The sequence below is a fragment of the Mytilus edulis genome, chromosome 7 (genome assembly GCF_963676685.1).
Source record: "Mytilus edulis chromosome 7, xbMytEdul2.2, whole genome shotgun sequence".
NCBI lineage: Eukaryota > Metazoa > Mollusca > Bivalvia > Mytilida > Mytilidae > Mytilus > Mytilus edulis.
Window position 1 is genome coordinate 49,625,800 of NC_092350.1, and position 123,033 is coordinate 49,748,832.

General features: G+C 32.1%; 5 protein-coding genes and 2 long non-coding RNA genes across 10 annotated transcripts; 6 read left to right on the plus strand and 1 right to left on the minus strand.

Moving 5' to 3' along the window:
• Positions 1-3,931: 3,931 nt before the first annotated feature.
• Positions 3,932-70,383, plus strand: LOC139481700 (uncharacterized). Of its 4 annotated transcripts, none has more exons than XM_071265171.1 (2): positions 3,932-4,014; positions 44,861-46,587. In XM_071265171.1, exon 2 carries the CDS (start codon positions 44,861-44,863, stop codon positions 46,562-46,564), a length of 1,704 nt encoding a protein of 567 aa, XP_071121272.1. In that variant the 5' UTR covers positions 3,932-4,014; the 3' UTR covers positions 46,565-46,587. The 4 variants fall into 4 exon arrangements, with proteins under 4 accessions (XP_071121272.1, XP_071121269.1, XP_071121271.1 ...); XM_071265168.1 differs by lacking the exon at positions 3,932-4,014 and adding an exon at positions 41,418-41,505; XM_071265170.1 differs by lacking the exons at positions 3,932-4,014; positions 44,861-46,587 and adding exons at positions 41,423-41,505; positions 68,531-70,383.
• LOC139483176 (uncharacterized) lies at positions 7,330-8,094 on the plus strand. Its single transcript, XM_071267212.1, has one exon. It carries the CDS (start codon positions 7,330-7,332, stop codon positions 8,092-8,094), a length of 765 nt encoding a protein of 254 aa, XP_071123313.1.
• Positions 24,929-26,011, plus strand: LOC139483177 (transcription intermediary factor 1-beta-like). Its single transcript, XM_071267213.1, has one exon. The coding sequence runs from the start codon at positions 24,929-24,931 to the stop codon at positions 26,009-26,011; it is 1,083 nt and encodes a 360-aa protein (XP_071123314.1).
• On the plus strand, positions 58,999-67,041 carry LOC139483178 (uncharacterized). Its single transcript, XM_071267214.1, has 2 exons — positions 58,999-60,036; positions 67,012-67,041. Exons 1-2 carry the CDS (start codon positions 58,999-59,001, stop codon positions 67,039-67,041), a joined length of 1,068 nt encoding a protein of 355 aa, XP_071123315.1.
• Positions 70,384-73,043: 2,660 nt separating the features above from the next.
• LOC139483179 (uncharacterized) lies at positions 73,044-74,162 on the plus strand. The gene has a single exon (XM_071267215.1). It carries the CDS (start codon positions 73,044-73,046, stop codon positions 74,160-74,162), a length of 1,119 nt encoding a protein of 372 aa, XP_071123316.1.
• A 6,174-nt stretch (positions 74,163-80,336) lies between these two features.
• LOC139481699 (uncharacterized) lies at positions 80,337-84,509 on the minus strand. The gene is made up of 3 exons (XR_011654665.1): positions 84,407-84,509; positions 81,616-81,703; positions 80,337-80,920 (listed from the first exon to the last, which is right to left on the minus strand). It is a non-coding gene; the product is annotated as an uncharacterized lncRNA (long non-coding RNA).
• Positions 84,510-99,848: 15,339 nt separating this feature from the next.
• On the plus strand, positions 99,849-103,673 carry LOC139481702 (uncharacterized). Its single transcript, XR_011654666.1, has 3 exons — positions 99,849-100,059; positions 102,535-102,627; positions 103,652-103,673. It is a non-coding gene; the product is annotated as an uncharacterized lncRNA (long non-coding RNA).
• Positions 103,674-123,033: the final 19,360 nt, after the last annotated feature.

Consider the following 123,033-nt stretch of genomic DNA (forward strand, 5'->3'; position numbering starts at 1 on the left):
GTTCAAATTTGATTTCACTTATTGGAATACTCAAATAGCTATTTTAAAATCAGTTGGATCCCGGACAAATCCATGTATGCACTGTATATAAATTCTGCATTTTTTTTAGGATATAAGGTTCAAATATTATCTACTTCTTTTCACATTCAAACGTAGAAGGGACCCTCCTCCCTTTATTTTCCATTGAATAGAGGGGCAACATGTATATAATAAGCGACTTGTATTGTTATGTTGCATTGAAAAGAGTAAGATGAAATGCTTAAAGGGGCACTAGCTTTCAAATTCATGTTCACCAATTTGACTCAAATTTTCATATTTTATTTATAACAATGTAAAACATTTTTCCAAACTATCAAAAATATGAAATAAACAATTTACATGGTCTCAATAAGATTTAGTTTCGTTTTGTGTGAATTTTAGAAATGACGCCATCTAATTAAATTTCGAGTTGTCCTTCTATGACCATATACGCGATGTAAACATGTATAGGGTTTTCTTTTAAATGCAGCAAAAAGATCTGGATCTTAAGGTGTTCTGTTTGTATTTTCAAAAAGTTGCAATGTAAACCAAAGAGAGCATGAGAAAAACTTGCTAGGTATTACTATTTAAACATAGGCTTGGCAAACATAATGGATTGGTGGCTAGTACGTTAATACTCATAATGTGGCCATATATTTCCATAATATTTGTTTGTTTTTAGCCTTGACCAAACATTCAGGATTAAATTTTATATTATACACAAACTAAACATGAGTCATAATTAGTAAGCATGTACATGTAAAATAAAGTCATCATCAGTGGAAGTGTTTTAAAAAAGCTATGGCACTGATTTGATCCTCCGTATACATTGCATTGCAAAGTTTTGTGTCTAGTGTCACAAAATGAGAGGCGAAAGATACTAGAGGAATAGTCAAACTCATAAATCGAAAATAAACTGACAACGCCATGACTAACAATAAAACAGGGCAAACAGATACACAAGAAACAACATAGAAAACTAGACTGAGCAACACGAACCCCACCAAAAATTGGAGGTGATACCAGGTGCTTCGAAAGAGTAAGCAGATTCTGTTCCACATGTGGCACCTTTCGTGTTTCTAATGTTATCACAAACACGGTAAATAGTGTAATTGGGTAGTTCCAATTCATGAAAAGGGAACGGGATTGCAGTTACGACGTAAAAAAATCTGTGAAACGGTTATTACATAACGGTCAATCAACTCGTGATGACATCCGTATGTAAGAAGGATGATTTCAACTTCACCATTTGAAACTCTTGGTTGAATAGCTTCCTTGTGAGAAGCAATCCTCTTTCAAGTAAATCATGATAGGAAATACAAGTGCGGGAATATCGTATCAATTGGGATACATAATTATACTTCTTATGCCGACGCTGCTTGAATGTTGCTACATAGAAATGGAAAGTTCACAATTGGGAAGCTAAAAACATCTCGTTTGTCTATATAGCGGACAGTAAAGTTAAAAGATCTTGCTAACTTCTAATTTTTCATCCTAAAACGTTCCTGTATGAAGTAAGCCTTATAATAATCAAGAGACAAGTCGACAAGGAGAGGGACAGAATTGGTATTTATTTGAATGCCGACAATCTGTTGTAAAACACGTCCTTTTAACATAACAAATATGTTGTCAAAAAAAATCAAGAAACTTGATAATGTTGTGTCTCTGATTTTTAATTTTATGTTGATATTTCGCAGTTCCAACCTAATGTTTGAAGTACCAATTTTATATTTCTTAGTTTAGGTTTGAAATATAGCAACATCTCCTTTAAGGTCTGTTTGTAACCTGTACCACATAAACATTTCTTCTATCGACAATACCATTATTTTTACAGTTGACTTTCAATCAAATTGCTGTGACTCGGCCTTCAAACTGTTTGCACCTGAGCAGTACTAACTAGTCTGATGTAGACGTACATTTAAGGTATCAAATTTGAAGTTAATAAAACATGGAGAAAGGAAAGCAATGCTACAATTACAATAAATCATCAAAGACGTAGTCATCGTGCAATTTAGCATAATGATTATTTTAGAATTTCATTCCTTTATGATATCTAGTTAAATCATGTGCAGGACAACTGTACTTTAACACATTTTTTTAATATTCAAAGTAATAGGTATGGTTATAGACAACCTCGTTGAATTTTCATCTCAACCTCGAAAACTGTTTATAAATAACCAGCAAAAAACTGTATTCCAGTTATCGTTTTAATACGATACTACAAACTTGATTAATAACCAGAAACATAAAAATACAACTGAATGTAGCAAAATGTTCAAAAGATAGGAGAAAAATATTAAAGGTATATATTTAAACCCATAATTTAAAAAAGAAATGACATCGCCATGTCTAAAAAAGAAGAAAAAAGACAAACACAGTGCACAAAGTGCTCCAGAAGGGAAAGCAGACCCTGCTTCACATGTGGCACCCATGTGTTGTTCATTTAAGTACAAAACCTGTGTTAGGTCGTATTCGGTAGGTTACATTCGGTGAAAGGGGACGGGATGTCAAGTAACAACAATAAGAACACATTCATCGTCTTTTATAAAAAAAAGTTTATCCATAACGGTAAACCAAATCGTTAAGGCTTAAGTTGATTTAAAAGGTGATTATTTCAATTTCATCCCTTGGTATAATAGCTTCATTGTGAGCAGCAATCATCTATTAAGAAATGTATTATAGTTAATTCAGATATTGAGGTATCGTATCACCTGGGAGATATATACTCAGTATGCAAGCCCCGCTGGAATATTGCTACACAGAAATTGTAGATTGACAATTGTAAAGATGAAATCATATCTTTTGTTATTTGTTCAAAATGTTATTTTTAAAAATATATAGCGAAAATTACCATTGACATTCAAACTTAACAACCCTTTGATAAACAAAAAAAAGGTATCTTAAGACAAAGAGAGACATATAAAACAAAAAAATAGAAACTAAAAACTAATCTCAGGTGCTCTGGGATAAAAAAAAAATAAAAAAAATCTTTCTCAATATGTTACACCCGATGTGCTGCTCAAGTATGATATAACCCAGTAATACGCTAAAATTAGCTTGGTCAAAATCGGGAAAAGGGCACAAGATTGTTATTCCGACAATTGAATCATATCCGTCGTCATCGGTAAGACAGAAACTCAATAATTCTCAACCCACTAGTGATAGAGTCATTATAATTTTCTGCGAATGTTTTCAAACTTACCTCTCAAAGGAAAAGTATGTTACAATGTAAAATTTATAAACGCTATACCCTTATTGCAAACAATATTTGTGTTGCATTATCTTTATATTGACGTCTTCAATATTGCCGAAAAGCAACTTTCTTTAAGCAGTTTTTAGACAGTTTTTGACCACACTATGAATTGTTATCATATCCATTGCCACCAAGGTTAAAAACATAATTTGTTTGATAAAGATACATGTATTCAAAGTCCCAACATATACCAAAACAACACTAACAAACAAAGAAGTCTAGACAATCATATATCTGTATCATGATCACTTCTTATCCTACACAATAAATTTAAACGTTTTCTTTTATTTACTCTATTCGATTAGCAGATTCCAGAACACCTTGAAATGCTCTTTCAAAATAACTAACATTTTTTTCTATTTGCAATTGAGTAGTTCTTTTGGGTTAATTATTGGGCTTTGTAATTCAGTTGGCGATTCTCAAAATAATTTGTCTGTATTTACTGGAGACGCGAATTCCTAAACACCTTGTCCATGTTGACTCTTCTTTCCGAATTCCTAACATATTTTCTATCTGCTATCAATCGGTCGTCGTTTTCATACTTACAAGGAATCAAGAAACTGTTTATATAAACATATAATAGTGATACATTTAAAGTTACGCGCCATTATAACATTCGTAACATGATTTACAGATGTCAGTAGATTCGACGATAAATATCTCGTGACTGTATCGTTTGTTTACATCCCTGGTTGAAATATTTTTTCAAGTTAAAGACATTTGTGTAACTCCTTCAAATTCAGGTAAAATTATTGCTGTTTAATTTCATTCAATGACATATAAAGAAAGGAATAGTATTAAAACAATCTGATCTCCAGTGCGTATAGTTAACATGTTTTGACAAGTAATTTTGTGACACAGAATGCAATTGATGGTCTCTAAAACACATCTTTTCTCCGTGTACACTAACGAAAAAAAAGGTTTTGACCTGTATACAATGTTTCCCCATCACGTTTAATGATACGTCAAGTATGGTTTAATAAATTCTTATAAATTGCGTCAACTGGCCAGAGCTACATAACATGCATAATGAATAGTAATATCCATTTTGATAATCTTTATACTAGTCTTTCAAGGGTTATCGAACTTTAACCGTCAAAACCTAAAAAAATTTCATACGTTTTATCTATCAATATAATTTCAGCCATTTCCTAATTTTTTCTAAAAAGTCAATGCTGATTATCAAAGTATGCCCTAATTTCCGTAAAGACGATTTTCGTATTGCATGTACATCAGTAATAACAAATTAACATAGAAAAACAAGTTTTGTTCATATCACTTTAACCCCTAGTTTTTGGTGTGGTTCGTGTTGTTTATTCTTTAGTTTTCTATGTTGTGTCGTGTGTACTTTTGTTTGTCTGTTTGTCTTTTTCATTTTTGGCCATGGCGTTGTCAGTTTATTTTCGGTTTATGAGTTTGACTGTCCCTTTGGTACCTTTCGCCCCTTTTTTTAATATCTTTAGAATACATTGTGGACCATTTTTTTTTTAATTTCTAGTTTAATCTGTATCCAGTGTTCACTCCCAATGATCAGTTAAAGTGCATATTAATATAATTACTCTTTTTGCTTTCAGCAATGAATCTGTTTCTCTTGTTGCATAGTTGTGATGTTTTCACACAAAATATATACCTTCATTCTTTTATATATTAAAGTATAAACTTGTTTAATTCAGAGATGAGTGTGTGTTGTAACGGGAAGTTTGTTCATTCATCCATGTTCAATCGATCTGGAAGCTAAAAACAGTTGGAATGGCAAATCATTCAATCTGAAACGCAAATAAGTGACAATTATCTGTTATACATAAGAGAAATGGAACACTGTATATATTCATTTCATATTTGCATATGGAGATGAATTTATTTTTTGCGAACTTCTCGGGTTTTAATTTAAGAAAGATACTTGAAAAGTATCTATAATGATAGTAACGTTAAAAAAAACAGCAGGTAAGGCTTGTCAAAACAGTTTCACAACCCTCTGTAATTTTTCAGATTTATATATACCACTAAATATGACTACTTAGGAAATATCCTTTAATTTGAAATGTTGCATTTAATAATAATAGATTATAGACACGTTTTGAATGTAAAAGTCCTTTTTTAAATTTTGGACACGACCAGTTTTCTTGTTGTCATATAAATTATTTGATACTTTGATACCACTTGAAAAATATGGTTCATGGATGAGTATCGGCCTGTGCTTAGTTAAATGGGAAACATTGTACTGCGTGTCGTACTTTGGCTTTACTAGCAAAGTCTTATAAAACATCATTTAATATTACTAGAAGAACAAACTTTGGAGATTTCCTATTTATTATTGTATTACAGTTTAAATTCGTTTGTAAAATGATAACAAAGAAGATTTATCGTTTAAATAGATGCAAATAGAAGCATATTATCATAATAAACGAAAAACATTTATTTTTATTAAAAGTACTCGTGTTCTAAATAAAGGCAACAATAGTATACCGGTGTTCAAAAGTCCCAAATCGATTGAGAGAAAACAAATCTCGGTTACAACCCAAAACCACAGGAACACATCAACTATAAGAGGGAAACAAAGGAACAGCAGGACCACTAAGGAACAGCAGGAACACTAAAGTGCAACAAAAACAAACACAAACATACATAAAAACAAACTATTTGATAACAACTGCCATATTCGTGACTTGGTATAGGACATTTTAAGAAACAATGATGGGTTGACCTGGTCAAATGGCTAGCTAAATCTTCCACCTTATGATAAAGTCAAGGTCTTCAATGTTCGACACAAAGGCTTCCAAATTTGTTTATTAAGACAGATATTTCAACATAAGTGCTGAAGTAATAAGTTATTTACGTAAACTAGTTGTAATAAAGATTTTACTTTATGTTGCTATCCTCATTCTATAATAAAACTAAGCAATCCAATAAATGGACAATACATATTTGAAAAGGCAGAAAGCAACAACCACTCATTTGCAGGCTCCTTACAAGGGACCGGCATATATAGAATGTGGCAGCGTTAACATTAGAGACACTGAATACAGATATTAGAATACTCGCAGATATTTTGCTATAATAAAATATACAAGGCTAAAAGGTAATGACTTAAACTCTGTTGAATTTTTCTTTTAAGATTAACAAATGTAGTAAAGATAACAAATCTGAATTTTTCAAATATTTTGAACGGTCAATATATACTTTTTCTTGTAGATGATGACACGCTCTGTACCTTCGTGTGGTGTGTGTGAATTTCAACATGTCTTTAAAACTGCATTCATATGGTGTTCTGGATGTGATGAGGGCCTTTGTATAGACTGCAGTAAGAATCATGGAATTTTCAAAGCAACAAGAAAGCATGTAACTATACCGATATCAGAATATAATGCATTGCCTACTTACATTACAAACATTAAGCAGACATGTAGTACACATAATGAAAATTATCAGATTTACTGCAATGAACATGAATGTGCGTGTTGTAGTAAGTGCATCGTTGAAAAGCATAAAAAATGTCAAAATATTTCCAATCTTGATGATGTTGTAAAAAACACAAAGGCTTCAAACGCTTTTTTAGAAATTTGTGAAACAATAAATGAAGTTGCTGAAAACATAAAAAGGATTCGTCAAGATAAAAATGGTAATCTGAAAACATTATCCGAAAAAAGAAAACAGATAGAATGCGAAATTCAACAAGTTCGGTTAAATATCAATCAACATCTCGATAAACTGCAAGAGGACTTCATATCGGAATTGCATGAGACAGAAAGAAGAGAAAAAACAAAAATCCATCAGTTAATGAAAGCTTTAGATGAGCATGAAAGTAAAGTTGCAGAGCACCAAGAGAACATAGCAAACATAAAACAACACGCATCAGATCTACAACTCTCCTATCTCTGAAGCAGCTTGAAGGTGATGTTGATGAAAACTGTCAGTTTATTGATTCACTTACTGAAAGTAATGTTCTCAATCGGGTGGAGATCAAGTTTAACATTAATACATCACTGACTGACATTGCAAATAGTGTTCTTGATTTTGGAAAAGTATTTATTGACATCTCTAATAGCTCAGTGAACATTATGAAGAAAAAGCAACAACAAGCTCAGTTGATATTACCTAAAGTATCACCAATCATGCCCATTGAGAATATACAAGTCAAGTTAGAACAGACTATAAAAACCGAATCATCTTATGTAAAGGGATGTTGCATATTGCCTGATAGTAGATTTGTATTCGCCTATCCTGCTTCAAACAAAGTTACTATACTTAAACAAGACGGGACGGTCGACTTTTCTTTGAATGTAACAGCAGCACATGGTGTAGCGTACAACAATGAGGATACCACTATAGCGATATCATCCTGTTTGAATAGTCAAGGCAAACATATAACAATAATCGATTTACCAAAACGAAAAGTAAAGAAAACTTTTTCACCGGGAGGACAAACCACTGGTATAGCGGTGACAAATAACACACTGCTGTATCACATTAACAATAAAGTAATTCGAGCCATGAATCTTGCTGACGAATCAACACGTGATATAACTACTGAGTACATGGACACAACAATCAACATAGCGATATCTGGACACAAATTTTATTATTCCAGTTTTAAGTATCATACAGTAGTATGCTGCGATATGCAAGGAGTGAAACAATGGGAATTTAAAAATGAAAACGTTTTAAAGAATCCATTTGGAATATCAGCTGACAATGCTGGTAATGTGTATGTTGTAGGATTTCATTCAAATAATGTCGTGGTTATCTCCCCTGATGGACAAACACATAGAAAACTATTAACTAAAAGAGACGGTTTATATTACCCATGTTCAATTAACTTTTGAAAGAAAACTAATCAGTTATTAGTTACAAATAATTCTGAGAAAGCGTATTTGTATAACGTATCTAGTAATTAAACCACTTCAATATTATATCTTAATGCAGTATTGAATGACATGGAGAATAAAATATACATATATACAAAAAAAACACATAGTTGCATGGAAACACAATGCTAGTAAAATGTACTTTATAGAACAGCCCGGATTTTTCCTGATATTCAGCATTAAAACCAGGAAATTGATTGTTTAAACAAGCATTTAAATGATAGGTTAAGTGCTACTCTCACAGTTGGTGTCCACTGATGTTATAAAAAAAACACGGATGTTCATTTGGTCAAGATTATTTAACTTACAGTTTCTACACTAAATACATTATATTTTCTGATCTGCAAAATATTTGCAAAGACGATGTGTTTTCAAATTTTTTGTTTCTTCATATTTTTGCAATGTTTTTCATCCAAAATTCAATAAAAAAAAAATCTTTGCATATTGACAAAAAAATAGGATTTCTGCAGCTAATTAGAGAATACTCTGATCATAATTTCAAGGAAATAAAACATGTCAATGTAATTGTGTTAAAATCAATCAGGACCAGGGCCAATCAAGTGTATCTTATTATAATCCTTTGTAACTAATTTCCTTTTTGAGGTACAGATATATAGAGTAATTATGAGTTGGTATATCCAGTGTTATATATCTTTATTCTCAATAAACCATATTACATAGGTATAGAGAAGACAAATGAATTATGTACAATATTTACAAGAAGACAGAACAAACAAAATAGTTGCTAACACAATATATGAAGTCCATTTCAGCCAGGAGCACATACACCTGTGTTAATAATCTTTATGAATTTACATAGTTTAATCAATTCTGATTTGTTTTTTGAAGACATAATCTGATTGTATTTGACAATATTTGCATTTTTTAAATAATAATTTGACAGACAATGTTTCCTGTTTTCTTCAAAGTATTTACATTCTAATATATAATGCATTTCATCACCAATATCATCTTTATTACATAGAAGACAAATTCTATTGTTTCTAGCTATATTGTTCCATCTACCCTGTTCAATAGGGAGCTTGTGATTTGTGGTCCTAAATCTACACAAATCAATAGACAATTTGTTCCCAAGAATTTCAAAATAACCTTCTTTTCCAAAAAAATCTTTAAAAAGTTTGTAATTTATTGCTTTTGGCGAGTTTTCAAGTAAAGAATGCCAGACTTGTACATACTGATCTTTAAGTATAAGTTTGATGAATGAAACCAGCCACTTACAATTTATAAAAGATTGCGTTTCCCATACATTTGGGATACCACATTCGTTCAGAATAGTCTTTATTCTGTTTAACCATGAAAAATTCACATTGTCATTAATAGACATGTGATAACACAATTTATATAAAATATATGATAATTTTGTCTCTTTACCAGATTTTAATTTCCCCCAAAATGAAATCAATCTAGTTTTTATGTCCAAGTCTATAGGATATCTCCCAAGCTCCCCATAAATCATATAAGAGGGTGTAGATGTTTTCCGATTTAATAACAATTTACAAAATTTTAGATGTACCCTTTCAATCATGTTGTTATTGCCAATACCCCATACTTGTTAGATGTTATGGAATACATTTTTCACCATTTATTTTAATATTTTTTTTTAGAAATTCCCACTTGCATGCTTGTGGTATAATTATTGTGTGTTTATTTCTATATCAGAAATCCAGATCTGGCCTTGCAGTCATAAAACTTTCGAGCACGATTTTTGTACTCAGACTCGAAAATCAACCAATCAAAATACTGGATTTGGTGTTTCGAGCACTAATTTTGTACTCCAAGTTCTGAGTAAAGTTTTATGACCTGGTCTTTTTCTAATACTAAAGGAGGTGTTTCGGTTACGGTCATGTAGACCCATGAGATATCCCTAGAATATATGTTTCCTTTCTTGTGATATTTAGAAATCTGAATGGTTCGAATTTGATTTCACTTATTGGGATACTCAAATAGCTATATCAAAATCAGTTGGATCCAAGGCAAATCCATATATGCACTGTATATAAATTCTGCATTTTTTTAGGATATAAGGTTCAAATATTACTTACTTCTATTCACGTGCAAATGTGGAGTGGACCCTCCTCCCTTTATTTTCCACTGAATAGAGGGGCAATATGTATATTATAAACGACTTGTATTGTTATGTTGCATTGAAAAGAGTAAGATGAAATGCTTAAAGGGGCACTAGCTGTCAAATTCATGTTCACCAATTTGACTCAAATTCTCATATTTTATTTATAACAATGTAAAACATTTTCCAAATTGTCAAAAATATAAAATAAACAATTTACATGGTCTCAATAAGATTTAGCTTCGTTTTGTGTGAATTTTAGCAATGACGCCATCTTATTAAATTTCAAGTTGACCTTCTATGACCATATACGCGATGTTAACATAAACATTGATATAGATAGATTAAGCAACTCGTGCAGTTGGATTTTTAAAGGTCTACTAAATTTTGTGTTATAGATTGAAAATGTTTTATCGTCATTTTGTCCTAATTTAGAATTATTTTTTGTGGATCGAACCAGTCAGTTAAATTATTTACCTTTGTTTCACTTTCATTGTTGACATTATTTTCCTTTAAATAACCGTACACGGACTATGCATGCGTTATTCTATCTCTTTCTATTGGGTTGAATTGGAGTTCACATGAATACAGGTTTAATGAGGTTGAGTTATTCACTTGCAAGTGAATAATTCATTATCAATTTTTATTAACTTAATTTGACAAAATTGAACCATTTTAGCTGCTAAAAGAGAATTATTATTTCACTATTTCACTTTCATTAAGGTTCATCATAACAAATGGACAAATATGGCCGTATTTTCACCTCAAAAACTACTCTGTGTACAGACTTACCTGTGCTGTTTGGAAAGTTTTAATGCCTAGCATCCACTAGATATATAAAAGTTAAATTCATTTTGTGTTTAAGAAAGATAAAATCTTTCTTGGTTTTTGATGGGCATTTTCTTTTTCCTTTCCTTTATTCAAATAAACAAACACCTGAATTACTTTGATACTGTCCACTCACTGACTCAGATAAACTCTTTAACTCACCTATAGTTGTGAAGATACCTGGTGTCAATGTCAATTAAGGACAATGAAAACAATACAAACCGGGTTTTTACCTGAGGGAGCATCTCATAGTTGTACCACAACTTAGTCAATTTTCACACCTTTTGCATGAAGGAGAAAAAATGCCCATCAAAATCCACAAGAGATTTTATCTTTCTGAAACACAAAACGCACTTAACTTTATTATTGATTCAATATTCTTTTTATTAAAGTCTCACCACTTGTATAACATTATACATTCCAATAAACATATAAAACATTGCGTATAACATGAAATATTGGATAACATTTATAAAACATATTGTATATTAAAACTAACAGTAAATTATCATTAGCTTAAATACTAAAACATATACAAGTGCCATTCTATTAAGAATTATGAGAGACTATATCTAGTGGATGTTAGGCATTAAAACTTTTACAACTTTACGGGTAAGTCTGTACTCAGAGTAAATTTTGGCATGTAAATACAACCATATTTGCCCGTTTGTTATGATGAACCTTAATGTTTGAAAAAAAAAATCATACTTTAGATTTTTTATATATCTCGTAGCTGGCTATATATAGTGCCCCTTTAAATAATAGAAAAAAGTTGAACTATGAAAGTGTTTTCAAATGAAAATTAAACACAATAATAATGAACAGCTGTGTCATGAGCGCATGATACCCCTGTCGCGTTTTCAGAGAATATAGTTCAATAACTTCTCAATGTCACATCAGAAATTTATGAAAAACTAAAGGGAGGTTATCTTAATAGATATAAACCAGTCAACAAAGTTTAATGGAAACTGCTCAAAGTACATAAAATGTATTGTCTGAAAGCTGGAAAACCAACCTATTTGTTTCAAGAATATAATCCCATAACCCGGAAATGTAATATCAATTTTTTTTTTAAATTAAAAGGGAGTTTACGTCAATAAAAATAAAAAATTCACCATAGTTTCATAAGAACTTCTGAAATCATTTTTGAGTTATTTCAGAAAATAGAAATATCCCCCTTTTTAATTATTAATTTAATACCTCAGTCAGAAACATAAAATCGGAAATTTATAAAAATCAAAAAGGAAAACAATGTTTGGTTTAAGTATTGTGAGCTAATGTCCGACATGTTGACGAAGGAAAAACAGACGGACAACTGTAAACCTAAATATGTCCTGTAAATGGGCAAAAAAGGGGGTTCTTATCCCAAATTTTCTTTTGTTTTATGAACAATTAATTTATTTCGAACTTTGTTTAAATATTTCAGAAAATTCCTTTTATCTTTTATGACATATTTTCAATATAAATGTAAAGTTAAAAAGAATATTAATTTCTTCAAAATGACAACAAATTATAAATCTATTCTATTTTTAAAAAAAATGAAAATTAATAAAATATATTCAAAAGGTTATAGTATATTCCTTTCACTGTATCTGAAAATTATTAATAAAAAAAACCTGACTTGATGTCAAAATCTTATATTGGATATTTATATGTATAGAAGATATATTTATATTTCAAGTAAAGACAGAGTCAAGTGGGTATAGATGGATTTTACATATATTTGGTCATGAATAAATAAACATATTTGAAAAACAACACTTGAGGTTCTGCCGACATAAGATATCTGCATATATGTAACATATATGGTACATACTTGGAACAATACCACTGATTGATGAATTAAACGAATGAAACATACAAATGCACAAACATACATGAAAACACAAGTGATAACTACTCTTATTAATTTATGTTATTTTATCTTTTTTATCTATAAAGGAATAACTGTATGTTTTACATTGTACATATACTGGTGATTTATTACCGGTAATGTCTTGGTAAAATGGGAGTGGTTCATAAAAGGGTAACCTAAATAGTAAAATCACAAAAATACTGAACTCCGAAGAAAATTCACAATGGAAAGTCCCTAATCAAATGGAAAAATCGAAAATTCACACACAACAAACAACTAGATAACAATTGTCATATTCCTGACATTGTACAGGAATTTTCGTATGTAGAAAATGGTGGATTGGACCTAGTTTTAAAGCTAGTTTAAACTCTCACTTGTATGACAGTCATGTCAAATTACAACGATGCGTGAAAAAAACAAACCTAAAATACCATTAGTCACACTGTATACTTCATTATCATAGGCTGCACACCATTTACAAAACTTGAGTTGCACAAGAACCCAACTGTGGCTTACAAATTTCTAAAACTAAACAAAAACAAATCTGACATGGGTAGAATTATGCAGCAAGTCAATAAACTCATCATAGATGCCACGATTATATTTTATATTTACGCCAGACGTGCTTTCGTCTTCAAAAGAATCATCAGTGACGCTCGAATGCAAAAAAAGGTAAAAAGGCCATATAAGGTACGAATTTGAAGAGCGTTGAAGACAAAAATTCCTAAAATTTTGCCAAATACAGCCAAGGTCATATATTCCAGAGGTAGACCAGCCTTGGTTTTTCAAACATTCAAAAGTTTCGTAAACAGTTAATTTTTAAATAAAGGCAACAGTAGTATACCGCTGTTCGAAATTCATAAATCGATTGAGAAAATAATAAATCCGGGTTACAAACTGAAACTCAGGGAAACACATCAAATATAAGAGGAGAACTACGACACGACAGAAACACAACATTAAAATGTAACACACACAGAAACGAACTATAGTGTTACAATGGCCATTTTTCTTGATACAGGACATTTTAATAAAAGAAAAATGATGGGTTGAGCTGTGTTTTTTTGGCATGCCAAACCTCCCGCGTTTGTGGCAATGCAAAGGGTATCACCATCCCAGTAGTTAGCTCTTCATTGTTTACATGAATACTTACTGTTTGGTCATTTAAATAAATTTCCTGATACAAAACTTTGAATTTTTTGAAAAACTATGGATTTTCTCATCCAAGGAATAGATTACCTTAGCCGAATTTGGCACAACTTTTTCGAAATTTGGGCCACCAATGCTCTGCACTTTTGTACTTGTTTTACTTCATAACTATTTTGATCTGAGCGTCACTGATTAGTCTTATGTAAACATAACGCGCGTCTGGCGTATTAAATTGAAATGCTGGTACCTGTGATAACTATTTACACCACTGCGTCGATCCCACTGCTGGTGGACGTTGCGTCCTCGAGGGTAACACCAGCTCAGTAGTCAGCACTTCGGTGTTGACATGAATACTAATTATATGATAATTTTGATAAATTTCCTTTTACAAAACTTTGAATTTTTCGAAAATCTAAGGATTTTCTTATCCCAGGAGTAGATTACCTTAGCTGCATTTGGCACAATTTTTCGGAAATAAACTCATCATAGATACCAGGACTAAATTTTGTATATACGCCAGACGCGCGTTTCGTCTACAAAAGACTCATCAGTGACGCTCTAATCCAAAAAAGTTAAGAGGCCAAATAAAGTACGAAGTTGACGAGCATTGAGGACCAAAATTCCTAAAAGTTTTTCCAATTTTGAGTCATCAATGCTCTTCAACTTTGTACTTGTTTTTCTTCATAGATATATTTATCTGAGCGTCACTGATGAGTCTTATCTAGACGAAACTCGCGTCTGGCGTATATACAAAATTTAGTGTAGCGTATTAAATTATAATTTTTTGAACCTTTGAACACCATTTACACCACTTGGTCGATGCCACTATTGGCAGAAGTTGCGTCCCCGAGGGTATCACCAGCCCAGTAGACAGCACTTCAGTGTTGACATGCATACTAATTGTATGATCATTTTTATAAACTTCCTGTTCCATCGAAAAACTCAGAACTTTCCTATCCCAGAAATAGATTACCTTAGCCGCATTTGGCACAACTTTTTGGAATTTTGAGTCATCAAGAATGCTCTTCAACTTTATACTTGTTTTGCTTCATAACTATTTTAATCTGAGCGTAACTGGTGAGCCTTATGTAGACGAAACGCGCGTCTGGCGTATTAAATTATAATCCTAGTACCTTTGATAACTATTTACACCACTGCGTTGATGCCACTGCTGGTTGGCGTTTTCTCCCCGAGGGTATCAAAACTTTGAATTTTTCGAAAAACTAAGGACTTTCCCATCCCAGGAATATATTACCTTAGCCGTATTTGGCACAACATAACATGATAGGACTACAATATAAATAAATGGGAGAACATATAAAACAGAAAAACACACGAATAATAGTTAACAAAAGGTACCAGGTTTAAAATTTAATACACCAGACGCGTCCACACAAGACTAAGCAGTGACGCTCTGATGAAAAAAAAGTTCGAAAGCCAAAACTAGTAATAAGTTAAAGAGCATTGAGGACCAAAATTTCCAAAAAGTTGTGCCCAATACGGCTAGGTTTTTTCTGCCTGGGATAAGAATATACTTATTATTTAGAATAATTCATACATTTGCAAACAGTAATTTTTTTATAAAACAATGAAAATAACAATGCTAATTCATGTCAGCACAGACGTGCTGAAAACTGGGCTGGTGATACCCTCGGGGAATTTTAACTCCACGAGCAATGGCATCGAACCAGTGGTTGTAAATAAACTCATCATAGATATCAGGATTCAATTTTATATTTAACCCAGTCTTGCGTTTCGTCTACAAAAGTCTCATCAGTGACACTCGAATCCAAAAAAGTTAAAAAGGCCAAATAAAGTTGAAGAGCACCGAGTAACAAAAATCCTAAAAATTTTGCAAAATACAGCTAAGGTAATCTATTCCTGAGGGAGACAAGCCTTAGTTTTTCAAAAATTCAAAAAAAAAAAAATAACAGTTAATTTATAAATATGACAGTATCATTGACGTGCTGACTAATATGCTAAACTTTTAAAACTTTCAGAAAAAAATGGACTACCCATTTTGAAGTTTTTACCCTTGAAATGTCTTTTTCACCTTTAATTTCAAAGACTTTAAGTTATGATCTTAATGATTAGGATAAGGAAATTATACATTTAGTTGATAAAGCAAAACTTTCCAAAGTTAAAATTTGAACACCATGTGATTTAGGAGAAATCAATACGGACGGATCGTCACTTGATTTCTAATATGACTTTTTGTCCTTGTCAGATATATTTTACTTTTTATTTATTTGCTAAAACTTTAATAGAATAAAGAAAATTGTAAGATCAAACGTATTCAGCAAAATAAGATCTCCAATAAGGCAACTTAACAAAAATTGTCTAATGACCGCTGATAAGATGTTTGACGAATAACAATATTACTGATTGCAATGAAGGGAAAACAATTGCATATATTAACCAGAGGAGCGATTCGTGCTCTTTATGTCTAGTGCTTATATGGATTATAACGACTAAAGCGTTAAACATCTAAATTCTTTATGGATGTCGTGTTGCTCGTTGCTTGTTTTTCTATGCTGTGATTGTATAGTGCTGTTTTCTGTTTCCTTTTCACTTTTCGTCTGTACTTTGGAATATAAGTTTAAATGTCCGTTTGAATCTTTGGTCTATATTTAACGCCAGTCAATGCAGATTATAGGACGATCTTCAGAGCATGGAATTTGTATTGGTTAGTGTCGAGCTAAGTTCGATAGGTTCGTGTTGGATTATTTTATGTTACCAAAGATCTGGTGAAGCCTGTTTGGAACTTGCACATGACCATGATGACGCTTTTGTTTGTTCAGTTATGGCTTCAAATAATGTTAAGGGTAATACGGCTTGGAAAAAAGTCATCTCAAGTTCATACATAATTATTCTTAAGTTACTAAAGTCGCAATAATCAAACAAGGGATCGAGAATGCAAGCATCGTTTACGTCGCTTTAATGCTAGACTTGGGAGTTCCTCTATAGATAAACAGCAAAATAACAAAAATGCCGAACTCCAAGGAAAATTCAAATTATGCTTTGGGTTTGCTTAAAATTCAGCAAAAAGGTCTTAAGCTTGTGTGTTCTATTTACATTTGAAAACGTTGCACATGTAATACAAAGCGGTCATGGGAGAAATATTACTAAGCCTTACCAGTAAAACACAGGCTTGGCAAATATAATGGTTTGGTGGTTTGTACATTCATTTTGTCTCGCCTTATTTGCCCATTGATAGGGTTTGTGAAAAGAATAGTAAAAGAGTGTACACCAAACTAAAGAAATTAAACTAACTACAAAGAGAATGTATCGTGAAGCCCCGAAATTCTGAGGTCAGTTCTTTAATTGAATGTCTATAAAAATATTTTTGCGGGTTTCTAGTTCGCAATATATATTTTTAACAACAATGAATCACAAAACGCGTTGTCGGTTTTAGCGTAAGAGCCATCCAACTATTTTCTATTTGTAGTTTAATCAGGTTTTAGTTACACAGAGTGTTTGTTTCGAGATGTTTACAAGTAATTCACATACCTGTCTATTTCAAATAGTCACACGGTGTTCTATTTTCCAGTTTAGTTTTAGTTGGTTTTGCTTTGTTTGTATGAATGTTTGATTACTCTTAATTACAATGCTAACTCAAACATGTATATAAACAAAGCAAGCAAACCAACCACACGTTTAAACAACAAGCATTATGAAAAAAACTCTAATATTGTTTAACTTATTAGTATGCGATGTAAATTTATACCGAAACAGAAACGGAAACTTTGCTTTTTCGGGGACGTCGATTGGCTTAACTGTCCAAGATAAATGTATTTAAGGATATCGAGGAAAAGATATACATTTCATCCTACATATTTATCAGGTTCTGGACAAATTATTTGGGGAAAAAAGAATTGACTAGATTATCAATAAATGCCATTGTTAAGGATTTTATTGATATATTAGTCATTTTCATTAGAGAGTCGGCTAAATAAAAAATTTATTTAATGAAAATTAATTGATTAATAATTTCCTTTTTTTTTTAAATGCATTGCCATTCAGTGAAAATGAAAGTCTAGTATCATTATTCGACAGTAAAAATGAATTGCATAACGAAAACAGTATTTGTTTCAATATAAAAAAGCTGAATAACAAAAACCTGTTTTAAGTTATAAAACATTAATCATTATCATGTAAAAAGGTAAGTTGTTCTGCCAATGATACTTAACTATATTCAAATCTCGTGCACACTCTGTTTGTGAATTATTCTTAATATTAATCTATTTGTGTATCAATTTTGAACCTAGATGGCTGTACTCGCGATATAAACCCGTATCCGTCCGCAAATAAATGTATTTATATGGTTTACATAATAGAGACAACGGTAACACTCATTTTAATTTACATAGCTCAAACATATAAATTTTCCTTTAATAAGACATTAATAGTAATAAAAATATGTGTTTTTTTCCTTTTATTACTTTGCTTGTATGTGTACCTAAAGGGGGAATGTGTCGAATTTTTGTGAAGTAGCTCGATAAGATGTTTTTCGCGACAAGTCCTCCTCCAATATCATATGTTTATTCTGATCATAATGAAACTCATTCGTGGTCTGTTGAAATTGTTGTATGGATATTTTCAACGTTTAAAAGGAGGCAAATCAAAATTGTCAATGTCATATACTTCCTACCAACACTATATTTGATCAACATAGTGTAGTTCTAACGAATTTATATAAAATGTTAAAAACAAACTAACAATTTCACAGAATGTATTTTCTTTTTATTTATTGTACAAGATGTTTTTATTCATCACTTTCATACATGTGCTGGTGTGTAATCAAAATTCTATGGTTACATTAGTATAAGAACATATGACATATCACACCATGTAAATGTTAGATAAGTTATCACTAGCTGTCAGTAGATGGGACGGTCAAATATCTCGTGACCGTTTATCTATTCATCATTTTAACTGACATAAATCTTACGAGATTTGAAACTTTTTTTCTCTCCTCGAAGAGAAGGTAATTATGTATCACTTTGTGTTGATATTATATTGGAATTGTGCTCATCACTTTTCTTCATTAATGTATGTACCTCTCATTAATAGGGCCTTCAACAATTGTCGTAACTTGGTATACCATTTGTCCGTCGTCCGTCAGAATCTTGTATACATGGCGTATCATATCATAGGGATCTTCAAAATTATGAGACGAAGATAAACCATAAATGGAAAAGAAAACCCACCTGTCTATATAGCTTCAAAATACAACGCAAATACTGCAAAATGTAGAAAATGTAAATGCCAGTTCCGAAGTGTTAAACAACTCGTCGTTGTTTCTTGTATAGGAATACCACTGATATAGAATAACACGGATAATAGACATAGCATGTTAATTATTTAAAACACTAATGGGTATCTGTTATTGAGTCATGGAAATGATCATTAAAGTTATATCAATTTTTTTTTAATGGGGAAAAGATAAAGATTTTAATTTTATTTTGTAAACTATTTTTTACCTTTTTTAGCTTTTTATTCACATAAGCGACAATGGTAGCCTTTTTGGGTCCTGCGTTCTCACTATGAAATATTCATTGTTGTTATTTATGTATTATTGTCATTTTGTTTATTTTCATTGGTTACATCTTCTGACTTCAGACTTGGACTTCTCTTGAACTGAATTTTAATGTACGTATTGTTATGTGTTTACTTTTCTACATTGGCCATAAGTAAATGGGGAGGGTAGAGATCTCATAAACATGTTAAACCCCGCCGCATTTTTGCGCCTGTCCCTAGTCAGGAGCCTCTGGCCTTTGTTAGTCTTGTATTATTTTTAGTTTTAGTTTCTTGTGTACAATTTGGAGTTTAGTATGGCATTCATTACCAATGAACTAGTATATATATATTTGTTTAGGGGCAAGCTGAAGGACGCATTCGGGTGCGCGAATTTCACGGTGCATTGAAGACCTGTTGGTGACTGTCTGCTGTTGTCTGTTCTATGGTCGGGTTTTTGTCTCTTTGACACATTCCCCATTTCCATTCTCAATTTTATTGAAAAAATTGTCAAATTCTGAATTTTCAACACCTTTTGGTGAAAATAAAACTGCAAAAACCGGATAGTGTCGCAGCTATTTTGATAGAAAAATGGCATTTTCTAACGTTTCAAAAATATCGAAATAGTATAAATGAAGAACATCCCTTGCATAACTTGGCACAGAAAATATTGCTTGTCACAGAGAGTTTTCTGCAAATTCCTAGCTATTTCTCCACCAATGGCCAACACTAATTTCTTACTATTTATAATTTTGATATATAAGTATTAGTACAAGAGCTGCAAACAATAAATTGACTTCTACCCATCATGTTGGGTGTCGCAAGTCATCTTTAATTACATCCTTTTAACCTAAAAATGTTTCCTTTATTCTGAAAATTAAAGACAAAACATAATGAAGAGTAAAAATTATATCAATACCTACCCTTTTAAGGTAAGCTAGGTAATCCCTGAGTTAAGAATACTATATATTTGAAATTGTATCAGGAACAAAATAATAAAACATGGGTTTTTCCTGAAACTCACATGAACAATTCGCCAATTTAGCCACAATAATAAAAAAAAATATGAAGTTTAGATAAACCTTCAGCATTGAACAAACTATTGTATTGTTGATAATGGAAAGCTTTGTACCATCTTGTGGTGTATGTGAATATCGGTGCATCTTCAAACCAGCGTCCATTTGGTGTTCAGATTGCAACAAAGGCCTATGTGTGAACTGCAACGAGCATCAAGAGATGTCCAAGTTAACTAGAAAACACCGTACTATATCAATGTCAGATTATCAAAAACTGCCTTCTTACATTAGAAATATTAACCAGACATGTAGTAAGCATGATGGAAGCTATCAGATTTACTGATATTACCATGAATGCACATGTTGCAGTATGTGCATTGTTGAAGAGCACGCAAAATGTCAAAATATTGCCAATTTTGACGAGGTTGTTAAAACACAAAGTCATAAATTGCTTTTATCGAAATTCAAGAAACTCTAAACGAAGTTGCCGAAAACATTCAACGGTTCGGCAAAGATAAAGAACAATATGAAAGCAATGTCTAAAAAAAGAAAACGGATCGTAAGTGAAATTCAACAAGTTCTAGAAAATATCAACCAATATCTCGATACACTGCGTGATAATTTTCTGATTGAATTGAACGATATAGAAAGAAAAGAAAATAAGGAAATCAACCAGTTTATAAACGCTTAAAACGAGCATAAAAATAAACTTACCGAGCACCAAAAGAACATTACATACATAAAACAATATGCATCAGATCTACAGAGCTTTCTAGCTCTGAAACAACTAGAAGGTGATGTTGATGAGAAATATCAGTTCATTGACTCACTTTTTGAGCGTGATATGCTCAATCGTGTGGAGATCAAATGTCATATTAGTTCATCACTTACACCCATTGCAGACATTGTACATGTGTTCGGGAAAGTATATATCGAAGGTGCTAGTAAATCGGTGATAATAACAAAGAAAAAGCAACAACAGGCTCAGTTAATACTGCCCAGAGCCTTGTCCGTGCCCGTTCAGACTATCCAAGTGGAGTAACAACAAACCATAGAAAATAAATCCCATGTCAGAGGATGTTGCATATTGCCTGATAGTAGATTTATATTAGCCTATCCTGACTTAAATAAAGTAGAAATAGTAAAAGAATACGGGTCGGCTGATTTTTCATTGAATGTTGCAGCCGCATATGGTGTAGCTTACAACGATGCAGATAACACATTAGCCATATCTTCCTGGTGGTTCAACGGCGTTGGCGATTAAATAACTATAATTGATTTAACCGAGCGAAAAGTGAAGAAAAATCTTTCACCTTGGAGACAAACCACTGGCATAGCGACAACAAATAAAACACTGCTGTATTACAAAACCAACAAAGCAATTCAAGCCATTGATCTGAGTAGCAAATTGACAAGTGAAATAGTTTCGAACAACAAAGAATCATTTGTCGATGTAGCAATATGTAACGACAAAATAGCGTTATTTAACATGAAATATTTAAAGCTTTATATTTAATGTGAAACTAAGTGTTGTTGCCTCAGCAACGGATTCTCTTCGGACAGCCTCTATGTTAACAACTTGGTGTGATGTGTCAAGACTAGTTTTTTTTTCCTCTTGAGATTGTAGTTTCGTCTCTGTGCCTCATAGCTTTGCGCACTTGGTAATTTTCTGCTTTTTGCCATACAAGATCTCTGATGACTCATTTTGTTGGAAGTTTGCGGTCCTTTTGTAACAACGAACAGCATTACTACGATGACCTAGAAAAAAATGTGTGTTATTTTTTAGTTAGAACTTGATAAGAAATAAAACTGTTCACTATATATATGTAATGATTGCATATTTAGAAAAGAAACGTAACAAGAGCATTTATGCCAATTCGATTATTTTAAAATTCTACAAAATGTTTTTTTTTAATGTCTTCAACGCAAAAATTTACCTATTGACTCATTTCATAGTTTTAACAGTTTGGTATGATGTTCGAATTATAGGTATAAACTTTTCATTATAATTTATTGTTGCAGGAGAATTGCAAGGACCACAATTCCGTAAGAAAAACCTTATCTAGTTGATGAGGTAAAATGGTTGGACCGTTCAGGGTATCTTTTTCTTTTTCAAAGCCTTCTGGCTCGTGGATCATAACACCCCTTTTTGTTCGTAGGTCTTTTAATTTCAATATTAACTTATAATTGACTTTTTACTATTACAAATTGTTGATACGTTTTATCTATAAATATTATTTCAGAAATTTACTATTTTTTTTCCACTAATTCATTGATGATTATCAAAGTTTGCTCTAATTTATGTAAAGACGATTTCCGTATTGCATGTACATAATTAACCAATTAACATGAAAAAAGAAGAAAAAACAAGATTTTGTTCATATCGCTTTTGATATCTTTAGAATACATTGTGGACTTTTTTTTCTAGTTTAATCTGCATCCAGTGTTCACTCCCAATGATCAGTTAAAGTGCATATTAATATAATTGCTCTTTTTCCCTTAAGCAATGTATCTGTTTCTCTCGTTACATTGCTGTGATGTTTTCACACAGCTGGCACTTGTCTCTTAAAAATATATACCTTCATTCTTTTATATATTAAAGTATAAATTTGTTTAATTCAGAGACGAGTGTGTGTTGTAATGGGAAGTTGATCATTCATACATGTTCCATTCGATCTGAAAAAGAAAAACAATTAGAATTCCAAATCATTCAATCTGAAACACAAATTAGTGACAATTATCTGTTATACATAAGAGAAATGGAACACTGTATATATTAATTACATATTTGCATATGGAGAAGAATTTACTTTTTGAGAAATTCTCGAGTTTTCATGTTTAGAAAGATTCTTGAAAAGTATCTATAATAATAGTAACAGTTAACAAAACAGCAAGTAAGGCTTGTCAAAACAATTTCCCCACCTTCTATTATTTTCACTTACTTAATAAGAATCAGTTTTATATGCTACCACAAAATATGACTTCTCAGGAAATATCCTTTAATTTGAAATGTTGCATTAAATAAAAGACACGTTTTGAATGTAAAAGTTATTTTTTCAAATTTTGGAACACTACCAATTTTCTAGTTATCATATAAATTATTTGATACTGTGATACGACTTTGAAAATATGGTTCATCAATGGGTATCGTCCTGTGCTTAGCTAAAAGGGAAACATTGTACTGCTTGTCGTACTTCGGTTTTACTAGCAAAATGTCTCATAAAACATCATTTAATATTTCTTGAAGAACAAACTTTGGTACTCGTGCGTATAAATAAAGGCAACAGTAGTATACCGGTGTTCAAAAGTCCTACATCGATTGAGAAAAAACAAATCTTGGTTAAAAATCCAAAACCACAGGAACACATCAACTATAATAGGGAAACAAAGGAACAACAGGAACTCTGAAGAGCAACAAAAACAAACGCAAACATACATAAAAACAAACTATTTGATAACAACTGCCATATTCCTGACTTGGTACAGGACATTTTGAAAACAATGGTGGGTTGAACTGGTCTAATGGCTAGCTAAATCTTCCACCTCATGATAATGTCAAAATCGAATAAATATGAAATACTCATGATACTAACACTATGTTCTACGTAATTTGATCACTGGTTAAATAAAGGCATACAGATGTTTTATGTTGGAATATCCTTCTTTGCGTTAGAAAGACATTCTGTTATGTTTTGAAAATTCTAACGGGAAATCTAGTCAATCAATGGTTTCTAGAATTAAGAAAACAAATATATTTACAAATCTGCCTTTGTCTCCCTACCTAATCATCTTTTGATACGGAATGATCTATGTTTTTTAATCCTACGCAATTTGATTGGGTAAATTTATTATGTTCAACTGTTTATTTACTTGTCTCAATAATTCTGCGTGAATTATGTCCGATATTTGATGTTTTTACGTAAAATTAGTTATTTATTAAGACAGCTATTTTAACATTAGTGCTGAAGTAATAACTTATTTACGAAAATAAGTTTTGTTTATGAATTTAACAGTTGTAATAAAGATTTTACTTAAGTTTGCTATCCTCGTTCTATACTTAAACTAAGCAATTCAATAAACGAACAACACATATTTGAAACGGCGAAAACAACAACCACTGTAGCAGGCTCCTTACATGGGGCAGGCATAAATAGAATATTAAAGGGTAAACAAAGAGACACTGGATACATATATTAGAGTAATCGCAGTTATTATGCTATAATAAGATATACAAGGCTAAAAGTTTATGACTTTAAGTGGTTTTTATCTTCCTTTTAATGATTTACAAATGTAGCAAAGATATATTTTTAACGATCAATATGTATTTTTTTCTTGCAGATGATGGCAAGCTCTGAACCTTCATGTGATGTATGTGAATTTCAACATGTCTTAAAATCTGCCTCCATATGGTGTTCAGATTGTGATGAAGGCCTCTGTATAGACTGCAGTAAGCATCATGGAATTTCAAAAGCAACAAGAAAGCATGTAACTATTCCGATATCAGAATATAAATTATTGCCGACTTACATTACAAATATTAAGCAGACATGTAGTACTCATGATGAAAAGTATCTGATTTACTGTAATGAACCTGAATGCGCGTGTTGCAGTAAGTGCATCGTTGAAAAGCATACAAAATGTCAAAATATATCAAATCTAGATGATGTTGTCAAAAACACAAAGACATCAAACGCTTTTCTGGAAATTCATGAATCAGTTAATGAAGTTGCGGAAAATATCAAACGGATCCGTCAAGATAAAAACAACAATCTGAAAACATTGTCCGAACAAAGAAAACAGATCGAACGTGATTTTCAACAAGTTCGATTAAACATCAATCGGCATCTCGATAAACTACAAGAGGACTTCATATTAGAATTGCATGAGATCGAAAAAAGAGAAAATAAAAAAATCAATCAGTTAATGAAAGCTTTAGATAAGCATGAAAGTAAAGTTGCCGAGCACCAAAAGAATATAGCAAACATAAAACAACACGCATCAGATCTACAGACCTTCCTAGCACTGAAACAACTTGAAGGTGATGTTGATGACAAATGTCAATTCATTGATTCAATAACTGAAAGTGGTGTTCTAAATCGTGTGGAGATCAAGTTTAACATTAACACATCACTTACTGACATTGCAAATAGTGTTCTTGAGTTTGGAAAAGTATTTATTGACATCTCTAATAGCTCAGTGAACATTGTGAAGAAAAAACAACAACAAGCTCAGTTGATAGTACCTAAAGTATCATCAATCATGCCCATTGAGAATATACAAGTCAAGTTAGAACAGACTATAAATACCAAATCATCTGATGTTAGAGGATGTTGCATGTTACCTGATAGTAGATTTGTATTCGCCTATCCTGAATTAAACAAAGTTACTGTGTTTAAAGAAGACGGACGGTTGACTTTGTTTTGAATGTAACAGCAGCATTTGGTATAGCGTACAACGATAAAGATAACACTATAGCGATAACATCCTGTTGGAGTGTCATTGTCAACCAAATAACAATAATCGATTTATGTAAACGAAAAGTAAAGAAAACTTTTTCACCGGGAGGACAAACCACTGGTATAGCGGTGACAAATAACACACTGCTGTATCACATTAACAATAAAGCAATTCGAGCTATGCGTCTTGCTGACGAATCAATACGTGATATAACTACTGAGAACATGGACACAGTAATCTACATAACTATATCTGGACACAAACTTTATTATTCCAGTTATAAGTATCATACAGTAGTATGCTGCGATATGAAAGGAGCGAAACAATGGACATTCAAAAATGAAAACGTTTTAGCGAATCCATTTGGAATATCAGCTGACAATGCTGGTAACGTGTATGTTGCAGGATTTCAATCAAATAATGTCGTGGTTATCTCCCATGATGGACAAACACATAGAGAACTTTTAACTGAAAGAGATGGTTTAGAATACCCATGTTCAATTAACTTTGGAAAGGAAACTAATCAGTTATTAGTTACAAATAATTCTAAGAAAGCGTATTTGTATAACGTATATAGTAATTAAACCACTTCAATATTATATCTTAATGCAGTATTGAATGAAATGGAGAATAAAAGATACATGTATACAAAATAAAAATAGTTACATGGAAACTCAATTGCTAGTAAAATGTACTTTATAGAACAGCCCGGATTTTTCCTGATATTCAGAATTGAACCAGGAAATTGATTGTTTATACAAGCATTTAAATGATTAGGTTAAGTGCTTCTAAATGTTATAAATTAACACGGATGGTCATTTGGTCAAGATTATTTAACTAACAGTTTCTACCCTTAATACATTATATTTTCTGATCTGCAAATATTTGCAAAGACGATGTGTTTTCAAATTTTTTGTTTTTTCATATATTTGCAATGTTTTTCATCCAAAATTCAAAAAACAAAAAAACAAAAAACAATTTCTTTGCATATTGACAAAAAAATAGGATATCTGCAGCTAATTTGGGAATACTCTGATCATAATTTCAAGCAAATTTGATATGTTTTGATAAAACCTGTCAATGTAATTGTGTTAAAATCAATCAGGACCAGGGCCAATCAAGTATATCTTATTATAATCATTTGTAACTAATTTCCTTTTTGAGGTGCAGATATATAGAGTAATTAAGAGTTGGTATATCCAGTGTTAGATGTTATGGAATACATTTTTCACCATTTATTTTAATATTTTTTTTTAGAAATTCCCACTTGCATGCTTGTGGTAAAATTGTTGTGTGTTTATTTCTATATCAGAAATCCAGATCTGGTCTTTTTCTAATACTAAAGGAGGTGTTTCGGTTACGGTCATGTAGACCCATCAGATATCCCTAGAATGTATGTTTCCTTTCTTGTGATATTTAGAAATCTGAATGGTTCGAATTTGATTTCACTTATTGGCATACTCAAATAGCTATATCAAAATCAGTTGGATCAAAGACAAATCCATATATGCACTGTATATAAATTCTGCATTTTTTTTAGGATATAAGGTTCAAATATTACCTACTTCTATTCACATGCAAATGTGGAGTGGACCTTCCTCCCTTTATTTTTCACTGAATAGAGGGGCAATATGTATATAATAAACGACTTGTATTGTTATGTTGCATTGAAAAGAGTAAGATGAAATGCTTAAAGGGTCACTAGCTGTCAAATTCATGTTCACCTATTTGACTCAAATTCTCATATTTTATTTATAACAATGTAAAACATTTTTCCAAACTATCAAAAATATAAAATAAACAATTTACATGGTCTCAATAAGATTTAGCTTCGTTTTGTGTGAATTTTAGAAATGACGCCATCTAATTAAATTTCAAGTTGACCATATACGCGATGTAAACATAAACATAGATATAGATAGATTAAGCAACTCGTGCAGTTGGATTTTTATAGGTCTACTAAATTTGGTGTTATAGATTAAAAATGTTTTATCGTCGTTTTTTCCAAATTTAGAATCATTTTTTGTGGATCGAACCAGTCAGTTAAATTATTCACCTTTGTTTCACTTTCATTATGACATTCTTTTCCTTTAAATAACCGTACACGAACTATGCATGCCTTATTCTATCTCTTTCTACGGGGTTGAATTGGAGTTCACATGAATACAGGTTTAATGAGGTTGAGTTATTCACTTGCAAGTGAATAATTCATTATCCATTTTTATAAGCTTTATTTTACAAAATTGAACCATTTTAGCTGGTTAATTATTATTTCACAATTTCACTTTTATTACTGCTTGAACAAAAAAAATCATACTTTAGATTTTTTATATTTCGTAGCTAGCTATATATAGTGCTCCTTTATATAAGAGAAAATAAGTTGAACTGTGAAAGTGTTTTGAAGTGAAAATTAAACACAATAATAATAAACACCTGTGTCATGAGCGCATGAGACCCCTGTCACGTTTTTAGAAAATGAAGTTCAATAACTTCTCAATGTCATGTCAGAAATTTATGAAAAACTAAAGGGCGGTTATCTAAATAGATATAAACCAGTCAACAAAGTTTAATGGAAACTGCTCAAAGCTCTTAAAATGTATTGTCTGAAAGCTGGCAAACCAACCTTTTTGTTTCAAGAATAAAATCCTATAATTCGGAAATGTTATATCAATTTTTTTTTTATCAAAAGGGAGTTTACGTCAATAAATATAAAAAAAAAATCACCATAGTTTCATAAGAACTTCTGAAATCATTTTTGAGTTATTTCAGAAAATAGGAATATCCCCCTTTTTTTATTATTAATTTAATACCTCATAAGTCAGAAACATAAAATCGGAAATTAATAAAAATCAAGAGTGAGAACAATGTTTGGTTAAAGTGTTGTTGAGTTAATGTCCGACATGTTGACGAAGGAAAGACAGACGGACAACTGTATACCTAAACTGCATACCTAAATATGTCCTGTAAATGGGCAAAAAAGGGGGTTCTTATCCCTTTTTTTGTTTGTTTCAGGAACAATTAATTTAGTTAGAACTTTTTTTTAAATATTTCAGAAATTTCCTTTGATCTTTTATGACATTTTTTAAATATAAATGTAAAGTTAAAAAGAACATTCATTTCTTTAAAATGACAAAAAATTATATATCTATTCTATTTAAAACAAAATGAAAATTTATAACATATATTAAAAGGTTATATTATATTCCTTTCACTGTGTCTGAACATCATTAATAAAAAAAAACACTGACTTGATGTCAAAATCTTATATTGAATATTTATATGTTTAGAAGATATATTTATATTTCAAGTAATGACAGAAAATGACAAAATGTTGACTTTCTTATCATATAATCTATGTGTAACATCTGTGGGCAGTTTAGTGGGAAGAGTGAGGACTTCAAACTGTAAAGCTAATCAGAAGTGAAATTTGAGATTACCTCAAATCTGAGGGCATTCTTCGGGCTGTACTATTAAGTTAATGTGTAGTATGTTGTTATTTCTTTTTTGTATTAAATGTAATACGTTCAGCTAGTATTTTGTGTTTTACAGTTTTCAAACGCTAGATGGTTTAATCAGTGTTTATATGATTTGTAAAAAAATATACATCTTCTTTTTGGGTACAGATGGATCTTATATATATTTGGTCATGAATAAATAAACAGATTTGAAAAACAACTCTTGAAGTTTTCGACAAAAAGATATCTGTATATATGATGTAACATATATGGTACATACTTGAAACAATACCACTGAGGAATTGATTGATGAATTAAACGAATGAAACATACAAATGCACAAACATACATGAAAACACAAGTGATAACTACTCTTATTAATTTGTGTTATTTTATCTTTTTATCTATAAAGGAATAACTGTATGATTTACATTGTACATATACAGGTGATGTATTACCGGTAATGTCTTGGTAAAATGAGAGTGGTTTATAAAAGTGAAACCTAAATAGTAAAATCACAAATGTACTGAACTCAGAAGAAAATTAAGGATTTTCTCATCCAAGGAATAGATTACCTTAGCCGTAATAGGCACAACTTTTTCAAAATTTGGCCCACCAATGCTTTGCACTTTTGTACTTTATTTCATAACTATTTTGATCTGAGCGTCACTGATTAGTCTTATGTAGATGAAACGCGCGTCTGGCGTATTAAATTGAAATCCTGGTACCTGTTATAACTATTAACACCAATGCCTCGATGCCACTGCTGGTGGACGTTGAGTCCCCGTTGGTATCACCAGCCTAGTAGTCAGCACTTCGGTGTTGACATGAATACTAATTATACGGTCATTTTAATAAATTTCCTGTTTCAAAACTTTGAATTTTTCTAAAAGATAAGGATTTTCTCATCCAAGGAATAGATTACTTTAGCCGTATTTGGCAACTTTTGGGCTACCAATGCTCTGCACTTTAGTTCTTGTTTTACTTCATAACTATTTTGATCTGAGCGTCACGGATGAGTCTTATGTAGACGAAACGCGCGTCTGGCGTATTAAATTGAAATCCTGGTACCTGTGATAACTAATTATACAACTGCGTCGATGTCACTGCTAGTGGACGTTGCGTCCCTGAGGGTATCACCAGCCCAGTATACAGCACTTCGGTCTTGACATGAATACTAATTATATGATAATTTTGATAAATTTCCTGTTACAAAACTTCGAATTTTTCGAATATCTAAGGATGTTCTTATCCCAGGAATAGATTACCTTAGCTGCATTTGGCACAACTTTTTGAAATTTTGAGTCATCAATGCTCTTCATCTTTGTTCTTGTTTTTATTCATAAATATTTTGATCTGAGCGTCACCGATGAGTCTTATGTAGACAAAACGCGCGTCTGGCGCATTAAATTATAATCCTGGTACATTTGATAACTATTTACACCACTGCGTCGATGCCACTGCTGGCGGAAATTGCTTCTCCGAGGGTATCACAAGCCCAGTGGTCAGCACTTCGGTGTTGACATGAATACTAATTATATGGTCATTTTTATAAATTTCCTGTTACAAAACTTCGAATTTTTCGAATATCTAAGGATGTTCTTATCCCAGGAATAGATTACCTTAGCTGCATTTGGCACAACTTTTTGAAATTTTGAGTCATCAATGCTCTTCATCTTTGTTCTTGTTTTTATTCATAAATATTTTGATCTGAGCGTCACCGATGAGTCTTATGTAGACAAAACGCGCGTCTGGCGCATTAAATTATAATCCTGGTACATTTGATAACTATTTACACCACTGCGTCGATGCCACTGCTGGCGGAAATTGCTTCTCCGAGGGTATCACAAGCCCAGTGGTCAGCACTTCGGTGTTGACATGAATACTAATTATATGGTCATTTTTTATAAATTTCCTGTTAAAAAACTTAGAATTTTTCGAAGTTTTTACCCTGAAAATGTCTTTTTCACCTTTAATTTCAAAGACTTTAAGTTATAGACTTGTATTAGCCATACTTACATTGTTTTGACGTAAACTTTCTTTTGTTAATAACATTTTGTGCATAATTCAAGATTTAAAGTCAAACTCCTTCCTTTTCAAAATTATTAGAAACGGGTCTAGGTGAATGGGTCCGTTTCTAATAATTTTGAAAAGGAAGGAGTTTGACTATTAATCTTGAATTATGCACAAAATGTTATTAACAAAAGAAAGATTACGTCGAAACCATGTAAGTATGGCTAATACTGTACTAATTAAAGCGGAAATAATTATTATTTTGATGGAAAAAGAGTTGCACAACACATAGTCGCTAGTTTAAAATGCTAATCAAATATAAAAGGAATACATGTCCGTTGGGATAAGTGGTTTCTAGATGACAAAAAAACATCCGAGGATTCCGTGGACACAGCAATTGTATCACTTACCTAACAGATTTGTCTAAATCATCATTATTCGGATCGTCGTCCGAGTCCATCAAAGGAAAAACTCCGAAAGTCGCCGTTGGTTTTGGTGGCAGTATCCGTTTCCGCCAGAAGTGGCCGTTATGGTTATGCACCGTGAATGTGATTTAGGAGAAATCAATATGGACGGATCGTCACTTGATTTCTTAGATGACTTTTTGTCTTTGTCAGATATATTTTACTTTTTATTTATTTGCTGAAACTTTAATAAAAAGTAAAATCACAAAAATACTGAACTTAGAGGGAAAACAATTCGGAAAATCCATAATCACATGGCAAAATCAAATAACAAAAAACAAAACGCCTCAAAAACGAATGGACAAAACTGCCATATTCCTGACTGGGTACAGGCATTTTCAAATGTAGAAAATGGTGGATTAAACCTGTTTCTATAGCGCTAACCCTCTCACTTTAATGACAGTCTCATCAAATTCCGTTATATTTACATTGATGCGTTAAATATACAACCACAATACATAAAATAGTCAAAATATGGATACATCAGTCATCATCGTATATCAATTTTAAAAGGAACAATTTAACAGAACACAAAAACATCTACTATATTTCTAAATATAGAAAATTGTAAGATCAAACGTGTTCAGCAAAATAAGATCTCCAATAAGGCAACTTGACAAAAATTGTCTAATGACCGTTGATAAGATGTTCGACGAATAACAATATTACTGATTGCAATGATGGGAAAACAATGGCATATATTAACCAGGGGAGCGATTCGTGCTCTTTTTGCCTCGTGCTTATATTGATTATAACGACGTAAGCGTCAAAAATCTAAATTATTTATAGGTGTCGTGTTGCTCGTTGCTTGATGTTCTATGCTTTGATTGTATATTGATGTTTTCGGTTTCCCTTTCACTTTTCGTCTGTACTTTGGAATATAAGTTTAAATGTCCGTTTGAATTATTGGTCTATCTTTAACGCCAGTCAATGCAGATTATCGGACGTTCTTCAGAGCATGGAATTTGTAATGGTTAGTGTCGAGCTAAGTTCGATAGGTTCGTGTTGGATTATTTTTATGTTACCAAAGATCTGGTGAAGCCTGTTTATAACTTGCACATGACCATGATGACGCTTTTGTTTGTTCAGTTATGGCTTCAAATAATGTTAAGGGTAATACGGCTTAGAAAAAAGTCATCTCAAGTTCATACATTAAATTTTCTTAAGTTACTAAAGTCGCAATAATCAAACTAGGGATCGAGACTGCAAGCATCGTTTACGTCGCTTTAATGCTAGACTTGGGAGTTCCTCTATAGATAAACAGCAAAATAACAAAAATGCCGAACTCGAAGGAAAATTCAAATTATGCTTTGGGTTTGCTTAAAATTCGGCAAATAGATCTTAAGCTTGTGTGTTCTATTTTCATTTGAAAACGTTGCACATGTAATCCAAAGCGGTCATGGGAGAAATATTACTAAGCCTAACCAGTAAAACACAGGCTTTGCAAATATAATGGTTTGGTGGTTTGTACATTCATCTTGCCTCGCCTTATTTGCCTATTGATATGGTTTGCACAAAGAATAGTAAAAGAGTGTACACCAAACGAAACTAAAGAAATTAAACAAACTACAAAGAGAATGTATCGTGAAGCCCCGAAATTCTGAGGTCAGTTTTCTAAGTAAATGTCTATAAACATATTTTTGCGGGTTTCTAGTTCGCAATATATATTTTTAACAACAATAAATCACAAAACGCACGGTCGTTTTTAGTGTAAGAGCCATCCAACTATGTTCTATTTGTAGTTTAATCAAGTTTTAGTTACACAGAGTGTTTGTTTCGAGATGTTTACAAGTAATTAACATACCTGTCTATTTCAAATAGTCACATGGTGTTCTATTTTCCAGTTTAGTTTTAGATGGTTTTGCTTTGTTTGTATGAATATTTGCTAAATCTTAATTACAATGATAATGCAAACATGTATATAAACAAACCAAGCAAGCCAACCACACTAATAAACTAAAAGCATTATGAAACGTTTAACTTATTAGTATGCGATGTAAATTTAGACCGAAACAGAAACGTAAACCTTGCTTATTCGGGGACGTAGATTGGCTTAACTGTCCAAGATAAATGTATTTAAGGGTATCGAGTCAAGGGAAAAGATATACATTTTATTCTACATATAGATCAGGATCTGGACAAATTATTTGGGAAAAAGAATTGACTTGATAAGCAATAAATGCAATTGTTAAGTAATTCATCGATATATTACCTCAAACTTTCACTCACTAACTGTGCAGATAAAATCAATCCTTCTGACTACATAATCTTCAAACGAGAGTCGGCTAAATGAGAACTTTATTTAATGAAAATTAATTGATTAATAATTTCCTTTTTTTTAAAATGCCTTGCATGTACAATAGAAATGAATTGCCATTCAATGAAAATGATAGTCTAGTATTATTATTCGACTGTAAAAATGAATTGCATAACGAAAACAGTATTTGTTTCAATATCAACACGCTGAATAACAAACCTGTTTTAATTTATACAACATTGATCATTATCATGTTGAAAGGTAACTTTTTCCGCCAATGATACTTATCTACATTTAAATCTCTTGCACACTCTGTTCGTGAATTATTATTTTAATTAATCTATGTGTGTATCAATTTTGCACCAAGATGGCTGTCAGCGCGATGAAAACCCGTACCCGTCCGCAAATAAATTTATTTATATGGTTTACATAATAGAGACAACGGTAACACTCATTAGAATTTACATAGCTCAAACATATAAATTTTCCTTAAATAAGACATTAGTAGTAATAACAATATTATTTTTTTCTTTTATTACTTTGCTTGTATGTGTACCTAAAGGGGGGAATGTGTCGATTTTTGTAAGGTAGCTCGATAAGATGTTTTTCGCGACAAGTCCTCCTCCAATATCATATGTTTATTCTGATCATAATGAAACTCATTCGTGGTCTGTTGAAATTGGTGTATGGATATTTTCAACGTTTAAAAGGAGGCAAATCAAAATTGTCAATGTCATATACTTCCTACCAACACTATATTTGATCAACATAGTGTAGTTCTAACAAATTTATATAAAATGTTAAAAACAAACTAACAATTTCACAGAATGTATTTTCTTTTTATTTATTGTACAAGATGTTTTTATTCATTACTTTCATACATGTGCTGATGTGTAATCAAAATGCTATGGTTACATTAGTATAAGAACATATGACATATCAAAACATGTAAATGTTAGATAAGTTATCATTAGCTGTCAGTAGATGGGACGGTCAAATATCTCGTGACCGTTTATCTATTCATCGTTTTAGCTGATAAAATCTTACGAGATTTGAAACATTTTTTTTTCTATCCTCGAAGAGTAGGTAATTATGTATTACCTCTTCTTAATATTTATATTAGAATTGTCCTCGTTATTTTTCTTCTTTAATGTATGTACCTGTCATTTTATATGTCCTTCGACTATTGTCGTAACGTGATATATTATTTGTCCGTCCGTCAAAATCATGTATACATGGCGTTTCATATCATAGGGATTTTCAAAATTATGAGTCGAAGATAAACCATAGATGAAAAAAAAACCAACAGTCTAAAAACACAACGCAAATATTGCAAATTGTAGAAAAATTTAAATGCCAGTTCCGATAGTCTTTATTTAATGTATTAGAATATAGAAATAGAATTACACGAATAACAGAAATAACATGTTCATTTAACATGTTTAAAACCTTAATGGTTATCTTGTTTTTTGTGAGTCATGTAAATGATCATTAAATTTTTATCATTCTTTTTTAAAAGGGAAAAGATAAAGATTTTTATTATATTTTGTAAACTATAAAATATATTTTAACTTTTCTAAGCTCTTTTGTGTGGTTTGTTTTGCTAAAATGTTAAAATGAACATTATTATTTACACAGGCAACAATGGAAGTCTTGTTTGGTCCTGCGTTTTCAATATAAAATATCCATTGAAAAAAATGTCAAATTCTGAATTTTCAACATCTTTTTTGCGTAAATAAAACTGCAAAACACATATTGTGTTGCATTTTTTTATATAGAAAAATGGCATATTCAACGGTTCCGGAATTTTCGAAATAGTATAAATGAAGAACATCCCTTGCCTAACTTGGCACAGAAAAAGTTGTTTGTCACAAACAGTTTTCTCCAAATTTCTCGCTTTTTTCCCAACAATGGCCAACACTCATTTCTCGATATTGCAATTTTGATTTATACGTACTAGGGCAGCAGAAAAAATATTTACTTATACCTATTATCTGGAGTGTGAAATGAACGTGGCACTAGTCATCTTTAATCACATCTTTTTACCCTAAAAAATGTTCCTTCGTTCTGAAAATATAAACAAAACATAATAAAGAGTAGACATTATATTACTACCTACCTTTTTTCTATTTGGTAGGTTATCCTTTAATTAAGATATCTGGAGCTGGCATGTCAGTAACTGCTAGTAGTCTGTTATTATTACATATTATTTTTATGTCGATACCTCTGCTGGTGGACTATCAGTCCCCGAGGGTATCATCAGCTCAGTAGTCAGTGCTTCGGTACTGACATGATTAAACAAACTTTACTAGAATTGTCCGCGTTTATAAATTTTGAAATTATTATGAAACTAAGGTTTCAACTCCCTCAGGCAAAGTTGGCTTTAGATGAATTTGGCTTTTTATTTTAGGTATTTTTAACATATAGCTCTTCAACAATTTTCGGTACTTGTACAATCATCTTCGGATTTCAAATGTTTGGCTTTGAGCGTTCCTGATGAAGGTAAATCCAGAAAAGCGCTTCGGACGCAATAAATTATTAAACGTGTTGTTTTATATTTTTATTGTCATTTTGTTTATTTTCTTTTGCTACCTCTTCTGACATCAGACTCGGACTTCTCTTGAACTGAATTTTACTGTGCGTATTGATATGCGTTTATTTTTCTACATTGACTAGAGGTATAGGGAGAGTGTTGAGATCTTCAAAAAACATGTTTAATCCCGCCGCATTTTTGCGCTTGTCCCAAGTCGGGAGCCTCTGGCCTTTGTTAGTCTTGTATGGTTTTAATTTAAGTTTCTTGTGTATGATTTGGCGTTAAGTATGACGTTCATTATCACTGAACTAGTATGTATATTGTTAAGGAGCAACCTGAAGGATTCCTGAAACTCATATTAAAGATTTTAAAAATACGCCAATTTAGGCACAATAATTAAGTTTTGATAAACCTTCAGCATTGAACACGCTATTTTATTGTAGATAATGGCAAGCTCTGTACCTTCCTGTGGTGTATGTGAATATCGACATATCTTCAAACCAGCGTCCATTTGGTGTTCAGATTGCAACGAGGGCCTATGTGTGAACTGCAACGAGCATCACGAGATGTCCAAGGCAACTAAAAAACATCGTACTTTATCAATGTCAGATTATCAAAAACTGCCTTCTTACATTAGAAATATTAATCAGACATGTAGTGAGCATGATGAAAGCTATAAGATCTACTGCAATGACCATGAATGCGCATGTTGCAGTAAGTGCATTGTTGAAGAGCACGCAAAATGTCAAAATATTGCTAATTTTGACGATGTTTATAACACACAAAGTCATCAATTGCTTTTATCGAAATTCAAGAAACTTTAAATGAAGGTGCTGAAAATATTCAACGGATCCGCAAAGATAGAAAGAACAATATGAAAGCAATTTCTAAAAAAATGAAAACGGATCGAAAGTGAAATTCAACAAGTTCGGGAAAATATCAACCAATATCTCGATAAACTGCGTGATAATTTTCTAATTGAATTGATCGATATAGAAAGAAAAGAAAATAAGAAAATCAACCAGTTTATAAACGCTTTAGACGAGCATAAATGTAAACTTACCGAACACCAAAAGAACATTACATACATAAAACAATATGCATCAGATCTACAGAGCTTTCTAGCAATGAAACAACTAGAAGGTGATGTTGATGAGAAATGTCAGTTCATTGAGTCACTTTCTGAGAGTGATGTGCTGAATCGTGTGGAGATCAAATGTAATATTAGTTCGTCACTAACTGACATTGCAAACCTTGTACCTGTGTTCGGAAAAGTATATATTGAGAGTGCTTGTAAATCGGTGATGATAACAAAGAAAAAGCAACAACAAGCTCAGTTAGTACTGCCTAGAACCTTGTCCGTGTCCATTGAGACTATCCAAGTGGAGTTACAACAAACCATAGAAAATAAATCACATGTCAGAGGATGTTGCATATTGCCAGAAGGTAGATTTGTGTTAACCTATCCTGACTTAAATAAAGTAGAAATAGTAAAAGGCGACGGGTCGGCTGAATTTTCATTGAATGTTACAGCCGTATATGGTGTAGCTTACAACGATGCAGATAACACATTAGCCATATCTTCCTGGTGTAGGTTCAACGGCGTTGGCGATCAAATAACAATAATTGATTTAACCCAGCGAAAAGTGAAGAAAACATTTTCACTTGGGGACAAACCACTGGTATAGCGACAACAAATAAAACACTGCTGTATTACAAAACCACCAAACAATTCAAGCCATTGATCTGAGTAACGAATCAACAAGTGACATAGTTCCCAAGAACAAAGAATCATTTGTCGATGTAGCAATATGTAATGACAAAATTTATTATTCCAGCTATGAATATGATACAGTAGAATGCTGCGATTTAAAAGGCACACCAATATGGACATTCAAAAATGAAAGTGTTTTATCGTATCCATCTGGTATATCAGTCGACAATGATGGTAACGTGTTTGTTGTGGGTCATGAAACACAAAATGTCGTAGTAATATCATCAGATGGACGAACACATCAGGAACTCCTAACTCTAAGCGAAAATTTTAGATCACCATGGTCAATTAACTTTGGGAGAGCAACAAATCAGTTATTAGTTGCAACTTATCACAAAAAATCATATCTTTTTACCGTTTCTAGAAATTAAACTAAAAAATCAACAATGGGAAAAGATAACAATAGAAAGATGAATAACGCCTTAAGGCAAACAAAATACTATGCTCAAAATTTTAATTTTTAGCATTTCCTTCGACATTGTTTGTAAATGATACGCCATGTTATTTTATGTGCATTATCTTGTAGGTATTTATATAAATCAGACTTTCGGTTCAAAAACTTTTTTGTTTAGGCCATATTTAAGTTATTAGATTGAAAAGTTGTCAGTATATAAATGGAATTTTTATTTTAGAAACTGATGTGGTATATCAGCGTTTGTGTGATTTTTAATTTATAATATTTTGCCCTCGAAAATCACTAAAAAGACAATAATTGTCAAAATGCGCATTTGGTGCAGTGAGATTGTTAATTGTATCATTATGAAAGTAAGACGACTCAGAAGTTGATTTGGTGAATTTAATACAACTCAACATATGTTCATGCTCCTGTATCAACATTTTGTACGCTATTCACGTGTTTTGTCTACCTTTTACACATACCTTATCAGTGACGCTCAATAAAAAAAAGAGTCAATGCCGAATACAGTTCGAAGTTGTAGAGCATTTAGAACACAATACTCCGAACGATTTTTGCAAAATGTAGCTGAAGTAATTTCTAATGCACGAGAAACGTTTGTATGCCTAACCTTTTACAATAAATTGATGACCGTTTTGTAAGTATTAGATGTAAGTATTTCAAAAACCGTCAAGCAAAACAAATTGATTTTAGACATGAGGATAATGATTGATTCATAGATGTTGGGGTTAATTTTGTCGTCTAAATCGGCTCTGTCGTTTCGTTGTACTGTTGCCATAACCTTGTTCGCATTAAATGAGAAAGGTCGTGAGTTCAAACCCTACCTTGGGCAAATCAGAGATAAAAAAAAAATATTAGTTGTTTCTCTGCTTAGCACGCAGCGCTATCAATAAGAGTATAAATAGGTTGATTGTCGTTCTAATACAGAATTAAGTTTGCATTTATATATTCTAGTCTGGAATATGCACATCTGGGGGTTTAACAGCTATTCATTCAATCATCATGCATTATATTGAAGATTTTAATTTCATTTAAATCTCCAGTATAATAATATCAATGAAAGAACAACATTTTAATTATAAAATACAATTTACGAAAATAAAATAAAGGTCAAAAACTACATTTCATAAGCATTACTATCCAGTATGGATTTAAAGCAAGGTTGAGTTACTGCTGTCATTTTTGTATACATTTAAAACAAAAGTATACACCTGATTTCATCATTAATTCTGATTTAAGCATGTAAAACAAAGTTCTGCCACTGAAGTCAACATCAGAATGAGTGTATAGCAAAGTTATGGCACTGATTTGATCCTCATTGCAAGCTTGTGTTGCTGATGTTTTTATAAGTATACATGCATTTCAAATTTGTGTTGATCATGTACTAATCAGTGTCTTTGAATTGCAAAGTTGTGTCGGTGATGATATCATCAGTATACATGTATTCCGAAGTTGTGTCGGTGATGATATCATCAGTATACATGTATTCCGAAGTTGTGTCGGTAATGTCATTGCAGTATACATGAATTGCAAATGTGTGTCGGTGATGTCATCGTCATTATACATGAATTGCAAATGTGTGTTGGTGATGTTTATATCAGTATACATGCATTTCGAAGTTGTGTCGCTGATGTCATCGTCAGCTTACATGCATTGCGAAGTTGTGTCGCTGATGTCATTATCCGTATACATACATTGCAAAGTTGTGCCACTGGTCACGTGGCATCATCAGTATTAATGCATTGTTAGGTTGTCACGCAGATGTTTTCATCGGAATTTCAGTATAAACAAGTTTTGAAACTGATGTCGGCATTGATATGCATGTTCTTGTAAAAAGTTCGTTGCGAATGATGTGGGCAGTAGTTGTATTCATGTAAAAAAAGATGTGCACTTATCACCAGTATATACGTATAAAACACATTAATATTGGTTGGAATATCCTCATGACTAAAAGTCCATTTTCATATTATCGACTTTTGACACCGGAATTAATATCTTTCGACAGGTGACTTTCTTTAAGGTATGAGAGAAAACTATCTGTTTAAATGCTTTCTATACATGACTAAATCATCGGAAAATAGTTAAAGTCCCACTAAATTGCACCTTTATATACTCGAACACCTTGATTTTTATAGGTTAGCGTAACGAAATGTTCTATCCAAATTTTTTTTTAATTTGCAATCAAGTTACCTTTTTAGTTAAGTATTGGTCGTTGCAATTAAATTTACAATTTATAAAAAGATTCAAAAAATGTTTGTACTGGATCGTGATTTCCTATACACATTAATACCTCTTTCCAAATTCCTTACATATTTTCTATATGTAATCAAATTGCTCTTCTTTTTCATACTAACGTGAAATTAACAAACTGTGTATACAAATATATATAATTAATACATTTAAAGGTATGCGCTATTTGAACATGAATGACGTATGTTTACAGATGTCGTCAATAGATTCGACATACCTCGTGACTATTTCGTTTGTTTACCTTCCTGGTTGGAATATTTTATCAAGTTAAAGACATTTGTGTAATTACATCAAATTCAGGTAAAATTATTGCTGCTTTATTTCATTTCAATGATATTTAAAGAAAGGAATAGTATTATATACCATCTGAGCTCCATTGCGTATAGTTATCATGTTTTAACAAGTAATTTTGTGACTAGTATGTACACATAATGTGATAGATGTTCTCTAACACACATCTTTTCTCCGTGTACACTATCAGAAAAGGTTGTGTCTTGTATACCATGTTTCCCCATCACGTTTAATGATACGTCAGGTATGGTTTAATAAATTTTTATAAATTGCGTCAACTGGCCTTAGCTACATCATGAACATATCCAATGATTTTGATAATCTTCATACTAGTCGTTCAAGGTTTATCGAACTTTAATCGTCATTTCAAACCTGCTCATTTCAATTTCTTTGTTAGTCAAAGAAGAATTATATTTTAAGATACCTGGACGATCCTATTTAACAAAGGTCAGAATGACTATTGTTTAATTAATGTCCTTTCAACTTAAAGACCCGGTGCAGGTCTTTAAGTTGGGGTTAAATTTTAAAAACTCACTCACGTTCTCACTAATGAGACACGCCCAATAAATGACCAATTGGGGTCACGAAAGGAGAGAAAAATCCACCATTCAACGTTGATTTCTTCATAGGAAATTGCTATATCGAAACTCTCTAGGTCTTACAACATGATACACTACAAAAAGTACAATAGACCTACAAACACTGTACAATTCATGAACATTTACACAACGTTCATAATTTTATTTTTGAAATAGCATTATTTAACATTAAATATTTAAAGCTTTATATTGAATGTGACACTAAGTTTGTTGCCTCAGCGACGAATTCTCTTCGGAAAGACTCTATGTTAACAACTTCAGTTGGTGTGATGTGTCATGACTAGTTTTTATTCCTCTTGCGATTGTAGTTTCGTCTCTGTGCCTCATAGCTCTGTGCACTTGGTAGTTTCTGCTTTTGCCATACAAGATCTCTGATGACTCATTTTGTTGGAAGTTTGCTGTCCTTTTGTAACTACGAACAGCATTACTACGATGACCTAGAAAAAAATGTGTTATTTTTTAGTTAGAACTTGATAAGAAATTAAACTGTTCACTTTATATATGTAACGATTGAATATTTAGAAAAGAAACGTAACAAGAGCATTTATACCAATTCGATTATTTTAAAATTCTACAAAATGTTCGTAGGTCTTTTAATTTCAACATAAACTTCTAATTCAACTTTTACTATTACAAATTGTTCATACGTTTTATCTATAAATATTATTTCCGAAATTTACTTTTTTTTTCCCACAAATTCATTGATGATTATCAAAGTATTCTCTAATTTCTGTAAAGACGGTTTTCGTATTGCATGTACATAATTAACAAATTAACCTAAAAAAAACAAGAAAAAACAAGATTTTGTTCATATCGCTTTTGATATCTTTAGAATACATTGTGGACTATTTTTTTGTCTAGTTTAATCTGTATCCAGTGTTCACACCCAATGATCAGTTAAAGTGCATATTAATATTATGACTCAACGTTGCCTTACGCAATGCATTTGTTTCTCTCGTTACATTGCTGTGACGTTTTCACACAGCTGGCACATATCTCTTAAAACATATGTACCTTCATTCTTCTATATATTAAAGTATAAACTTGTTACATTCAGAGACGAGTGTGTGTTGTAATGGGAAGTTTGTTCATTCATACATGTTCCATTCGATCTGGAAACTACAAACAATTGGACTGCCAAATCATCCAATCTGAAACGCAAATTAGTGACAAGTATCTGTTATACATAAGAAAAATGAAACACTGTATATATTAATTTCATATTTGCATATGGAGAAGAATTTACTTTTTGCGAACTTCTCGAGTTTTCATGTTTAGAAAGATACTTGAAAAGTATCTATAATAATAGTAACAGCAAAAAAAAAACAGCAGGTAAAACTTGTCAAAACAATTTCCCCACCCTCTATATTTTTTCAGATTTATATGCTACCACAAAATATGATTTCGTAGGAAATATCCTTTAACTTGAAATGTTGCATTTAATAATAATAGTTTATAGACACGTTTTGAATGTAAAAGTCCTTTTTTTACAAATTTTGGAACACGACCAGTTTTCTAGTTGTCATATAAATTATTTGGACAATCATGGATGAGTATTGTCCTGTGCTTAGCTAAATGGGAAATATTGTACTGCTTGTCGTACTTTGGCTTTACTAGCAAAATGTCTTATAAAACATCATTTAATATTGCTAGAAGAACAAACTTTGGAGATTTCCTATTGATTATTGTATCACAGTTTAAATTCGTTTGTAAAACGATAACAATGAGGATTAATCGTTTAAATAGATGCAAATAGAAGCATATTATCATAAGAAACGAAAAACATTTATTTTTATTAAAAGTACTCGTGCTTCTAAACAAAGGCAACAATAGTATACCGATATTCAAAAGTCCCAAATCGATTGAGAGAAAACAAATCTGGGTTAGGAACACATCAATTATAAGAGGGAAACAAAGGAATAGCAGGAACACTGAAGTGCAACAAAAACAAACGCAAACATACATAAAAACAAACCATTTGATAACAACTGCTATATTCGTGACTTGGTATAGCACATTTTAAGAAACAATGGTGGGTTGACCTGGTCAAATGGCTAGCTAAATCTTCCACCTTATGATAAAGTCAAAATATAATGAATATGAAATGCTCATGATACTAACACGGTCTCCTATGTAATTTGATCACTAGTTAAATAAAGGCATACAGATGTTTTATGTTGGAATACCCTTCTTTGCGTTAGATATACGTACTGTTATGTTTTAAAAATTCTACCGGGAAATATATTTGATATTTGATGTTTTTACGTAAAGATAGTTAACAACCCGACCATAGAAAAAACAACAGCAGAAGGTCACCAACATGTCTTCAATGTTCGGCACAAAGGCTTCCAAATTTGTTTATTAAGACAGCTATTTCAACATAAGTGCTGAAGTAATAAATTATTTACGGAAATTAGTTGAAATAAAGATTTTACTTTATGTTGCTATCCTCATTCTATAATAAAACTAAACAATCCAATAAATAGACAACACATACTTGAAAAGGCAAAAAACAACAACCACACAGTTACAGGATCCTTAGATGGGCCTGCATAAATAGAATTAACAGGGTTATCATCAAAGACACTGAAAACAGATATTAGAAAACTCGCAGATATTTTGCTATAACAAAATATACAAGGCTAAAAAGTAATGACTGTAAATTATTTGTATCTTTCTTTTAATGATTTACAAATGTAGTGAAGATAAAAAAAATCTGAATTTTTGAAACATTTTTAACGGTCAATATATACTTTTGCTTGTAGATGATGGCAAGCTCTGTATCTTCATGTGGTGTATGTGAATTTCAAAATGTCTTTAAAGCTGCATCCATATGGTGTTCTGATTGTGATGAGGGCCTTTGTATAGACTGCAGTAAGCATCATGGAATTTCCAAAGCAACAAGAAAGCATGTAACTATACCGATATCAGAATATAATGCATTGCCTACTTACATTACAAACATTAAGCAGACATGTAATACCCATGATGAAAATTATCAGATTTACTGCAATGAACATGAATGTGCGTGTTGTAGTAAGTGCATCGTTGAAAAGCATACAAAATGTCAAAATATTTCCAATCTTGATGATGTTGTAAAACACACAAAGGCTTCAAACGCTTTTTTGGAAATTTGTGAAACATTAAATGAAGTTGCTGAAAACATAAAAAGGATCCGTCAAGACAAAAATGGTACTCTGAAAACATTGTCCGAAAAAAGAAAACAGATCGAATGTGAAATTCAACAGGTTCGGTTAAATATCAATCAACATCTCGATAAACTGCAAGAGGACTTCATATCGGAATTGCATGAGACAGAAGGAAGAGAAAAATCAAAAATCCATCAGTTAATGAAAGCTTTAGATGAGCATGAACGTAAAGTTGTCAAGCACCAAGAGAATATAGCAAACATAAAACAACACGCATCAGAGCTACAGACCTTCCTATCTCTGAAGCAGCTTGAAGGTAATGTTGATGAAAACTGTCAGTTTATTGATTCACTTACTGAAAGTAATGTTCTCAATCGTGTGGAGATCAAGTTTAACATTAATACATCACTGACTGACATTGCAAATGGTGTTCTTGAGTTTGGAAAAGTATATATTGACAAGTCCAGTACCTCATTGAACATTGTAAGGAAAAAGCAACAACAAGCTCAGTTGATAGTACCTAAAGTATCATCAATTGTGCCCATTGAGAATATACAAGTCAAGTTAGAACAGACTATAAATACCGAATCATCTTATGTTACAGGATGTTGCATATTACCTGATAGTAGATTTGTATTCGCCTATCCTGAATTAGACAAAGTTACTGTAGTTAAACAAGACGGGACGGTTGACTTTGTTTTGAATGTAACAGCAGCACGTGGTATAGCGTACAACAATGAAAATAACACTTTAGCAATATCATCCCGTTGGAATACCCAAGGCAAACAAATAACACTAATTGATTTAAAGGGACGAAGAGTAAAGAAAACTTTTTCACCTGGTGGACAAACCGATGGCATAGCAGTGACAAATAATACACTGCTGTATCACCTACTCAACAAATCAATTCGAGCCATGGATCTGACTGACGAATCAACACGTGATATAACTACTGAGAACATGGACACACAAATCAACATAACTATATCTGGACACAAACTTTATTATTCCAGTAATAAGTATCATACAGTAATATGCTGCGATATGCAAGGAGTGAAACAATGGACATTCAAAAATGAAAACGTTTTAGCGAATCCATTTGAAATATCAGCTGACAATGCTGGTAACGTGTATGTTGCAGGATATGGATCCAATAATGTCGTGGTTATCTCCCCTGATGGACAAAAACATAGGGAACTATTAACTACAAAAGAGGGTTTAGATTCCCCATCTTCAATTAACTTTAGAAAGGAAACTAATCAGTTATTAGTTACAAATGATTATAAGAAAGCGTATTTGTATAACGTATCTAGTAATTAAACCACTTCAATATTATATCTTAATGCAGTATTGAATGAAATATGATATTATAGAACAGCCCGGACTTTTCTTGATATTCAGCACTGAAACCAGGAAATTGTTTCTACACTAAATACATTATATTTCTGATCTGCAAAATATTTGCAAAGACGATGTGTTTTCAAATTTTTGGTTTTTTCATATTTTTGCAATGTTTTGCATCCAAAATTCAATAAAAAAAAATTCTTTGCATATTGACAACAAAAATAGGATTTCTGCAGCTAATTTGGAAATACTCTGATCATAATTTCAAGCAAATTTGATATGTTTTAATAAAACATGTCAATGTAATTTTGTTAAAATCAACCAGGACCAGGGCCAATCAAGTGTATCTTATTATAATCCTGTGTAACTAATTTCCTTTTTGAGGTGCAGATATATAGAGTAATTAAGAGTTGGTTTATCCAGTGTAGGATATTATGGAATACATTTTTCAGCATTTACTTTAATATTTTTCTTTTAGAAATTCCTACTTGCATGCTTGTGGTATAATTATTGTGTGTTTATTTCTATATCAGAAATCCAGATCTGGTCTGTTTCTAATATTAAAGGAGGTGTTTCGTTTACGGTCATGTAGACCCAGCAGATATCCCTAGAATATATGTTTCCTTTCTTGTGATATTTAGAATCAGTGGCGAATCCAGAGGTGGGCGTACATGGCGTACGCCTCCCCTTTGCTTGGATTTTCTTTTTTTGTAAAATGATTAATCAGACTTGACCTCGTGAACTTTGCCATTTCCCGTGTATTTAATTTTTATGCGACAATTCTTTACTTATAAAGATATTTTTCGCTGGTATTTACTGATTATGTCAAAGTCATGTGATTCGCTATTATGAAGTTGGACAATGCATAAAAACCCGTTACTCATTCATTTTAAATTCAAATTACAGTAACGATGCTTAGGCTGAGGATGACAACCGTGATACCTTGAAAGCGATAAAGGAATGAGCAGGATGGTAGTTACTTCTTTGTCACAATTCAACCAAATAAAAAGTAATACTCTGTTACACTTTCATAAAAAAACAAATTCACAGCAATATTATTTTCCTACGAAAAATGTTTAACACAAACGCCATGAGAAACGCCACAGCCTTTTTTAAAATAACATGATAGCTGAACAATGATCCTCAGTCAGTATAAGCGCTAGATAGATTTAAAGTCTAAGGTACGAACCATTTGATTTGAGGAGACTGTCTAAGGTATTTGAGAGTAAAAATTTGACTCTGATATTTGCATTAAATAAATATTCTGGTCAATTGGACAAGATTAATGAAAACATTAATCTTGTACACTTTTTTGCTATTAGACAACGACAATTTCCGACAGAATTATTTAGAATTAATTGAACATGATGAATAAAGAACGGGCGTATTTGTTTGAGGCCGGGGTTTGCATGTCTGACCGGAATGTCTGTTTCGCCGAACTGATATATTGAATACTTTTTTTCAAGACCAGACTACAACCTGCCTGCTGAGTGCGGCCTTTATGTCTCCATTAGGTGACCGTCATTTATAAAGTCGTTGTCATTTCAGACTCATTCGTAGCCTTTGGTTGATTTGGATGCCCTCACTTCCCTTAAACATATCAACCAAACATTGGAATACAAATTGCTTGTTTGACTTTTTTAACTCGTGTCGGTGGTATTGTAAATTTCGTCGAATAGCCCAATCTGGAATCTGTGAGGTTATGCTAACTTAACATACAACTAATGAGAATTTTCCATGTCTAATTTTTACTGACAAGTCCCACATCAAATATATCAGTACATAGCTTTGGATCCATACTATCATTTTATGATAGACACAAAATAGGGAGAATACAGCATAAAAAATGTCCAACCCCTACACTTTACAGCAACTATAGAATATACATGCCCCACGCCAGGAACCGCCGGTTTAAAAAGTGCATTTTACACTTATTTTATGTTTTTTAGCCCAAAAAAGGTCCCAAAAATGTTCGCCTCGCTTCGCTCTTCAATCTTTAAAATATCGCCCCCCATTTCCAAATTCCTGGATCCGCCCCTGAGAATGGTTCGAATTTGATTTCACTTATTGGAATACTCAAACAGCTATTTTAAAACCAATTTGATCCCGGACAAATCCATGTATGCACTGTATGAAAATTCTGCATTTTTTTAGGATATAAGGTTCAAATATTACCTACTTCTATTCACATGCAAATGTGGAGTCGACCCTCCTCCCTTTATTGTCTACTGAATAGAGGGGCAATATGTATATAATAAACGACTTGTATTGTTATGTTGCATTGAAAAGAGTAGGATGAAATGCTTAAAGGGGCACTAGCTTTCAAATTCATGTTCACCAATTTGACTCAAATTTTCATATTTTATTTATAACAATGTAAAACATTTTTCAAAACTATCAAAAATATAAAATAAACAATTTACATGGTCTCAATAAGATTAAGCTTCGTTTAGTGTGAATTTTAGCAATGACGCCATCTAATTAAATTTCAAGTTGACCTTCTATGACCATATACGCGATGTAAACATAAACATAGATATAGATAGATTAAGCAACTCGTGTAGTTGGATTTTTAAAGGTCTACTAAATTTTGTGTTATAGATTGAAAATGTTTTATCGTCATTTGTCCTAATTGAGAATTATTTTTTGTGGATCGAACCAGTCAGTTAAATTATTTACCTTTGTTTCACTTTCATTGTTGACATTATTTTCCTTTAAATAACCGTACACGGACTATGCATGCGTTATTCTATCTCTTTCTATGGGGTTGAATTGGAGTTCACATGAATACAGGTTTAATGAGGTTGAATTATTCACTTGCAAGTGAATAATTCATTATCAATTTTTATTAACTTAATTTGACAAAATTGAACCATTTTAGCTGCTAAAAGAGAATTATTATTTCACTATTTCACTTTCATTAATGTTTGAACAAAAAAAATCATACTTTAGATTTTTTTATATATCTCGTAGCTGGCTATATATAGTGCCCCTTTAAATAAGAGAAAAAAGTTGAACTATGAAAATGTTTTCAAATGAAAATTAAACACAATAATAATAAACAGCTGTGTCATGAGCGCATGATACCCCTGTCGCGTTTTCAGAGAATAAAGTTCAATAACTTCTCAATGTCACATCAGAAATTTATGAAAAACTAAAGGGAGGTTATCTTAATAGATATAAACCAGTCACCAAAGTTTAATGGAAACTGCTCAAAGCACATAAAATGTATTGTCTGAAAGCTGGAAAACCAACCTATTTGTTTCAAGAATAAAATCCCATAACCCGGAAATGTAATATCAATTTTTTTTTAAATTAAAAGGGAGTTTACGTCAATAAATATAAAAAAATCACCATAGTTTCATAAGAACTTCTGAAATCATTTTTGAGTTATTTCAGAAAATAGGAATATCCCCCTTTTTAATTATTAATTTAATACCTCATAAGTCAGAAACATAAAATCGGAAATTTATAAAAATCAAAAGGGAGAACAATGTTTGGTTTAAGTGTTGTTGAGTTAATGTCCGACATGTTGACGAAGGAAAAACAGACGGACAACTGTAAACCTAAATATGTCTTGTAAATGGGCAAAAAAGGGGGTTCTTATCCCAAATTTTCTTTTGTTTTATGAACAATTAATTTATTTAGAACTTTGTTTAAATATTTCAGAAAATTCCTTTGATCTTTTATGACATATTTTCAATATAAATGTAAAGTTAAAAAGAACATTCATTTCTTCAAAATGACAACAAATTATAAATCTATTCTATTTTAAAAAAAAATGAAAATTTATAAAATATATTCAAAAGGTTATAGTATATTCCTTTCACTGTATCTGAACATGATTAATAAAAAAAAACTGACTTGATGTCAAAATCTTATATTAGATATTTATATGTATAGAAGATATATTTATATTTCAAGTAAAGACAGAGTCAAGTGGGTACAGATGGATTTTACATATATTTGGTCATGAATAAATAAACAGATTTGAAAAACAACACTTGAGGTTCTGCCGACACAAAGATATCTGCATATATGTAACATATATGGTACATACTTGGAACAATACCACTGATGACTTGATTGATGAGTTAAACGAATGAAACATACAAATGCACAAACATACATGAAAACACAAGTGATAACTACTCTTATTAATTTGTGTTATTTTATCTTTTTATCTATAAAGGAATAACTGTATGTTTTACATTGTACATATACCGCCGACGTATTACCAGTAATGTCTTGGTAAAATGAGAAAGGTTCATAAAAAAGTAACCTAAATAGTAAAATCACAAAAATACTGAACTCCGAAGAAAATGCACAATGGAAAGTCCCTAATCAAATGGAAAAATAGAAAATTCACACACAACAAACGACTAGATAACAATTGTCATAGTCCTGACATTGTATAGGCATTTTCTTATGTAGAAAATGGTGGATAGGCCCTAGTTTTATAGCTAGCTTAAACTCTCACTTGTATGACAGTCACGTCAAATTCCAACGATGCGTGAAAAAACAAACATAAAATACCATAAGTCACACTGTATACTTCATTATCATAGGCTGCACACCATATACAAACATTGAGTTGCACAAGAACCCAACTGTGGCTTACAAATCACTAAAACTAAACAAAAACAAATCTGACATGAGTAGAATTATGCAGCAAATCAATAAACTCATCATAGATGCCACGATTATATTTTATATTTACGTCAGACGCGCTTTCGTCTTCAAAAGACTCATCAGTGACGCTCGAATCCAAAAAAGGTAAAAAGGCCATATAAGATACGAATTTGAAGAGTGTTGAGGACAAAACTTTCTAACATTTTGCCAAATACAGCTAAAGTCATCTATTCCAAAGGTAGACCAGACCTTTACATCCAAGAAATAAATAACTTTAGCCGTATTTGGCACAACCTTTTCCAAAATTGGGCCACCAATGCTCTGCACTTTTGTACTTGTTTTACTTCATATCTATTTTGATCTGAGCGTCACGGATGAGTCTTATGTAGACGAAACGCGCGTCTTGCGTATTAAATTACACCACTGCGTCGATGCCACTGCTAGTGGACGTTGCGTCCCCGAGGGTATCACCAGCCCAGCAGTCAGCACTTCGTTGTTGACATGAATACTAATTATATGATAATTTTGATAAATTTCCTGTTACATAGCTTTGAATTGTTCGAATATCTAAGGATGTCCTTATCCCAGGAATAGATTACCTTAGCCGCATTTGGCACAGCTTTTTGGAATTTTGAGTCATCAATGCTCTTCAACTTTGTACTTGTTTTTCTTCATAAATATTTTGATTTGAGCGTCACTGACGAGTCTTATGAAGACGAAACGCGCGTCTGGCGTATTAAGTTATAATCATTGTACCTTTGAACACCATTTACACCACTTGGTCGATGCCACTGTTGGCAGAAGTTGCGTTCCCTAGGGTATCACTAACCCAGTAGACAGCACTTCAGTGTTTACATGCATACTAATTATATAATCATTTTCATAAACTTCCTGTTACAAAACTTTGAAATTTTTGAATATCTGAGGATGTTCTTATCCCAGTAATAGATTACCTTAGCTGCATTTGTCACAACTTTTTGAAATTTTGAGTCATCAATGCTCTTCAACTTTGTACTTGTTTTTATTCATAAATATTTTTATCTGAGCGTCACCGATTAGTCTTATGTAGACCATACGCGCGTCTGGCGTATTAAATTATAATCCTTGTACCCTTGATAACTATTTACGCCATTGCGTCGATGCCACTGCTGGCGAAAGTTGCGTCCCCGTTCGGTTTTGACATGAATACTTATTATATGGTCATTTTTATAAATTTCCTGTTAAAAAACTTTGAATTTTTCGAAAAAATAAGGATTTTCTTATCCCAGGAATAGAAAACCTTACCCGTATTTGGCACAACTTTTTTGAATTTTGGATCATCAATGCTCTTCAACTTTATACTTGTTTTGCATCATAACTATTTTAATCTGAGCGTAACTGATGAGCCTTATGAAGATGAAACGCGCGTCTGGCGTATTAAATTATAATCCTAGTACCTTTGATAATTATTTACACCACTGCGTCGATGCCACTGCTGGTGGGCGTTTCGTCCCCGAGGGTATCACCAGCCCAGTAGTCAGCACTTCGGTGTTGACATGAACACTAATTATTAGGTCATTTTTATAAATTTCCTGTTACAAAACTTTGAATTGTTCGAAAAACTATGGACTTTCCTATCCCAGGAATAGATTACCTTGGCCGTCTTTGGCACAACATAACATGATAGGACTACAATAAAAATAAATGGAAGAACATATGAGACAGAGAAACACACGAATAATAGCTAGCAAAAGGTACCAGGTTTAAAATGTAATACACCAGACGCGTCCACATAAGACTAAGCAGTGACGTTCTGATGAAAAAAAGTTCGAAAGCCAAAACAAGTAATAAGTTGAAGAGCATTGGATCCAAAATTTCCAAAATGTTGTGCCCAATACGGCTAGGTTTTTTCTGCCTGGGATAAGAACATATTTATTATTTAGAATAATTTATACTGTTGCAAACAGTAAATTTTTATAAAAAAATGAAAATAACAATGATAATGCATGTCAGCACAGACGTGCTAAAAACTGGGCTGGTGATACCCTCGGGGAATTTTAACTCCACGAGCAATGGCATCGACCCAGTGGTTGTAAATAAACTCATTAAAGATACCAGGATTCAATTTTATATTTAATCCAGACGTGTGTTTCGTCTTCAAAAGTCTCATCAGTGACGCTCGAATCCAAAAAAGTTTAAAAGGCCAAATAAAGTCGAAAAGCACTGAGGAACAAAAATCCTCAAAATTTCGCAAAATACAGCTAAGGTAATCTATACCTTGGGTAGACAAGCCTTAGTTTTTCAAAAATTCTAAAAAAAAAAAAAAAATAACAGTAAATTTATAAATATGACAATATCAATGACGTGCATACTAATATGCTATACCTTTAATACTTTCAGAAAAAATGGACTAGCAATTTTGAAATTTTTACCCTTGAAATGTCTTTTTCACCTTTAATTTCAAAAACTTTAAGTTATGATCTTAATGATTAGGATCAGGAAATTATACATTTAGTTGATAAAGCAAAACTTTCCAAAGTTAAAATTTTTAACACAATGTGATTTAGGAGAAATCAATATGGACAGATCGTCACTTGATTTCTAATATGACTTTTTGTCCTTGTCAGATATATTTTACTTTTTATTTTTTTGCTGAAACTTTAATAAAATAAAGAAAATTGTAAGATCAAACGTATTCAGCAAAATAAGATCTCCAATAAGGCAACTTAACAAAAATTGTCTAATGCCCGCTGATAAGATGTTTGACGAATAACAATATTACTGATTGCAATGAAGGGAAAACAATTGCATATATTAACCAGAGGAGCGATTCGTGCTCTTTATGTCTTGTGCTTATATGGATTATAACGACTAAAGCGTTAAACATCTAAATTCTTTATGGATGTCGTGTTGCTCGTTGCTTGTTTTTCTATGCTGTGATTGTATAGTGCTGTTTTCTGTTTCCTTTTCACTTTTCGTCTGTACTTTGGAATATAAGTTTAAATGTCCGTTTGAATCTTTGGTCTATATTTAACGCCAGTCAATGCAGATTATAGGACGATCTTCAGAGCATGGAATTTGTATTGGTTAGTGTCGAGCTAAGTTCGATAGGTTCGTGTTGGATTATTTTATGTTACCAAAGATCTGGTGAAGCCTGTTTGGGACTTGCACATGACCATGATGACGCTTTTGTTTGTTCAATTATGGCTTCAAATAATGTTAAGGTTAATACGGCTTGGAAAAAAGTCATCTCAAGTTCATACATAATTATTCTTAAGTTACTAAAGTCGCAATAATCAAACAAGGGATCGAGAGTGCAAGCAACGTTTACGTCGCTTTAATGCTAGACTTGGGAGTTCCTCTATAGATAAACAGCAAAATAACAAAAATGCCGAACTCCAAGGAAAATTCAAATTATGCTTTGGGTTTGCTTAAAATTCAGCAAAAAGGTCTTAAGCTTGTGTGTTCTATTTACATTTGAAAACGTTGCACATGTAATACAAAGCGGTCATAGGAGAAATATTACTAAGCCTTACCAGTAAAACACAGGCTTGGCAAATATAATGGTTTGGTGGTTTGTACATTCATCTTGTCTCGCCTTATTTGCCCATTGATAGGGTTTGTACAAAGAATAGTAAAAGAGTGTACACCAAACTAAAGAAATTAAACTAACTACAAAGAGAATGTATCGTGAAGCCCCGAAATTCTGAGGTCAGTTCTTTAATTGAATGTCTATAAAAATATTTTTGCGGGTTTCTAGTTCGCAATATATATTTTTAACAACAATGAATCACAAAACGCGTTGTCGGTTTTAGTGTAAGAGCCATCCAACTATGTTCTATTTGTAGTTTAATCAAGTTTTAGTTACACAGAGTGTTTGTTTCGAGATGTTTACAAGTAATTCACATACCTGTCTATTTCAAATAGTCACACGGTGTTCTATTTTCCAGTTTAGTTTTAGTTTGTTTTGCTTTGTTTGTATGAATGTTTGCTTACTCTTAATTACAATGCTAACTCAAACATGTATATAAACAAAGCAAGCAAACCAACCACACGTTTAAACAACAAGCATTATGAAAAAAACTCTAATATTGTTTAACTTATTAGTATGCGATGTAAATTTAGACATAAACAGAAACAGAAACTTTGCTTTTTCGGGGACGTCGATTGGCTTAACTGTCCAAGATAAATGTATTTAAGGATATCGAGGAAAAGATACACATTTCATCCTACATATTTATCAGGTTCTGGACAAATTATTTGGGGAAAAAAGAATTGACTAGATTATCAATAAATGCCATTGTTAAGGATTTTATTGATATATTACCTAATTTTCATTAGAGAGTCGGCTAAATAAAAAAATTATTTAATGAAAATTAATTGATTAATAATTTCCTTTTTTTTAAATGCATTGCATGTCCAATAGAAATGAATTGCCATTCAGTGAAAATGAAAGTCTAGTATCATTATTCGACAGTAAAAATGAATTGCATAACGAAAACAGTATTTGTTTCAATATAAAAAAGCTGAATAACAAAAACCTGTTTTAAGTTATAAAACATTAATCATTATCATGTAAAAAGGTAAGTTGTTCTGCCAATGATACTTAACTATATTCAAATCTCGTGCACACTCTGTTTGTGAATTATTCTTAATATTAATCTATTTGTGTATCAATTTTGAACCTAGATGGCTGTACTCGCGATAAAAACCCGTATCCGTCCACAAATAAATTTATTTATATGGTTTACATAATAGAGACAACGGTAACATTCTTTAGAATTTAAATAGCACAAACATATAAATTTTCCTAAGATAAAACATAATTAATAAACATATATTTTTTTTTTATTTCTTTAATTGCTGTACCTAAAGGGGGAAACGTGTCGATGTTTTTATGAAGCAACTTGATAAGATGTTTTTCACGACCAGTCGTTCTCCAATATCATATTTTTATTCTGATCAGACTGAAACTCATTCGTTGTGTGTTGAAAACTTATGTCACGTTTTGTTGTATCGATAGTAACTTCCTTCAAACACAACATTCGATCAACATAGTGTAGTTCTACCAAATTTATAAAATATTTAAAAACAAACTGACAATTTAAAAGAATGTATTTTCTGTTTATCTATTGTATATATTTATTACTATCATACATGTACTGATGTGTAACCAAAATGCTATGGTTACATTAGTATTATGACACGAATGAAAAAAAAATTGAATGTTGAATGTTGAATGTTGAATATTGAACCAACCGTAAGACATATGATATATCTCAACATGTAAATTTTAGATATAAGTTATTATTTGCTGTGAGTAGCTGGGACGGTCAAATATCTTGTGACCGTTTATCTATTCATATATCTTACAAGATTTGAAACATTTTTTCTCTCCTCGAACAGCAGGTAATTATGTATTACTTATTCTTGATATTTGTATTAGAATTGTCATCGTCATGTTTCTTCTTAATGTTTTTTCCTCTCATTTTATAGGTCCTTCGACAATTGTTGTAACGGGGTATATCATTTGTCAGTCCGTCATAATAATGTTTACATGGCGTTTCATATCATAGGGATTTTCAAAATTATGAGTCACAGATAAACCCTAAATGGAAAATGAAAACCCAAAAGTCTACAAAACACAACGCAATTATTGCAAAATGTAGAAAAATTTAAATTCCAGTTCATAAATGTTGAACAAATCGTCTTTGATTCTTGAATTAGAATACCACTGATATAGAATTACACAAATAATAGAAATAGCATGTCAATTATTCAAAACACTAATGGGTATCTGCTTTATAGTGAGTTAAGGAAATGATCATTAAATTTTTATATTTTATTCTAATGGGGAAAAGATAAAGATTTTTGTTCTATTTTGTAAACTATTAAGTTGTTTTTAGCTCTTTTGTGTGGTTTGCTAAAAGGTTAAAATGAAGTTAATATTTCTAGCATAGACGACAATGTTAGCCTTGTTTGGTCTTGCGTTTTCCCTATAAGATAACCATTGAAAAAAATGTCAAGTTCTGAATTTTCAACACCTTTTGGTGAAAATAAAACTGCAAAACCCATATATTGTCGCAGCTATTTCGATAGAGAAATGGCATTTTTCAACGGTTCCGAAATATCGAAATAGTATAAATGAAGAACATCCATTGCCTAACTTGGCACAGAAAATATTGCTTGTCACAGAGAGTTTTCTCCAAATTTCTAGATATTTCTCCACCAATGGCCAACACTCATTTCTTACTATTTAATTTTTGATATATAAGTATTAGTACCAGAGCAGCAAAAAAGCAATTTGCTTTTACCTATTAAGTTGGGTGTGAAATCTTGGTGGTGCAAGTCATCTTAATCACATATTTTTAACCTAAAAAAGATTTCCTTTGTTCTGAAAATATAAACAAAACATAATGAAAAGTTGACATTATATTTGCACCTACCTTTTTCAGGTTAGCTAGGTTATACCTAAATTAGGATATCTGGAGCTATGTCAGTAACTGCTAGTAGTCTGTTATTATTACTTATTATTTTCATTTTGTTTATTTTCTTTTGTTACCTCTTCTAACATCAGACTCGGACTTCTCTTGAACTGAATATTACTGTGCGTATTGTTATGCGTTTACTTTTCTACATTGGCTATAGGTATAGGGAGAGTGTTGAGATCTCAAAAATATGTTTAATCCCGCCGCATTTTTGCGCCAGTCCCAAGTCGGGAGCCTCTGACCTTTGTTAGTCTTGTATTATTTTAATTTTAGTGTCTTGTGTATGATTTGGAGTTTAGTATGACGTTCATTATCACTCAACTAGTATATATATTTGTGTAGGAGCCATCTGAAGGATGCCTCTGGGTGCGGGAGTGTCTCGCTGCATTGAAGACCTATTGGTGACCTTCTGTTGTTGTCTATTCTATGGTCGGGTTGTTGTCTCTTTGACTCATTCCCCATTTCCATTCTCAATTTAATATATTCGAAATCGTATCCGAAAAAGAAAAAAAATTAACATGGATTTTTCCTGAAACTCACATTAAAAATACGCCAATTTAGGCACAATAATAAAAAGAATATGAAGTTTTTATAAACCTTCAGCATTGAACACGCTATTTTATTGTAGATAATGGCAAGCTCTGTACCTTCTTGTGGTGTATGTGAATATCGGCATATCTTCAAACCAGCGTCCATTTCGTGTTCAGATTGCAACGAGGGCCTATGTGTGAACTGCAACGAGCATCACGAGTTGTCCAAGGCAACTAGAAAACATCGTACTTTATCAATGTCAGATTATCAAAAACTGCCTTCTTACATTAGAAATATTAATCAGACATGTAGTGAGCATGATGAAAGCTATCAGATTTACTGCAATGACCATGAATGCGCATGTTGCAGTAAGTACATTGTTGAAGAGCACGCAAAATGTCAAAATATTGCAAATTTTGACGATGTTGTTAACCACACAAATTCATCAATTGCTTTTATCGAAATTCAAGAAACTTTAAACGAAGTTGCTGAAAATATTCAACGGATCCGCAAAGATGAAAAGAACAATATGAAAGCAATTTCTAAAAAAAGAAAACGGATCGAAAGTGAAATTCAACAAGTTCGAGAAAATATCAACCAATATCTCGATAAACTGCGTGATAATTTTCTAATTGAATTAATTGATATAGAAAGACAAGAAAATAGGAAAATCAACAGTTTATAAACGCTTTAGACGAGCATAAATGTAAACATACCGAACACAAAAAGAACATTACATACATAAAACAATATGCATCAGATCTACAGAGCTTTCTAGCAATGAAACAACTAGAAGGTGATGTTGATGAGAAATGTCAGTTCATTGATTCACTTTCTGAGAGTGATGTGCTGAATCGTGTGGAGATCAAATGTAATATTAGTTCGTCACTTACTGACATTGCAAACATTGTACCTGTGTTCGGAAAAGTATATATTGAGAGTGCTAGTAAATCGGTGATGTTAACAAAGAAAAAGCAACAACAAGCCCAGTTAGTACTGCCTAGAGCCTTGTCCGTGTCCGTTGAGACTATCCAAGTGGAGTTACAACAAACCATAGAAAATAAATCCCATGTCAGAGGATGTTGCATATTGCCAGATGGTAGATTTGTTTTAACCTATCCTGACTTAAATAAAGTAGAAATAGTAAAAGAAGACGGGTCGGCTGATTTTTCATTGAATGTTACAGCCGCATATGGTGTAGCTCACAACGATGCAGATAACACATTAGCCATAACTTCATGGTGGTTCAACGGCGTTGGCGATCAAATAACAATAACTGATTTAACCCAGCGAAAAGTGAAGAAAACATTTTCACTTAGGGGACAAACCACTGGCATAGCGACGACAAATAAAACACTGCTGTATTACAAAACCAACAAAGCAATTCAAGCCATTGATCTAAGCAACGAATCGACACGGGAAATAGTTCCCAAGAACAAAGAATCATTTGTAGATGTAGCAATATGTAATGAAAAAATGTATTATTCCAGCTATGAATATGATACAGTAATATGCTGCGATCTAAAAGGCACACCAATATGGACATTCAAAAATAAAAGTGTTTTATCGTATCCATCTGGTATATCAGCCGACAAGGATGGTAACGTGTTTGTTGTAGGTCATGGAACTCAAAATGTCGTAGTTATCTCATCAGATGGACGAACACATAAGGAACTCCTAACTCTAAGTGAAAATTTTAGATCACCATGGTCAATTAACTTTGGGAGAGAAATAAATCAGTTATTAGTTGCAACTTACCACAATAAATCATATCTGTTTACCGTGTTTCAGGAAATTAAACTAAAAAAAACAACAATGGTAAACGATAACAATAGAAAGATGAATAACACCTTAAAGGGAAATTCCGCGATTTTTTACTTATCCTCTAATTATGTTCATCTTAACATAAAAAACACATTTGCAAAGTTTTAAATTTATATTCCTTCTAATAACGGAGAAATCAAGTATTTGTAACTTTTTTGGTTGAATTCTCGAGTGGGTCGTGACGTATTAGCCCGATTTATTGAATTCTGGGAAAAAATAAAATCTGTTTAACTCTTATAGCTTATCGACAATATACGTAATTAAAAGCGCACAGCTGACGAATGGTCGAAGTTATTAACCACAATATAAGAATGAACGAAAATGAATATGCATATACCGTTTTGTATTGATTGAATTGAACTCCTATAAAATTATCTCTAGTAAATGTTTTTGAATAAAATTAATTAATTATTGTTGAGATTTTTTTCATAAAATATTTATTGAACATTTTTACTGATATTGAACTGAAAATATTTCAGTTCTATTTACCGTTATTGTTTTGATAATCATTTCAATGCAACTAATGTGTGAGCAGAGTGTGTATATTATTTTGTAAAGGTCACTGTATATTTCTCGGCTTGAGGTCAATTCGTTTACCTTGTAGCTATTTAGCCGCAGGTGTGAGTTCAAGCGTACACAGGTATAAATGTTGTTATTTGGAAAGGATAAACAGAAAGGATTAGAAAGAGTATGCTGTCACGATGTTAATACACTAAGATTTAATACACGATGAGAATAAAGATACAATAATTAAATTGTGTAAATTAATTGAAAATAAAATTCAGATTCGTAATTCCGAAAGTGTATAAAAATAAAAGGAAACAATTTTTGATTACTTTCTTAGCGGCAATTGGCGTAAAGATTCAAATATGAAGCAAAAAATAGTAGTTTTAATCTTTTATAAAAACTAAATGAAATATTACCCAATTTGATATACCATTGTACATCTGTTTGATATCATTGACTTTACCGGAATTTCTTAACTTGTATTCAAATCTGGCTGTGTTTAAATGCTAATAAAACTATTGCAATTTTAAAGTTTTTAATTGACAAAAAAATACAACATACAACATGCATGATTTTTTTTTAGTTTCTTTTTAACATTTTATTCTTACATAATTAAATTCATTTGACAATCATTTACACAAACTTTTTGTGAAAAGAATATCAATTATCTAAGCTAAGGCATTATTTCTTTTAAGGATTTTTGAGGAATTTTTTTTAAATTCTATGATAATATTTGTGCAATGTTGAACATGATAGCCGTCATTAATCCAAATAAGTAATACAGTAGTTGTAATAAAAGTTATATTTTAGTCATGCATAACTGATATTGACGAATTTATAATATTTCGTCGATCCATACATCGTTGTTTTTGAAACAATCATTATTAGTATACATGTAAGTTTCCTGACGTATAAGAGCCATTGAGGATGAGCTCCAGAGAAATCAGACTAGTGGCGTTTCGTTCGTTTGTTTGTTGGAAAAGGAGAGGAAATGCAACCGCTTGTACAGATAAACGACAGAATTACCATACAAGCATTTATAGTCAACACAATCAGAAAGAGTTCCCATCGTTAGACGGGGAATATGAAGGCTTCCAAGCATGTCTAACTCTGAACAGTTAGAAAACAGACTATCGACATCGACCGCTTGTTCTTAATATTTGAAACTGTATGCATATATATACGTATACGTTTATGATATATATAGTGATGAGTTCTTGCGTCTGACAAAAACTAAATTCCTTCATGGTTATATCTTGCCATACGTTTATATTGGTTTGTAAGGTGATTACTCACAATCGTTATTTGAAAATCCTGTTTGTGAGATGTAGATTCATTTCAATACAGAAATTTCGTCTATATATTTCACAAGTGTATAACACGGAGAAGCTCTGAAGGTCCATTACTCCCATTTTGTTTGGGTGTGAACCATCGATGTTTACAGCAATATCACAGAATAAGATGATGATGGTAGAAAGAACTATGGGCGTCATGTGGCAAATATTACATGCATATCGGACAATGAGTTGTCAATCTGTATGAAAAGATTTCCAATACAACCATATTATTGAGAATGAATGTTTACATGCTATACTCTCGTACTAGTATTACAGGGTTCTTGTGGCGTTCACCTTAGACACACATCTTTTTAACGATGTTTAAAAAAAAGACAGAACCAATTTAATGTCATATTTCCCTATTTTTTTAAATATAACTAAAAGTCTTTTATCTGACAAGAATACCCCTATTTAGCGAACAAGTAATTTATTCTTTTTTCTGTTATTGAATACCAAGAAAGAAAATAAATCCCGAAATTAATTTGAAACTTTGATACTCAAAAGTTTCCCAGCAAAATATTCACATTCCCTGGGGATAATTAATGTTCGTCCAGTGGCATATATAACAATTGTGATGACGAATTACTTCCTTTGTTCGAGAACAATCTTATTGAAATATAAATCTGTGATTTTACTAGGTCCACAACTTCAATGAACCAAAGCAAAAGTTATACATAGACCTGTATTTAAATCAAATTGGTTCTCCTCTTCTTCTGGTATACAATAGTCTATCGACATTCGATGATTACATACTGTTGGCATACGTGGACTAGTCTATTTACAACACTTTTACCCCTATTTATTCAAAATATATGTTTTTTTCTTATGTTCAATGTATACATGTATATATTTTAAATTGCGCTATAGTTCCGTAACTTTCTATCCAGTCGTATAAACGAATCGTCGGCAAGTGCGTACATTTTTTTAAATCAATATTTCTGGTCTGTTCCAACCTGTCCTTCACTATTGACAATGACTATATATTACATTTTCCCAAATTCACCCTTGGAAAAAATATTTAAATAGAATTTTAATTTCATCAAATCTTATTTTTTGGGTATTATTTATATGTTTATGAATTATATTCTTTACACCAGAAATGTTATTTATAAACAAGCGTATGAGTTTAGTAATGACAAGTAAGACAGAGTTGTATATTATTCAAATGGAAAGTTATAAGTTATAAGTTATCAGCCGTGTACACTGATCAATACCTGCAGAAGTGAAACGATGCATGAACTTGCAAGCCCGACAGGAAATCGCTTGAATACCTGGACGTGTCACCTTACACCCCTCACAATACCTTTGGAAGTAATACCTTTAGCCATGCTGGTGATCAGATGAGGGAAGATCAAAATATATTTGTTTATTACTTTAAAGAATTATGAACAAATTAGATTTTCGAAAACAATTTTCACGGAACACTTATTTATGATTTCAACTTTGACTTTTCACCTATATCCAATATCAACAGTTTAAAAACAACAGACCATGGTAATTTAAAAAAAGTAAGAATATTTTTCGTATCAAGTTAGTTAGTCGGATAAAACAACCGTACGATTGACAAGATATCGACACGCAATTACGACTACATCGGTTACTGTAGTTTTGTTTCTTTGTGGTTTATAGACATATCGTTTTTATTAATCGGGAAAGAAGACAAAATGGCGGATCGCAGAGAATTGATACTCTAAATTTAAAATCGATGGTGATCGCTTATCTAGCGGAATAAAACTTTAATATCTATGAATTTGAGCATTTTTATACAGAATGAACATAATATCAATTTTTGATTTTTTTGCGAAGTTTCCCTTTAAGGCAAACAAAATACCATACTCAAAATTATATTTTTTAGCATTTCCTTCGACAATGTAAATTGTCCGGTCACCATTGTTTGTAAATGATACGACATGTTATTTTCTATATGCATTACCTTGTAGTTATTGATATAAAACAGAATTTCGGTTCAAAAACTTTTTTGTTTAGGCCATATTTAAGTTTATAGATTGAAAGGTTGTATATAAATGAGATTTTATTTTAGAAACTGGTGTGGTATATCAGCGTTTGTATGAGTTGTGAATTTCAAAAATTTTGCCCTCGATAATCATTAAAGAGAGATTTATTGTCAAAATGCGCATTTGGTGCAGTGAAATTGTTGATTGTATCATTATAAAAATAAGAAGACCTAGAAGTTGATTTGGTTAATCTAATACAACTAATCGCAGGTACATGCATTGGTATCGAAATTGATACGCTGTACGCATGTTTCGTCTACCTTCTACCCATAACTTATCAGTGACGCTCAAATAAAAAAAAGTCAAAAGGCCACGAAGTTGTAGAGCATTGAGGACACACTAACTTGCCAATGTAGCTGACGTTATTTCTTATGCATGAGTAAACTGTGTATGCCTTATCTTTCACAATTAATTGATGACCGTTAAATAAGTATTTAAATAATCGCCAAACAAACAAAAAACTTGATTATAGACATGAGGATAATCATTGATTTAAAGATGTTTTTGGTTTTATTTTACCGTCTAAATCAGCTCTGTCGTTTCGTTGTACAGAAGCCATAACCTTGTAAGCATTGAATGAGAAAGGTCGTGAGTTGAAATCCAACCTAGGGCAATTCAGAGATAAAAAAATAAATATTAGTTGTCTCTCTGCTTAGCACGCAGCGTTTATCGATAAGAGTACAAATAGGTTGATTGTCGGTCTAGTACAGAATTAGGTTTGCATTCATATATTCTAGTCCGGGATATGCACATCTGGGGTTTTAACAGCTAGCAATTCATTCAATCATCAAGCATTATATTAAAGATTTTAATTTCAATATCTCCAGTATAATAATATCAATGAAAGAACAACATTTTAGGCATAAAATACAATTTAAGAAAATAAAATAAAGGACAAAAAATTACATTTCATTTCGTTTCGTTGTACAGAAGCCATAACCTTGTTAGCATTGAATGAGAAAGGTCGTGAGTTGAAATCCAACCTTGGGCAATTCAGAGATAAAAAATATTTATATATGTGTTGTCTCTCTGCTTAGCACGCAGCGTTTATCGATAAGCGTACAAATAGGTTGATTGTCGGTCTAGTACAGAATTAGGTTTGCATTCATATATTCTAGTCCGGGATATGCACATCTGGGGGTTTAACAGCTAGCAATTCATTCAATCATCATGCATTATATTAAAGATTTTAATTTCAATATCTCCAGTATAATAATATCAATGAAAAAACAACATTTTAGTTATAAAATACAATTTAAGAAAGAAAAATAAAGGACAAAAATTACATTTCGTAAGCATTACCATCCAGTATGGATTAATAGCAAGGTCGTGTCACTGCTGTCATTTTCCGTATACATTTAAAACAAAAGTATACCCCTGATTTCATCATTAATTCTGATTTAAGCATACAAAACAAAGTTCTGCCACTGAAGTCAACATCAGAATGAGTGTATCGCAAAGTTATGGCATCGATTTGATCCTCCGTCTCATTCATTGCAAATTTGTGCAGCTGATGTCATCATCAGTATACATGCATTGCAAAGTTGTTTCACTGATGTAATCATCAGTATACATGCATTGCAAAGTTGTGTCGTTGATGTAATCATCAGTATACATGCATTGCAAAGTTGTGGCGCTAATGTTATCATCATTATACATGCATTGCAAAGTTGTGTCGTTGATGTAATCATCAGTATACATGCATTGCAAAGTTGTGGCGCTTATGTTATCATCGGAAAATAGGAGAAGTCCCACTATATTGCACCTTTAATTTACTCGAACACCTTGAATTTAATAGGTTAGCGTAACGAAATGTTCTATCCAAATTACTAACATATTTTTTATTTGCAATCAAGTTACCTTTTGAGTTAAATATTGGTCATTGTAATTAAATTTACAATCTATAAAAAAAAATCAAAAACACCTTGATACCTCTTTCCAAAATCCTTACATATTTTCTATCTGTATTCATATTGTTCTTCCTTTTCATACTAACGTGATATTAACAAACTGTGCATACAAATATGTATAATTAATACATTTAAAGTTACGCGCCATTTTAACATCCGTAACGTGATTTACAGATGTCGTCAATAGATTCGACGATAAATATCTCGTGACTGTTTCGTTTGTTTACCTTCCTGGTTGAACTATTTTATCAAGTTAAAGACATTTGTGTAACTTACTCCTTCAAATTCAGGTAAAATTATTGCTGCTTAATTTCATTTCAATGACATTTAAAGAAAGAAATAGTATTGTATAACATCTTAACTCCATCTCGTATCGTCATTATGTTTAAACAAGGAACTTTGTGACATGTATCAGTATGTACACATAATGTGATAGATGGTCTCTAAAACACGTCTTTTCTCTGTGTACACTATCAAAATAGGTTGTGTCCTGTATACCATGTTTCCCCATCATATTGATAATACCTCAAGTATGTTTTTAATGAATTCTTCTTAATTACTTCAACTGGTCTTAGCTACAAAATTAATATATTTGTATTGATTATTTTCATACTGGTCGTTCAAGGGTTATCGAACTTTAACCATCAAAACTGAAAAATTGTTCATACGTTTTATCTATAAATATGATTTCAGCAATTTACTAATTTTTTTCTACAAATTCAATGCTGATTATCATATTGTGCTCTAATTTCCGTAAATACGATTTTCGAATTGCATGTATATAATAAATAACAAATTAACATAAAAAAACAAGATTTTGTTCAGATCACTTTTGATATCTTTAGAATACATTGTGGATTTTTTTTTCTAGTTTAATCTGCATACAATGTTCACTCCCAATGATCAGTTCATGTCGTGTTGTTTATTCTTTAGTTTTCTATGTTGTGTCATATGTACTATTGTTTTTCTGTTTGTCTTTTTAGCCATGGCGTTGTCAGTTTGTTTTAGATTTATGAGTTTGACTCCCCCTTTTGGTATCTTTCGTCTCTCTTTTAATATTATGGCTCTTGTTGCCTTACGCAATGTATTTGTTTCTCTCGGTGCATAGTTGTGATGTTTTCACACAGCTAGCACTTGTCTCATAAAAATATATATACATTCATTCTTTTATATATTAATGTATAAACTTGTTTCATTCAGAGACGAGTGTGTGTTGTAATGGGAAGTTGATCATTCATACATGTTCCATTCGATCTGAAAACAAAAAACAATTGGAAGTCCAAATCATTCAATCTGAAACACAAATTAGTGACAATTATCTGTTATACATAAGAGAAATGGAACACTGTATATATTAATTACATATCTGCATATGGAGAAGAATTTACTTTTTGAGAAATTCTCGAGTTTTCATGTTTAGAAAGATTCTTGAAAAGTATCTATAATAATAGTAACAGTTAACAAAACAGCAAGTAAGGCTTGTCAAAACAATTTCCCCACCTTCTATTATTTTCACATACTTAATAAGAATCAGTTTTATATGCTACCACAAAATATGACTTCTCAGGAAATATCCTTTAATTTGATATGTTGCATTAAATAAAGGACACGTTTTGAATGTAAAAGTTATTTTTTTCAAATTTTGGAACACTACCAATTTTCTAGTTATCATATAAATTATTTGATACTTTGATACGACTTTGAAAATATGGTTCATCAATGGGTATCGTCCTGTGCTTAGCTAAATAAGAAACATTGTACTGCTTGTCGTACTTCGGTTTTACTACAGGAACTCTGAAGAGCAACAAAACCAAAGCAAACATACATAAAAACAAACTATTTGATAACAACTGCCATATTCCTGACTTGGTACAGGACATTTTGAAAATAATGGTGGGTTGACCTGGTTTAATGGCTAGCTAAATCTTCCACCTCATTATGTCAAAATCGAATAAATATGAAATACTCATGATACTAACACTATGTAATTTAATCACTGTTTAAATAAAGGCATACAGATGTTTTATGTTGGAATACACTTCTTTGCGTTAGAAAGACATACTGTTATGTTTTGAAAATTCTGACAGGAAATCTAGTCAATGAATGGTTTCTAGAATTAAGAAAACAAATATATTTACAAATATGCCTTTGTCTCCCTACCTAATTATCTTTTGATACGGAATGATCTATGTTTTTTAATCCTACGCAATTTGATTGGGTAAATTTATTATGTTCAACTGTTTATTTACTTGTCTCAATAGTTATGCGTGAATTATGTCCGATATTTGATGTTTTTACGTAAAATTAGTTATTTATTAAGACAGTTATTTTAACATTAGTGCTGAAGTAATAACTTATTTACGAAAATAAGTTTTGTTTTTGAATTTAACAGTTGTAATAAAAATTTTACTTAAGTTTGCTATCCTCGTTCTATACTTAAAACTAAGCAATTCAATAAACGAACAACACATATTTGAAACGGCAAAAACAACAACCACTGTAGCAGGCTCCTTACATGGGGCAGGCATAAATAGAATATTAAAGGGTAAACAAAGAGACACTGGATACATATATTAGAGTAATCGCAGTTATTATGCTATAATATAGATATACAAGGCTAAAAGTTTATGACTTTAAGTGGTTTTTATCTTCCTTTTAATGATTTACAAATGTAGCAAAGATATATTTTTAACGATCAATATGTATTTTTTTCTTGCAGATGATGGCAAGCTCTGAACCTTCATGTGCTGTATGTGAATTTCAACATGTCTTAAAATCTGCCTCCATATGGTGTTCAGATTGTGATGAAGGCCTCTGTATAGACTGCAGTAAGCATCATGGAATTTCAAAAGCAACAAGAAAGCATGTAACTATTCCGATATCAGAATATAAAACATTGCCGACTTATATTACAAATATTAAGCAGACATGTAGTACTCATGATGAAAAGTATCTGATTTACTGTAATGAACATGAATGCGCGTGTTGCAGTAAGTGCATCGTTGAAAGGCACACAAAATGTCAAAATATATCAAATCTAGATGATGTTGTCAAAAACACAATGACATCAAACGCTTTTCTGGAAATTCATGAATCAGTTAATGAAGTTGCGGAAAATATCAAACGGATCCGTCAAGATAAAAACAACAATCTGAAAACATTGTCCGAACAAAGAAAACAGATCGAACGTGATGTTCAACAAGTTCGATTAAACATCAATCAGCATCTCGATAAACTACAAGAGGACTTCATATTAGAATTGTATGAGATCGAAAAAAGAGAAAATAAAAAAATCAATCAGTTAATGAAAGCTTTAGATAAGCATGAAAGTAAAGTTGCCGAGCACCAAAAGAATATAGCAAACATAAAACAACACGCATCAGATCTACAGACTTTCCTAGCTCTGAAACATATTGAAAGTGATGTTGATGAAAATTGTCAGTTTATTGATTCAATTACTGAAAGTAATGTTCTTAATCGTGTGGAGATCAAGTTTAACATTAATACATCACTTACTGACCTTGCAAACAGTGTGCTTGAGTTTGGAAAAGTATTTATTGACATCTCTAATAGCTCAGTGAACATTGTGAAGAAAAAGCAACAGCAAGCTCAGTTGATAGTACCTAAAGTATCACCAATCATGCCCATTGAGAATATACAAGTCAAGCTAGAACAGACTATAAATACCAAATCATCTTATCTTAGAGGATGTTGCATATTGCCTGATAGTAGATTTGTATTCACCTATCCTGGTTTAGACAAAGTTACTGTAGTTAAACAAGACGGGACGGTTGACTTTGTTTTGAATGTAACAGCAGCATATGGTATAGCGTACAACAATGAAAATAACACTTTAGCAATATCATCCCGTTGGAATACCCAAGGCAAACAAATAACACTAATTGATTTAAAGGGACGAAGAGTAAAGAAAACTTTTTCACCTGGTGGACAAACCACTGGCATAGCAGTGACAAATAATACACTGTTGTATCACCTACTCAACAAATCAATTCGAGCCATGGATCTTACTGACGAATCAACACGTGATATAACTACTGAGAACATGGACACACAAATCAACATAACTATATCTGGACACAAACTTTATTATTCCAGTTATAAGTATCATACAGTAGTATGCTGCGATCTGCAAGGAGCGAAACAATGGACATTCAAAAATGAAAACATTTTAAAGAATCCATTAGGAATATCAGCTGACAATGCTGGTAACGTGTATGTTGGAGGATGTGGATCAAATAATGTCGTGGTTATCTCCCCTGATGGAAAAACACATAGAGAACTCTTAACTAAAAGAGATGGTTTAGATTCCCCATGTTCAATTAACTTTAGAAAGGAAACTAATCAGTTATTAGTTGCAAATAATTATGAGAAAGCGTATTTGTATAACGTATCTAGTAATTAAACCACTTCAATATTATATCTTAATGCAGTATTGAATGAAATTGAGAATAAAAGATACATATATACAAAAACACATAGTTGGAAACACAATTGCTAGTAAAATGTGTCGTATGTTGTTATTTCTTTTTTGTATTAAATGTAATACGTTCAGCTAGTATTTTGTGTTTTACAGTTTTCAAACGCTAGATGGTTTAATCAGTGATTATATAATTTATAAAAAAATTTACATCTTCTTTTTGGGTACATATGGATCTTATATATATTTGGTCATGAATCAATAAGCAGATTTGAAAAACAACACTTGAGGTTCTGCCGACAAAAAGATATCTGTATATATGTAACATATATGGTACATACTTGGAACAATACCACTGAGGACTAATCTTGATTGATGAATTAAACGAATGAAACATACAAATGCACAAACATACATGAAAACACAAGTGATAACTACTCTTATTAATTTGTGTTATTTTATCTTTTTTTATCTATAAAGGAATAACTGTATGTTTTACATTGTACATATACTGGTGATTTATTACCGGTAATGTGTTGGTAAAATGAGAATGGTTCATAAAAGGGTAACCTAAAAAGTAAAATCACAAAAATACTGAACTCCGAAGAAAATTCACAATGGAGAGTCCCTAATAAATGGAAAAATCGAAAACTCACACACAACAAACGACTAGATAATAATTGTCATATTCCTGACATTGTACAGCGTTTCTTATGTAACAAATGCTGGATTGGACCTAGTTTTTATAAAAAATCCTAAAAATTTTGCAAAATACATTTAATGTAATCTATTCCTGAGGTAGACAAGCCTTAGTTTTTCAAAAATTCTAAAAAAAAAATAACAGTTAATTTATAAATATGTCAATATCAATGACAGGCTGACTTATATGCTTTACCTTTAAAAATTTCTGAAAAAATGGACTACCCATTTTGAAGTTTGTATGTACCCTTGAAATGTCTTTTTCACCTTTAATTTCAAAGACTTTAAGTTATGATCTTAATGATTAGGATAAGCAAATTATACATTTAGTTGATAAAGCAAAACTTTCCAAAGTTAAATTTTGAACACAATGTGATTTAGGAGAAATCAATATGCATGATATGGGCGGATCGTCACTTGATTTCTAATATGACTTTTTGTCCTTGTCAGACATGTCAGATATATTTTACTTTTTATTTATTTGCTGAAACTTTAATAAAATATAGAAAATTGTAAGATCAAACGTGTTCAGCAAAATAAGATCTCCAATAAGGCAACTTGACAAAAATTGTCTAATAACCGCTGATAAGATGTTTGACGAAAAACAATATTACTGATTGCAATGAAAGGAAAACAATTGCATATATTAACCAGGGGAGCGATTCGTGCTCTTTTTGCCTCGTGCTTATATGGATTATAACGACGTAAGCGTTAAAAATCTAAATTATTTATGGGTGTCGTGTTGCTCGTTGCTTGTTTTTCTATGCTGTGATTGTATAGTGCTGTTTTTTGTTTCCTTTTCACTTTTCGTCTGTACTTTGGCATAATTCTTCGATTAGACTTATAAGTTTAAATGTCCGTTTGAATCTTTGGTCTATCTTTAACGCCAGTCAATGCAGATTATAGGACGATCTTCAGAGCATGGAATTTGTATTGGTTAGTATTGAGCTAAGTTCGATAGGTTCGTGTTGAATTATTTTTATGTTACCAAAGTTCTGGTGAAGCCTGTTTGGAACTTGCACATGACACTTTTCTGACACGTTTGTTTCTTCAATTGTGGCTTCAAATAATGTTAAGGGTAAAACGGCTAAGAAAAAAAGTCATCTCAAGTTCATACATAATTATTTTTAAGTTACTAAAGTCGCAATAATCAAACAAGGGATTGAGATTGCAAGCATCGTGTATGCCGCTTTAATGCTAGACTTGGGAGTTCCTCTATAGATAAACAGCAAAATAACAAAAATGCCGAACTCTAAGGAAAATTCAAATTATGTTTGGGGTTTGCTATAAATGCAGAAAAATAGATTTTAAGCTAGGGTGTTCTATTTACATTTGAAAAAGTTGAACATGTAATCCACAGCGGTTATGGGAGAAATATTACTTAGCCTAGCCAGTAAAACACATGCTTGGCAAATATAATGGTTTGATGGTTTGCACATTCATCTTGCCTCGCCTTATTTGCTTATTAATAGGGTTTGCACAATGAATAGTACAAGAGTGAACACCAAACGAAACTAAAGAAATTAAACAAACTACAAAGAGAATGAATCGTTAAGCCCCGAAATTCTGAGGTTAGATCTTTAAGTAAATGTCTATAAAAATATGTTTGCGGGTTTCTTGTTCGCAATATGTATTTTTAACAACAACAAATCACAAAATGCACGGTCGTTTTTAGTGTAAGAGCCATCCAACTATGTTCTATTTGTAGTTTAATCAAGTTTTAGTTACAAAGAGTGTTTGTTTCGAGATTTACTGTAATGAACATGAATGCGCGTGTTGCAGTAAGTGCATCGTTGAAAGGCACACAAAATGTCAAAATATATCAAATCTAGATGATGTTGTCAAAAACACAAAGACATCAAACGCTTTTCTGGAAATTCATGAATCAGTTAATGAAGTTGCGGAAAATATCAAACGGATCCGTCAAGATAAAAACAACAATCTGAAAACATTGTCCGAACAAAGAAAACAGATCGAACGTGATGTTCAACAAGTTCGATTAAACATCAATCGGCATCTCGATAAACTACAAGAGGACTTCATATTAGAATTGTATGAGATCGAAAAAAGAGAAAATAAAAAAATCAATCAGTTAATGAAAGCTTTAGATAAGCATGAAAGTAAAGTTGCCGAGCACCAAAAGAATATAGCAAACATAAAACAACACGCATCAGATCTACAGACTTTCCTAGCTCTGAAACAGATTGAAAGTGATGTTGATGAAAATTGTCAGTTTATTGATTCAATTACTGAAAGTAATGTTCTTAATCGTGTGGAGATCAAGTTTAACATTAATACATCACTTACTGACCTTGCAAACAGTGTGCTTGAGTTTGGAAAAGTATTTATTGACATCTCTAATAGCTCAGTGAACATTGTGAAGAAAAAGCAACAGCAAGCTCAGTTGATAGTACCTAAAGTATCACCAATCATGCCCATTGAGAATATACAAGTCAAGCTAGAACAGACTATAAATACCAAATCATCTTCTGTTAGAGGATGTTGCATATTGCCTGATAGTAGATTTGTATTCACCTATCCTGGTTTAGACAAAGTTACTGTAGTTAAACAAGACGGGACGGTTGACTTTGTTTTGAATGTAACAGCAGCATATGGTATAGCGTACAACAATGAAAATAACACTTTAGCAATATCATCCCGTTGGAATACCCAAGGCAAACAAATAACACTAATTGATTTAAAGGGACGAAGAGTAAAGAAAACTTTTTCACCTGGTGGACAAACCACTGGCATAGCAGTGACAAATAATACACTGTTGTATCACCTACTCAACAAATCAATTCGAGCCATGGATCTTACTGACGAATCAACACGTGATATAACTACTGAGAACATGGACACACAAATCAACATAACTATATCTGGACACAAACTTTATTATTCCAGTTATAAGTATCATACAGTAGTATGCTGCGATCTGCAAGGAGCGAAACAATGGACATTCAAAAATGAAAACATTTTAAAGAATCCATTAGGAATATCAGCTGACAATGCTGGTAACGTGTATGTTGGAGGATGTGGATCAAATAATGTCGTGGTTATCTCCCCTGATGGAAAAACACATAGAGAACTCTTAACTAAAAGAGATGGTTTAGATTCCCCATGTTCAATTAACTTTAGAAAGGAAACTAATCAGTTATTAGTTGCAAATAATTATGAGAAAGCGTATTTGTATAACGTATCTAGTAATTAAACCACTTCAATATTATATCTTAATGCAGTATTGAATGAAATTGAGAATAAAAGATACATATATACAAAAACACATAGTTGGAAACACAATTGCTAGTAAAATGTGTCGTATGTTGTTATTTCTTTTTTGTATTTTAAAAATGTAATACGTTCAGCTAGTATTTTGTGTTTTACAGTTTTCAAACGCTAGATGGTTTAATCAGTGATTATATAATTTATAAAAAAATTTACATCTTCTTTTTGGGTACATATGGATCTTATATATATTTGGTCATGAATCAATAAGCAGATTTGAAAAACAACACTTGAGGTTCTGCCGACAAAAAGATATCTGTATATATGTAACATATATGGTACATACTTGGAACAATACCACTGAGGACTAATCTTGATTGATGAATTAAACGAATGAAACATACAAATGCACAAACATACATGAAAACACAAGTGATAACTACTCTTATTAATTTGTGTTATTTTATCTTTTTTATCTATAAAGGAATAACTGTATGTTTTACATTGTACATATACTGGTGATTTATTACCGGTAATGTGTTGGTAAAATGAGAATGGTTCATAAAAGGGTAACCTAAAAAGTAAAATCACAAAAATACTGAACTCCGAAGAAAATTCACAATGGAGAGTCCCTAATAAATGGAAAAATCGAAAACTCACACACAACAAACGACTAGATAATAATTGTCAGATTCCTGACATTGTACAGCGTTTCTTATGTAACAAATGCTGGATTGGACCTAGTTTTTATAAAAAAAATCCTAAAAATTTTGCAAAATACATTTAAGGTAATCTATTCCTGAGGTAGACAAGCCTTAGTTTTTCAAAAATTCTAAAAAAAAAATAACAGTTAATTTATAAATATGTCAATATCAATGACAGGCTGACTTATATGCTTTACCTTTAAAAATTTCTGAAAAAATGGACTACCCATTTTGAAGTTTGTATGTACCCTTGAAATGTCTTTTTCACCTTTAATTTCAAAGACTTTAAGTTATGATCTTAATGATTAGGATAAGCAAATTATACATTTAGTTGATAAAGCAAAACTTTCCAAAGTTAAATTTTGAACACAATGTGATTTAGGAGAAATCAATATGCATGATATGGGCGGATCGTCACTTGATTTCTAATATGACTTTTTGTCCTTGTCAGACATGTCAGATATATTTTACTTTTTATTTATTTGCTGAAACTTTAATAAAATATAGAAAATTGTAAGATCAAACGTGTTCAGCAAAATAAGATCTCCAATAAGGCAACTTGACAAAAATTGTCTAATAACCGCTGATAAGATGTTTGACGAAAAACAATATTACTGATTGCAATGAAAGGAAAACAATTGCATATATTAACCAGGGGAGCGATTCGTGCTCTTTTTGCCTCGTGCTTATATGGATTATAACGACGTAAGCGTTAAAAATCTAAATTCTTTATGGGTGTCGTGTTGCTCGTTGCTTGTTTTTCTATGCTGTGATTGTATAGTGCTGTTTTTTGTTTCCTTTTCACTTTTCGTCTGTACTTTGGCATAATTCTTCGATTAGACTTATAAGTTTAAATGTCCGTTTGAATCTTTGGTCTATCTTTAACGCCAGTCAATGCAGATTATAGGACGATCTTCAGAGCATGGAATTTGTATTGGTTAGTATTGAGCTAAGTTCGATAGGTTCGTGTTGAATTATTTTTATGTTACCAAAGATCTGGTGAAGCCTGTTTGGAACTTGCACATGACACTTTTCTGACACGTTTGTTTCTTCAATTGTGGCATCAAATAATGTTAAGGGTAAAACGACTAAGAAAAAAAGTCATCTCAAGTTCATACATAATTATTTTTAAGTTACTAAAGTCGCAATAATCAAACAAGGGATTGAGATTGCAAGCATCGTGTATGCCGCTTTAATGCTAGACTTGGGAGTTCCTCTATAGATAAACAGCAAAATAACAAAAATGCCGAACTCTAAGGAAAATTCAAATTATGTTTGGGGTTTGCTATAAATGCAGAAAATAGATTTTAAGCTAGGGTGTTCTATTTACATTTGAAAAAGTTGAACATGTAATCCACAGCGGTTATGGGAGAAATATTACTTAGCCTAGCCAGTAAAACACATGCTTGGCAAATATAATGGTTTGATGGTTTGCACATTCATCTTGCCTCGCCTTATTTGCTTATTAATAGGGTTTGCACAATGAATAGTACATGAGTGAACACCAAACGAAACTAAAGAAATTAAACAAACTACAAAGAGAATGAATCGTTAAGCCCCGAAATTCTGAGGTTAGATCTTTAAGTAAATGTCTATAAAAATATGTTTGCGGGTTTCTTGTTCGCAATATGTATTTTTAACAACAACAAATCACAAAATGCACGGTCGTTTTTAGTGTAAGAGCCATCCAACTATGTTCTATTTGTAGTTTAATCAAGTTTTAGTTACAAAGAGTGTTTGTTTCGAGATGTTTACCAGTAATTCACATACCTGTCTATTTCAAATAGTCACATGGTGTTTTTTTCCAGTTTAGTTTTAGTTGGTTTTGCTTTGTTTGTATGAATGTTTGCTTACTCTTAATTATAATGCTAACGCAAACATGTATAAAAACAAGGCAAGCAAACCAATCACACGTTTAAACTACAAGCATTATGAAAAAATAACTCTAATAACGTTTAACTTCTTAGTATGCGATGTAATTTCAGACCGAAACAGAAACGGAAACTTTGCTTTTTCGGGGACGTCGATTGGCTTAAGGGAATACGATACAGTAGAAGGGGCAGATAAGAATGTTTTCAAAACTTTTCGTGTTGTTTTCGCGACGTTGGTAACAGAACGTTGTAATTTCGCGAGGTTTCTAATAAGAACGTTAACATTTCGCGACGTCGCTTTAAATGAAGTCATATTTTCGCGGAATATTCACTGACGTCATAATCAGGTTGCGCGAATTTCAAAAAAGTACCTGCTAAAAAAGCGGCTCTGTCGTTTCTGAAAGATGGCGAAATCCGCCGAAGAGCAGTGAGATCAAAGGAAATACTGGAGATGAACAAAAATAAATCAAATACAACTTTGCATGACGAATTGAAGAAAAGGTAAAAGACACAGAAGAGAGTTCTGACAGTATAACATGGAAGGACGGAAGAAGAATTGTGGAGCTTTTTAGTCTGGTGAAAGCACTGATCTGCCAAAACTGTACGGCCAAACGGAATCTAAGAGAAAGAAAAATTGCAAGGATTTCGGAGCTATCCTACTATTCGTTGCTTAAACTGTAACATGCTGAATAACATTTTAACAAATAAGACACATTACGGAACAAAAAGACCTGCTTTTTTTTTACATCGGCACAAACATGACAAAAGCTGCAATAGCTAATTATGAGTATAGATTTTATATAGATTGGATCGTTGGGTTTCCCGTTTGAATGATTTTACACTAGTAATTTTAGGGCCCTTTATAGCTTGCTGTTTGGTGTGAGCCAAGGATCCGTGTTGAAGGCCGTACCTTTACCTATAATGGTTTACTTTTATAAATGGTTACCTGGATTGATAGTTGTCTCATTGCCACTCATACCACATCTTCCTATATCTATTAATAGCTGCTTAACGTCCAGCGGCAAATATTTAATTGAACATTGATGATATCAACATGTTATTTTAATGAAACTAAAAGAAATGAGAAAACGTATGAACCCGTAATTAATAAGAAAATTTTAACAAAATATATGGCTCGTAGGGTGGCCGAATCGGGTCTAGTGTTGGACGATTTAAAATCCATACACAAAAGTCATTACTACGGCGTAGGGTACAGCTGTGCAATTTTTTTCATGACGAGAACATTTATTTTCATTCATTGATAATGAAGTCAATAATACTATCTTGAATTGAAAGATAATCAGAATCAAAATAGTTTGTGTCTTTATTTTTTCTTCTTGTATAGCATTGGGCAGACTGCAAACTGAATGATGAATTGTTATTGTACGGCCGAATTTAACAGACAATCAATAAAATAACAAAACCGACTGCATATGCGAGACCCTCATGGGTGAACAAGGTCGTACAACACCCCTATTTGTATATAAAATTATAAATAAATCCTAATCTGGACTTGCCTTGGTACATAAAAAAAAATGCATAGTTTAATTTATTGAGAGATATAAATTGAAATATCGACAAATGTACACTAATTACAGACAGACAGACAGATCAAAAAGTGTACACACGTTAAAACTTGTCGTTGTTAAGCTGATGAGCAAAAATGAAGTCATGCAGTAGCGTTGTTTCTGAGAAAAATATCATAATTATAGTTAGACGATCGGACAGAAGAACAAATAAAGTGTTTTCAATATAGCTCTACTTCTAGACAAACAAGTACGCCAATATTCATACAGTTACGCCGTATGAAAGGTAATGCAACTTATCTATTGATAAAGACATCCTTGAATATTATGCTTTAATACTAGCTGCTGTACTTCCTATGAAATGTTATATTTCAACTTCATTTTTAGTCGACTGAGGCGATTATGACATGAAATTGCACAAAACAGCCCAAACTATAGAACAAGAAGTACTCCCTATAATCTAAATTTGAAAGATGATTATCTTTTGAATGTAAAAAGAAAAGAAATCCAAGTACGTCGGGCCTTTTAAAACTGACAGGTTTTGTCGTTGTTAAGGGTTATACGGTTGTTAATTAATGGTATCACCTCACTTAATTTATAGTTGGTTCACATTTTGCCATGTTAGGGCCTTTGCAATAATGTTGGCTATCCTCTTTCGGTACATGAAGCAATTTAAAACTAATGTCGGACGGAGTTGCACCTGTATACTTCTATCAGATTTTTCTGTTTTGCCGTACATCTGACAAAGTAATATGCTGTCCAGGATCCTTTTTTATATCCTTTTTTTTATTATGGAAAGGTTCCTGTCTAAATTCCGTTTCGTAAATGTTTAGCATCATGTTTAGCTCAAATGTTTAGCGATTTTACGAATAACCATCTTATGAATTTTTATGATAAGTATCAACGCTTTGGAAAACACCTTCATATACTTGACAGCATAGTCGTGTACGGCGGGAATGATTACACGACGTTGGTGCGATTAAAACTTTATATAACGTAATTTAGCGCCTTACTGACAGACGTCGTAAAAAATTAAGGTATATGTCTTTTATTGAAAAAACAAGCACATGGACCCATATTGTTATCTTTTGCAATCAATCAAATACTGTTTCAAGAACACTCCGCCAAAATTTCAAGATCAATTTTTTTCTGCACTTCCGAAAAGACGCAAACATATAACAGTCTCCGGGACAAGTTTGCAATTCCGCTGAGTGCAAAAGTTGTCACCTTAATTTTTGGAGTTAAGTCAAAACAAAGTTGATAACTTGGTTGGTATTGGTTCCCTGATATTTGTCCTAAAATTTTTTGGATCTAGCACCACTGTTGAAAAAGTTATGCCCCTTTTTTCAACAATTTCCTCAGAGGAAAAGTACTTTTCCTCAAGGGAAATCAAATTTCCCTGAAGGAAAAAGATTTTTCCTCAAGGGAAATTGTTTTTTCCTCAAGGGAAAAAGATTTCCCTTAGGGAATTTGCTGCATAATTATTTCCTTTGAGGAAATTCTATTTCCTTAGAGGAAATTCTTTTTCCTTAGAGGAAATTCTTTTTCCTTTGAGGAAATTTGCAGCTTCAAATTTTCCTTGGAGGAAATACTTTTTCCTGTGAGGAAATTTGTAGCTTCAAATTTTCCTTGGAGGAAATACTTTTTCCTGTGAGGAAATTTTTGACAAACACTTTTCCTTGGAGGAAAATTCAAGACAACAAATTTCCTCTAGGGAAATCATTGTTCTTCAAATTTCCTCTAAGGAAATTTCTGAAGATCAAATTTCCCTTAAGGAAATGTTTTCCCTTATTTTTACTTGTTGAACATTTCTTCACTACACCATGTATACAAACAGTATGAATATAATAATAACAAGACTGTATAATTGATGCAAATGATATTTAAAACTTTAATAAATGTTTGACTCAACATTTTAATGACATTGAAAATAATACAGTCTGACTGTTTAGATCTAGGTATTGTTTATACTTTTTTTATAAATTTAACTTTGATTTATAATTTTTTTTGGAGCAAATGCTTCTTTTTTCTTTGTAATTGTTTCAATGCGATACATTAATAAGCAACCAATTTGAATGTCATACCATTTGTGGTGTTCTAAAGAATTTGTTTATATATTTGCAGATTAAATAATAAAATAAACACTTTTCGTGTTATTTTAAATTACAATTTCTTCTGTTTCAGCTTGTGTACAGTTATTCAATCCACTACGTAAGAATTCAGTGAATACATTATTCCATTCACTAAACAATTCCCTTCAATTCTAAGAGAAATCATTTTTGCAAATTGTTCTTCAATGATCTTCTTCTGTATATTTGATATGAGGGAGCAATGTAAATGAGTGGATAAAACTGGTGTTCCTTTTTCAACAACAAAATAGTATTTGTTCAGCATTCTCCTTTCTTTTGATTAAGATATGTTGTTGCTTTTATGCAATAGTGTTTTTGTGTATCTATGATAGAACTCCATTTTGTTTATGGTCATTATCATGTGATAATGTTGAAATTTCCTATTTCTTTTTTGCAGGAAAGCACACATTCCATTTCAAATTAATCCAATTATGCACTATGTAAATAAATTTCAACTTTAAGTTTCCTCTTCAGTAATGACCTATTGATCATGAAAACCAAGATGTCTGATCACCTATAAATACACAAAATAAACAAATAAAATGTTATAAATGGAGAGAGAAACAGCAATAAATGTTTTTCATGTGTATCTTTCCTTATTAAAATACATTAAGTAAACTTGAACTCGAGAAAAATAAATAACTGTGATGTAGACTAGAAAGTATAAAATGCCAAATAAAGTATTCACGAAAAATTAGTTGATTTACAGAAGTCAAGTCCCTGTTTGCAGGAAATTTACATCATTGGTTGTCTGGTGGAGAGTTGTCTTATTGGCAATCATACCACATCTTATTTTTATATAACCTTGCCATATTCCTATTGTGCCTGTCCAAAGTTCAGAGCCTGTAGCTTTTGTCAGTTTAGTCTGACACTAAAATTTAGTGGTTGTTGTTGTTGTTGTTTCATACCGGTCATATTTATTTTTTGTAATTTATTTTGTTATAAACTAGGCAATTAGCATGATTAGTTTTACAGTTTGGATTGTTTCAATGTTTCATCTTTAGGTCTTTTATAGCTGCCTACTTTGACTATAGTATAGGGTATGGATTTTCTCATTATTGAAGGTCGTAACAGGCCTACAATTGCTTTCTCAAAGCCATGATAATTTTCATATTTAATATACCACATCTTTTAATTTTTATAGTAATCATGATACTAGTAATCATCTTTCAAGTTCAATAACTTTTTTAAAATTAAAAGGTGCCTTACCATTTAGGTTTAGTTGGCTTCTGCAAATTTTACATTGCCTATCATTTCTGCTGTATATAATTTCTCTGTATCTTCTATAGTTCTTGTCCTATACATAAAAGAGTAAAAGTTGAATGACATCTTGCATCAATATTTTTTTCTGTTTAATGTACATTATGTATATTAATGTGTGTTTAATAAAAATCTAAACCATGAGTGCTTGATAAGCTTCTTGCCCTTATAGCTGGTCTTTAAGCTTTAAATGAATTTTAATGATCGACTAAAAAACTATGAGCACTGTGCAAATAAGACCCCTGCCCTCCAAAAAAAAAAAAACATGCACAAACAGTGGTATTTATTGACATAAAACATGTATATAATTTGGCTCCATTTATAGATATATATCTCATGTGACTATAAGTTTAAGGCTGTGATTTTTTTAACAAATCAATAAATTTCTAAAACCTTTCAAAGTTTTTGAAAATGGACAATTTTAAAATAACTTTGCAACAACTAAAGTTCCTTAACTCTGCATCTTATAAAAAAATATACATGATAAATAGGGAATGATACTCCAGCTTGCATATCATTCAAAGTTTTAAAGGAACATAACTGAAGAACGGTAAAAGTTTTACTACCAAAATTTGAAATTGATCTGATTAAAATTGTGATAAAAAGTATTTTTTTAAAGTTTAATAAAATTTGGTTGAGGGAAACTTAAGTTAGAAGGCCGAAACATTTTTTTTCCATTTTTAAAGAACATAACTATAGAATTTAGTAAAATAGACACTACCAAAATTCAAACTTAATCTGTATTTTGTGATGATAAGCATTGTGTATTGATTTCATAACATTTGGTTGAGACAAACTAAATTTTAGAGAACAGGAAACCAAAAATTCAGCATATTTTCCCCATTTCTAAAGGGGCATAACTCTGATACTCTAGTACAGTAACACTGACATCACCAAAATTCAAACTTGATATGAGAATTGTGATAACAAGCTTTTGTAAAAGTTTAATTGAATTTGGTTGAGGCAAACTAAAGTACTGTAAGAGAACAAAAAACAACTTTGGGACAGACGGACAATGTTCTGACAAGTGTTAAACATTATGCCCCCTCCACTTTGGGTCATAACAATAAAAAGGGAGTTTGTCAAGATATAAAAACAATTCACCAAAGTTTCATAAAAATTTGTGAAAGCATTCTTGAGACTATCCTAATCCCAAGTCATGATAGTACAATGACATAAATCAGATTTTTTTTTAAATTAAAAGGAAAATTATCATGTTTATGTTATACAAAAATAATTCACCAAGTTTCATGAAAATTGCTCAAAGCATTATTAATAGTATACGTACTGGAAAAATCCCCGCTTTTATGAATAAAATCCTTAACTTTAAATTAAAAATTTAAAATCCCTAAAAATTAAAAAGGAGCTTAATTATCATGATTATATCAATAGATAATTCACCAAAGTATTATGAAAATTTTATGATTAATGTATTCTAATTCCAAGACTATCTAAGACATGGTTTGTTTGAATTAAAAAAGTTGGAATAAAGTACCTGCTAGAATTCAGGAGAATTAGACCAAATCAGGCTATCTTCTAGATTATCAGACAATTGACTGTACATAGAAAAGGAATTTTCTTTTTTCTTTTTTCTTATTTAGCTATTTGTTATCTCTGTCCTTAATATATACTGAACTAAGCCATTTTTTCACATATTTTTTTTGTTTTTTCTCTCTTGTGACTTGTTATTTAACATAACAAAAAAACCAAAGGCAATGAAAGAGAAACTGACAATGCCAAGGCAAAACATAAGATGCAGAAAAGAAAAACAAAACAAAACACTAAGCAACACCAACATCACCAAAAAACTAGTGTTGAATTCATGTGCTCAGTCAGTCAGTGAGAGTTCGCAGATCCTGACCTACTATATCTATGCTTAAAAACCTAAAAATCATATAGTTCTAAACATATTTTGTAAATTTATACTTGATTAAAATGTTGTCATAAATAGCATAGACACCTCTGAGTTTTGAGAACCACATGTGTTAATTGTGCGAGTATAATCATTGATAATCATGCACAAGATTGACTTTTAAAAGCCTATATATTGAAATTTTCTGAAAATATTGCATGCATTTATTAATATGACCAATTTCAAGAAATGCACAAAGATGTGAGATGATTTATATAATTGTAATTTCAGGAATTTACAGTAAAGGCTTTTATCCTCACTGCATTTTGCACTTTTCCTAATTCAGGAGCCAGAAGTTATGGCCTTTGTGACCTTTGTATGATTTTTATTTTAGTTTCTTTTTTTTATATTGAAGAGTTAAGTATGACGTCCATTATCACTCAACTAGTATACATTTTTGTTTAATGGCAAGCATGGCAAGCTAAAGCATGCCTCACAGGCACGGACCCAGGGGGGGGGGGGGGGGGCTGAAGGTTGGACATGTTGGAACCCCCTTTCTTTATTGGACGATCAATGCATTTGAATGGGGACATGTAGTTGGACATCCCCCCCCAAAAAAAAAATTGTCCTGGGTTAGGAACCCCTCCTTTATATGACTAGATCCACCCCAGTCTCAGGTTGTGGGATTTTCTCGTTGCAATGAAGACCCATCGGTGACCTATGGCTGTTATCTGCTCTTTGGTCATGTTGTTATCTCTTTGTGACTTTGATACATTCCCCATTTCCATTTCCATTTTCTTTTCGGTTCTATTATAAATATTAGAAACGAGTTTGGCGCCTTTACAAAAATATAATTGTCTGTGCTGATAGGGGAGTATGTGTGCATACCAATATTTAAATTTTCTAGGCCTTCTTTTTGAATATTTTGTGCATTTCTTGGTAAAATACTGTCAGACCTCGAGTGCTGTTGTTTTACAAAAACGGTCCAAGTAATGAAGGGGAAAGAAACTAACCAAAAAGACCAAAATAAGCCACAACTAATGGGGGTCTCATTGGGGGTTCTGTTCACGGATCCCGCTTAGTTACTACTTATTTTTTTAGATTCTCGCATGATGCCATCCCGCGTACACTATGTAAGTGAACAATTCTGCTATTTTTGTAATTTCCCATGTCCCGCTAAACTTCATTTCGCGTTTTCACGGCACAATAATTTGAGGGAGGATAGGACCTTTATCGGGACTGCGGGATCGGGTGTTTTTAAGCTCTGGATTTCGGGATACGATAATTCTTTTTTCGAATTTCGGGACCTCTGGATTTCGTGTTTTTTAAGCCCGGGGATTTCGGGATCAGTACCCCTCCTACCCTCCCTCATAATTTGACTTTCATGTGTCACGTTTACAAAAAATACGCCTCGACAATCCCGAGTCCCGCTCAGACCCCCCTTATAGGTACATAATGAATAGTTTACTATGTAGTCAGTAGTCGGGTCAAATACACATGTATACACTTTTAGACGACCTTAGATTCATTTCACAGCGAAAATACTCATTTATATTGAACATTTTAGATCACTTTACATTTAGATTTTATAACTTTTAAAATAAAGACCATATAGATTTAAGATCATTTAATCGAAAGATTATAATTTGTCAATGCGCAACTGTAACCAGGTACTGAATTTTTTTTTTGCATGCGTTAAGTTAAAAGTGCCGGGAATAGAAAAGCAAGTTAAACTTCTCATCTGGACTTTTTAATAAGTCTGTATACCGGACCTCTTCTCTATTTTGGGATTGAAAAAAAATCTAAAGTTAAAAATGCGGTTTTGAGCCTATTTCTTCTTTTTAATTTGGTAACACGTTAAGCCATTAGTGACACTAATATGGTATATTACCAATAATAAGGCCATATATTTCGGTGTGTAGAAATACCGCAAAAGACTTCTTAGTGCACTAAGAAGAAAGTTTTTGCATTAAGGACACTAAAACGATGTTTTAAGATCACAGCGAACATGAAATTATTATGATTAAATACCTCAAATCTATAAAGTTAGGTATCAATAGATTTTGTAATTTTTAAGTTAAATGACTTTTTAATCAACGCCTGCCACTCGCCACGTGACCAACGGTTTATTGCAGATTCCCGAATCATCATGTTCAATCAACCTAATCCAATAAACAATTGTCTTTTGATCGTTACTTATTGATTAATCAATGGTTGTTAACCTAACGGTTTAGCGTGGTATAAATTCAAGTTTATGAAAGAAAAATAAAAAATAAATTTTCTGTTTTAAAACTTTGCCTTTGTTATATATATTTAGTGGAAATTGCTATGCAAGCTTTTTTTTTATTTAAAGAACCCTATTTTGAGATAAAAATTGAGAAACAAATGCTTTTGATATTTCATTTCCTTACTAACAACACAAGAGTTTACATACTATCATTATTCCTTGAAAGACATTTGAGAGTATGTGGTGTCCATGGGGAATTCTTCAAAATCCGATTACAGAAGTAACATATATAAAAAAACTCCAAGAGGTAAAATTATATTACGTTTTAAAAAGAGAATTATAGAATAAATCATAACTGTCTTCTATGAACGATAACTTTAAACTGGTGTCAATGCTTTTTTTTTTAACAATTCATCTTTATTTCCATAATTGAAGATGAATACCATTTTATTTTATAATGTAATAAGCACTATGGGCAGGCGCGGATCCAGAGCTTGAAGTGGGGGTTTGGGGGAGGGGTTATGTGAGAAATGTTTAAAACACTAGAGAAGTTTTCATGTTATACCAAACCATATGTTTTTCAATAAATGGCACACTTTTTGTTCATCCGGCATATGGTTACTCTAAAAATAAAATTTTAAGTATTAATTTTATAAGGTTAATTATTTGATTACAGATCGTATCTACCCGTTTTGCAATTGTTGTATCACTCTAAGGGAGGCTAATAAAGATATATATAATAAAATATAGAGATAGCAGCCTTGGATTGTCTTAATTAAATCCTTTGGTCCTCTAATTATCAAGTTACCCAGACAACATGAGTATGTTGGCCCAACATTGGCACAACGTATATCATTGCATTGGCCCATCGTTGTATTTTAACGTTGGCCCAACGTATAAGTGCAAAGTGGGCCTACGTTGGCCCAACATGATGGCTTCATGTTGGCCCAACGTTGTACGGTTATATGCAATACATAGAGCCAACGTTGGCCCATTGTATGAAAAACGAAATCCATGTTGGCACAACGTTGGACCAACGTAGAAATATCTTTTCTTATGTTGGCACTATGTTGGTCCAATGTAGGTATTTCTCATTTTTATGTTGGCAATACGTTGGTCTATCGTTTCAACCAAATTACAATGGATGCTGCATGAGGAGCTGTATATGATAAATACTCCGGAGCGCATTTGATCTTTTTTTGTATTCCAAACTGCCAAAGTTTAAGGTAGCAATTCTGTATTTTTGTATTACCCATTGTTGTTACTGTCCTTGGTTTTTTTTCATGAACTTTGCCTCTTTAATTTTATTTATTGTGTGACGCTAAGATATTTCTTTGGCAATGTTTGATGGATCGACCAGATAAACTCTGTGTCATTTGGTGTCTTGTAAAGAGTTGTCTTATTAGCAATCATACCACATCTTCTTTTTTCATATCAATTTCATTTATTTCTTTAACAGAACAAATGACGTATGGCTTATGGTTAGGCGATCATACAAATAGTTTTTTCGGAGATGTAATTTTAGTTGTATTGGTTCCAGATCCAGAATGAAAATTAAATTATTCAGAAGATGAAACTTTATTTATTCTAAATTTGATATCATTGGTCGTCACCACGAGTAGTGTCCTCTTCAATTTGAACTTCAACAGTGTCATTATTATTTATATATGTTATTCTTTTTTCCCTTCTCTGTTTCTTGCCACCTTCTCTGTCAAGGCTTAAGCGCCGCCAATCTTTAGCTGCATCATCTATCTCCTTATCCGAAGACTCTTTACAGCTATGTTTTTTTTCTAACCGACTCTGTAATAAAGTTATAAGTAAACGTGAACTGTGTATTTGCCTAATGCATTCGTGCGTAATCTCCCTTCTAGATATGCAATATAAATTAATGTATATTCTAAATAGTTTAAACACTATTTAATACAAAATAAAATCTTAAATAACCATTTTTTTTATATTGGTTATTTGTCTAATGGTCAGAAATTCATTAGTATTAGACGGATTTGTGGGTATAACAAACCCTTATTACTATTATTTCAGAATTCGGTATCATACTTTATATATTCGTAATATACATGATATATAAAGAATAATTTAGATGTGTATTAATGAAGTTATATATTTGATATATAAAAACACTGTTACACATTCAAGTGTGTGTATGATCAGGTTTCACAAATATATCGTATCTGTTTGCATGCGATTTAGAAATACAATAAAACTAACGAATTCATTTATATTTTAATGAAGTAGAAATCATTATACCACATTTTTGAAACATTACGGAATAAGGTACATCTTAAGACAATTTTATTCCATTAACTTCGGTAATGATCATACATGTTGTGGTTATAGATTTATATAACTTACCATTTGTTTGAAAATACTAATGTTCAGTGGCAAATATTTCATGATAATTGATAGGATTGAAATGATTTAAAATCTAGAAAATATTTCGCCCGAAACGTATAAACTTCAAGATCAGCATTATACAATGATAGAAATTAATATATGTTTTGATTTTTAACAACATCCCTTAGATTAAAAAGTCATATTGTATTTGTCATTCTGAATCGTATATATATATATATATCAGATTTTTTAAAGTTACAACTTACATGTTACTATCTTTCTCTTTGAATCTCAGATGACATGATTTTCTCTTTTTGTTTTCTTCGTATCACTGCTTTCTTACAAATACACAACAGGAAATAATCACAAAAGTGACCATCCCATTACATTCAGATTTCCTATAAACTTAATTACCATAGCAACTATCTTTGAAATTTGTCGAACATATGGTCAACCTTATCAGAATGGGCTAGATTAACAGACTGGCTGTATCAAATATCACTCTGCATATAATTGCTATTATTATTATGTTTCACAAAGTTTAATGAATAAAGTTATTATAAATAATGATTGCAATAAATTTGAATTTTTAACCAGGCAATCTATGTTTACGATATACATTTTTTTTATTACGGTAATGATATTCCAGTATAAATTTTACCTGACTTATATATAGAGTATAATATATGATCACGCAACGTTGGGCCAGCATTGGCCCAACATAGAGTTGTAAATGTAATTTCAGTTGATAAACACTTTCGGTATAACATTAACTTTTCATGAAGCCTGCTGCAATCGAAATTATCCGCCTCCCAAGAGAAATAAAGCGTAAAATATTATATAATCAATTCTATTAACAAAATTTCATATCGGCCCTATGTTGCTGCTAACATAATGCCAACATTTGCCCGATTATTTATAACCAACATGAGATAATAATATGAATTTACAACAACAGACCAACGTTGGGCCAATGTTGTGCAGCCAACATAAACTTGCGACCAACGGACCGACAATTTGCCAACGTTGGGCCAATGTTGTACAGCCAACATAAACTTGCGACTAACGGACCAACAATTTGCCAACGTTGGGCCAATGTTGTGAAGCCAACACCAACGGTCGACCAACGGGCCGACCATTTGCCAACGTTGGCCCACTGTTAGTCTGCTGACTGGGTACCCTCTGGCCAATGTTATTATGACTTGTGTATATTTAAAGAAGTGTAGCGACAGCGTGTCACCCTATTCAGTGCTAGATATTCAAATTATAGTAAAGATAACATTAAAACAAGAAATGGTTAATACAAAAAATATTTTAAGATTTTCAACCGGGGGTGGGGGGGCTCGCTTTAACCCCCTAAATCCGCTAATGATGTGGGAAAACTAAATTATTTAGTTAACTTAATCATATGACTCTTAACCCTTTAACATTCAAGGATTTTTTACCTTTTCTTCCCGAATAAAGGATAAATGTTTTCAGTCAATTGCACATTTCGATAAAAAGCTCACTCAAAGGACAAGTGAGACTCATCTGATAGATAATTGACCAAGGTTTCAGGAAAACTTGATTTGGGGAAAATAGTTTCTTACTTTGGTCACGTGATATCCCTCAAAAGTCACGTGACATGCTGAATCAAAGTGACAAATATGTACAATTCAAGCGGAAAAGCGGTTTTACAGACATTTAGTGACAAAAATAGAACATAATTTTAGTGTTGAATTAATGCATGAAGACTTTCGGAAACATTATCGGTGAAAACTTTATACAGAAAGATGCAAAACTTGTCTGATTGGTAGAAATATCAAGACTCGAAACACCGAAAAATAGTGGATTTTTTGAGAATTTTTGTCATAGTCAAATAAATGGCCCAAGTTTATGTTAAAGATGTACTATTCATAACTGCTTACAGAATAAGCCTTTAGGACAGAATTTTGAGTAAATATGGAATGAAAATCTGGTATTTTTTGAGCGTCCAGGCTAAGAATGTAACAAAAACAGAGAGAGGGGAGAAAAAAAAAAGGGGGGGGGGGTAATTTTTCTTTTTGATGTAAATCATGTATTTCAGTTGTCTTAATTGAAATTGAAAGTTAACTTAACTTATGTTAAGTTAAGTTAAGTTACATTTAAGTTAAGTTAAGTTACATTTAATATAGGAATTTATTTTTTCGTCCTCCGGCAGTGAGGTTTGAACACGCGATCATCCGGGTGTAAGACTGTGCATCTCTCCACTGAGCCACAGAAACCATTGGAAAACATATGAAATTTAAGAATATAAGTCACCTTCTCTGTAAGACTAGAAATTAATTTTGGGAGAACATAATCAAACTTCGTTTTCTTAAGAAGCTATTTTTTGAAAATTATTATTTTTTGAAGCAAATTTGTAAGAAAGTTATTCAGAAATGTTCGTTTTTTCGTCTATATGTCACTTTTTCTATACCTTAGCGATACGATATCCAACACCCTAATAACCAGACACTAAAGAAACAAAGATTTGTTATTGCTATTCCGACTTGGCTAACAATTTTTAACACATTTTAGATGTTCTCATCTCTTTTGCTATAAAAACTGACAAAACAAAACATGAAAACTCCTTGTAATTTGAGTTTGTTTCAGTGTTGATACTCTATGAATCAGATTTTTTGTATGTGTATGAGTTTTACTTACAGTTTTGATAGTATTCTTGTAATTTTCATTTTAAAACAAAAAACAGCAACAATTTGTCTTGTGACATTTTGTGAAAATATTCTATTTAAAAATAGAAATAAAACAGTTTTCCCCCCAAAAAAATCTTGTCAATATAGGGCAAATTGACATAATGCATTGCATTTTATTGGTTTCAAACACCAAACATCAAGTTGGTGGTATACTGATCTTCAATTTGAGCCCACAACCACATATGTACGTCAAAAATTGTCAACGATACAAAACTTCATGCAAACGACTCCGCCACACATTTTGCTTAACGGTCAAATTGACCGGTAGGAACGTTAAAGGGTTAAGCCCGTTCTGCCATTATTAAGAAACGCTAAAGAACGGAAATGATTTTAAGATTTGGAAATAAATGAAATTGGTGTCACAAATGGTACATTTTTTTGTATGTCTGCTTGTATTTAAAATATTTTATAAATAGATATAATGCTCATATACATAATTATTAACGGTGGTTTTACTTCGCTTATTTATAGCATTTAACTTCGTATTCTTATTTTCGGCATCAAATAAAAATAATGGAATAAATATATAGGAAGTTCCAATCAATAGACAACGTACAGAACAGAGCAATTCGATATTACTTAGGCGTTCACAGATTTGCACCAATTCTAGCACTGTATGGGGATACTGGATGGATACCAAGTCAGTTTCGGCATTGGGTGAACATTATTCGATACTGGAATAGGCTTTATCGTTTGAAGACGACCGATTAACGAAAGTGGTGTTCAATATGGATTATGATCGTTGCACAAACAATTGGTGTAGTGACACTAAAGATATTTTCACTAAACTTAATATGTTACATTATTACGAAAGTAGAACAATGGTGGATTTAAAATCTTTTGAACAAATTGTACGAACTTATTAAGGTGATATATGGAGAGAGTCCTTGATAAATAAACCAAAGCTACGATCTTACTTAAACTTTAAAACAAACTTCGAACTAGAGCACTATGTAAAACTAAATCTTACGAAACACGAGCGATCTGTGCTAGCCCAGTGTAGATGCGGATTATTACCGATCAGAATTGAGACTGGTAGATATATTGGGGAACCAGTAGAAAACAGACTATGCCGATTTTGTAATTCTCAAAATGTTGAAAGTGAGCTACATTTTCTTATAAACTGCACATTTTATAATGATATCAGACAAACTGTTTTTAGCGAGATATTAATGGTGCCTGACTTTACGCAACTAGATGAGCAGGGAAAATTTACATTTCTAATGGTGAACCATCCAAGGAAAATAGCTAAATACTTAGCAGCGTCACTTTTCCGTAGAAAACAAACAGTTTACTCTAGTTAACATTCTTAAACTTTTTCACAAACATTAGTTGAATAATATATGAACTTTTACAATCGTTAATTCTTAATCTATAATTATCTGTATTTAAATTTAAATTGGCAATTGACACGTGATATTAGAACATTTATATTGAACTAACAGTAAAAGGTGACTTATTGGTCCATTGGGCCGGGTGTATTATATATATGTAATTATATTTTGTACAAATTTATGCTGATTTACACATGTCACTATAATAAACAATTTACTTACTTACTTACTTACTTTATATTTTAAAAGACAAGGAAAGTGAATTGAAAAATATATACAACAAAAATAAGCGAAAGGAGATGTGGTACGGCTGTCAATGAAACACCTATCCACAAAAGTTAAAATGAAGAAGATGTCAGAAATAAATTGGTCATAATTTATTTACAGTCTAAAACATCGAAGGGACTAAACATCAACCTATACATATTTATACTTGTGTTGCGTTTGTATATAAACATCGAATCAGAAATATGTTCCTTTCCTAAACATGTTTAAAAACATTGCTGTGATAGTTATCAAAAGTACCAGGATTATAATTTAGTACGCCAGACGCGCGTTTCGTCTACACAAGACTCATCAGTAACGCTCAAATCGAAATATTGATAAATGGCATAGTTCTTAACATTAGAAAAATGAATGAAGTATTGGCAACTGGACGTTAATAAGCAACCAAATATCAATCCTCACTTTTCCGTGAAGTGTTCACAATTATTTGTCTTTTTTAAATTAAAAGGATGAAAAATCCCAAACTGAAAAGAGTTGAAAATACGCTATTAATTTAGAAGTAAAAAATATAGCAGACAGAATAAATACGGCAAAAACAAACAAATGAAAAAAAAATAGAGAACAATTTGAATTACCATATTCATGTTTAATCAGTATACTAGTAGATTATTCACGGGCCAAGGTTGAGCGAACATGAATTGCTATCGATTATACTAAAGGTGACAATCAACTTTTTGAGGCACGTGTCGAGAAAACATTAGAAAAAATATAATTTAAAATTAAAGTTCAATTCTTCTTGAATAATTGATAGGTCTTTCCTTCCATTTTCTTTTAATTATACTGTCATAAATAAATATATCATATATATCGATTGATTAATTTATTGATTAGTTGGTTGGTTGGTTGGTTGGATGATTGGTTTATTAATTAAACACTTGATATAGGGTCTCTTGAAACAAGCGAAAAAAAAAGAGATCTTGGATTCCGTATTAAACACATGAAACGGAAACATGCATTGATTGATTGGTTGGCTGGTTAAACACGTTGGTTGGTTAGTTAAATACGTTTGTTAAACATGTTGGTTAAACACGTTGGTTAAACATGTTGGTAAAACACGTTGGTTGGATAGGCTCAATTAAAACAAGCGAAAAAAAACCTTGGATCCCGTATGAAACACATGAAACGTGACATGCATTGATTGTTTGGTTGGTTGGTTGTGTTAAACACGTTGGTTGGTTAGTTAAACACGTTGGTTAAACATGCTGGTTAAACACGTTGGTTGAATACGTTGGTTAAACACGTTGGTTGGATAGGCTCAATTAAAACAAGCGAAAAAAAAACCTTGGATCCCGTATGAAACAAATGAAACGTGACATGCATTGATTGATTGGTGGGTTGGTTAAACACGTTGGTTGGTTAGTTAAACACGTTGGTTAAACATGTTGGTTAAACACGTTGGTTGGATAGGCTCAATTAAAACAAGCGAAAAAAAACCTTGGATCCCGTATGAAACACATGAAACGTGACATGCATTGATTGATTGGTTGGTTGGTTAAACACGTTGGTTGGTTAGTTAAACAAGTTGATTGGTTAGTTAAACACGTTGGTTAAACACGTCGGTTAAACACGTTGGTTAAACACGTTGGTTGGATAGGCTCAATGAAAACAAGCGGGAAAAAATCCTTGGATCCCGTATGAAACACATGAAACGTGACATGCATTGATTGATTGGTTGGTTGGTTAAACACGTTGGTTGGTTAGTTAAACACGTTGGTTAAACATGTTGGTTAAACACGTTGGTTAAACACGTTGGTTGGATAGGCTCAATTAAAACAAGCGAAAAAAAAACCTTGGATCCCGTATGAAACACATGAAACGTGACATGCATTGATTGATTGGTTGGTTGGTTAAACACGTTGGTTGGTTAGTTAAACACGTTGGTTAAACATGTTAGTGAAACTCGTTGGTTAAACACGTTGATTGATTAAACACGTTGGAAAAGGTCAATTAAAACAAGCAAAAAAAAAAACCTTGGATCCCGTATGAAACACATGAAACGTGACATGCATTGATTGATTGGTGGGTTGGTTAAACACGTTGGTTGGTTAGTTAAACACGTTGGTTAAACACGTTGTTTAAACACGTTGTTTAAACACGTTGGTTAAACACGTTGGTTGGATAGGCTCAATTAAAACAAGCGAAAAAAAACCTTGGATCCCGTATGAAACACATGAAACGGAAACATGCATTGATTGATTGGTTAGTTAAACACGTTGGTTGGTTAGTTAAACACGTTGGTTAAACACGTTGGTTTAACACGTTGGTTAAACACGTTGGTTAAACACGTTGGTTAAACACGTTGGTTGGATAGGCTGAATTAAAACAAGCGAAAAAAAACAACATTGGATCCCGTATGAAACACATGAAACAGAAACATGCATTGATTGATTGGTTGGTTGGTTGGTTGGTTAGTTAGTTAAACACGTTGGTAAAACATGTTGGTAAAACACGTTGGTTAAACACGTTGGTTAAACACGTTGGAAAGTGTCAATTAAAACAAGCGAAAAAAAGAGACCTTGGATCCCGTATTAAACACATGAAACGGAAACTTGCTTTGATTGATTGATTGATTGATTGATTGATTGATTGATTGATTGATTGATTGATTGATTGATTAATTGATTGATTGATTGATTGGTTGGTTGGAATTCAAACACACATAAAACTGTTTAAATAGTGCCAAAAAACACATAATTTGATGACCTTGACCTTTGACCTTGTGACCTTCGTCAAGGTCATTGCTCCACAAGGTCAATGCAAAAGACCGTATGGGTCAAGGACCTTTTGTTAATGAGTTTTGCCTAAAAATGGCTTTTTAAAAACCATCAATGGGAGTTATGTCCCTTACATGATGGTAAAATCAGTATAGTCATAATGTAAAAAAGTTGCCCCTTGAAGTACCGATCATTTTCAACTGCTTAATTTTTCTGTATCTATAACCGTTCAATAGTTATAGGGAAATGAAAAACTTTTGAAAATCTAAAATATGACCTTGACCTTTGACCTTGACCTATATTTTCTAGTTTTGGTCCAATGAACTCAAATCTGAAGACCCGCAGTCTTTATGACTTACGGTTCATGAGATTTATATGCATATCGTAAATTTAAATATTCAAGGGGAAATAACTCCTATAAAAGGTCACTGGATCGCTTCGGTTAAAGTTATTTGAAGCTGTAACTTTTGGCAAGGAACATTTTAAAAAAAACCATTTGCCGCTAAGTCTTATAGTTTATGAGGAGTAGTGATAACAGTGTTTTTTGTAATTGGGGAGATAACTCCTATAAGGTAAACAGTAAACCTTGGTTATTCTAATACAAGATAGATATTATACCTCCGATACATGATACCAAAGATCATTTGGATATGTTGCGTACTTTTCTTGATTTTGGACTTTGAAAACGGACGAGGAAAAAGAATAATAATAATAATAATTAAAAACCAATTGTTCAGAGAACAATTGAAGGTCTTTCCATCAAAACAATGTATTTTGATATGAAAAGTTGTGAAACTAAGTTTAAAATGTCATTTCAATCGTCAAATGATAGCTCCTAGTAAGCTGATTCCAAAAATATATTGTTTCCATACATTTTTTTTTTAAATAAGGGAGATAATTTGTTACTTCCGGTTTGAAAAATGTTACTTCCGATTATATTTGAATATTTACTTGACACTGATTCCAAAAATATCTGGTTCTATATACTTTTATATTAAAAAGTACAAAAAAATAGCTATTTCCGGTTTACAAAAGGTCACTTCCGGTTGTTTTTTACAAGGTTAAATGGTTTGATATCTTTTTCTAAAAGTTGTATATCTTTATCATGTATACATATAGAATAAAAGCAAAGGTCAAAATCTAGAACGTCAAATTAAGCTATGACCTTGAGATCAGTTTCAAGGTCATAAACCAAGGACCTCAAATCAAAAGACCATAGGTCTTTATTATATTTAGTTAATGAGTTATATCACCAAACGCGTATTTTTAAATACAAGAGGGGAGAAAACTCCCTTTTACATTCAACGTACGCTTGCAATCAAAATTAACATCTTACGACATGTCGCAACTAACAATTTAGTAAAAATAATTTGTTGATATCTTATACAGTCTTTGGATATAAGTGAAAATAAGCCAAATTCAATTAGAATATGACCTTGACCTTTGACCTTGACCTAATTTTCATTTTTTGGGACCAAGGACCTCAAATCAAAAGATCCTAGGTCTCTATCACTTATGATTTATAAGATAGAAATTCATATCACTTATATCAGATGCATAAGGGGAAATAACTCTCATATGGAGCGGTTATATTGCTTCGGTCAAAATAGGACAAATCATGCGAAGGATATAACGAGCAATTTTGTAAAATAAATTTGTCATAATCTTTAACGGTTGCGAAGGAGATGCGCTAACAAGGAAAACAGTGTTTGGGGAGATAACTCCTACAAAGAAAAGTATTCGTTTACGCAGGGTAAATTTTGAAAGTGCATAAACTGTTCGATATCATATACCAAATATCTAAGCGACATATTGCGAAACAAATGTTTATCGCAAGAACAAAATTAGGCGGAAGAAAAAAAAAAAAAAAATAATCAGAAGAAAAACAATAGGTCTTTCCACAGAAAAGTGGAAAGACCTAATAAACAAACGAAATACAGTAAGGTCTTTCCATTTAAGAAAGGAAAGACCTTAATTATGAAAGGAGTAGGTCCTTAGTGCACATTTTTGTTCTTAGTGCACTAAGGAGGTCCTTTGCGGTGTTTCTACGGACCCCATATATTTGAAGCTGTTCAAAATTCTGTACATTATAGGTACGTGTATCAGATCGGACAATAATTTTCATATATATAAAAAGAATTACTGTATAAGTTATCTAGTATGAAATATGTCCACTGGACCGACCGTGTAAGTGCTATATATATTATATCATGTATATAGCCAGTCAAAACGATGTGGTATGATTGCCAATGAGACAACTATCCACAAAAGACCAAAATGACACAAACATTAACAACTATAGGTCACACAAGGTCGTTAAAAACTTCCATTTGTTGTTGTCCACTGAAAATAAGCTCATAAAAACACGAATCCCCGTTTACTCAATTCCACCTTTATTTGTTAATATTTCTTTATCTTTTTCTTTTGATTTTATCATATCTTTTTTGTGAAATATTTTGTGTGGTCGAACATGAAATTGCCTCCGATGCTACAAAGAAAATTTGTTTAATGTCATCTGTTGCAATATATGCTAAGTACTACACGTGGACAGGATGTTCCCCAGAAAATAAGTTATACACACCCCGATATAACCCCGAGGGTACACGCTACTGTCATATGGAAAATTACTGGGTCACCTGTAAGATGGTAATCAGCCATGCAACTAATTAGGTTACTGACCATGTCACTTCAATTTAAAAAGTTTATCGTTAGATATCAAAATGATAAATTCATTTTAATTAAAAATTTAAGAACTAAAGGATTTATCATTAAAATGAAGTGAAATAATTCAACCAAATCGTATATAGATTACATACATATTTTTTTTATCTATGCCGGAAAGAATTGAAAAACTGTATTTATAATTTTTGATTTGTTTTATAGAAATCTGTGTAGGTCTCATGAAATGGAATTTTACATGTAAATCAAGCCCCGGGTATTTGTTGGCATAACGGTAACCACGAAAGGGGGGGGGGGGGGGGGGGCTAATTAAAAGCACGAGGAATTATAAATATACAATTCAACAGGGGTAGAGTGCATCGAGGAATGGGAATTAAAATTGTCTCTTCACGATGATCGAAAAAAGTATCTTGCACGTTATTTTCATCATCTTGTCTGAAACACTCTGAATAATGAGCTTCAAGGCGAAAACAAGGCATGTGAAATACCAATAACATACACTTCTTTTTTTATACGTTGTATGGACAAACCCATAAATCCCTCAACAAAAATTTCTTGATTCATGTCATATCAAACAACGCATGCCTAATTAAGATTTATAAATTTATTGAAAAATATAACAAAAATTTAGTTTTGATATTAAATTAAAGTTACCTTTCCGCGCTGTAATTTATTTGATATGACATGAATCAAGCAATTTTTGTTGAGGGATTTATGGGTTTGTCCATACAACGTATAAAAAAAGAAGTGTATGTTATTGGTATTTCACATGCCTTGTTTTCGCCTTGAAGCTCATTATTCAGAGTGTTTCAGACAAGATGATGAAAATAACGTGCAAGATACTTTTTTCGATCATCGTGAAGAGACAATTTTAATTCCCATTCCTCGATGCACTCTACCCCTGTTGAATTGTATATTTATAATTCCTCGTGCTTTTAATTAGCCCCCCCCCCCCCTTTCGTGGTTACCGTTATGCCAACAAATACCCGGGGCTTGATTTACATGTAAAATCATGGGCGGATCCAGCCATGATAAAGGGGGTTCCAACTACATGTCTCCATTAAATAAGGGGTGTCGTTGCCGCTGGTTTTCTACGGTTACCCCACCCTTTTCATATAATTTAGATTTCAAAAGTGTATACCTTATTCATATATTGTGTAGGTTAAAATGTTATCTTTTCCCATATTGTTTGCGTTTTGATTGGTGTGTAATGCAACAGTGCAATACCTAAGTGAGGGGGAGGACAGGGGTAAGGGAGAAAGGAGAAAGGGGGTTGGAGAAAGGAGAAAGGGGGTAGGAGAAAGGAGAGGAAGGCTGGGAGAAAGGAGAAAAATAAAATATCTCTCCTTTTAAAAAAATTTTCAAGAAAAATATCTCAAAAGGAGATGTTTTATTCTAATGGGAGAAAGGAGAACGGGGGTAGGAGAAAGGAGAAGAGGGGTGTGAGAAGGGAGAAGGATACCCCCCTGTCCTCCCCCTCCTAAGTGTCAAAAGAGAGTTTTTCCCGACCTATTCACATATGTTTAAGGTTCCTATATACAAGGTGATAGGACGTTCGGTTCCGTTGGAATAGGTTACCTTTTCACGCTATGCCTTAAAACTTTTCCTGATGCACAGGTAACCTATTCCAACGGAACGTCCTATCACCTTGTATATAGGAACTTGAGAGGATTCCCGAGATTATCATTTATGCAATGATTGCTCACAAAATGCTAGGGGAGGCCAACCCCGGATTCCATCCCCTTCGACCCGCCACAGAATACAGATATAATTGATAATTGTTATTTAAAAGTCATATACTATAGCCACTATAGTACTAGAACCGAACACCTGTTTTCGGATATATATATATACATACACCACATCTTCCTATGTCTATATAGCTGATTTACCGTAAATAACTGCGAGAAATGAATAATACACAAGTTGATAATTGTCTCTTCTCTGCTAATTTTAATGTGCATGCAATATTCACTCTGATTTACTTGTGAGACCACCGACACTAATAATAATTATTTACAAAATAATAGGTGCTCCTTTACTGGGAAGAACATTTCGGATCCGATCAATTTATTGGTTCCATTCCCCCATTCTACACTTCTCCTTAGAAAAAATGCCTTGCAATGCGTCATAATTATCTGGACTACTAACTTACTTGTCTTCCATATAACTTCGAAAACAGACTATAATCTATTTCACTGGATGAGATTGGGCTCACGGATTTTTTAATGGATTGGTAATTTTTATTTATAGCACAAGTTTACAAAGCAAGATTAATCACATTTTTCACCCGGCCTACAAATCAAATGGTTGCCTCCTTACTGACTTACACCTACACAAGCTAAAAAAACATATTCATGGGGGGGGGGGGGGGGGTCAGATGGGGGATGCTTGCCTCAGTCATGTTTCTGTGATTCCCTATATAATCAACAAAAATTTTCACACAAAAAGGGGGGCAGGGATTTCTCCTTAATAAGAAATCTCTATTTTCAGCATAAGCTCATATAAATTTGCCTTTTGAAGAACTGAAATAAATATGAGACGGCTAATGATTTTTCAGATGCTTTACATTAAAATACATCAATGTGACATTCACAATTATATATAGATCCAAATTTAAAAAGCTATTTTTTTCAATATTTAAATAATGTAGGATCAAATCTTGATACATGTATGTAGTTGAAATTGTTAGCTTTAAACATGTTAAACATTAAAAAATAAACACCCAAAGGTTAAACCACGTTTAAACATAAGAATGACCATGTAGTCTTTATTAATGTATGCTATTGCTATGAAACTAGGTCATTGTAGGTAAACTGTCATCTATTCCCTTAAATCTTTGTTCCCAGTCACCCCAAGTTTGGTTTAAATTAGTCAAGTATATCTACTCTATTAGGTCTCTAGTTTGGATAGTTAATAACTTGCAAATTACAAATGAATTAAAATCATACTCCTCCCAAATTTATTTCTTTAAATATTATGGATGAAATACATGTAGCAAGTAAGGGATGAAATTAAATTGGATGAAATGTGGCATTTTTTTTTGGATAAAGTAGTATGTCGTCTGATGTTGTCAAACTTAATTATAGACCCTTAAGGGGCGGATCCAGTCATTTTAAAAAGGGGTGGGGGTGGGATTCTAACCCAGGACAAAAGGGGAAAGGGGGGGGGGGGTCCAATTACATGTCCCTATTCAAATGCATTGATTATCCAAAAAAAGGGGGGTTCCAAACCCTTGAACCCCCCTCTGGATCTGTGCCTGCCCTTTAAAAATAAAATTATCCTTATTTTGAGTTAAAGCTTATAGATTTTTCTATAATGCTTCTCAGGGGCGGATCCAGCCATTTTAAAAGGGGGGTCCCAACCAAGAGCAAAGAGGGGTTCCAACTATATCTCCCATTCAAATGCATTGCTCGGTAAAAGAAAAGGATTCCAACCCTCAAATCTATGGTCAGGTTGTTGTCTCTTTGACACATTCCCTTTTTCCATTCTCAATTTTATCATGTAGTCGTCGTTGTCCCAGGACATTTAGTTTTCGCTTAATAACTTTAGTACAAGTAATAGAAATCTATGAAATTCAAACACAAGGTTTGTGACCAGAGTTTTGTTCAGAGTTTAGGAATTACATGAATTAGGGGCCAATAGGGGCCAATATTAAACTTTGTTTGATTTTATAGAAAATTGAATTATTGGAGTTCTTTGATATGCCAAATCTAACTGTGTATTTAGATTCCTAGTTTTTTGGTCCTGTTTAAATTGGTCTACCTTAAGGTCCAAAGGGTCCAAAATTAAACTTATTTTGATTTTTACAATATTTAAATCCTTGGTGTTCAGATTAATATGCTGAATCTGAATATTTACTTAGATTTTTTTATTATGGGCCCAAATTCAAGTTGATCCAAATCGGGGTCCAAAATTTTACTTTGTTTGATTTCAACAAAAATTGATTATATGGGGCTCTTTGATATGCTGAATCTAACCATTCATTAAGATTTTTGATATTTTGACCCATTATCAAATTGGTCCACATTGAGTTCTAAAAGGTCCAAAATTTAACTTTAATTTGATTTCACCAAAAAATGAATTATTGGGGTTCTTTGATCATGTTGATATGCTGCATCTAACCATGTATTGAGATTTTGAATATTAGACCATTTTAGAGGTTAATTGTCAATTTAAAATTTTTAAGTACTTGGACCGCATTCATTCTGTGTCAGAAACCTATGCTGCATCAACTATTGAATCACAATCCAAATTTAAAATTCAGAGTTGTATTGAGCTTGAATGTTGTGTCCATACTTGCCCCAACTGTTCTGGGTTCAACCTGCACGTTTGTATCAAGCTGAGCCATGCATAGCATTTTTATCTGATTTATATATTAATTTGAAATTTTGACAAGTGAGACACATACAGATTATACTGTTAACAATATTTCAGAGTTTAACGTAGTCAAGCGAAACAAATTTTAGAAGAATAGTTGAATCATGTCTTTGTTGTCAAATGAAAAATTAGTACGAACACAAAGAAAAAGTATGGGAATGTTTGTTTTTTAAACTATTGACCAGGGTGAAAGTCTTTGAAAGTCATGACTGGCAAAATGTTTGTGAAATGAAATAGCACAAATATTCCATTCTTTTTAAATATAACTGAATATAAAGAAAAACACAAACTGATGTTTTATAATAGTTTTTACCCTTTTTATGTTTTATAGGACAAGAAATATAGAAAAATGATGAAAAATATAAACAGTTACAATAGAAATGAGCGCAAAACAAGATAAACAGAATACAACAAGGCCTAAATGGTAAGACCACTTCTATATACTGTAAATTCAGATTTTTCAGGGAAGGGACAACTTATTGTGATTACAAAAAAAATCTGCATAAAGATCTATATAGTTACATGATATATATATATATACATATGTTTCTGTTATCAAAATATGATTTCTTATTTTTGCGATACTCACCCAGTCACATTATTCGCATTACTAAAAAGTTTCGATAATTTCTGAATTACAGTAATAAAAGAAATTGCCTTTGAATGATGACTCATATAAAAATAAGAAAATGTGGTATGGTAAATGAGTGACTATCCACCAGAGTTCAATGAAGCGGATGCAAGAAATTAAAGGCCAATCATGGGCCTGCCTTCAATAATGAGAAAACACTTCCTTTATAGGTCATCCATTAAAGATCTCAACATATAAAGATTTAAACAATCCAATTTAGTTCAACATGTTCAAAATCAATAACAATTAATAAAAAAAAATTGTGCCTAATATAAAATATTGTTTGTTTCTTCAATCCTGACCGACCCTGCAAAAATGGCCCTACTCATAAAATTTTATTGTCAAAACTAAGCCAAATATTATTTTATTCATTTCTGATTTTCGGGCTTGCCGGATCATCCGATAATATTCAGGCTTTTGGGAAAAATAAAATTATTTACCTACCTACCTACCCACACCTGGCTTGTCAGAATAGGGATTAGGGAAACAAACAATATATTAATTTAGGCATCATGTCTGTGAGCACTCAACCTGACCATAATATAGGACAGTCGTTCAAATATTAACACAACATATGAACATTCTATAACAACTATTGCAAGTGGCTCAACTTTAAATATCACTGCAAGGCACTAAACAACGAATATTAAATCTTGGACACAAATCACTGAAATAAGAGAACTCATAAGCATGACAAGTAAGAATATCAAATGAAAGTTTCTCAAAATGTTCATTAAAACATGATAAAATAAGCTTATTTATATTGCTGTTTTTTTCTCCATTTATAACATTTTTTTTTTATTTTGTGTATTTATAGGTCAGATATCTTGGTTTTTATGGTCCTGCAGGTCTATACTGAAGAGGAAACTTAATTGTTAATACTTTTCTACATAATGTGCTAATTGGATTATTAATGTGAAATGAACTCAACTGTGTGTTTTTCTGGAAAAAGAAATAGAAAAAATCCTACAAAATTGCTATAAACAAAATGGAGTACTATCAAAGAACACAATTGTGTAAAATGTAACAACCTACATTCATATTAACTGATGGATTATGGAGAAATTAAGAAAAAAATAGTATCTTTGTCATGTTTGTTGTCGAAATAAACACCTGCTTTATCAATTCATGTACATGGCTCCATCATATCAAATATACAAAGAAGATGTTTGAAGAACATACGTTGCCAAAATTTATTCAACCAATTGAAGGAAGATGTCTTGTGGATTGAATTATTTATGCACTGAACTGTTATGTAGGGGGTCGAATACACAGCAGCTGAAACAGAAGACAAGTTAATTTGACATGAAAAGTGTTTATTTTATTTAATATGCAAATATGAGCACAATATTAATAACATCACAAATGGTATGATATTCATAGCATTTTGCTTATTATTGTATTGTCTTAAACATGCTAAACAGTCAGCCTTTTGTTTTTGTATGTTTAATACTCACCATGAAAATTTGTATTACAGTATTAAAGTTTTAATTATCTTTTGTATCAATAATTCAGTCTAGGAGAAAATATATTAATACTGTTTGTACTGTTATGAAATTTCCATAGAGGAAAAACATTTCCTTAAGGGAAATTTGATGTACAGAAATTTCCCTAGAGGAAATTTGAAGATCAATGATTTCCTTAGAGGAAATTTGTTGTCTTGAATTTTCCTCCAAGGAAAAGTGTTTGTCAAAAATTTCCTTACAGGAAAAAGTATTTCCTCCAAGGAAAATTTGAAGCTACAAATTTCCTCACAGGAAAAAGTATTTCCTCCAAGGAAAATTTGAAGCTGCAAATTTCCTCAAAGGAAAAAGAATTTCCTCTAAGGAAATAGAATTTCCTCAAAGGAAATAGAATTTCCTCAAAGGAAATAATTATGCAGCAAATTCCCTAAGGGAAATCTTTTTCCCTTGAGGAAAAAACAATTTCCCTTGAGGAAAAATCTTTTTCCTTCAGGGAAATTTGATTTCCCTTGAGGAAAAGTACTTTTCCTCTGAGGAAATTGTTGAAAAAAGGGGCATAACTTTTTCAACAGTGGTGCTAGATCCAAAAATTTTTAGGACAAATATCAGGGAACCAATACCAACCAAGTTATCAACTTTGTTTTGACTTAACTCCAAAAATTAAGGTGACAACTTTTGCACTCAGCGGAATTGCAAACTTGTCCCGGAGACTGTTCTATGGTCAATTTCTTTATTTCGCATATATCAATCTAAATCCGGAAAATGATAATTTGGTTTAACCTTATACTTGTTTCAGCATGTAGATGCCATGGATCAAGGGAACGTTTTACAAAAAACCCGGTTAAGTTATGACTTTTTGTTCAAAAGTATTGTTACTTTCTTTAAAAGTTATTATATATGAATTTTCGGGAATTTTCTTCCAAATATGCAAATTTCGAACCAAAAAGTAAGTCATGAAGGTACTTTTTTCTTTTCATATTTGGAAAGTACACATTAAAATTGACCTACTATTAAAATTTTCGGAAAAAATCAACGAGGGATCTCTACTGTATCGTATGCCCTTAACTGTCCAAGATAAATGTATTCAAGGATATCGAGGAAAAGATATAAATTTCATCCTACATATAGATCAGGATCTGGACAAATTATTTGGGAAAAAGAATTGACTAGATAAGCAATAAATGCAATTGTTAAGTAATTCATCGATATATTACCTCAAACTTTCACTCACTAACTGTGCAGATGAAATCAATCCTTCTGACTACATAATCTTCAAAAGAGAGTCGGCTAAATGAGAACTTTATTTAATGAAAATTAATTGATTAATAATTTCCTTCTGTGAAAATGCCTTGCATGTACAATAGAAATGAATTGCCATTCAATGAAAATGAAAGTCTTGTACTATTATTCGACAGTAAAAATGAATTGCATAACGAAAACAGTATTTGTTTCAATATCAACAAGCTGAATAACAAACCTGTTTTAATTTATACAACATTGATCATTATCATGTTGAAAAGTAACTTTTTCCACCAATGATACTTATCTACATTTAAATCTCTTGCACACTCTGTTCGTGAATTATTCTTTTTATTAATCTATGTGTGTATCAATTTTGCACCAGGATGGCTGTACGCACGATGAAAACCCATACCCGTCCGCAAATAAATTTATTTATATGGTTTACATAATAGAGACAACGGTAACACTCATTAGAATTTACATAGCTCAAACATAAATTTTCCTTAAATAAGACATAAGTAGTAATAAAAATATGTTTTTTATTTCTTTTGTTACTTTGCTTGTATGTGTACCTAAATGGGGGAATGTGTCGAATTTTTGTGAAGTAGCTCGATAAGATGTTTTTCGCGACAAGTCCTCCTCCAATATCATATGTTTATTCTGATCATAATGAAACTCATTCGTGGTCTGTTGAAATTGTTGTATGGATATTTTCAACGTTTAAAAGGAGGCAAATCAAAATTGTCAATGTCATATACTTCCTACCAACACTATATTTGATCAACACAGTGTAGTTCTAACAAATTTATATAAAATGTTAAAAACAAACTAACAATTTCACAGAATGTATTTTCTTTTTATTTATTGTACAAGATGTTTTTATTCATTACTTTCATACATGTGCTGATGTGTAATCAAAATGCTATGGTTACATTAGTATAAGAACATATGACATATCACACCATGTAAATGTTAGATAAGTTATCATTAGCTGTCAGTAGATGGGACGGTCAAATATCTCGTGACCGTTTATCTATTTATCGTTTTAGCTGATAAAATCTTACGAGATTTGAAACATTTTTTTCTATCCTCGAAGAGTAGGTAATTATGTATTACCTCTTCTTAATATTTATATTCGAATTGTCCTCGTTATTTTTCTTCTTTAATGTATGTACCTGTCATTTTATATGTCCTTCGACTATTGTCGTAACGTGATATATTATTTGTCCGTTTGTCAAAATCATGTATACATGGCGTTTCATATCATAGGGATTTTCAAAATTAATGAGTCGAAGATAAACCAAAAATGAAAAAAAAACAACAGTATAAAAAACACAACGCAAATATTGCAAATTGTAGAAAATTTAAAATGCCAGTTTCGATAGTCTTTATTTAATGTATTAGAATATAGAAATAGAATTACACGAATAACAGAAATAACATGTTCATTTAACATGTTTAAAACCTTAATGGTTATCTTGTTTTTGTGATTCATGTAAATGATCATTAAATTTTTATCATTCTTTTTTAAAGAGGAAAAGATAAAGATTTTTATTATATTTTGTAAACTATAAAATATATATTTTAACTTTTCTAAGCTCTTTTGTGTGGTTTGTTTTGCTAAAATGTTAAAATGAACATTATTATTTACATAGGCAACAATGGAAGCCTTCTTTGGTCCTGCGTTTTCAGTATAAAATATCAATTGAAAAAAATGTCAAATTCTGAATTTTCAACATCTTTTTTGTGTAAATAAAACTGCAAAACACATCTGGTGTTGCATTATTTTTTTTATAGAAAAATGGCATATTCAACGGTTCCGGAATTTTCGAAATAGTATAAATGAAGAACATCCCTTGCCTAACTTGGCACAGAAAAAGTTGTTTGTCACAAACAGTTTTCTCCAAATTTCTCGCTTTTTTTCCAACAATGGCCAACACTCATTTCTCGATATTGCAATTTTGATTTATAGGTACTAGGGCAGCAGAAAAAATATTTACTTATACCTATTATCTAGAGTGTGAAATGAAGGTGGCACTAGTCATCTTTAATCACATCTTCTAACCCTAAAAAAATATTCCTTCGTTCTGAAAATATAAACAAAACATAATGAAGAGTAGATATTATATTACTACCTACCTTTTTCTGTTAGCTAGGTTATCCCTAGATTAAGATATCTGGAGCTGGCATGTCAGTAACTGCTAGTAATCTGTTATTATTACATATTATTGTCATTTTGTTTATTTTCTTTGTTACCTCTTCTGACATCAGACTCGGACTTCTCTTGAACTGAATTTTACTGTGCGTATTGTTATGCGTTTATTTTTCTACATTGGCTAGAGGTATAGGGAGAGTGTTGAGGTCTCAAAAAACATGTTTAATCCCGCCGCATTTTTGCACCTGTCCCAAGTCGGGAGCCTCTGGCCTTTGTTAGTCTTGTATGATTTTAATTTAAGTTTCTTGTGTATGATTTGGCGTTTAGTATGACGTTCATTATCACTGAACTAGTATGTATATTTGTTTAGGAGCCACCTGAAGGATGCCTCTTGGTGCGGGAGTTTCTCGCTGCGTTGAAGACCTATGGGTGACCTTCTGTTGTTGTCTATTCTATGGTCGGGTTGTTGTCTCTTTGACACATTCCACATTTTCATTCTCAATTCAATATATTTGAAATCGTATCCGAGAAAGAAAAAAAATGAACATGGGGTTTTCCTGAAACTCATATTAAAAATACGCCAATTTAGGCACAATAATAAAAAGAATATAAAGTTTTGATAAACCTTCAGCATTGAACACGCTATTTTATTGTAGATAATGGCAAGCTCTGTACCTTCCTGTGGTGTATGTGAATATCGGCATATCTTCAAACCAGCGTCCATTTGGTGTTCAGATTGCAACGAGGGCCTATGTGTGAACTGCAACGAGCATCACGAGATGTCCAAGGCAACTAGAAAACATCGTACTTTATCAATGTCAGATTATCAAAAACTGCCTTCTTACATTAGAAATATTAATCAGACATGTAGTGAGCATGATGAAAGCTATCAGATCTACTGCAATGACCATGAATGCGCATGTTGCAGTAAGAGCACGCAAAATGTCAAAATATTTCTAATTTTGACGATGTTGTTAAACACACAAAGTCATCAATTGCTTTTATCGAAATTCAAGAAACTTTAAATGAAGTTGCTGAAAATATTCAACGGATCCGCAAAGATAAAAAGAACAATATGAAAGCAATTTCTAAGAAAAGAAAACGAATCGAAAGTGAAATTCAACAAGTTCGGGAAAATATCAACCAATATCTCGATAAACTGCGTGATAATTTTCTAATTGAATTGATCGATATAGAAAGAAAAGAAAATAAGAAAATCAACCAGTTTATAAACGCTTTAGACGAGCATAAATGTAAACTTACCGAACACCAAAAGAACATTACGTACATAAAACAATATGCATCAGATCTACAGAGCTTTGTAGCAATGAAACAACTAGAAGGTGATGTTGATGAAAAATGTCAGTTCATTGAGTCACTTTCTGAGAGTGATGTACTCAATCGTGTGGAGATCAAATGTAATATTAGTTCGTCACTTACTGATATTGCAAACATTGTACCTGTGTTCGGAAAAGTATATATTGAGAGTGCTAGTAAATCGGTGATGATAACAAATAAAAAGCAACAACAAGCCCAGTTAGTACTGCCTAGAGCCTTGTCCAAGCCCGTTGAGACTATCCAAGTGGAGTTACAACAAACCATAGAAAATAAATCCCATGTCAGAGGATGTTGCATATTGCCAGATGGTAGATTTATGTTAACCTTTCCTGACTTAAATAAAGTAGAAATAGTAAAAGAAGACGGGTCGGCTGATTTTTCATTGAATGTTACAGCCGCATATGGTGTAGCTTATAACGATGCAGATAATACTATAGCCATATCTTCCTGGTGGTTGAACGGAGTTGGCAATCAAATAACAATAACTGATTTAACCGACTTAAATAAAGTAGAAATAGTAAAAGAAGACGGGTCGGCTGATTTTTCATTGAATGTTACAGCCGCATATGGTGTAGCTTACAACGATGCAGATAACACTATAGCCATATCTTCCTGGTGGTTGAACGGAGTTGGCAATCAAATAACAATAACTGATTTAACCGAGAGAAAAGTGAAGAAAACATTTTCACTTAGGGGACAAACCACTGGCATAGCGACGACAAATAAAACACTGCTGTAATACAAAACCAACAAAGCAATTCAAGCCATTGAGCTAAGCAACGAATCGATACGGGAAATAGTTCCCAAGAACAAAGAATCATTTGTAGATGTAGCAATATGTAATGAAAAAATGTATTATTCCAGCTATGAATATGATACAGTAGTATGCTGCGATCTAAAAGGCACACCAATATGGACATTCAAAAATGAAAGTGTTTTATCGTATCCATCTTGTATATCAGCCGACAAGGATGGTAACGTGTTTGTTGTAGGTCATGGAACTCAAAATGTCTTAGTTATCTCATCACATGGACGAACACATAAGGAACTCCTAACTCTAAGTGAACATTTTAGATCACCATGGTCAATTAACTTTCGAAGAGAAACAAATCAGTTATTAGTTGCAACTTTCCACAAAAAATCATATCTGTTTACCGTTTCCAGAAATTAAACTAAAAAATCAACAATGGTAAACGATAACAATAGAAAGATGAATAACACCTTAAGGCAAACAAAATACCATACTCAAAATTATTTTTTTTAGCATTTCCTTCGACAATGTAAATTGTCCGGTCACCATTGTTTGTAAATGACACGCCATGTTATTTTCTATATGCATTACCTTGTAGTTATTGATATAAATCAGAATTTCGGTTCAAAAACCTTTTTGTTTAGGCCATATTTAAGTTAATAGATTGAAAGGTTGTCAGTATATAAATGAGATTTTATTTTAGAAACTGATGTGGTATATCAGCGTTTGTATGAGGTGTGAATTTCAAATATTTTGCCCTCGATAATCACTAAAGAGAAATTAAGTGTCAAAATGCGTATTTGGTGCAGTGAAATTGTTAATTGTATCATTATAAAAGTAAGACGACATAGAAGTTGATTTGGTTAATCTAATACAACTCATCGCAGGTACATGCATCAGTATCGAAATTTGATACGCTGTACGCATGTTTCGTCTACCTTCTACCCATAACTTATCAGTGACGCTCAAATAAAAAAGTCAAAAGGCCACGAAGTTGTAGAGCATTGAGGACACACTAACTTGCACAATGTAGCCGACGTTATTTCTTATGCATGAGTAAACTTTGTTTGCCTTATCTTTTACAATAAATTGATGACCGTTTAATAAGTATTTCAATAATCGTCAAACAAAAAAAAACTTGATTTTAGACAAGAGGATGATCATTGATTTATAGATGTTTTTGGTTTTAATTTACCGTCTAAATCAGCTCTGTCGTTTCGTTGTACAGAAGCAATAACCTTGATAGCATTGAATGAGAAAGGCCGTGAGTTAAAATCCAACCTTGGGCAAATCAGAGATAAACAATAGATATTAGTTGTCTCTCTGCTTAGCACGCAGCGTTTATCGATAAGAGTACAAATAGGTTGATTGTCGGTCTAGTACAGAATTAGGTTTGCATTCATATATTCTAGCCCGGAATATGCACATCTGGGGGTTTAACAGCTAGCAATTCATTCAATCATCATGCATTATATTAAAGATTTTAATTTCAATATCTCCAGTATAATAATATCAATGAAAGAACAACATTTTAATTATAAAATACAATTTAAGAAAATAAAATAAAGGACAAAAATTACATTTCATAAGCATTACTATCCAGTATGGATTAATAGCAAGGTCGTGTCACTGCTGTCATTTTCCGTATACATTTAAAACAAAGGTATACCCCTGATTTCATCACTAATTCTGATTTAAGCATGTAAAACAAAATTCTGTCACTGAAGCCAACATCAGAATGAGTGTATAGCAAAGTTATGGCATTGATTTGATCCTCCGTTTCAGTCATTGTAAATTTGTGCAGCTGATGTCATCATCAGTATACGTGCATTGCAAAGTTGTGGCGTTAATGTTATCATTCGTAAACATGCATCGCAAGATTGTGTTGCTGATGTTATTATAAGTAAACATGCATTTCAAATCTGTGTTGATCATGTTCTAATCAGTGTCTTTGAATTGCAAAGTTGTGTCGGTGATGATATCATCAGTATACATGTATTCCGAAGTTGTGTCGGTGATGTCATCGTCTGTATACATGAATTGCAAATTTGTGTTGGTGAAGTCATCGTAAGTATACATTAATTACAAATTTGTGTTGGTGATGTTATCATCATTATACATGTATTGCAAAGTTGTGTCGCTTATTTGATTATCAGTATACATTGCGTTGCAAAGTCATATCGCTGATGGCATCGTCAGTGTATATGCTTTGCGAAGTTGTGCCGCTGATGTCTTCATCAGTATACATGCATTGCGAAGTTGTGTCGCTGATGTCATCATCAGTATACATATATTGCGAGGTTGTGCCACTGGTCACGTGGCATCATCAATATTCATGCATTGTTAGGTTGTCACGCTGATGTCCTCATCAGAATTTCTGTATAAACAAGTTTTGAAACTGATTGATATTCATGTTCTTGTAAAACAAAGTTCGTTGCGAAAGATATGGGCAGTAGTTTTATTCATGTAAAAAAAAGATGTGCACTTTATGTCATCACCAGTATATACGTATAAAACACATTAATAGTGATTGAAATATCCTCATCACTAATAGTCCATTTTCATATTATCGACTTTTGACTCCGGAATTAATAATTTTCGACAGGTGACTTTCTTTATGGTACGACAGGAAACTATCTGTTCAAATGCTTTCTATACATGACTTTATCATCGACAAATAGGAGAAGTCCCACTATATTGCACCTTTAATTTACTCGAACACCTTCATTTTAATAGGTTAGCGTAACGAAATGTTCTATCCAAATTACTAACATATTTTTTTATTTGCAATCAAGTTACCTTTTGAGTTAAATATTGGTCATTGTTATTAAATTTACAATCTATAAAAAAAATCAAAAACACCTTGATCCAAAATCCTTATATATTTTCTATCTGTATTCATATTGTTCTTCCTTTTCATACTAACGTGATATTAACAAACTGTGCATACAAATATGTATAAAATGCAAACTTAATTCTGTATTAGAACGACAATCAACCTATTTATACTCTTATTGATAGCGCTGCGTGCTAAGCAGAGAAACAACTAATTTTTTTTTTTTATCTCTGATTTGCCCAAGGTAGGGTTTGAACTCACGACCTTTCTCATTTAATGCGAACAAGGTTATGGCAACTGTACAACGAAACGACAGAGCCGATTTAGACGACAAAATTAACCCAAACATCTATGAATCAATCATTATCCTCATGTCTAAAATCAATTTGTTTTGCTTGACGGTTTTTGAAATACTTACATCTAATACTTACAAAACGGTCATCAATTTATTGTAAAAGGTTAGGCATACAAACGTTTCTCGTGCATTAGAAATTACTTCAGCTACATGTTGCAAAAATCGTTCGGAGTATTGTGTTCTAAATGCTCTACAACTTCGAACTGTATTCGGCATTGACTCTTTTTTTATTGAGCGTCACTGATAAGGTATGTGTAAAAGGTAGACAAAACACGTGAATAGCGTACAAAATGTTGATACAGGAGCATGAACATATGTTGAGTTGTATTAAATTCACCAAATCAACTTCTGAGTCGTCTTACTTTTATAATGATACAATTAACAATCTCACTGCACCAAATGCGCATTTTGACAATTATTGTCTCTTTAGTGATTTTCGAGGGCAAAATATTATAAATTAAAAATCACACAAACGCTGATATACCACATCAGTTTCTAAAATAAAAATTCCATTTATATACTGACAACTTTTCAATCTAATAACTTAAATATGGCCTAAATAAAAAAGTTTTTGAACCGAAAGTCTGATTTATATAAATACCTACAAGATAATGCACATAAAATAACATGGCGTATCATTTACAAACAATGTCGAAGGAAATGCTAAAAATTAAAATTTTGAGCATAGTATTTTGTTTGCCTTAAGGCGTTATTCATCTTTCTATTGTTATCGTTTCCCATTGTTGATTTTTTAGTTTAATTTCTAGAAACGGTAAAAAGATATGATTTTTTGTGATAAGTTGCAACTAATAACTGATTTGTTGCTCTCCCAAAGTTAATTGACCATGGTGATCTAAAATTTTCGCTTAGAGTTAGGAGTTCCTTATGTGTTCGTCCATCTGATATCAATAAGATAAAAAAGTAATTGAAGCCAAAAAAAAAAGGTACATGAAATAACGTAATAACATAAGTTTACATATACATATGTACCTAGTAGCATTTAATAAAACAACATTTGAACTTATTATTACCATATTTTTTTTCAATTGTAATTTTATGTTTATGTATATTTAATGTTACCCGATATGGAGTTCTTCTAAAAATAAAAATCATTTGAATGGGTATTTTTGGTGTATATACATGTATCACACGTGCTACCTACATGTACAATATACGGAAATGACACGGCTGGGTATTGTAAAGTTACTGAAGGAAGATTAATGTCAGGTGTATAATCCCCGGACGAAGAATTTACTGGTGAGTCAAAACGTTTAAGTGTAATTTGTCATATTGTAAAGGTTTGAATCGCGCTCGTCTCTCCTTTTTTTATAATATGAATTGCGCCAATAAATGGAATTTGACACATTCCCCATTTCCATTCTCTATTTTATTAATTGTGTTATAATAACCTCGAAAGGATTCACCTATTTACACCTTCATGTAACATTAGAATACTGACTTCAACTGTTTAATAACTTTATAATTACTAAAATTACAAAAATTTGAAATTATGTACTTTAAGCAAGTCTCCTTTTGTATGCCATGTTTTTTGTGTCAATTCTATCATTCCATCAGGTCCTTTATGCACTATTTTGTTCTAAGTGCATGCACTAAGGAGGCGCTTTGCGGTATTTCTTCTTGCACCTTTAAATACCGGAAATGACCTCCTCAGTCACTAAGAACAAGCATTTGAAAACAATTTTATAATATTTGCGCAATTAAACGATTGTTTTATTGGCGCCAATGAATGCTGCAGTTTTTACAATAAAGTGATACAAAAAAAGAATTGGCGTAATTAAGTTGTGGCGCAAATTAATTCTTTTTTAGTGAAACTGGATATCGACCTTCAAAACATTGTGTGTACACAAACGAAACAGTATTCATCTTTTTCGCAGTCTAGCCGGAGAATAAAAGTTTTGTGTAGGATTTCAATTTTAGAATGTAATGAACAAGTAAGAAGATCGTTAGAAACCTTAAGCGAATCGGAAAATGAGCTATGCACGATGAAAGGGAAAAGTTTGGTTCGTCGATCAAAAAATTTCATAGATGCATGTGATAATTGCAAAATTTCAAGTCTTTAAATAACATCCATTTGTAGAACTGATTAGTTCGATCCTTCAAATAAGTGTAAAATAATAATAAAAAAATATATTATTTAGTCTCTTCCATGTAAATACTGTAGATTTGTATTTGATCATCTATTGCAAACATAATGCCCAGTGACAAATATTTCATGTATTCGTGCAAAGAACAAATCAACTTCTTTTAGAATACAATTGATTGGTTATTTAAGGTAAATGATTTGCGACAGAATAAGTGAAACTTGGCCAGAAGCTTACCTCTATGATAAAGACATATAAAAAAGGTAGAGTTATTTTTTAATTCTGTATTTTACTCATACATGGACTTAAGCACTTTTAACAGTAAAAAAAAACAGTTTTAACACCGACAGCAGGAATCACAAGCGACGCTGGTTCCATAGATATCTTCAACGAATTTTTATATATCCCTGGCAGTTTTCGGTATATATCAGACTTTGACATTGAGGAGAACAAATACCATGGATGTGTTGTCTTTTTTTCGAATACATTTAGAAACAAAACGTTTACTTCATATAAAGCCTCATTTATATAACATTATATATAATTTATTGTGTCAAGGAAATATTTGGATCAGAGAATATTTGGCGGAGGAGAGAGAGAGACATATAGACTTATGTCGCGGTATTTGGTCTCTTGTTGTTCATGTCAAAATGTGATGGGAGGAAACGTTTCCCCTTCGTTTTATATATATTCCATAATGATATTAGTTAGAGATTTAATCCAATCCAAACTAATAATTGTTTTTTTTTTTTTATTTCGCATCTTTTTATATTAAATCATTTTAACTCAAAACTATAATAATTGAAATAACTTTCAGAAATAAAACCCTAACATACTTGTATATCAGACGCTTAACAAAACGATATACCATACGATTGATGAAACGCTAAACGATATAACATACCATACGATAAACGAAACGCTAAACGCTAAACGATACCATAAACCATACGACAAATAAAACGATTAACGATACCATGAAGCATACGTTATACAAAACCCTCAACGGTGACATTTACCATACGATGAACGAACGATGAACGAACGCTGACCGAACGTTGTACGGACGCTATACGAACGATGTACGGACGATGACCGATCTCTATACGAACGATTACCGAACGCTGTACGTACGATTCCCGAACGAAAAAAGTGTTAACTTTTACGTTACAGGGACTGTAGCACAAGCCTGTCACTACCTATGTCGTGAGTTGGAATCCATCAAGTTTTACTCTGATCTTATTTTTGACAAGAATTGCAAGTTTGTCAACCGAAGATTGATAGTTCTTTCCTGGCACTTTGACGTCCTCCACCTATAAAATCTAATCGCCAAATAAACATGATCAAGCAGAAACAAATTAGAAGTAGCGTTAAATACCTATAAATGAGTCAAAATCGATCAATTTGATTCAATAATGTATCAAGTTAGTTCTTTGAATTTAAACTCGGACCCAACTGTATTCTACCGTGTAATAAATAGTATCCGAAAACATCGATAGTGTTGCCTGCTTAAAAAAGATTTACAGTCACAAATTTAAAAAGTTAAAGGAAGTAGCCGAAAACATCGAAAACAGCTGTTAAAAGTAGCAATTTGAAAGCATTGTCCGAAAAAAAAACTATATTTCTATCAGAGAATCAAAATCTACCCGATTACATTACAAATATTAAGCGGACATGTAGTTGTAGTATACATGATGAAAATTATCAGATTTACTGCAATGAACATGAATGCCCGTGTTGTAGTGAGTGCATCGTTGAAAACACAAAAATGTCAAAATATTTACAATCTCTTGATAATGGAAACTAATGAAACATTTAATGAAGTTGCTGAAAACATCAAACGGATTCGTCAACATAAAAATGGCAACCTGAAAACATTGTCCGAAAAAATAAAATACAGATTGAATGTGAAACTGAACAGTTTCGGTTCAATATCAATCATCAGCTTTATAAATATTAAGAAAACTTCACATCAGAATTGTATGAGACAGAAAAAAGGAGAAAACAACAATCCATCAGTTAATGAAAGATTTAGATGAGCTTGGAAGTAAAGTTGTAAAGCACCAAAAAGAACATTGCAAACACACAACAACGCCTATTAGATCTACGGACATTTCTAGCTCTGAAACAACTTGAAGGTGATGTTCATGAAAAATATCAGTCCGTTGATTTAATAACGAAAAGCGGTGTAACAAACAACCGTGATGATAACACTGTAGTGATAACATCCTGTTGGAACTTCATTGTCAATTAAACTAAAAATATATTCAACGAAACGAAATGTGAAGAAAACCTATCCTTTTGGATAACAATTGGCATAGCGGCAACAAATAAAACAATGCTGTACCATTAAAACAAAAGCAATTCAAGCCATGGGTAGTACTGACACAATCAACACCGTGAACACAGAAATCAGCATAACTATATCTGGACACACACTTTATTTTAGTTATCATTATCATACAGTAGCATCTGACAAATTACAAGGAACAAAAACAATGACATTCGAACATAACAATGTTTTGAGGTTTCCTGCTGGATTATCTGCTGACAAAGATGGTAATGTGTATGTTAAAGGGAATTAAACGGAGATTGTTGTACTGATCCCACCTGATGGAGAAAAATATTTTAAAAAAACTTAAGCTATATCAGAAGGTTTTAAATCGCCATGCTCAATTAACTTAGGAAAATTAGCCAGTCAATTGTTAGTTACAGATTTAAGAATTACACTGATCTTACAACCTATCCAGAATTTAAACCACTGCAAAGGTATCAATAAACACTATTAAAGATTAAAATAAAAACATATAACTATGAAGAAAGACATTTTTTAGCATTTCTTTAAGTGTAAATTATTTTATAACTTTATTTTTTAATTGAAATAGTATGTACGTTTTGTTTGTCTATTTTCGTATACAATTTTCAACCGATACATTATTCTGTATCCGTGCGATACATTTGGTTTTTGGTCAAAATAGGTCTTTTCCTAGGATATGGATAGGCAAATATAATATAAAAAAAAATATGTGATAGCGTATGTTTATAGATCCGAGTTTAAATTCAAAGAACTAACTTGATACATTATTGAATCAAATTGATCGATTTTGACTCATTTATAGGTATTTAACGCTACTTCTAATTTGTTTCTGCTTGATCATGTTTATTTGGCGATTAGATTTTATAGGTGGAGGACGTCAAAGTGCCAGGAAAGAACTATCAATCTTCGGTTGACAAACTTGCAATTCTTGTCAAAAATAAGATCAGAGTTAAACTTGATGGATTCCAACTCACGACATAGGTAGTGACAGGCTTGTGCTACAGTCCCTGTAACGTAAAAGTTAACACTTTTTTCGTTCGTGAATCGTACGTACAGCGTTCGGTAATCGTTCGTATAGAGATCGGTCATCGTCCGTACATCGTTCGTATAGCGTCCGTACAACGTTCGGTCAGCGTTCGTTCATCGTTCGTTCATCGTATGGTAAATGTCACCGTTGAGGGTTTTGTATAACGTATGCTTCATGGTATCGTTAATCGTTTTATTTGTCGTATGGTTTATGGTATCGTTTAGCGTTTAGCGTTTCGTTTATCGTATGGTATGTTATATCGTTTAGCGTTTCATCAATCGTATGGTATATCGTTTTGTTAAGCGTCTGATATACAAGTATGTTAGGGTTTTATTTCTGAAAGTTATTTCAATTATTATAGTTTTGAGTTAAAATGATTTAATATAAAAAGATGCGAAATAAAAAAAAACAAACAATTATTAGTTTGGATTGGATTAAATCTCTAACTAATATCATTATGGAATATATATAAAACGAAGGGGAAACGTTTCCTCCCATCACATTTTGACATGAACAACAAGAGACCAAATACCGCGACATAAGTCTATATGTCTCTCTCTCTCCTCCGCCAAATATTCTCTGATCCAAATATTTCCTTGACACAATAAATTATATATAATGTTATATAAATGAGGCTTTATATGAAGTAAACGTTTTATTTCTAAATGTATTCGAAAAAAAGACAACACATCCATGGTATTTGTTCTCCTCAATGTCAGAGTCTGATATATACCGAAAACTGCCAGGGATATATAAAAATTCGTTGAAGATATCTATGGAACCAGCGTCGCTTGTGATTCCTGCTGTCGGTGTTAAAACTGTTTTTTTACTGTTAAAAGTGCTTAAGTCCATGTATGAGTAAAATACAGAATTAAAAAATAACTCTACCTTTTTTATATGTCTTTATCATAGAGGTAAGCTTCTGGCCAAGTTTCACTTATTCTGTCGCAAATCATTTACCTTAAATAACCAATCAATTGTATTCTAAAAGAAGTTGATTTGTTCTTTGCACGAATACATGAAATATTTGTCACTGGGCATTATGTTTGCAATAGATGATCAAATACAAATCTACAGTATTTACATGGAAGAGACTAAATAATATATTTTTTTATTATTATTTTACACTTATTTGAAGGATCGAACTAATCAGTTCTACAAATGGATGTTATTTAAAGACTTGAAATTTTACAATTATCACATGCATCTATGAAATTTTTTGATCGACGAACCAAACTTTTCCCTTTCATCGTGCATAGCTCATTTTCCGATTCGCTTAAGGTTTCTAACGATCTTCTTACTTGTTCATTACATTCTAAAATTGAAATCCTACACAAAACTTTTATTCTCCGGCTAGACTGCGAAAAAGATGAATACTGTTTCGTTTGTGTACACACAATGTTTTGAAGGTCGATATCCAGTTTCACTAAAAAAGAATTAATTTGCGCTACAACTAAATTACGCCAATTCTTTTTTTGTATCACTTTATTGTAAAAACTACAGCATTCATTGGCGCCAATAAAACAATCGTTTAATTGCGCAAATATTATAAAATTGTTTTCAAATGCTTGTTCTTAGTGACTGAGGAGGTCATTTCCGGTATTTAAAGGTGCAAGAAGAAATACCGCAAAGCGCCTCCTTGGTGCATGCACTTAGAACAAAATAGTGCATTAAGGACCTGATGGAATGATAGAATTGACACAAAAAACATGGCATACAAAAGGAGACTTTCTTAAAGTACATAATTTCAAATTTTAGTAATTTTAGTAATTATAAAGTTATTAAACAGTTGAAGTCAGTATTCTAATGTTACATGAAGGTGTAAATAGGTGAATCCTTTCGAGGTTATTATAACACAATTAATAAAATAGAGAATGGAAATGGGGAATGTGTCAAATTCCATTTATTGGCGCAATTCATATTATAAAAAAAGGAGAAACGAGCGCGATTCAAACCTTTACAATATGACAAATTACACTTAAACGTTTTGACACACCAGTAAATTCTTCGTCCGGGGATTATACACCTGACATTAATCTTCCTTCAGTAACTTTACAATACCCAGCCGTGTCATTTCCGTATATTGTACATGTAGGTAGCACGTGTGATACATGTATATACACCAAAAATACCCATTCAAATGATTTTTATTTTTAGAAGAACTCCATATCGGGTAACATTAAATATACATAAACATAAAATTACAATTGAAAAAAAATATGGTAATAATAAGTTCAAATGTTGTTTTATTAAATGCTACTAGGTACATATGTATATGTAAACTTATGTTATTACGTTATTTCATGTACCTTTTTTTTTTTGCTTCAATTACTTTTTTATCTTATTGATATCAGATGGACGAACACATAAGGAACTCCTAACTCTAAGCGAAAATTTTAGATCACCATGGTCAATTAACTTTGGGAGAGCAACAAATCAGTTATTAGTTGCAACTTATCACCAAAAATCATATCTTTTTACCGTTTCTAGAAATTAAACTAAAAAATCAACAATGGGAAACGATAACAATAGAAAGATGAATAACGCCTTAAGGCAAACAAAATACTATGCTCAAAATTTTAATTTTTAGCATTTCCTTCGACATTGTTTGTAAATGATACGCCATGTTATTTTATGTGCATTATCTTGTAGGTATTTATATAAATCAGACTTTCGGTTCAAAAACTTTTTTATTTAGGCCATATTTAAGTTATTAGATTGAAAAGTTGTCAGTATATAAATGGAATTTTTATTTTAGAAACTGATGTGGTATATCAGCGTTTGTGTGATTTTTAATTTATAATATTTTGCCCTCGAAAATCACTAAAGAGACAATAATTGTCAAAATGCGCATTTGGTGCAGTGAGATTGTTAATTGTATCATTATAAAAGTAAGACGACTCAGAAGTTGATTTGGTGAATTTAATACAACTCAACATATGTTTATGCTCCTGTATCAACATTTTGTACGCTATTCACGTGTTTTGTCTACCTTTTACACATACCTTATCAGTGACGCTCAATAAAAAAAGAGTCAATGCCGAATACAGTTCGAAGTTGTAGAGCATTTAGAACACAATACTCCGAACGATTTTTGCAACATGTAGCTGAAGTAATTTCTAATGCCAGGAAACGTTTGTATGCCTAACCTTTTACAATAAATTGATGACCGTTTTGTAAGTATTAGATGTAAGTATTTCAAAAACCGTCAAGCAAAACAAATTGATTTTAGACATGAGGATAATGATTGATTCATAGATGTTTGGGTTAATTTTGTCGTCTAAATCGGCTCTGTCGTTTCGTTGTACAGTTGCCATAACCTTGTTCGCATTAAATGAGAAAGGTCGTGAGTTCAAACCCTACCTTGGGCAAATCAGAGATAAAAAAAAAATATTAGTTGTTTCTCTGCTTAGCACGCAGCGCTATCAATAAGAGTATAAATAGGTTGATTGTCGTTCTAATACAGAATTAAGTTTGCATTTATATATTCTAGTCCGGAATATGCACATCTGGGGGTTTAACAGCTAGCAATTCATTCAATCATCATGCATTATATTGAAGATTTTAATTTCATTTAAATCTCCAGTATAATAATATCAATGAAAGAACAACATTTTAATTATAAAATACAATTTACGAAAATAAAATAAAGGTCAAAAATTACATTTCATAAGCATTACTATCTAGTATGGATTTAAAGCAAGGTTGAGTTACTGCTGTCATTTTTGTATACATTTAAAACAAAAGTATACACCTGATTTCATCATTAATTCTGATTTAAGCATGTAAAACAAAGTTCTGCCACTGAAGTCAACATCAGAATGAGTGTATAGCAAAGTTATGGCACTGATTTGATCCTCATTGCAAGCTTGTGTTGCTGATGTTTTTATAAGTATACATGCATTTCAAATTTGTGTTGATCATGTACTAATCAGTGTCTTTGAATTGCAAAGTTGTGTCGGTGATGATATCATCAGTATACATGTATTCCGAAGTTGTGTCGGTGATGATATCATCAGTATACATGTATTCCGAAGTTGTGTCGGTAATGTCATTGCAGTATACATGAATTGCAAATGTGTGTCGGTGATGTCATTGTCATTATACATGAATTGCAAATGTGTGTTGGTGATATTTATATCAGTATACATGCATTTCGAAGTTGTGTCGCTGATGTCATCGTCAGCTTACATGCATTGCGAAGTTGTGTCGCTGATGTCATTATCCGTATACATACATTGCAAAGTTGTGCCACTGGTCACGTGGCATCATCAGTATTAATGCATTGTTAGGTTGTCACGCAGATGTTTTCATCGGAATTTCAGTATAAACAAGTTTTGAAACTGATGTCGGCATTGATATGCATGTTCTTGTAAAAAGTTCGTTGCGAATGATGTGGGCAGTAGTTGTATTCATGTAAAAAAAGATGTGCACTTATCACCAGTATATACGTATAAAACACATTAATATTGGTTGGAATATCCTCATGCCTAAAAGTCCATTTTCATATTATCGACTTTTGACACCGGAATTAATATCTTTCGACAGGTGACTTTCTTTAAGGTATGAGAGAAAACTATCTGTTTAAATGCTTTTCTATACATGACTAAATC

Bases quoted from the DNA above. Each gene is read 5' to 3' on its own strand.
- LOC139483176 (XM_071267212.1), top strand. From the start codon at position 7,330: ATGAAGAAAAAGCAACAACAAGCTCAGTTGATATTACCTAAAGTATCA.
- LOC139483177 (XM_071267213.1), top strand. From the start codon at position 24,929: ATGGCAAGCTCTGAACCTTCATGTGATGTATGTGAATTTCAACATGTC.
- LOC139481700 (XM_071265171.1), top strand. From the start codon at position 44,861: ATGATGGCAAGCTCTGTATCTTCATGTGGTGTATGTGAATTTCAAAAT.
- LOC139483178 (XM_071267214.1), top strand. From the start codon at position 58,999: ATGAAACAACTAGAAGGTGATGTTGATGAGAAATGTCAGTTCATTGAT. The intron at 60,037-67,011 runs GTAAACGATAAC...TGTTTCATTCAG, and splicing joins AACTAAAAAAAACAACAATG to AGACGAGTGTGTGTTGTAAT.
- LOC139483179 (XM_071267215.1), top strand. From the start codon at position 73,044: ATGAAAGCTTTAGATAAGCATGAAAGTAAAGTTGCCGAGCACCAAAAG.